We start from the raw sequence: 138,619 nt of genomic DNA on the forward strand, positions 1-138,619 counted from the left end.
GGCTCTCTCCTGAAATAGTACAAAGTCCAGCATTGCTGGTCCCTATGCAGTCATCTTTGGGAATGTGGAAAGAGGTCAATATGAAGAGATTTCATTTCATGGCTCTTATAGATTTTGTCTGGAGGAAAAATACCATGCTTTGTGTCAGTCCTGATGCTGAGGTAAAACAGCAGGATCTCAATAAAGGCTCCAAGGAGAGGGGTGTGCAGTCAGACACAGGCCCTGGGCTCTGTCAAAGCGGGAGAGTCTCCTTGAGAGTTGCCTTTCAGAGAAGGAGAAGAGGGTGAGGGCTGACAGGAGGGGGGAGCTGTGCCCTCCTTGCCTGCCACTGTCCAGTGGAGACGCTCTGTACCTGTCTGTTTAATCGCAATCCCCCTTTATTCATTTCAACATTTACAAGCTAAATGCAGAAAAATGTGTCCTGCTTCATGGGACCTGGAGACAAACTTGTGGATTCCAGTCCTAGGATAATTTATTTTTTCTTTTGTTAAGTTTTCACATTTTAAACACTTCAGCAGCAGATTACTCCTTACAGAAACTGTGGTCCACATTGTAAAATATCTTACGGGAATAAGAGAAACAGAGTATGGGGGCACACATCTATGACTCAGCACTTGGGAGGCAGAGACAGGATTTCTACAAATTCAAAGTCAGCCAGGGGCATGCTTCCAAAACCCTATCCTAAAAAAATCAAACCAATATTAACATCAACAAGAATCAGAAAATCAGAGGAGAAAGTAAACAAGTGTCCGGTGCCACATGTGGTTTAGGTCTAGCACTTCACCTCGAGTCTCAAAGGGGGCAGGGGGACATGCTGGTCAAAGGCTGTCTGGGGGAAGCTCCGCCCCACCTCTTGGGGAATGCTTCAAAGAGATGATGGGAAGGAACTGTGCAGCACTTGCATTCTGTTTATTGATCCCTGTCACTCCCAGTCATGTGACAGAAACAACCAAAAGTCAGCTGGAGCTTCACTGAGCAGCTTTTCAGAGCAGATCTGGCAGGAGGAGGCCGGGAGGCTTGGGTTCAACACAGTTGATCCAGAAGTTGGCACAGCTGGCGTGGTACTGGTGTCCTCCATAGGCCAGCTTGAAACTGTCTGTTTCCGAGTTGAATGCCTGCCAGAAATAGACATGGGTCAAGTCAGGTTCTCCTTACATCTAAGAGCTTGTTAGCAGCCACCGCGGGCTGTCCCAGGCTCACAGAGGCTGAGGCCCGGATGGCACACAGACAAAAGCTGAGCAGGTGGCTATAGGATTCAAGTAGGAAAGTCTTATTTGTTTATTTTTACTGCTAATTAAAGGTATAAAAGTAGTACCATTCAACCTAGTTTCAGCAAAGGGCCCAGTCTTCACAGAAAAGGTGGGTGATGGTTACAGGGGAGAGGGATGAGCAAGACACAGAACTAAAATAGCCAGGGCTGTGGGTAATTGATTCCCTCACTTTAAAGGCCACCCTCCCTGGAGGCTGCCATTACTGTAACATGTGGCCCCTTAGAGTTCCATGACTGATCACAGTCCTATCAGGACATTTGGGCCACGACCCACTCTGGGGTCGCATATCAAATATTTACATTATGGTTCATGACATTAGCAAAATTACAGTTACAAAGTAGACAGGAAATGATTGTATGGTTGGGGGTCACCACAGCATGAGGAAATTGCATTAGGTAGGTTGAGAACCAATGGTCCGACGCTGCTGGGTGCTGACAACCGAGTGAGCGACAGCCGTCCCTCTCAGCCGTAGCTCCGGTTAAACATTCTGCAGTTTGTTTTCTTAAACACCACAGAGAAAATCTTAAAACCAGAATGCTTTGTTTCTATCTGTCAGCCTCTAAATCCTGAAGCTTTCCGATCGCATTCTGGATGTCACTACAACTTCTAGTCTTCCAGAAGGTGCTAGTTCGTGGCAGAGAAAGATAATGACAACACCAGAAGCTGATTAGCAGCTACAAGCATGCAAGCGAGACAGCAGTGGCTCCACACAGACACGTTAGTTGATTTGATCAAACATTATGGGGACAAAAATGAGTCAGTAGAGGATTCACGATCGGCACAGCCCAGGACGACAACAGAATCGTCTGTTGACCTCTTAACACACAAGACTGAGATGGAGACACTAAGGTAACCTGTAACTGGCTCATACTTTTTTAGGCTGTTCTTCTGCAGGCTTCTCTTCTTTCTGAAATGTTGAAACCATAAGGTCAAAAAAAAAAAAAAGAAAGAAAGAAAGAAAAAAGGAAAAAAGGAAAAGGCCCTAACACAGGCCTGTTGCCTCCAGGTAAATCTACAGCTTGGCATTTTCTCCCCACCCAGTCCATGGTGTGTTGTAGAGACCCTGGGAACTGCAGGCTCAACAGGGAGGGAAGAACTCCGTCCACTCCCTCAGCAGCTTCTCCACTGCCCTGTAGAAAAGACCAGATCTGCTTCTACAGAACTTTCTAGACTTGGAAATCCCCAGCTCTGGTCACAGAGCTTGTTGTAAAGTGGGCTCCATGTGGCTGTCCCTCAGATCACGTTAGGGATGAACCTTGTCACTTGACAGGGGGAAGGCGAGAACTTACCCGGCTCCTGGAGTCCACATTTAAGAGACACACCCCACAGGCCAGCTCCTGAGCATTTTTAATCCCAGGCCGTAACATACAGGAGGAAAAATCCAGCGAATTTTCATCTGGCTGAGGATGACAGGAAAGACTGGGTAAGGACATAGCAATTCAAATGCCGTGTAGGTCAACTATAAAACAAAGTCATCTAGTAACACAACTGCTCAGTTTTCCAGATCTGCCAAGCAGCTGCTATGTCCTGGCTGCTAGCAATGCCAGTGGGAAGAAAACTACTCCCTAGTCTTGGGGACCTCACTGTCTGCAATGGAGCTGGGGGGGGTGTCAAGTCATGCAAGGCTTTCAGTGCTACAGTACTTACTTTGGGGTAAGGACTGAGTATCTAGGCACTCGACAGGGCACTAAGAGGACGATCCTGGAACTCATAATCATTCTGCCTGAGTATTGATGAGACTATTGAAGGTGGTGGGTCAATGGGGTGATGGGGTGGACGCAGTGGAGAGGGGAAGGATGTCTCACACACAAGCAGCACAAAGCAGACATCTAAGCAAAGTCCAGCTATGAGGAGAAATCGAGGGTGGGAGCCAAGCCAAGGTGGGGATGAGGCTAGAATACCAAGAACCAGAAAGGAATGGAAGGAGGTGGGACAGCATCACAGGCACAGCCCTGTCTTCTGCGGCATGTCAGCAAGAGTCTGGGGTGGCGGTCCTCAAGGCATGGCTTCAGTAGAATGACTGCTAAGACAGCAAAAGGAGAGGGCAGGAGGGCTCACGTAAGGGCTGAGAAGGGGTGGACTCTACAGGCTGTGGGCATGTGCAGGACAGAAAGGACGAGGCTTGGGTAGCTGAGAAGATCCACTTTAGACGCAAGGACAGAAGAGAGCATAGTTTGGTTCAGGCTGAGTTGCAGCTGCCCAGGTCGGAAGTGCAGGTGATGGCCATACAGCCCTGCTAAGGCTAAGAGAGACAGCAGATGGAGTAACCGCCCGCAGGCTTGTGCTAAGTAATATGCTCAGCTCTTCACAGGCATTATCCAGTTATTCTTCCCCAATCTATGAAATACGGGAAACGTGGTGAAGTGATTAAAGGGGCAGGTCTCAATTTTGAAGAAAGCTGTCAATTTCTTAAAGAGTAAATGCGCATTTGCTATATGTGCCTGCAACTTTATTCTTGGATATTTATCTAAGAAAAGGGAAAATATTTCAACAAATCATGTTCCAAAAAAAAGCATTCATAGCAACTGTATCCATATTAGCCAAATCTGGCACTAACATGTGTCTAGTAATAAGAAGATGGAAAAACAAGTTGTGGGGCATTAATGGACTACTACTCAGCCAGGGAGCAAAGTGACATCTGATCAACATGATTGCATTTCAAAATTACGCTCCTAAGCTCTGGGAAGCAGGTCCGTGGCGGCGCTGGGAATCAGAACAGGGATTGACTATGAAAGCGCTACAGTGAATTTTAGGCAAGGACGGAAATATTCAGAATATTTTCCAGGCCTTCAGGTCCTTGTGGCCCAGGACTTTAATTACAGCACTCAGGAGGCAGAGGCAGGCAGGTCTCGTTGACTTGGAAGCCAGTCTGGTATATACAGCAAGTTCCAGGCAAGCCAGCACTGCATGGTGAGACCCAGTCTTAAAAAACCAAAACCAAACCAAACAAACAAAACCCCTTGAAAACCAAAACAGCAGGAGAGAATGATGAATATCTGTTCACCTCATTGCAAATTCCATACTGCCAAAGGATTTTCAAAGAACATATAATTTTTTTCATTTTTGCCCATCCTTTGGATTCATAGTCAACTTTTGTTTTCATAAATAACACTTGCATGAATGTTGGTGATTTAGATTTTTAATAATTTTTATGTGCATGGGTGTTTTGTTTGCCTGTATTTCTGTGTACCACATGCAGGCAATGCCTGTGGACAGCTGAAGAGGATGTCAGATCGCCAGGAACTGGAGTCAGAGATGGTTGTGAGCTGCCATGTGGGTGCTAGGAACTGAACCTGGATCCTCTGCAAGAGCAGCCAATGCCCTTAACCAATAAGCCATTCCCCCAGGTCCTGATTAGACCAGACTAAACTGAAACAACAAAAACATTCTGAAAACTTCATTGGTCAAAGACTTGAGGGACTGCTGAATGCAGGCTTGTTTCCTCAGCTTCCAGACTGTTCACAGGCGATGGGTTTTAAACACTTTTAAGATCTGCATCATCACAGATTCAATACAATGCCCATCAAAATTCCAGCAAAATTCTTCAAAGATCTCGAAAGAATGATACTCAACTTCATACGGAAAAGCAAAAAACCCAGGATAGCCAAAATAATTCTGTACAATAAAAGAACTTCTGGAGGCATCACAATCCTTGACTTCAAACTCTACTACAGAGCTACAGTACTGAAAACAGCCTGGTATTGGCATAAGAACAGACAAGAGGACCAATGGAACTGAATAGAAGACCCAGATATCAATCCACACATCTTTGAACACCTGATTTTTGACAGGGAAGCAAAAAATATCAAATGGAAAAAAGAAAGCATCTTTAACAAGTGGTGCTGGCATAATTGGATATCAACAAGTAGAAGAATGAAAATAGACCCATATCTATCACCATGCACAAAACTCAAGTCCAAATGGATCAAAGACCTCAACATAAAGCCAGCCACACTGAACCTCATAAAAGAGAAAGTGGGAAGTACACTTGAATGCATTGGCACAGGAAACCACTTCCTAAATATAACCCCAGCAGCACAGACACTGAGAGAAACAATTAATAAAGGGAACCTCCTGAAACGGAAACGCTTCTGTAAAGCAAAGGACATGGTCAACGAGACAAAACGACAGCCTACAGAATGGAAAAAGATCTTCACTAACCCCACATCAGACAGAGATCTGATCTCCAAAATATACAAAGAACTCAAAAAATTGGACACCAAAAGATCACATAATCCAATAAAAAATGGAATAAAGACCTAAACAGAGAACTCTCAACGGAGGAATCTAAAATCGCTGAAAGACACTTAAGGAAATGTTCAACATCTTTAGTCATCAGAGAAATGCAAATCAAAATAACTCTGAGATTCCATCTTACACCTGTAAGAATGGCCAAGATCAAAAACACTGATGACAAATTATGCTGGAGAGGTTGTGGGGAAAAGGGAACACTTCTGCATTGCTGGTGGGAGTGCAAGCTGGTACAACCTCTTTGGATATCAGTGTGGCGATTCCTCAGAAAATTAGGAAACAACCTTCCTCAAGACCCAGCAATACCACTTTTGGGTATATACCCATAGGATGCTCAATCATACCACAAAGACATGTACTCAGCTATGTTCATAGCAGCATTATTTGTCATAGCCAGAACCTGGAAACAACCTAAATGTCCCTCGATCAAAGAATGGATAAGGAAAATGTGGTACATTCACACAGTGGAGTACTACACAGCAGAAAAAAATAATGACAGCTTGAATTTTGCAGGAAAATGGATGGAGCTAGGAAACATTATTTTGAATGAGGTAACCCAGACCCAGAAAGACAATTATCACATGTACTCACTCATAGGTGGTTTTTAAACATAAAGCAAAGAAAGCCAGCCTACAAACCACAATCCCAGAGAACTTAGACAACAATGAGGACACTAAGAGAGACTTACATAGATCTAATGTACATGGGAAGTAGAAAAAAACAAGATATCCTGAGAAAATAGGGAGCATGGAGGCCTTGGAGGAGGATTGAAGGGGAGAGGGGAGAGGCAGGGAGGGGAGCAGAGAAAAATGCAGAGCTCAATAAATATCAATAAAAAAAAGAAACTAAAAAGAAAAAAAATCTGTATCATCAGCACTTTTCTCACTCAGCCCCTTCTTAAACGTAAACAGCCAGCAAACAATAAATCAAGTCCCAGTGAAACATTTGTTGAATTCCAGACGATAAGTCCTCCATCATGGCTGGCTCTCAAGCTTGCTATGTGACATCACTGAATATGGAGCTGGGAAGAGCTGCTGAGCAGCAGAACTCTCTGGTGATTACACCATCCAGAACTGCTACTTTAGACTGACCAAGACTAGGATGACCAGCCACACTCTCAGCTGCACTTATCCAAGACCGTTCTGGCTTTAGCACCAAATAACTCTTGAGCATCAAGGACAGTTTGACATCATGTTACCACATCAGGGACTATTAGAGAAATGACTAGAAAATGAGAAAACTATGCGGTTTGAAATCAGTCAAATTAATAAAAGTTCTTTAATATCTGTTTATGGGACACACAGGAAAGCAAATGAAAAGAACACACTGGAAACTGCTAGAACCGTAGGCTTTGTATAAGCCACCCCGTGATTAAACTAATCTTCCAAATGATAAAATTAGCTCTCCTAGGCAATGGTGGCGTGATGTAGGATTCCCCTCTGTATACTGTGAATATGTTTCATTGCCATTGGTTAATAAAGAAGCTATTTTGGGCCTATGGCAGGGCAGAATAAAGCCAGGCAGGAAATCTGAACAGACATACAGAGAGAAAGTAAGTGGAGTCAGAGAGAGGCCATGTAGCTGCCAAAGGAGACAGACATGGGAACTTTACCCAGTAAGCTATAGCCTTGTGGTGATACACAGAATAATAGAAATGGGTTAGTTTAAGATGTAAGAGTTAGCTAGAAATACGCGTAAGCTATTAGCCAAACAGTATTGTAATTAATATAGTTTCTGTGTGATTATTTCGGGTCTGGGCAGCTGGGAAATGAATGAGCTGTCTCTGCCTATAATAGTGTACACCTTTAATTCCAGTATTCAGGAGGTAGAGGCAGGTGGATCTCTGAGTTTGAGGCTAACCTAGTCTACGGATCAAGTTCCAGGGCAGCCAGGGTTTCACAGAGAAACCTGTCTTAAGAAACAAAACAACAACAACAAATTAAACACATATCTCTTAAACACATATCTATAAGCTGGGGATTATATTGTAATGTATAGTAGTAACATGACACCAATCAATGGCCATAATTATAAGTCATGCCTGCTACAGGCTGCTGTAAACTGGCCATCAACTTTGATTGGCAAGTATTTCACATATTTAGTAAAGATTAAAACGTATCAGCTTCTTTTTTTAAAATGTATTTTATGTGTATGCCCACATGTTTGTTTTGTCCACACATCTCTTCATGTCACATGTCCAGTGCCATCGGATGCTGGAAGAGGGCATCAGATCTTCTGGAACGGAAGTTAAGGATGGTTGTTAACCACCATGTGGGTGCTGGGTACTAAACCCAGGTCCTCTGTGGGAGCAGTAAGATGACCTGAATAAAAACGCCCCATACGCTCAAACACTTGAATGTTTGGTCATCAGAGAGTAGCATTACTTGAGAAGGATTAGGAGGAGGTGTGGCCTTGCTGCAGAAAGTGTGTCACTGCGAGTGGGCTTTGAGGTTTCAAAAGTTCATGCCAGGTCCCATGCTTCCCTCTTTCTGCTGTCTGTGTATCCAGATGTAGAACTTTCAGCTCTTCCAGCACCGTGTCTGCCTGTAGGCTGCCATGGTCCCCACCATGATGATAATGGACTAAATATCTGAAACTGTAAGTGAGCCCCAATTAAATGCTTTCTTTCATGAGTTGCCATGGTCATGGCCTCTTCACAGCAATAGAACACTGACTAAAACAAAGAGCAAGCACTCCTAACCACTGGGCCCATCCCTCTGGCCCTGTAACCCAGCTTCTTAAACTGTGAGTTGTGATTACCAAGATGGATCACATAGTCAGATGGGGGAGTTTCAGAACATTTCAGCAGTAGAGGGTTTCTGAATATGCAACCAAACACTGATTCACAACCAGATGCTAATGAACCTGATGTGTTCCTGGCAGCATTCCTCCATGTTGCTGCATGTGACATCACTGCAGCCCTCATGCTAGATATCTAACATATAACTTGGACTGCACATGCTACACAAATGCCAGTGAATGTTGCCTCAAACACCTTGCTCAGATCCCAGACCCTGCTTTACATTGTAGAGTTCTTACTGCACAGACAAAATTTTCTGTTTTTATAGAAACAAAAAAAGTTTTAACCACAGAAAACATATACTTTTAGCAATTTTCTGCCAGCATTCTTTAGCATCCAAGTATCAAATCAGCGTATCTTCCTTTGGTTATATTGTCACAGTGTTTGACTTAAAACTGCAGTTGAATTGGCGTTTCATTAAAAAAAACCAAACCAGTAAATTTTGGCTTGGGATTAGTATAACATTTCTTTTTCGTTGTTTCTTTTTGGTTTTGGTTTTTGAGAAAGGGTCTCTCTATGTAGCCCTGGCTGTTCTAGAACTCACCAGGACTCTATGTGAGAACTATGTAGATCAGGCTAGCCTTGAGCTCATAGAGAACTGTCAGCCTTTGCTTGTGCTGGGATTAAAGGCATTCACCACCACACCCTACCTAGTACAGAATTTCTAACAATTTGTAAAATAGCCTTAAACATATTTTAGCCATTTCGTGCTTCATATATATGTGAAGTGTTCTCAGCACTGACAATTACAAAATCAAATATCAATCAACTCTGGAAAATGAAGATGATCTTTATCCTATAGAATCAGATATTAAGCCAACACTGATTTTTTTTTGTTTGTTTTTGTTCTTGTTTTTTGAGACAGAGTTTCTCTGTGTAACATCTCAGGATGTCCTAGAACTCACTCAGTAGTCCAGGCTAGCCTCAAACTCAGAGATCCAACTGCTTCTCTCCCGCCAAATGTTGAGATTAAAGTTGTGAACCACCACTGCTTGGCTAAGACTGAATTCTTTATGAAACACAAACAAGCACATTCATCTCATCAATATGCAAATTTGCTTTAATCTATAATAAATAGCATATTATATGTATACCAAAAGACAACTTTTTTGTTTGTCTCTCTGTGTAGCTCTGGCTGTCCTGGAACTTGCTCTGTAGACCAGGCTGGCCTTGAACTTATGGAGATCCGCCTACCTCTGCCTCCCAAATGCTAGGATTAAAGGTGTGTGCCACCACTGCTTCATGATTTATGAGCTGTAAACATTTGAGTTTATACCTGTCTTATATATTTTTATACATAAACATTCCCTTAGTGTAAAAAGGAGTTGTGGGATAATTTAAGGAGCTATGTATCATATATGACCTGCTTATGCAGACAAGTCCAGAGCCAGCTATAGTATATAAGCCTGAATCCTTAGCCAGTAACAAACATCAAATGTGGTGTGGGAGAAAAGCAGCAGTAAGGAAGAAGAGTTTGGTGGCATTCAATGTACTTCCCAACATTCACACTCTCCCTTTCTGGAGAAGTGTTATGAACAGCTTCCTAGCCTCCTTCAAGTTAGGCATGGCTATGTCACCTGCCATGCCAGTGAGTCACGTGTTACAAGGCTAGAAGGAAGCCTTTATAGCTAATGTGCTATAAAGTGCTATATACAATGTTCTAAGGTTCAGAGCACTGGCTGTTCTTCTGGAGGACCTGGGTTTGATTCCCAGCATGCACAGGGCAGCTCACAGCCATCTGCAACTCTAGTTCCAGGAGATTTGACTCCCTCTTCTGGCCTCCCTGGGCACCAGGAATATGGTGTACAGAAATTCAGGCAAAACACTCACACACAAAATCACAATGAAAAATAAAATGTGCTATTTTTTATGTTCCCTTGATCCTTGTGCAGTGTAGGGAGTGAACCTGGGTCCTAAGTGAGGATGGAAAGCTTCTCTGACTGGAGATGGACACACAGCTTGAACAATAAAGAAGGCCAGTTTGTGTGGTTACAGTGCTGTGTATACTACTGACCTCGCTGCCGAAACAAATTAGCCAAAACTTAAAGTCTGAAAAGAACATGACTATCCCCTCACAGCCCAGAAGTCTGAGGGAAGAGTCTGGGGAGACTGACGGTGCTTCACGTCTTCTAAGGCTCCAGAGGAGAACCTCTTTTGGCCTTTCTAGTTTTTTAGAGATACCTCTAGAAATGTCTAGAACTGTGCATGCTTTGCTCCAGATTCCATCTTCAAAGCAGCAGGGCACCTGCCAATCTCTCTTTCCTCCTGTCATATCACCCTTTCTCACCCTTACCCGCTACCTCCTTTCCGAAGGACACCGCGATGACATTGGACCCACGCCGCTGACCCAGGTCATTTCCTCAGCCACACAGTGCTAACTCAGTAACCCCGCTTCTGAAGTTCTTACTGTCCTGAGATAACACAGGAGACAGAGCAGGCTCTGGGGTCATGTGCAGGGGTGAGAGTTTCATCTGAGGACAGGGTAACTGTCTTTAAAGATGAGCAGGGGTGGGGAGATGCTATCATCAGAACCACGTTCCCTTGCTATTCCACAGCATCAAGGAAGAAAACACTGAAATTCACCGTTTCTTTACAGTGGGAGAAATCACCCGGGGGCAAAGGAATCAAAAGACCAATTTCCAGTTGGCCACCAATCTGGAGAAAAAAATCTTTAGGTTTTAAATGCCAAAATCTTGTTTCCCAGGGTTGATTTGTTTCTTTGATCCAACAGATGTGCAAGATAAAAGCTTAGCTGACCTTCAGTTGGGGCCTGACCATCAAAGCATCCATACGTCACTAAAGTAGACGGCTTTTCCTGCTAAAGAAACTTCTGCTTCTACCACAAGAGGGCGTTCAGCCCCAGTCACCCAGAGCTTTAAAGGGATTTTGCTAAGTAACATTCAGTGTTTTTTTTTTAAATTATTTACTTATTTAGTTTATGTGTACTGGTGTTTTGCCTCCATGTATGCCTGTGTGAGGGTGTTGAGTATCTAGGACTGGAGTTACAGACACTTGTGAGCTGCCATGTGGGTGGTGCTGAGATCTGAACCTGGGTCCTCTGGAAGAGCAGCCAGAGCTTTTAAATGCTGGGCCGTCCCTCCAGCCCCGTAACATTCAGCTGAATAAAATATTAAGTTACATTTTGGAGTTGACACTGTGTACTTTGCTTTACTTAGCTCAGGCCTCCCCCGGAGATACACACTACATATGGGGCACTTTGGGGTGGAAAATACAGCTGGTGTTTTATTGTTTGTTTTGAGGGAGCTGGGTAATATATCTAATGAAGATTGTAAGCATACTAAGCAAGCACCCTCTCAAAAACATCATAAAACAAGACAAAACAGTAAACACGCTGTCTACCACTGAGCTCCAGCGCTGTTGGATCTTTCAAAAGCTAGAAATTACATAGTAGGAAAAACAAATTTTAAATGATGACATAGATTCAAAATCCAGAGTTTTATAGTTTTAATTAAGTTTTGATGTTTCTGCCCTGATTGATTCCTACTACAGAAACGAACATTTCTGTAGGTCAGTGAGAGGGCGCAGCAGGTGAAGTACTCGTTCTGTGTAAGGACTGTGATTATAATTCTGTGTAAGGACTGTGATAATTCTGTTGTCTTCCTGTCACCTGGGTCCCTGCCCTCTAAGAGACAAAGCTCCAACCACTTCAATCTCCCTCCCCCTTCCCACTGAGGCAAGCTGAGGTCCTGACTCCTCTCCTCTTTTCTCCTCCCTTCCCCCCATCCCTCTCATTCCTTCGATAATCCCCTTACCTTTATACCCTCCCCAATATCCACTAAACAAACTTATACCCAAGCTCTGTGCAGGCATATCTGTCTCCCACCCGCCTCAATGTCCCACCTGCCAAGGTCTCGCTTCAGCAGACAACAGCAAGAAAGAGACACAGCCTGGCTTGAGCATTTAAAACCTCAAAATTCACCCTCCCCAGCGACACATTTCCTCCAACAAGGTCACACCTATTCCAAGGCCATTCATCCTAATAGTTCCACTCCCTATGAACGTTGGGGGCCATTTTCATTCAAACCACCACAGTGTCCTAGTTGCAAACGTGACCTGGTACCCGGCAGTATGGCAGTGTGGTCCCTTAAGGAGCTCATTTATTCCAAATCAAACAAAGGTGCTTTTAAGAGTATAAACCTTTGGACCACCTAAGCCTGCCTCTCTCTAGTAATGACCTTTTATCTCTGAGCATCTCATCCAGGGTTGCTGGGTTTTCAGAGCTGTGGTACAGCTGACTGACGTATTCAGATGTTGTGTTTTATGCTATTTTATGGCTTTTTTTGGTCAGTTCTGTTACAGTTAAGGCTCATTAAAGACAGTTCACACCTTAACATTTCTGTGAGATACATGCTATTCCTCATGCAATGGGGAATTCAAGTTAGCTTTACAGACTGAGAACCCATCTCCCCACTCTCAAGAGGAAATGGCATGGTGTAACCTAGAAAAGAATGTGGACAGAGAACCATCATTGCTCTGTCACAGAACAAAAACAAAACAAAACAAAACCCCAAACAATTATAACAGAAGGACACGGCTAATCAGGAGGTGAAGACAAGTGTTCATGTCCACTCTGCACGCACTCTAGCACCGCGGAGGGGAGACCATGAACCTCTGTGCCCTCGTGAGTCTAGATCTGGGTACTGGGAGTGGAGGCTTGCAGACAGCATCTGAGGAGAAGGCATGACTGTGAACTCTTCTCCCTTTCCCTAATATATTGGCCCTGCTAAGTATGTTAGAGACACCAGATATGAATGGAACAGAACACTCTAATTAAACGGTGACACACTTCCCACTTCCCTCAAAGTCACAAAATTGAATCCCATGGCTTCTTTGAAAAGGTCTGGACAAAAGTGATGCTGGGTGTAAATCTTGCAGATGGACAGAGACTGGGAAGTGTAAGGAGGCTGTCTGGGAGGGTGAAACAGGCCACAGCTTGACAGGGCACAGGTGACACAGACGGGAAAGTCACAGAACTCAGGGTGCGATGTTACTAAGAGTTTGCCATTTTGCTGTGTGTGAACTCAAAAGTGGCCTGGAGTGACAAGGCGAGCCTACAGCAAGTCCTTTCATGAACAGTGGCAGAACGCAGGTGCCTGGGAGTTGGGGAAGATGCAGCCCAAGGAAAATGACTTCTACTGCCCCTAGTGACAGCAGCCACTTTACATAGTGAACACAGGCCAGCAACCAGGGCGGTCACTTCCCGGTTATTCTTCACCCTAACGGGAAGGACAAATGCACACCAAGCTTGGCTGATGTCCTTGGGCTTGGGGCTATTTTCTAAGAGCTGGGGGGGTGGGGGGGAAGGCGTGTCAGCTTTCTCCAGCAGCACCAGAAGAGGAGGGCTGCCGGATGACTGCAGGAAGAAGTGAGAACTGACTGCCACCAAAACAAGGAACCTTCACACTCAAGTGCAAAGTGGGAGGCCTGTAACACTCTACCATCCTGGGATATAAATGGAGGGGGTGAGATACAGAAAGTGACTTGATTTACAGTGTGCCAGGACAAGCTCCTGGCTTTTTGTTTGTTTGTTTTAAATTTTTCTCACTAACCTTATGCTCTGCCAATCTACTCCCCAGCAAAAGCCTTTGTACATCTTCGATTTTGCCTGCCTAACTCACCTTTACAAGATAGGATGAAGCAGAGAGCAGACCAGATGCCTCTGGTCCTTCCGCTTCAGGACAAGATGGTGGCAGAGTGAAGATGTCAAGCTGCTGTGTAGAGTTAATGCAGCTAAAGACCCTGCCACAGAGTTCAGGGGACTGGACAACCATCAGAACGACTGAAGGAGAACACCACAGCACCAAAAGGGTTTCGAGTGTGTGAAGGCAGAGGGAAATTTCTCTACCAGAGGGGAAATTTATTTTCCATTAGAAATGCAATAAATATTCATTAAAGAAAGTTGAAAAAGCAGAGAACACTTCTAAACACGGGATTTTATCACTAAGCACAACCTAATCACCATGGTGACAGCCCTCCTCCCGGCCATGTGGCTACAGTTCTGTTATGTGGAGGAAGCCCTGACAAAATGCCCACAACACCTCGTATGAAGAGCCACCACGGGTTACTTCACTAATTCTCCAGATTCCAGGGCTTTCAGGCAGTTTCCAAATTTTCTTTTACAAGGAACAATGCTCTGCACACTTTGCTGGCTTCCTTTGCTGGCTGTACATTTAGGACAACTGGAAAAGCGTGCTCTGAAGTGGCATCAGCAAAACAGTGATTCTGGATATGTGAGCCCTCAGATGCACTTGGCTCTTACAGGGCTCTCTGTCTTGGGTGTCGGGCTCACATGGAGCCTGGAAGGTGAACACAAGAAATCCTTTCTGGTACTCTTGCCAGCAAACCCCTTCTGACTATCAAGTTTATTTTTATGCTCTGAACACAGTGAACCATGGAACTCAGTTGGAACACAAGAGAGAGAAAGGGGGAGGGCCAGTACCCACAGATCACCATTTCATTTCCTGTCTACCCACACAATGGGATCAGTGGTTGGGAGCTCATAACACCGCATCTTCTCTGCCAGGATGGCCGGCACCACAAGTTGGGAGCCAAACAACCCCTTCTTCAAGTTGCTTTAGTGAGGTATTTTGTTATAATAAGATAAGTAATGAATGAGGTAAGCATTATGGGATGTGAAAGAGAAATGGTCTAAAGATACTCACACAGGAAGGGCCTCTGATTCAGACTAAAGGGTACTGGGAATGCCCTCTGGGGAAAACTATGCTGAACTCAGAGAGAAAGCAGTCTAGTTCAGTAACAGGAAACACCACACTAAGTTTGGTTAAGGTCCTGAAGACCACGGAGGCCCACTGCAGGAACACACACACACACACACACACACACACACACACACACACACATTTATTTGTTTGCTTGGTTTGGGTTTTGTTTTCCAAGATAGAGTTTCTCTGTGTAACAGCCCTGGCTGTCCTGGACCTAGCTCCGTAGACCAGGCTGGCCTCAAACTCACAGAGATCTGCCTGCCTCTGCTTCTTGAGTGCCGGATTAAAGGCGTGTGCCACAATGCCCAGCCCACTGAAGGATTTTAAGTGGGATTTAAATGACACAATCAGCTATGCAGTTTATAAAGAACAACTTGGTACTGGCACAAAGAATAGACTGATAAGGGCTTTTGAAAAAAGAGAAAAGAAAAGAACTAGGTAGGGGTGTATGGGTCAATAGAGATAACTTCTCTGGCCTTCATGAGTCTTGAGTTCCAGCCCTAGCACCACCAAAACAAAAACAGAAACCGAACAAGCGAGCAATGTGGCTCTCAGAAGCCATCCCTCCAGCCCCTTATTTAAACTCATTAAGAACTTAATCCAGCGAAAGGAGAAGCAACGCAACAGCTGTGAGATCTGCTGTTTAGGACACAATGGGCCAGCTGGCTATCATGGGCTGTCAGTGGAGAGCACTGAGAACTCCTCATGGAAACACAAAGGTTCTGCCCAGGGAAATGTGAGAAGACACTAGTAACTGTAGCACGAATTCTAATTGTTCTTAATAATAAAACCCAGAAATTAGCTATGGGGGGCGAGAGCTGAAAGATCAGAGAGAAGCACAGCGGCAGTCACTAGAGAGACCTTTTACCTTTACCGATGCTCAGACCGAAGGGGAGCTCCTGTCTCCTCTCTTCACCCAGTCATAATCCCAGTCCCAGGCCCCTAGTGCTGGGATTAAAGGTGTGAACCACTGCCACCTGGCCTCTAGTGGCTTAGCTCTTCACTCTGATTTTTAGACAAACTTTATTTGTGAAAACACAAACAAAATATCACCACAAATAACAGCAGGAAACTGGCATGTTTCCTAGGATATTATGACTAGAAACATGTCGACAGATGCATTCCATCAAAAGAATGCTTATGGAAGATGGAAACAGAACCAGTAAGTTATGGCTTAGAATACAGCAGGCCTTACACGCTACCCGGAAACTGCTGCAGCAGCCATGCAGGCTACATGCATGTGCACACACTCTGGCCTTCGCCATCCACTTTGAGAGATTGTAACACCCAGAGGGGAGTTAGCCATCTGTTTATTCAGAGTGGAGCTATTCATAACATGAAAAAGTCGAACCCAAGAAAAGTAATAACAGCGATGAGTGTCGGACAGCATTATGGTTGACCACACAGCTTCCTAAGGAACACCAGGGGCATAAAAAAGTGCAAAGGGATGACCTCAAACCATTACATTTTGGCAAAATTTGCAACAGGTGTTGGTGGTGCACACCTTTAATCCCAGCACTCGGGAGGCAGAGGCAGGGAGATCTCTGTGAGTTCAAGGCCCGCTTGATCTACAGAGTGAGTTTCAGGACAGGTTCCAAAGCTACCCTGTCTGAAAAAACAAAAACAAACAAAAAACAAAAAACCTTGCATGTGTAAGAATTAAGAATGACGGATGCTGGGAGATGGTTCTCTGCGCAAGCGTGGGGACATGAATTCAATTTCCCAGAACCTGTATAATGTCACATGTCTGTACTGCTGGTGCTATGGAGCTAGACAGAACCTTCAGAAAGAAGCCTGTGGGTTATCCGGTCTGTGTGCACAGAGGCTGCCAACAGAGACCTTGTCTCACACAGGGAGAAGATGAGAACACACATTCATGGCTGTCCCCTGGCCTTCACACACAAACACAAATACACACATTAAGAACTACGGATAAAGATTTTGTTGTACACTTCATTTTGCCCATGGGCCTTCGAACTCCAAAGTCAGTCTGGGACTGCTATCTCAGCCCTCCATCACCACAAGGCGGTCAGCAGGCACACTCATCCTCTAATAAGTGCATCTTAAGAATATATTCTCTACTTCAAACAGGCTTCCGGAAAGAAGAGGGGCTGCTGCAGGCTCACCGTGAGTGTGGCGAGTGACATGAAGCCGATTAGGTTGTTCCATACTTTATCGATGTCCTTTAGTAATTGCTGGAGTTTCTCACTGCACACAGCAGTGGCTTTTATCCCCAGCTCCACACGTCTGGTTACTCGGTACACTTCCACGACGCCTGATGGAGAGAGAGGAGAGAGTTAGGCATGGGAAAGGCAGGCAGGACAAAGCAGTGCTGCGGTTTGCTGATGTTGATTAGGAGGAACACAGCTGCATGGAGACAGGTCTGCGAGCACACACATGCACTTCTTACTCTCCTCTTGCAGTGATAAACATCATGACCTAGGCAACTTAGAGACAAAGGTGTTGCCCGGGCTTCCGGATCTATACTCCACAATGGCAGAGTGAAGGTGTGGTGGTAGGAGGAGCTGAGAGCTCATATCTCAAACTGCAAGTTGGAGGCACATGTGCCCCTCTGGAGTTCAGAGGGCAAGCTGTATGAACTGGCTCCTTCCTTCCTCCAAGTAGGTCTTGTCACTAAACTTAGGTCATCAGTCTCGGCAGCAAGTGCATTGATTTGGGGGTTTTAGTTTTGCTTGCTTTTTTGCAGTCCAAGATGGTTTGGGATCCACTATGTAACCTACTGGTCTTTAAGTAGTAGCAATTCTCCTGCCTTAGTATCTTTAGTGCTAGGATTATGGCCATGAGCCTGGCTAGGACTGTTCTTTTCCTGTGGTTTCTGATGAGGTTGAATTATTTTTCTCTAAGTAGTCTTGGCTGTTCTAGAACTTGCTCTGTAGACCAGGCTGGCCTTAAACTCACAGAGATCCATCTGCCTCTGCCTCCTGAGCATTGGGATTAAAGGTGTGCGCCACTATGCCTGGCAGAGGCTGAATTTTTTTCTTTTTGTCTTACTTATGTGCATTGATATTTTGCCTGCATGAGGCTATCTGGAACTGGAGTTACAGACATCAGTGAGCTGCCATTTGGGTTCTGGGGATTGAACCTGGGTCCTCTGGAATGACAGCCAGTACTCTTAACTGCTGAGGCATCTCTCCAGCCTCCAGAGGCTGAATTCTTAAGCTAGGAGGAGAGGTACCAAGTTCCCCCTCATCCTAAAGGCAGCCAACTGGCATACACTCCAGACTTGGTTAGTGAATACACAACAGCATGGCTTTTCCTCCTCTTCTCCAAAGGAAGGGCAGGAATGGCTAAGAAGTAAGGGCTGCTCCAATCAAACGCCCATGGATATGTTAGGAAAGCTCCTAGGAGGAAAGCCGCCACCTCCCGGTGGGAGAACTATGGCTGTGGAGTCAAGGTGCCCAGCCCTCAAGCCCTTCACTAGCAGCTCATCAGTCAGCACACAGTGTGCCCTCTGTGCCAGGCCCCAGGTCAGGGACTGGAGGTGTGGGGGTGAACAAAACAAGCCCCAATTCTTTCCCTCTTAGAGGTTCACCCTAGTGAAGGAGGTAGTGTAAACAGAGAGACATGTAAGATGCTCCAAGTGACAGGGCTAAGGAGAAGAGATGGGATCTTGAGAAAGAGGAAGTGGAAGCCTTACTGACAAGGGGACAGGTGTGGGAAGGTCTGAAAGACGTCAGGCTCCTGTGTTTGTGGCCCGGGCCACAGGGCAGCCTGCTGAAGGCAGCCAGGAAGGTAAGGAATCTGCTTATGTTACTAAGGGACAGAGAGGAGAATGCATAGAGAACAGGGAGGATGCTCTTAAAACGGTGCCACTTAAGTGTCTTACTAGTTAAGACTTGTTGATAAAAATAAATGAATTATATCTGTTACTGGTTTAAGATGTTAATTCTTATTCAGGTGTATGTGTAAATCTGTGTGGATGTATGCCATGTGTGTACAGGGTCTCGTGGAAACCAGAAAGGTACGTTGTGTCCCCTGGAGTTGAATTTACAGCAGTTGTGAGACAAGTAACGTGTGTGGGGAACAGAACTCTGGTCCTCTGCAAAAGCAATAGGCTCTCAGAACCACCGAGCTATCTCTTCAGCCACCAGACTTGAAAACTTCACCACAGAGACCTTAAGTAGAATAGCTGCTGCCCGTGGCCTCGGCGTTTTACCTATGAAGGCAGCTGCTGGTGAGGCTTCAGATAGTGGCGTGCAGACCTGAAATACTCAGAGTGAGTGAACACTGATACTAACACAGCATGCCACGGTCCACTGTGTGAAATACCAAAGAACATACCTAGAAGATATTCCATGCCTTGGGCTGACTGGATAACTTCCGTGCAAACAGCACTGCTGCTAATGCCATTTAAGGTGTCATTTGCTTTCTTAATGACCTATAAGAAATGAAATCGTATTATCTGTACAACCAAGAAAGGTCACTGCAAATCAATTTCTCATTAGTAGAAAACCCAACCAGTGTGAAAAGCTGTGCCCGACCAGAGTGTGCAAGAGCCTATGCAGAGACAAATCTAAGAATTTAACTTTGAAGAAACCAGTCTTCACGTCTATGAAGGGAGGGATGGGTGGGGGAAGAGAGAGAGGTTCTTTAGTTTAAATATTATTTTCATGTAGGCCGGAGGTGATGCTACCACTTTGCAATGTCTTAAACACAGCGACAGACGGGAACAGCTGGCCAATGAGCAGTGTCTGTACCGCAAACTTTAAGGTGCACGGTTTCCTTTTCTTTTTAAAAAATTATTTACTTTTATGTCATATATATATTGGTGTTTTGTCCGCATGTATGTCTGTAAGAGGGTGCTGGATCCCCTGGAACTGGAGTCACAGACAGTTGTGAGCTGCCATGTAGATGCTAGGAATTGAACCCGGGTCCTCTGGAAGAGCAGCCACTGCTCTCAAATACTGAGTCATCTCTCTGAGAGCCCTGCCTGATTTCCACGCTGTGTGTAGTGATGGAAGTAAGGCATCCCTCGTGTTTTCCTGCATTCATTCAAAAGAAACAAGGAGGAGACAAAACAGTGCAAGAGAGAGCTCAGGAGCACAGAAGTGACATACTCACATCCAGGGCGCTCCCCAGGCATCTCTGCCACTCATACGCGTACCTCTCGTTTTCCTGTGGGTTTTATAAAAGGAACTGAGTTCAACAAGGCAGGCTTGAGGGTGCTCTGTTTATGACTTCTCTCAATACAAAAGGCTTGGAAGATTCCTTTCTACTGAAAGCATGCTTGCAAAAGACAGCTGTCATTCAAAATCCACTGCGACAAGAAATATGAACTTGAAGGACCTATTTTACAGCAACCTCTCTGTGTAAATACCGCCTCATTTGCTCCAGTCAGTAACAGTTAAGCTTCTATTGGTCACCATGGAGGTCTCTAGTATATGAGCTTGTGCCATTCTACAGCTTTAGTTAGGTGTAGGAGCGTACTCCTGAAATCCTAGAACTTTGGGGGCAGAAGCAGGATCACTGAGTTTAAGGCTAGCCTGGTCAACATAGAGAGTTCTAGGCCAACCAGGGCTTCATGAGAGTGTCCTAAAACAGCAATAAAGGTGGGTGGTGGTGGCACATGCCTTTAATCCCAGCACTCGGGAGGCAGAGGCAGGCGGATCTCTGTGAGTTCAAGACCAGCCTGGTCTACAGAGTGAGTTCTAGGACAGGCTCCAAAGTTCCACAGAGAAATCCTGTCTCAAAATCAAAACAACAACAACAAACCCCACCAAACCAAATAAAGTCCTTGAACTAAAAACAACTAAAAACTCCACGGAATAGAACTTCAGCTTTCCATTCCCTAGGTCATTACTGTGTGTGTGTAAGTGTGTGTATGTGTGTGTGTGTGTGTGTGTTGTGTGTGTACACTCGTATGTGTTACAGGAACAGGGATGAAATTAAGATATCATACACAGAAATAAAAAATCCAAAATATTTTTTCCTTTTCTTTATGTTGCTGTTTTAAAATTCAGTAGGATGATAAAGTGTAAGTTTTGAAAAAGATTTTCTTAAACGCTTCTGTCCGTACAAAGTCCCAGGACCTTCAGTGGCTGTCACACACAGGGAGCATGCTCATTCTGGGCTGATGTGCCAGCCTGGACCTCGAATGAGCTATTTGCCATCTGGTGTCCAGAGTCTCCTCCTCATCCCTCCCCTCTCGCTCCCCCAGGATAATGGAAAAGCATCCTTTCCTGGAGTGCTCTTCCAGGAGGCTGCCCAGCTTACCTCCACCTCGCCAGTCAGATCTTTGTACTTGTCTCGGATGACGGGCAGCGCCGTCTTCTCACTCAGAGTGTTGGACCGGTCTCTGAAAGGCTGCTCCAGGGCCGGAGAAGGAGAGGACCGGCTTATTTCTTTATCTCCGAGGCTTAAGCTCCTCTTGTGTGATCCTGAGTCAGGGAGAACAATAGGCACAAAGGTTCTGTTACTCAGCCTGGCTTGAGCAGGGGTCTGTTTGCTGATGTGACCGTCATTACAGGTGACCAAGTCAGGAGGCATTCTCAAACACAGTCTCCGTTCACTCTGTCTGGGAGGCTGGAGCCTTCCTCTGGTTCCCCCATTCTTCTCTGATCTATCACCACACTATATAATCCTAAGGTCTGAATCACTGGCATCTAGATGCAAAGGAACTTTCTAAATATGGGTGACGGAGGAGGGTTATCTGTCTATTGTGTTATTTTCATTGGTCAATAAAGAGACTGCCTTGGCCCCTTGATAGGACAGAAAATTAGGTAGGCGGAGTAAACAGAATAGAATGCTGGGAAGAGAGCAATGAGGCAGATGCCATGGAGCCAGCCACCAGGTCAGACATGCTGAATCTTTCCTGGTAAGCCACACCTCGTGGTGTGATACAGATTATTAGAAATGGGTTAATATCAAGATATGAGAGTTAGTCAGTAACTAACTCTCTAGAGATAATGGGCCAGGCAATGCTTAAATGAATACAATTTGTGTGTTATTATTTCTGGGGCTAAGCTAGCTGTGTGGGAGCTGGGCAGGATGAAAAGCAGGCCTGCCCGCAGCCCCTCACTACATATGGGTTTCTAGGAGCCATGAGACCCGTCATGTCACTGGCTGAATGCAGGCCTTGCACTGCCAGATATTACAACTTTGCAAGAAAAACCAGAAATCCAGATTGAGATACCTAATTTTAAAATGTTTGCTATTACTTCAGGTTTTATGAATCAATTGAAACAGATACTTTTTTTTTAAAGGCACTGATTTTTGTGACTTTTAATTACGAATGTGTGTTATATATTTGGACATGTGTATATGAGTGCAGGTGCCCACAGAGGCCAAAGTTAGCAGATTCCCTGGAACCAGAGCTACAGGTAGTTGTGAGCTGCCAGATGTGGGTGCTGGGAACCAAACTCAGGTCCCTTGCAAGAGCACTGCGTGTTCTTTCTCTTTGTTTGGAGATAGGGTCTCACTACGTAACTGGTGGTCCTGGAATTCACTGTGTAGACCAGGCTGGCCTTGAACTCACAGAGATCCGACTGCCTCTGTCTTCCAAGTGCTGGAATTAAAGCGTTTGCCACCATATCTGGCTTATAGCACACTTCTAAGCAAACTAGAGCGTGAAGAAAAGCCACATGCTCTTTGTCTTTCTCCAATAAGCAGTTATGAGGGACAGGGACCTGAACTGAGCTCCAGGGAAATCGCAGTCTTACAAGTTGGAACATCCATTTCCTGCTAAACAAAGAATCATCATTTTACTTTTTCTTTGAAATTACTTTTTAGTTTTTAAGGTAGTGTCTCATTATGTAGCCTAGGCTGGCCTGAAGCTTACTATATAACCTAGCTGACCACAAACTCATGATCCTCCTGCCTCAGCCTCTTGAATGTGAGGGTTACAGACATGCATCACCATGCCTGTTTTTAAAAAAAATCACTGTGGTATTCTCAGGAAAGAATGTAACACCTTAGTGGAACAAGCCTATGAGAAGAAAGACTTACCTTGAACAGAAAGGTCAAAAGTTGCCAGCTCACTTTTGATCATTTCTTCACTGGACTTCATTTTGCTTTGTGAATTGGCTACTAAAAAGTCAAATTTGCTGATTTTGGGCTTTTCACTTTGAAATTCTCCAAAGTCATCTGCACAGTCCCTGGGGGTTTCGTGAGAGGCGACACTGGAAGCCGGGCTTGGACATGCAGTCTCGTGGCTCCATGCCGCCGTGGGCAGGTCCTGCCTTGTGAAGTCCTGGTAGTCCTCACTTTCGCACTCTTTCTGCTCAACGCTCTGGGGCATCTTGTCTTTAAAGCTGGCGAAGGCTGCGAAGGGAGTCTCTGGGAGCGCATCCTCGCTCGCCAAGGCTGTTCCTTTGGAGAGAGATGACATGGTGATGTTTTCAGAACTGCCAAATGAGGTCTCTTTCTTTTGAAGATCTGAGGTGACCGAGAAGGACCCATTTCCTGCTGAGGGGACAAATGGAGAGAGGTTTCTGCCCTGAGATGCATCACCCCTGTCTGGCCAGTCACAGCTCCTAAGTGTGCTCACTGCAGAATGGCTACTACAGCTTCCGAAAGCATCACAGTCTAAATCCTCTACATCTGAAAGGAAAAGAAGGTCCCACAATTAGAACCAAGCTCCTAAGTTAGGCAAAGTGCCTAGAACATTTCATCAGTCCCATGCTATGCTGCAGGAGCTACAGTCAAAGCTTGTACTAAAATTAAAGGAGTTGGGCTGTAACATTTGATCTTTCAGAAACTCTATTCATTTTCAGCTAGCATTTATATTTGATTTTAAAGAAACCTGGGCATGTGTACACAACTTTAACCTCAACATTTGGGAGGCAGCTTTCTATGAGTTTGAGGCCAGCCCGATCTCCAGTTTCAGGACAGCCAGGTCTACAAAGAGACCCTGTCTCAAACAAACAAAACGAAACAAAAGAAACAACAAATACTTTCTGTTATATGTGAAAAATTACTACAAAGATAGGTTGCGTAGCCATGTCCATACTGATCACTTAACAAATTATTCCTTGTTAAGCTCGAAGGCATTCTTACATATTCCATACCAAAACCACATCTCCTTTTCTCTGGACTGCGTGGACACTGTTCTTCTTAACTCTAGTTACAGGAAATGAGACAAACCAAGAATCCAGTTTCTCAAAATAAAAGCAAAAGCCTTCTCATCTAACTTTTAATAAATTGCTAGAAATTTCTGTGTCAGGCAAAGACACGTAGAGGATTTTAATCAAGCAGTCACTTACCTCGTTTTTATTTTGGTCAGTTTGGATATCCTATTGCTGGGATAGAATGTGAGAAAAACAAAAATCAGCCTGAATTACATTAGTCCTTAAAAAATAGATTGGAGGACCTGGATGTGGTGGCGCCTGCCTTTAATCCCAGGAGGCAGAGGCAGGCGGATCTCTGTGAGTCTCAGGCCAGCAAACGAAAAGTCTGAGATCCTTCTGGGCTGTTTCTGCTTCAGTAATGCATCTCCCTTCCCACACTCACTGAAAAGTGGAAGTGAAAGAGAGATGTGCTGGGCTAGAAGACTCACTATCTTCTTTATCTATATTTAAATAAGTCTGATGAACTGGTGTGCATCTTTAAGCCCAGCACTTGGGAGGCAGAAGCAAGCTGATCTCCAAGGCCAGCCTAGTCTAAGAATGAATGAATGAATGAACAAATGATAAGATAGGGGAAGACAGCAGAAAGAATGCAGCTTTTCAGTCTGGAAAGATCCAAGTCTGACTCTGTCACCTACTTACTTGGTTAGCGAGGACACTACCCTTCTAGTTCAGTCTGGCCTTGAACTCCTGGCAACCCTCCCACCTCAGCCCCCAAGTGTACTTTTCTGAACTCTGGTATGCTCATCTATGAAGTGAGACTATGTATTTGAAGGGGTGTGATAGACAATGTATGCAGAAGATTGTTCAGAGCCTGGAGGGCAATACGTGGAACAGCTTGAACCCGTTCAGAGTAAACATGAAGAGGTCACTTGCCATCTTGGTGATTTACTAGGAAAAGCTGTTCTGCTCATTTTCTCCCCCATCGATCCTTCTGTCATGCAGAGGACTGGCCCAGGGCCTTGCACACTAGGCAAGTGCAGCAAGTACCTGGCCACTGACCCACATCTCCAACTCTGTTTCTAACTCTGCTGAGACAGGCTCTTACTAACTTGCCTAGACTAGCCTTGAATTCAAAATCCTCCTGCCTCAGCCTCTTGAGTAGCTGGAATTACAGGCTTGGTTTTCCAGTTAGTTTTCAAAAAGCAAACTTGAGAAGACTGCCTATGGCTGGAGTGGAGATGCTCCTTTCAGGAGGGCACTGGAGCAGGCTAGAGGCCTCTTATTTCATTTAACTGCATCTGAGAGAGGGGGCCAACCGCCCCTGATAACCGCACATACAGTCTCTCTGATAACTACACATTAACCACACATATAACCTCTCTGATAACTACACAAACCCCTCCTGATAACCAGACACACGAGCCCCTGATAAATCACACACAACCTCCATGATAAACTTACAAACAACCCCCTTAAAACCACACACAACCATCCTGATAACCACACACAACCCCCTGATAACTACACACAAAACCCTCCTGATAACCACACACAACCCCCGATAACCACACACACAACTCCCTGAAAATCACACACAACCTCCCAATAACCATACACATTCTCTCCCCAATAACCACACACACAACCCCTGATAACCACACATACAACCTCTCTGATAACTACACATTAACCACACATACAACCTCTCTGATAACTACACATCAACCCCTCCTGATAACCAGACACACAACCCCCTGATAACCACACATACAACCCCGATAATCACACAAAACCCCCCTGATAACCACACACAACCCCCGATAACCACACATACAACCCCCTGATAACCACACATACAACCCCCTGATAACCACACATACAACCCCCTGATAACCACACATACAACCCCCTGATAACCACACACACAACCTCCCAATAACCATACACATTCTCTCCCCAATAACCACACACACAACTCACAAGGAACCCAGATTTCTGTGACTGGATTTTCATAATTAAGCCAATGGGTGAAACAACCCTGGTTCTTGCCCCTCCTTTCACAACAACAGCACATAGTTTAGAATAGGTTCGAGGTTCTGGACACTACCACAGCCCTCCCACCATCACTACACACAACTCCCTATGCTCCGATAAGAGCATTTAATGAACGATAACAATGCTAGTCAACCGGCAAAGCAAATCTCCTTTGCTAAAAGATGGAACACTTTCAAATTCTGCAGCGCAAACCACACCCCTCATATGTGGCCTGCTTAATAAGAAGGAAAAACAATTTAGGTGACAAATTTATAGTTTAGAAAGAGTGAAGCAAGCTGTTAGACGAAGCACTTTCTTAGTCTCTATCTGTAGTATTTCCCCTCTAGGTAGAGGGTCTGCCTAGACCCAGGTGCGCAGGCTCAAAAGACGAGCCATTCAATCAGGAGGCAGATGTGCTTGAAACCAGGCTAGTCTGTCAGGGGAACATTCAGCAGAATGCTTCACCACACAGGTATGTTTATTATTAGACTTTTCTGGAAGGCTCTTTGGGGAAACCATATCAGAAACTGCTTCTAGCGTCTTATTTATTAAAAAGTAGTGATTTGGGTTTTTCGTTTTTTGGGTTTTTTGGAAGGCCAAAGATAAATTTATGGAATGACCGCTCTAGTTCAAACACTGCAACCGAGTTGCTATGGTGATAAAAAGACCTTTTTGTGCAATTATGCCACAAGAAGACAAGCCTTTTTTTTTTTTTAAATCAAGAATGACTCGCATTGTAAGCAAGGTAAAGGGCATTGTATGCAATAAGGATTACCTTAGCAGAAGAGCTCTTAAGACTTTATACCTAGGAAGGTCTTCAGTGAAATCATGGAACATTTCACCTTCTGGAGCTACTTACTGAAGTGACCAAATGACTAAATGAAGAACCAAATGAAAGACATAAAAGGAAATGTTTGAGATATACATTTTAACCAGAGAGTAAACATGTTATGAGTCACTAAATGCAAACTTTGAAACTGAATGTAGGTGAAAAAGCAAATTACTAAAGAGTAATTAATTTGAACCCATAAGCACCAAACTGGTATTACATAAAAACCAAAACCCAAACGGTGACATAATGCTTACCCCTGAGCCCGGCAGTTATACACAGTATAAATGCCAAGCGTGCTTTTTTTTGGTATAGTGAACACTGGTAAACCATTTTCTGAGAAAAATCTGGCACATAAGTTGATTGGAGGTAAAGAACAAACAAAGAAACTCTCCATTTTTCCATGTTAACAACTCTCTATTTGCTTAGCAACCCAGTTCTTTGTATTATTGTATAAAGATCTTAAAAACAATAAAGAACAAGGCCTCCAGCTTGATAGACAGGAGCCCTGCCTGGGAAAAATGATACCGGATGTTATAAGCACCAAAGTGACTAGAGATGGCTTTGCAACTTAGTAGCTGAATTTTGAAAATTACAAGAAAAAAGAAGATGGGGAATGACCATAATAAAAGAAGAGTCATCTCTGTATCTCCTTCCAGCCCCTGGGCGGGGCTAGAGAGAGCCTCAGCTGGGCACGGGTAGTAAGCGAAATTGTGTGCTTTCACACACGGATTGTTTGCAACGGGAATTCACTATGACAAAGGACAAGAGAATAAACAGTACGACCCGCTTCCCATCGTGGATCAAATCAAGACATGGCTTTCTCTCCTACAGGCAGCTAACCCTACCAGGCTCTTCCATAACCTCTATTCAGATCCACTCTGAATGCATGTTGTACATGAAAACAAGGTATCCCCAGGAATGTAAGCCACCACCATAAGACACAGAAGGTGAAACCCACACCTTCTAAAGCTGTGGGTATATGCCCAAGAGATTAAGAGTTACTGGCTTTTAAGAAGGAGTTTAGAGGAAGAAAAAGCAAAAGGGAATTATAAGCACAATTCCACAATTCTTGAGTGTTCTGCATTGCAGTAGCAATGTTTGCTGGCCCAAAGAGGGAACAACTTCTAATATCTAATGCTGAGTTAACCCAGCCTTCATTCACCAACACAATCCACAAAATAGTTGTATATCTCCATGTCTTGTTTGGGGCCCAATTCTCCTTTAGAGAATATTCTCTACTAACTGTAAAGCCTGGTCTGTTAAGTCTCAAGCATCCTGATGGCATTGTTGTAGAGAATAGGAAAAGTGACCTCACTGAGCAACAGGCTATGAAACACTGCTGTTTGATTGCCTTCCTGTGCTTTCTAATCTGTGTAGACATTTCCCAATCTGCATGTTTGCACCAGCTCCTGTGACGCTATGGTTTAAATTGTGTCTACACTGTAAACATCTTCAGGTTTCTATGTCAATGCTTTATGGTCAATAAAGAAAAGCAGCAAGCATGAGAATACTAGACTCACAGGAGGCTAGAAGGCAAGAGACAGTAAGATTGTACAAGGTGAGTCAGGGAAACCCAGGCTGGAGACAGGGCTCAGAGTTTAAGAGCATGTACCAATCTACCAACAGCCATGCCAGGCACCTCACAGCCACCTGTAACTCCAGTTCTAGGAGGCCCAATATTTCTGGCTGCCACAGCACCTGCACTTAAATGCACACTCCCACACATATATAATTAAAAATAGTAAAAATATTAGAAATCCCATCAAAATGATACCAAATGAGCACAAAAGATGGTAATTAAAATGAAGGCCTTCTGGCTATCAAAAGAGAGAGAACAGACTTAGGGGGCAGAGCCTCCAGGGTATATACCCTCTTATGTTCTCAGAATCACTTAGCTTACATTTCCCAAACAACTTATCAAAAGTCCTCAGATGATAGCCACTCATAAGAAAGACAATAAAGTGATTTTGGCTGAGAGTGCAGGTTGGTGGTAGAGCACTTGTTTAGCATGCAATAAATAAATAAATATACATAAATAAAAATAGATGGGCATGATGACATGTACCTGGAACCCTAGCTACTCTGAAATCTGAGGCAGGGGGATAACTTGAACTCAGGATTTTAAGATTAGCCTAGGCAGCATCACTAGTGAGACCTTGAGTCAACTAAAACAAAAGAAGTATAAATAAAAACCATCACCAGGTGGTGGTGGCACACACCTTAATCCCAGAACACAGGAGGTAGAAGCAGGAGTATCTTTGTGAGTTCAAGGCCAGCCTGGACTACAAGAGCTAGTTCCAGGACAGCCAGGGCCACATAAAGGAATCCTGTTTCAAACAACAACAGATAATAACAATCAATTCCTTCAACTATTTTAGAAGCTAGCACAGCTTGTATGACATGGCCAGTGTTCTCTGTTCTCACCTTACCCTCTGGTAATCAGCACAGATTCTAACAGGACAACACAGTGCCGGCAGAACACCAGCATGTTTGTGGGAAGTCTCATGCACTGACAGAGACAAGCATTAGCCAACCATTTCTTACCTGGCATCAGGACAAACACCACAGGGTTATTTGTTTGAACCTACAGCACAGAATGCAGATCTTTACCACGAAAAGGGGATGCTGTGTTGTACTATTAAAACTACCTCACCAGGCAGTGGTGGCACACGTCTTTAATCCCAGCACTCGGGAGGCAGAGGCAGACAAATCTCTGTGAGTTCCAGGCCAGCCTGGTCTACAAAGCTAGCTCCAGGACAGCTAGGGCTGTTGCATAGAGAAACCCTGTCTCAAAAAACCAATAACAACAACAAAAAAACTACCTCCCTTAAAATCATATGCTATCTAGACACACTGAGTTGTTCGTGAACGGCAGTTACACACGGAGATGGTCACTTCTGCTCTCAAGGGAGTTAAAGCAAACCCAGTAGCCTGCCCTGGTTTTAGAGAATCTGCTGAGAGAGGAAGCCACCGCCTCATGAGGTCGTTCTCACAGTGCAGCTTCTGGAATCACTAGCTGGGGGCTTTTCTCCCAAGTTTCTTAGCAGTACGCATGGTTAAAATGCAGAGCACCTTGTTTTAACAGCGACTTCTCAACTTTCAGCACATTATACAGCTTGAGTGGAAGGCCTGGCTTTTCTCTGGGTGAATTTCAGCCCCAACACCCAGCTATTTTCTTTCTTGGATGGCACATGAAAGTGATTTCTGGAATTCTACTCAAAATTCCCATTTTCAGGAGTTCAGTATCCTTTATTTCCATAAATTCTAAAAATAAAAACTTAAAACCTTCAAATCATGAATAAAAAGTAAAAACATTGAAATGATTCTTTCCCCGAAATCTTTATGTAGCTTGGGCTTGGGACTTGAAAAGACTATTGCCAAAGTTCCTCACTCTTACCCTATCCTAAAATAGAGCAAATAGTTTTCATGGCTAGCTACTCATTGCTAACCTTCAGTGGTCTTTGTGATTTTTATTAATTTATTGATTGGTTTATTGCAATGCTGGGATCAAGTTTAGTGCCTTGCAAATACTCTACCACTGAGTCAGCCCAGAAACTGTTTTCTTAAAGATGAAAATAGTTTAAAGCTTAGTTCTTTTGTTTTGAGGGTTGTCTTAGCTTTTAACGTTTATTACTGTTGTGTGTATAGAGTCTCTACGTGTGAGAACAAGTGTGCCATGTGTGGGTGTCCAGGTCAGAGTGTCCAGGTTATTTCTACTTTTATATAGATATGTATATATTTTACTTTGTCTAGTGAGACACAGTAGTATACTCAGGCTGGCCTTGAACTCACAATTCTGTCTCAGCCTCACAAGTGTGAAGATCACTGGTGTGTGTCTCACATCTGGCTGAGTTTTATTTTTGCATCATTGAGGAGTGTGCTTGATATATTTCTACATATATTGATTTACTTGTGCTGAGGATTAAATAAGTACTTTGCAGATGCTGGTAAGCATGCTGCCAACTGAGCTCAAGAGCCTACAGCTACACATCAGTCCAATGCCACATTACTGACTTTTGTCAATGGATATACAAGGGGCAAAGGCAACCGTACCTCTGCTTTCTTAGAAGGAAAAAAGAAAACCCAGTTTTAAGGGACATGACTTCAATTTTATACCATCCGGATTATTTCTTTGGTCTAATTCTCAAAAACACAAATTACACACATCCCCACACTTTCAAAATATGCCAAAGAATCGTTTATTAACACAGGACTTACAGGTCGCAAAAGAGAATGGTACAGAAGAGCTGGGAGGAGCCATCAGAGTAGCATGCAGGCCAGTGTTCGCAGAGAAAGAGAATAAAGCAAGTTCCAAAGGGCACATCCACACACAAGTGTCTGTGTTGAAAAAAGACATCAGAAAAGCAGCCAAAAAAATAATAAGGCGCTGATTAAAATACAAAGATTTTCCATGTCAAAAAGAGCTACTTCACAGGTAGGTAGCCACAAAGGTCTTGCTGACCCGTTGAGAAAGTCACAAATCAAAGTAAGCTCTTGCTGCCATAGAAACAAAGGATCTCAAAGACTGAACATCAAGATGCTGCTGTGCCAGAGAGAGTATATTTAAGGGGGTGGGAGAGCAGCCTCATTGAAATTATACGCAGCAAGGGCTAAAAGGTAAATGCAATGATGTGCAGAGAGAAACCAGGCAATGTTATTAGTATATCTACCGTCCATACAAAGAGTTAACAGCATGGGTTAGAGACAGTATCCCCTTCAGAGTTAAGTTAGGGTTTCCAAACAAGACCACGTCCATAGACAGTAACCATATAAGTTCTTTTTGCTCCATCAGCCCACTTCTTCTTTCTCTAGAAATGTCCTTTCAACCCCCAGACTAAGAGAGCAAGTTCATCACTCCATGGTGAGCGGAAGGGTAAAATAAAGTCACAGTGCATTGAAGCAATGCCTACCGCTTTCCCTCTCTAATATATTTATTTATGCAGCAGTCTTGCTCAACGACATACAGGCATGACTCCCTGGTCAGCCATCAACCCTCTAACAACCGCTCTGAAGGGTTACTACTCCGTTCCCACCAGAGGTTTACAGATCAACAGAAGGAGACAATCTGCTTTTCAGATCTTCTCCCTCTGAAGAGAGTGGGCTTGAACATGGAAGGTTCCATTCTGAGAGCGTTCCAAACATACAGAGAGAGCACGGGCACAGATTATTTAACAGGTCCATTGGAATGAGCTCAGTCAAAAGCCAACCTCTCCTTCCCGAATAAAAGGCGGGAAAAAGATATCCCAAACCTGGATTAACTCATTTCACAGATTTGTAGTTTGGCACTGTGAAAGAATATAGATTCATTTTCAGAAAAATAGTCTCTAATTAATAACTTCAAAGTCCAAAAGGCTAGTATACATGTTGTGAAATTGTTTTTTAAATAAAAATCAAATGCTGTTGTTTAAAAACCAATGCCCCTTGCAACCAAGTGTTGTGGCTCACGCAGCTCATACAAAAAAGAATAAAATCATCCATCAAACAAACAGCAGCAAAGGAAAAAAAGAAAAAATAGGATAAAAATGAGGAAATAATAGCAAAGGGCAGAAGGAGCTCAGATAGCCAGCTGCACCTAGGAAGCCCCTTGGCTGGCAGCAGGCGAAACACGCTGATCTTTGCTAACTTTGCTTTCCATTCAAAACCCAGCATAAGAAACCCATTTCAGTAGCAAAGGACAGATACCATTTGCCAGTTTGAAATCTGTGGACTCTACAGCACTTCACAATGTCTGCTGAGTCTGTAAACTTGGAAGCGTCTTACCTGTCCCTCCCAGGTAAAGAAACAAACCCTGCATGTGCACACTACCTTTTCTAGAATAATACAGTAATGCTGAGATAGTTCTCATTATTAAAGGCCACAAAATAGGTTTATCTTTCTATATACATATTAAAAAACAAAATGAAATAAAAACTAGGACACTTGGGAATCTAGTTCTTGTGACAGGAAGCTGGACCAGAGAATAAACTGCTACATGTAAATCCACACAGGGTTTAAAGAGGGCTCCATTATGAGAAGTTAGTAGTTACCCTACCCTAGCATCTACAGGGTTATTACAAATTATTACTCGCAGTAACGCTGCAAAACAGTAACACTGAAAACAGGCCTGCTCCTGCCAGGTCCTGACACACCAAGCATCCCTAAGTGACCTCTTTACCTCGTCTCAAGGAAGCTGACAAACTGCATTCCAAGTGGGAAGAGCTTTTTACTTTCTTGGCCTAAGAAGAGTCAGTTTCTGTAAACCAAACAAATACTGTCTTAGCAACTCTAAATATAGTCAAGAGAAGACAAAAGGGGAGCGGGAGCACTGATCCCACTCACAGGGATGACGAAACACTGTGGACACCGCAAAAGTTTTTATAAAATTCCTGGCTATGTGGGCTTCACTGAGCAGTAGGTTTGTATGGGCCTCTGACACCAAGTGAGTATTAGGTTTCAAAAATAAAAATATTTCGGCTCTCCAATCTAAGTTCTGGAGCAGTCAGAGTACCCATAGATTAATGTTTTCATAACATCATGTTGAACACTGCTTCAAGCAGACAGACAACAGGAGGCTAATTAATTACTAGATATCCGCCAAGGTAACGAGCCAGTGCCTCAATCTGTCAGTCAGACAGTACCCACAGAATCATCTTTGAAATCTGCATCACCATCACCAGAGCAATCTCACCAATTCCTCACCTGCGGCAGGAGGATGTTGGCCACTAACTGTTGGCAAATCCAACGAGCTATCAGACATGACATGCTTAAGATCTCCTCCCACATCAGCCAATTTCATGTCAAACTGAACAGAAAGAGCGTCTTCCGAGTCCTCCTTGCCAACGCTGCTGCCACCGATGGAGGGCAGATCTAAGGATTTCACCGAGGCAGAGTCTTCTTTGGCGTGTCTGAAAGCCACCGCTTTCTCTCCCAGGGACTTGTCTGAGCTTGTGGATGAAAACTTACTGGAGTGGAAGTCAGCAAAGTCATCGTCACTCTTGGCAGAAGGAGTGTTCTCTTTGAACTCCTCGATGGCCAGTCCAGCTCCCTCTAGGGAAAGCTGTTTGAAGACATCGTATTTGGAAGATGCAGCAGGTGGATTCTGTGCACTCTCCACTGTGCTGCTGGCCAAGGGGCTGGGATTCACTTCCTCTCTGAGGACGTCGTATTTGTCGTCTGCTTTGGCCTCAGATGAAATAGAGCTGTTACCGAAAGCCATGAAATCTGCAAAGTCGTCCTGCTCCCCAACAGATGCAGGATTCGAGTATTCCCCGAAGAGGTTGAACTCTCCAAAATCATCTACCAAACTAGAAGTTTTCGTGGATGCCAGTGCTGCTGGGGCTGCTGCAGAGCTGGCCGGCGGAGGTCTCGTGGAAACTGACTTTGATGTGCTAAACGCAGTTGAAAAGGGCACCAGTTTCTCGCCACTGCAATTGACTGAGGAGAACATATCTAGGTCTGCTAAATTCAGAGGGGTTTTCACTGGTGTCTGTTTCTGTTGTGCAGCTCCGGAGGGAAAGGCTGCTGGAAAAGTGTCCTTTGTCGGTGGCTCTAGGGGTGACACACTATCGGCGGTCTTGAAGTCGGTGAAGCCGTCATCGGTTCCTGTGGATCTGAACTCGGCAAAGTTCTCTCCTGAAAGAAAGAGCAGGCAGTGAAGGAAAGCCACAGAGTTAAGCCCACACAGAACAATGCAGACTGAACTGCTAAGGTTTTCTAGGTTTCTCCCCTGGCTTGACAGTAACCATAGTCCACACTCTTCATCAGACAACTTGTTTCTTCATTCCAGCCAGTGTGATATGGAAATAGGCAAGCACTGCCCTCAAGACTCTCCTCCTCTGGCCAGACTGAAAGAGAAGCTGGAGGCTCCATAGAGGCACAATGAGCAACCCTTTAAAGATGAAACATGTCACACAGTTTTAAACAGAATCAAAGCATCAACGAAGTATTGAGAAGAAGTCTTCTGCCTCTGATGTTCAGAACAACAAGACTTCCAAAAGATTTAGAGCAGGATATTGTGGCACACACCTTTCCAGAACTTGGGAAACTGAGGCAGAAGGATCACAAGTTGAGGCCAACTTGGGCTACCTAACAAGACCAGGTTTCAAATATACCAACCAACTAACCAAACAACCAATGAACTAACCACCATGAAAAACAAAAAAACCCAATTATTAAAGGCTAGCATTGTAGCTCAGTGCTCAGTGGTAAAGCTCATGCATGAAACAACCATGACCTAGTTTCAATGCTAAGCACACATGCACACATACACACATGCATACACACAGGAACACAAATTATTAGATAGGATATAATGAGATCTTGTTCAAGTACACAGACATATTAATTTGAAGATATTTTGGTAAAAATCTTTGAAAAAAGAACTAGTTATTAAGTGCCATAGATAAGAGCCCTATAAAAAATGTAAAAACCTTTGGTTACTGTTGCTATCTATGTGTGAGTGTGGTGTGCACACATGGAAGTCAGAGGGCAGCTCTGGGCACTGACTCGCTCTTCTCCTTCCTATGGAATCTGAGGACTGAACTCAGGACAGTGGGCTTCTGAGGCAAACATTTTTTATCCTCTGAGCCACTTTTTTCAGCCCTGAGAACTGATTTAAATCTGGGGTCATGATTCTCTTTTTGTTTGTTTGGGTTTTTTGTTATTGCTGGCATTGTTGCTTTGAGACAGGGTTTCTCTGCATTGCCCTGGCTACCCTGGGACTTGCTCGGCAGACCATGCAAGCCAGGACTCTTACTAAGACTTGTCTTCATTAGTATCTAATCTTATCTCTCACAATTACAAGGACAGGATGCAGATGGCCTCACTTTCCTTCCAGCATCTGGAGCTCTACAATGACACCCACTAGGACATGCCATTTAATGGAATCCAGATCTATACCAAACATAAATATTGCTATACCAACCAACATCACTGATTATTTAAAAAATAATGACTGTCACTTCTAGAGAGTTAAAAATAACGCTAAATTTCTTTACCTCTCCACAACCGCTGTTTTTTTTTTTTTTCTTTTTCTTTTTAAGACAGTAGGTAGCTCTGGCTGGCCTAGAATTCACTAGGTAGAATAAACTGGCCTTGGATTTGTGGCAGTCTCCGGTCTCTACCTCCTGAGTGCTGATATTATAGGCATGCACTACCATGTCCAGCTTCTCATCCATTTTTATTAAAAAATATTTTTTTCTAAACAATGAAACACAGATACGTATGAGCCATAAAATGTACTTAAAACCAAAACCATAAAATCAGTTTCTAATATTGACACCATGGACAGCAGGCTTTATACCTATCATGCCTGATGCATGATCTGCACTTTGACTTTCCAAATTGAAAATAGCACTGGAAACAATGAGCTTTTTCTTCTTAATCTGATACTGATCTGATTTACTAGTAAAAGTCATCAATACAAATGCATCTACAGTACTACAGTAATCTGAGAAAAAGGAGTAGCCTTCAAGTTTCCTATAATTTTGTTTTCAAAATATAACATTTAAAAGTCATAACATGGGCAGAGGCAGGTGGATCTTCTTGAGTTCAAGGCCAGCCTGGTCACCGAGCTATTTCCAGGACAGACCCCATAGCTGAGAAACCCTGTCTTGGAAAACAGAGAGAGAGAGAGAGAGAGAGAGAGAGAGAGAGATAATATAAAAACATCAATTTCACAAATTGACAGGAAATACAAATGTGAAAATTACCCTAGGATTTTACAGACACATTGATGACATCTGTGTTATTTCTATACATGAAAAGGTAATTAGTAGTAATTTTTTTTGTCATTTTGGTTTTTTGAGGCAAGGTCTCACATGGTAGCCCAGGCTGACCTTTATTTCATGGGAATTCTTCTGCCTCAACCTCATGAACGCTATAATTAAAGGCATGAGTTACTATGTCCGGATCATATCCCAAATAAACTTTTGATTACTGCTTTGAAATATCTGTGAAATTGACAGGTTTTGATTTCTACACACAATCACATAGAAACTAAACTTACTGATGATGAATTGTAAATTTTTCCATCAGGAATGTAAACTGGGTAAAGGGTTAGAAGGAAATGAAAACGGGGTTCATAACTTCAAAACTAAGCATATTTCAACAAATAGGCTGGCTGGGAGTGAACCTGCGGCTGGGAGTGAACCTGCGGCTGGGAGTGAACCTGCGGCTGGGAGTGAGCCTGCTGGTCCACTGGCAGCTCTTCAGTTCCCCTTAGATTCTTGCAGCTCCTCCTTTGATTTTTGTGACTTTTTATGCCCTGAGAAAATTTAAATGAGTATTTGGCTAAAGTTCTACAAAGAAGTGTCCTTTTTTAATTTAAAACATTTTTTACAACTTATGTGAAACTTCTGGCTTAGCCTGTTGGTACTTATTAAACTGTGGCTCAGTACCACGAGAAGCTCCGCTCTGAACTGTGGTCCTGCAGAGGCTCCAAGGTTTGACATTAAACATCCCATTCTTCCTATTTTTTGGCTCAAATTTGCTATGTGGCCAAGTATGACCTTGTGCTCCTCATCCTCTTGTCTCTACTTTCCAAGTGCTGGGATGAAAGGTCTGTAGCACAAATGGCCCAGACCAAGGAAAGTTTTAAAGAAGTTTAGGAGAATAAAATATTCAACATGACTAATCACAGTTAATAACTCGAAGGCTTTAAATTGAGTTGAAGCACAGAGAAACGAAAACAAGCAAATCAAAATGACAATAACTGGGCCTCAGTTCAGGCTGAGAAAACAGGACTAAGGCACCACTTACATTTTGGGCACCACTACCTTTTCCTATTGTCTCTATTAAGAATAACGCAGAATGGCCCAGTAGTTAAATGCACTGACTGTTCTTTCAGAGGATCTGGGTTCAGTTCCCAGTATTCACATGGCCGCTCATAACTGTCTATAACTCTAGTCTTTGGAGGTCCAATGCCCTCTTCTGGACTCTGTGGGCACTAGGCTCCCATGTGGTACATAGACATACATGCAGGCAAAAACAGTTACATACATAAAATAAAAAAATTTAAAGTAACATTTATATCATGATCATTAACACCAAATCACACAAAGAATCCTGACATTAAACCAGGCTCTACTTGAAACTTGCCTGAGACAGAATGAAGTCAGGATTCCTCTAAGGTTCACATTTGAACACCTAGTGCCTAACACAAGTATGGGGAAAGAAATAGCTTTCATATCTTAAAGCTGTTTGGATGAAACACAAGGAAATATTGCTAGAAGCTAAGATCTGTTCTAAGAGGTGGCCCTTCCTGTGTAGAGATGCTGGTGCAGAGGAATATCTACTACATCTCCCTTACACTTAGAGACTCTATCCCACCCCAAGCAAAAGTGGAGAAGCCAGCTTTGAGCACTGAGTACAGAAAGGCAGAATGTGATTTCAGGAGGAAATCATCATTAGAGCTGATACATTTCACAATATGCAGAATTAAGGTTAGGATACAATCTAAGGATTACTCAAACTACATGTCATGCTTAATTACACACACTAATTTCTCTCTTTTGCTCTCTCTGTCTCTCTCTGTCTCTCTCTCTCAACACACACACACACACACACACACACACACACACACACACACACACACCTCTTCATTTTTAAAATCACAGTCAATTTTGAAAATCCTGAACAATGGTGACTTGAATCAAGTACAGCACAGCACAGTAACTGACCTCTCCTTCTTGGATATGTAAGCTGACTTGGATATGTAATACTGACTGACTGACTCATTCATTCATTCATTCATTCAATTAACTGATCAATTTAGCAGTGTTGAGGATGGAAACCAGGAACCTGCCCATGCATGCTAAATAGTCACTCTACACTGAACTATATCTCAGCCCTGAAACTTTGGAAGGCCACTTGGTATCCACTTTGTGCCATATTGTACTCCCTGTGCCAACAAGGTATGCTGTGGAATAATGCTCTTGTACACTGTAATGATTTGTCACTGTTATTGGTTTAATAAAACACTGACTGACCAGGAGCCAAGCAGGAAGTATAGGCAGGGCAACTAGACTAGGAGAATTCTGGGAAGAGGAAAGGCAGAGAGTCAGTCACAAGCCAGATGTAGGGTAAACAAGATGAGGATGCCTTACTGAGAAAAGATAGAAATCCACATGGCTAAACATAGATAAAAATTACAGGTTAATTTAAGTTGTAAGAGCTAGTTAGTAATAAGCCTGAGCAATAGGCCAAACAGTTTATAACTAATATAAGCCTCTGTGTGTTTATTTGGGACTGAATGGCTATGGATTTGGGCTGTGGGACCAAGTGGGACAGAAACTCCATCTACAAAGGTCAATTTGGTAAAAAGCTAATTAGGTCGAGTCTTGCTTGTCTCTAGTTTGTCATTTTGTAAAAGTACAATACTTCCTTTTTCTTAATGAAGAGTATTAAGTAGATAGGACTGTGTCACTAATGAGGAGAAATCTGAAAAGGTGTATTTCTCTCTCTCTCTTTCTTTTTTCTTTTTTTTCAAGACAGGGTTTCTCTATGTAACAGTACTAGCTGTTCTGGAACTAGCTCTTGTAGGCCAGGCTTGCTAAGGATCACAGAGATCCGCCTCCCAAGTACTGGGATTAAAGGTGTGTGCTAGCACCTCTCAGCTTAAGGTATATTTCTTTATTAGCCGGCTGTGCCACACTTAGTCTCTCTTTGGGAAAATCAGACAAATCAGATCAGCTCTCACATGATGGAACAATCAGATCAATTTCTCACTTCAAAGTAAGCTGTAGCTGGTGGCTCTCCAGCCGGCGCCACACCCCACCTCTGTGACTGTGCAATGCTGATTCCTGTCTTATGATACATTCTGCTTTGTCACAGATGTTTGCGGCTGTTTTTCATGCTGGTTTTGAACTTGCTAAGCACCTAGGATGGACACGAGCTCTTGCTGCCCCTGCTCTGGAGGGCCGTGCTGAAGCTTACAGGCTCTACTGCCTGGCTCATCAAAGCAGCTTTTTTTTTTTTAATTAAAAAAATTAAAAACAAGTCACTTGTTTTTATGGCATGTTTTGGCTTTTGGGGACCCTAGTCTACATGGATGCACAGCTTCCTGGGCCTAGATGTAGGGAGGAGGGCCTTGGACTTCCCACAGGGCAGGGTTCCTTGCCCTCTCTCAAGCAGGGAGGGGGAGGGAGGAGGGTGAGTAAGGGAGCAGAAGGGAATTGGGAGGAGGGGAGGAAGTGTAAATTTTTGAAAGGAAAAATAAAAAAAAAATAAATGAATAAAATTAAAAAAAATTAGGTCGGGTGGTGGCGACGCATGCCTTTAACCCCAGCACTTGGGAGGCAGAGGCAGGCAAATCTCTGTGAGTTTGGGGCCAGCCTGGTGTACAAGAGCTAGTTCCAGAACAGGCTCCAAAGCTACAGAGAAACCCTGTTTCAAAAAACCAAAAAAAAAAAAAAAAAAAAAAAAAGAAAGAAAGAAAAAAAAGGGGGAGTCCATAGGAACAAAAAGTCGATGATTGACGTTAGGTAGACTTGAACAATGAAAGATTATAGAATTTCTCTTTGAGAATGAAGAAAGTGTTCCAAAGTAAGATCTGGCACATCTCTGTCAACATACCAATCTCCCTCAATCCTAAATTTAAAAAGAACGAATTTTGCTGATGTGAATTACACCTCAATAAAGATATCATCTTAAAAAAATTAGGTTTACTGATGTATTTTTTGTGTGATCGCATCCATACATACATACACAAGGGCGCATAAGTACAAACATGCTACAACATGCATATGTGTCAAGTTCACCAATGACTTCCAGAAGCTGTTCTCTCCTTTCACCATGTGGATTCCGGGGACAGAACTCAGGGTGTCAGGGTTGGCAGCAAGTGTCCTTATCCAGAGTCATCTCCCCAGCCCCAGAGCTATTTTGAATAATGTTATTCTACAATGCTGTTCTTTTCAGATGATGGATGAGAAGTCAAGAAAACAATAATAATGCCAAGTACCACACCAGGAACTGATTAAGACTGGTGGCTACTTTCCGTACAGTCCACACGGGCGCTGTCAGCAGCCCTGGGCATGTTAGGATAGAGCGATCACAGCTATCTTTGACACAGGATCTAAGTTGCCTGGCAGATGCCAGTGAAAGGCAACGTACTGTTTGTATTGATATGACATTTACCTGAAATTTTAAAAGTACTGCCCAGAAACCTGAGCCACACTGCTTTACTATAATTTCAAGGCTCCCCAAAATTAGCCCTTCCCATAAGATAGTGCTGTACTTAGCCCATGACAATACTGGCTAAGCATTGCAACAACCATTAAGGGCTTCTGAATTAAAGCCCTGCAGTCTGAGTATGTATCACAACAATTATTACTATGTCATAAAATAATATGCCAGTTATCTTTTAAACTGGGCATGTTGGTACACATCTTCAATCCCAGCACTTAAAGAGCAGACACAAGTGACTCTTGATAAGTTCCCAGACAGTTGGGCCTACCAAGTGACTGATAGGCTCTCACTAGGTAGCCCAGGCTGGCCTGGAACTAGCTATGTAGCCCAGATTTGTCCCAAATTTGTGATCCCCCTGTTTATATTCCACAAGTGCTACAATTACAGGTGTGTGTTAGAACATCTGGTTTGCCATTCTTTAAAAATTCTTTTCTTGTTTTTTTTTTCTTTTAAACTACATATGCAATAAAATAAATGAATGATTGTAGATGCCACTAAAAACAAAAACACCAAAAATTCTTAAAGGATTAGAGGATGTACTCAGTGGTAAAGTACTTGTCTAGCACGCACAAGGCACGGGGTTTTCCCCACAATGCAGCAAAAGGAAAAGAAGAAATGGAATCCAAACTCACCAAGAGGCTTGCTCTCTGCCGTTTGTTCAAGTTCCCTGAACGCACTGTATTTGTCACCAGACTCTACAACAGAGACAGAAACTCATTACAGTGAGGAACCCAGAGATCACAGCCGGAGAAGCATGGCAGACTGAGCTGAGCAAACATATTTAACACATGGAACAGCACCTGATACATTCAATAAAAAAACCTGCCACTTAAAAGATTTATACAACTTAATTAAAAGTTACAGCCACAAATTTATCAACTGACAAACTTTTTACCTCCAAATGAAGCCGGGTTTTCAGAGGGCCTGTCAGCAGAAATCCCTTTAAACACCGAGTATTTATCTGTGGAGGATTTAGTTCCGGGAAGTGGTATCAGCAGAGATGGGGCACTGTGAGGAAGGAGGAGATGTATGTTATCCATCAGACAGAGGAATCCTCTCTCAGCACCACATGGCGCTAAGGACACAGTTAGAGCTGATAGTTCTCTGCCAATTCTCTCTCTCTCTCTCTCTCTCTCTCTCTCTCTCTCTCTCTCTCTTTCTCTCTCTCTTTTTGAGACAGGGTTTCTCTGTGTACAGCCCTGGCTGTCTTGGGACTCACTCTGTAGACTAGGTTGACTTCAAACTAGGTGATTCACCTGCTTCTGCCTTCTAAGTCTGGGATTAAGCCATGTACCACCACTGACTGACTCACTTTCTTTTTAAAAAATGACTATAGTAGTGTGATGGAGTATTGAGCCCAGGGCTTGTGCATGTAGGCTGCCAACTGGGCTGTGCCCCCAGCCCTATAGTTCCTAAGGTTAGAAACTATATATAAACTCCACAAATGACTAAAAACAATGCCCCTTTCTTGAAAATAAACATTAACACTCAAGTACTATTTTTTTTTTTTGACTGAGGAGGGTGACATCTACACCAATGGTCTCATCGTCCGTTTAAACCATAAAAGCACTGAAAACAGATTAAAGAATACCACCTGGGGGGGGGAGGGAAGTGGGAGGAGGAGGAGGAAATTTTTAATAAAAAATAAAAAAATGACAACCTCCTGCCATTTCAACTTACACTTCACAATAATTTAACAGCGAATTTCACCAAATATGTATGTTTACTACTTAAAGATAAATTACAACCTAAGACTTCTCTAAAATGGGTTCAGGTTGTAAAAGTTCTGTGCAAAATATTGTTCAAGCAGAGGTGTAAATTCTGCTTTGATCATTATGCAGCAGTGCAGACATCTGATAAGCAACCACAGAGGAAAGAGAAAGCATATTTTTACCAGGATCACAACCGTGGTCCCAGACAGCTATCTTTGTAGCAAAACAACAATCACTTCAAAATTAGATTAGGATAGTTTTATCTGTGGACATACTGTTTTCATGGAAAAATAGCACAACGAGTAGCATCTGCGTGGGCAATTCTTAGAAAGCTTAAACACACTATAGAGCATTGCTTTTTTTTCTCTTATCAGACCCAAGCAGTTCCCTGGAAGAACAACCTTTACATATGAATGACTGCATTTCACCACCAGCTAGTATCATTCAATACCACAGCACAAGATACAGAAATGGATTTCTATTGAGGTCTCTGCCCTGGAGCAAAAGTCTTTTAACAGGCATTTAAATCTTCTTATCAGTGGCCCACAACCAAGGCAAAAACCAGGCTGTCCTGCACTCATGGCAATGGGGTCCACCGTGTTCTCAAGACTTACAAGCATTGAATATTAAAATTTCACTTCACTGCCACACAGCTGCTGCTATCTGATTTTAACAAATGTAATGGCTTATCACCTATACATGTAGGTGGATGCTTTCACGGTTTCATAAATAATTAAACTGTAGCTCAATGACCAGAATATTACATAGGAATACAGGTAATTGCTCTGTATTTAAGGACAAAAAGCCCAGGAAGCTGGATGGCTTGCCTGCTTTTCGTAACCCTCCAATTCTAGCTATGGTCTTTTAAAGCTCAGTGGCAAAATCTTTCTACTAAATGTGACATTTAATTGAAAGTAATTAATTTTAAAATTATATTCACAGGATTGGACAAAAAGAGACCCTGCAGGGTAATGAAACAGCACTGATGAAAATCAACAGAATTCAGTTCCCTTCGAGAAAGCTGACACACACTAATTATACGTGCACCACAAATCAGTGTTTCGTTCCAGTCCCTTCTCTGGAGCTATTACTTTTTAAAAGAAGGCTATAATCACCATCAGAGTGTTTATGCAAGTTATATATAGCAATTATTATCAGTTTTATACATGAAAACAGTCATTTCTGTTTCTTAAGGGAAATACTCAAGTGAGAGGGCCACATTGTTTTAAAATACAAGAATCTGCATCCCACTGAAAGGCAAGACTGAGAACCTGGTCATTAAAGAGCATGTTTCGTCTCCCCCCCCCAGAGATTCTACTTCCATATGGCTATGACAGATGTTAGAAATAAGAGACCACCATTCCAGCCCAAGTGTCTGGGCAAGGGAGACTTTGCTCGTGCTCATGAGGGTATGGAGAGCACGCACGGGCTGGAAGTGTGTTTAGTTTTTATTCTAACTTGGGTAGTGACTGTATCTTTTCCTCAATGGCTGGGGTCTGACCTCACAGTCTTAATTTAATTAGCTAATCTGTAAAGAACTGGTGCTAGTGAGGAAATGAAGGAAGGGGAGAAGGGTTACTGCTCCAGGCGTTCAGACTCCAGGACTAGAGCAGTGGACCTTTGCAAAGACAAATGTTTTACTGGATAATGGTGGTGGTGGTGGTACGGGGATTAAAACATTTGCACCCACGTTTTACATGGGGATAAAAAAAGAGTTGAATTCCTTGTCTCAAACACAAGTTTTATAGTATGTGATAGAAAAGATTTGTAATGGTCTGTCCTGTCCCTTAAGAGGCAAGCCACGCCCACTCTCTCCCCTGTCTGCCAGGCAAACTTCTCCCCTTTCCCCTCCATAACCCACTAAATAAATATCCAACTTCACTCTCCATGGTGTGCCTATCCATGTCTTTGTCTCTTGCCCTCCGCGTGACTCCCTGCCTAGGACCAGCCGCCTTTGGAAACCTGTGGTGTGGTCTTGTGGCGTGCCCATCAGTCTGTCTCTCCTCATGGGGTCTCTCACTCACCATGCAGCTCCCTGCCTGGGACTCGCTGCCCCATGGGGCCCACTGCAGCCACTTGGGAAACTGTGCCATCCCTGTCTGGGACTGGTTGTTCTCGGGACCTGCTGCTTGGTGCCTGCTGCCACTTTGGGGAGCTGCAGTGTGGTCTTGGGATCTCTCGAGGACCTGTAGCATTTCATTTAAACCATAACAAGACTCCTATTTGATATTTCTTACACAGATAGCTTTGCTCACTCTGCTAAATATAAAAGTTTGTAATGAAATGTTTAAAGTAGAGTGTGGTGACTCACATCTTTAATCCCAGCACTTGAGAGGCAGAAGGCGGCAGATCTCTGTGAGTCTGAAGCTAGCCTGGTCTATTTAGTGAGTTTTAGGACAGTCAAGGCTATGTAATAAAGAGAACCTGTCTCAACAAACAACCCACAGAAAAGGCTTAGTTCTCAGGACAATAAAACAAACAAACCAGACCCAAGGTCCTAGAGCTTCAACTTTCTAACAACTTTCTGTCCCAGAGCCCCACTTGTGCTGTTGGCTCCCCGGCCACCCACCCCGGTATTTTGGTACTTTCATGCCTGGGGATGTTCTCTCTTCTTGACCTCAGAACTGAGTTCAACCACTATGTGAGGAACACAGTGTTTCCTGTGCTGTGGCTTTCTTGGCTTGCAGCAGTAAGGGGGACCCCAAAGGGCAGCAAAAGCCCTTCTTGAAGCAATTTATTATTCTGAAGATACTGTACAGATCAGACCATAGATCACAAGGCTCCCCACAACAGGGGCTGCCCTAACTGCTGTGTTCTCATCAACTAACAGTGCTCTCTGCTAGTCCTGGCCGTGCTGCCACCTAAAGCTTCTCTATTCTGGCTAGACACAGCAGCTGCAGGAACTCACGTACAGTGGCTCCCAGAACTAAAGGAACTTACTTTTCTCGATTCTTGCCCTCTCCACAATGCCAACCCTCCAGTAATGGCAGTTGCAGAGATGGCTACGAATTGCTTAACATTCTTTTACACACCAAGCACCTTAGCTATCCCTAACAACAGGCCCCCCCAAAGGGAAATTCAGTCCCCGCACACCTCTCCCTTTCGCCCTATAGCTGCTCAGCTGTAAGCAGGGGCAGGCTGTCTGGTTTCTTGGACTAGAGAGCTTCCCCCCACAGGCCCCTTTCTGAATAAAGCTTTGCCAGAGTTGTTTGTCCCCTTGTCTGTCTTTCCTCCTCTGACCTTATGCTTTCCGCCCTAGTTCACCTCTCAGCCCTGTTTTGTCATCTCTTCTGACAAATAATGCCCACTTTTTGCTTCCACACACTGACCAAGGTGGGTCTCTAGGCTTAGTTCTTCACATTATGACCCGATGGGCCAGTCGCTTTTAAATACATTCACAGTTTGGAACACGGATTATCATATTCACATACAGATCCTCTGCACACCTGAAATCAGTCTTCCGAGTTAGTTACTGTACTAACACTGTAAAGACTAGGCACATAGTCAGTGCGCAGTACTGTCTAGAGAGAAAGACACTGAGCTTTATGCATTTTCAGTAGGTACATGATCTTTTTCTGAATATTTTCCAATTACAGCTGTCTGAATCCGAGGATTCAGCAGACATGCAATTCAGCCGAGTCATGAGAGCTTTAAAGGCTAGGCACTTGGGTGAAACTGTGCTTCAAGGGAGCAGCAACTGTGAACTTTGGCCTGTATTCTTGTGTCTCACCTCTGCATCTGGCACAAAGTAGCTGCTACATAAACACGCGGCTGAATGAACACATGAGCACAAGCGCAAACTTTCAGACAAGAGAGAAACATTTCATTCAAGGAAACTTGGAGGCAGTGAAATAAAAGCTGTAAAAAGCATACGCACAGCTGTGCAGAGGGAAATGACGGGAAGATGATGCAGCAAACAATGCACACAGCGGCTGGGTGTGGCGGTCCTTAACACTTAAGGAGGTAGAGGCAGGAGGAGAGTTATGAGTTCCAGGCCAGCCAGGAATATATAGCAAAAAAATCCTTTCTCAAAAAAAAATCAAACTAGATTACTCATTTGTTAAGAGCACTTCCTGTTTTCCAGGGGACCCGGATTCAGTTTCTAGCTCCAACGTCAGGCATTTCATAACAGCCTGTAATTCAGCATCAGGGGATCTAACACCTTCTTCTGGCCTCCTTGGGCACCTGCATACATGTGACATACATTCACACAGATACACACATGTCACACAGACACACACATACACACACTTTAAAAAACAAGAAAAACAGCAACGATAAACCAAACAATCCAACCAAGCAACTGATAAAGAAAACCCCAAAAATAAAAATAAAAATCTGCCAAAAGCCCACTTCAGGTCTGGCTATCATTTAAAAACTTTTACCCACAAATTTTGACTTAATATACTGAAAGACCTTCCCTGAAGAGAGTGAGTCACTCACTTGATGGACTCAGCTTATAGTCCACATGCAATAATAGAACTGTCTATCAGTTATATATGGGCTAAGCGCTACTGGGGGAAACATGAGAAACATACGCCATTACAATCAAGATACAACATGAGAAATACAGTACGTAACTGCTCTTTGGACAGGCTTCTTATGCCATGAATGCCCTTTCCCTAATGATAAAATGCAATGTTAAATATATTCAACTCATTTCTACCTGTTTCCGTGCTGGGAATTACTTGTTTTTGAGGAAGCAGGCACCTCTTGGAAGTCAGTAAAAGAATCATCAAGAGATCCTGATTTGGAAGCATCTTGAAAATCTTGGAAGTCATCTTCTTCTGTCTTTCCCACCTAGATTTAAAAAGTATCTTAGAGTGACTAGTGCAGAGATGAAACACCATGACCAAAGCAACTTAGGGAGGAAAGAGTTTATTTGGCTTATATTTTCACATATCATTGTCCATCACTGAGGAAGTCAGGACAGGAACTCAGGCAGGACAGGAACCCGGAGGTAGGAGCTGATACAGAGACCATGGAGGAGTACTGCTTACTGGCTTATTCATCATGGCCTGCTTAGACTGCTTTCTTATAGAACCCAGGACCACGAGCCCAGGGATGCCACCAACCAAAATGGGCTGGGCCCTCCCACATCAGTGTCCTATAACCAGATCTTACAGAGGCATTTTCTCAGTTGAGGTTTCCTCTTTCAGATAACTCTAGCCTGTGTCAGGCTGACATAAACCTAAACAGCACAACTGACCCCTTGGTACCTTGACACATAAACACATCACTGCCAAGCCACAGCCTTTTCTTTCTTGTTTTGCCTCAAGATCACACATTACTACCAACATTACAATATAAAAAACTCAAAATTTAAAAGTCCCAGAGTCTTTAAAAATTCAGTCTCTTTAAAACAGCCAGTCTTTTTTTTTTTTTTTTTAAATCCAAAGTCTGTCTACTGTGTGATGTGGGATTCCCCTCTGTATGTTGTGAATACCATTGGTTAATAAAGAAGCTGTTTTGGGCCTGTGATAGGGTAGAGCAGAGCTAGGCGTGGGGGGGGGGCGCTAAACTGAATGCTGGGACAAGGAAGGCAGAGTTTAGGGGAAGCCATGGAGCTTCCACCAGAGACAGATATGCTGAAACTTTGCCAGTAAACCACTGCCACGTGGCAATACACAGATTAATGGAGATGGGTTAAATTAATATGTAAGAGTTAGCCAATAAGAAGCTAGAGCTAATGGGTCAAGCAGCAATTTAATTAATACAGTTTCTCTGTGGTTATTTCAGGAAGTCTGGGCATCTGAGAAACGAACAAGTGGCCTCCTTACTTCAACTGTAGATTCCTGTAAAATCAAAAATAAATGCAATACGTTCTCACTTAAAAAGAGAAGAACTAGTCACAATCTGAACCAAGCAAAACCAAACTTCAACAGTGTAAATAACTCAATGTCCAATTATCTGGGATTTAAGGGGATTGAGTTACTTCTCTGGCTCTGCCTTCTGCAGTACACACAGCTTGTCTTCTAGGCTCAGGCTGGCTCCACTCCACTGCTACTGTTGTTCTTGGTGGTCATCCCATAACACTGGCATCTCCAAAACTGCTGAGGTACTTTGCTGCAACTGGGCTGCACTTTCACCAGTCAGCCTCTCCAGGGCTCTCTCTTCAGGGACTCCAGCCCTACCACATAGTGCCAAGACTCAGCTGTTATCCGTGAGCCCCTTACACCTTCAAAACCAGATCAGCTGCAAGCACAAGGTACAACCTTGGCCATGTCTGTACCCCAGCTTCTGTGTGCTGACTCCCTGGAAACACTTCCCAGAGAACTTCACCTCAATGATGCTGCTTTAAACACAGCTGATTCTTTAGCTCCAGCTGAAGACTCTTCACACAAAAGGCCCAGCAGAGTCTTCACTTTCCTCTGAAACCTACAATCCAGGCCTCCATCATCTGCACTGCTCTCAACACTCCCATCTCCTACACAAGAGCTCACTGAGCTCTCAACCCTCAATTGCTTTTCTAGCCCAAAGTCCTTCCACAGTCCTCCCCAAAACAACATGGTCAGATCTGTCACAGCAATACTCTACTACCCCGGTACCAGCTTGTCTATTGCTGTAATGAAACACCATGACCAAAGTAACCTGGAGAAGAAAGGGTTTATTCAGTTTACACTTCCACATCACTGTTCATCATTGAAGGGAGTCAGGACAAGAACTCAAACAGGGTCAGGCAGTGATGGTGCACACCGTTAATCCCAGCACTCAGGAGGCAGAGGCAGGCAGGTCTCTGTGAGTTTGAGGCCTTGGGAGTTCTAGGACAGCCAGGACTGTTACACAGAGAAACCCTGTCTTGAAAAAAAAAAACCACCCACCTTCAAAGAGGGCAGGAACCTGAAAGCAGGAGCTGATACAGACACAATGGAATGGGTGCTGCTTACTGTCTTGCTCATTATGACTTGCTCAGTCTGCTGTCTTATAGAACCCAGGATCACCAGGCCAGGGATGGCACCACCCACAATGGGCTGAGCCCTCCCCCATCAACCACTAATTATGAAAATGCCCTATAGCCAGATCTTACGGAAGCATTTTCCCAATTAGGACATTTCAGATTAATCTGGTTTATGTCAAGTTGACATAAGACTAGCCAGCACAGAAAGGATATTTACATAGGGAACACGAGATTGTCAAAACAACTCTTCGCTAAGCAGCAATCTCAAAGACTATCATTTAATTGCTCAATTTAGTTACAACTGCCTAATTTCATAATGGGGTACGTGTGTGTGCACATGCACTGTGCTGGAGGTGAACACAGGATCTTGTGTGCATGAGGCCAGCGCTCTACCACTGAGCATATATAGCTCCAGGCAAGAACATATTGAGATAGAACAACGAAAATGCTTAAGGCAAGAATTCTGTTTCGTATTTTAAAGTATTCTCTAGCACAAATGTAAAGAGACTGGCCTAAATAGCTAACCTCTGAATATTTTTAAAGTAGCTGTACTAAATTTGTCGGGTTGCTGACAGCAAACTGATGCCAACAGCATCAATGTTTGTGAACAGACACACGAGTCCCTCATGACAGTCCTACACATGCATAAAGCAAACACTGGCTCCTAGGCTAACACCAGGGCAGCAGTAGACTGTTCATGGCCCATTTGCCTTATGGAACAAGCTCACACTACACTGTTCAGTATTTTAAAAATGTAATTACACAACAGGCTCATCCTTCCATGCCATAAATGCACATCTGTTTCGTTAATTTTAACGACTGCCATCCACTGTATAGAGAAACGGAAATCCATTGAGCATTTTCTTCATGATGAGCAGTACATTGTATTCTAACAAGCAGTGTTACTGCTGACATTCTGTCCATCTCTGCTAACATCAGTTACTATCTCTGAAGACATGGGTATGTTTTCAAACAATTGTGCCAACAGACCTACCCGCAGGGTGCAGGGTTAGCCACTCTTTCCTACATGTTCATTGACCATTGACATTAAATATTTTCACATTAAAAACATTGGTTTGCTAATTTGAGAAGTGAAATTTTTAAACCTTTTTTTTTTTGAGACAGGATCTCACTATGTTTACTAGGTGGCTGGCTTTGTGTGTCAACTTGACACAAGCTGGAGTCATCAGAGAGGAAGGGGCCTCAGTTGAGGAAATGCCTCCATGAGAGCCAGCTGTAAGGCATTTTCTCAATCAGTAATCAATGGGGGAGAGCCTAATCCATGATGGGTGATGCCCTCCCTGGGTGGTTGGTCCTGGGTTCTATAAGAAAACAGGCTGAGCATGGCCTCTGCATCAGTTCCTGCTTCCAGGGTCATGCCCTATTTGAGTTTCTGTCTGACTTCTTTCAATAATGAACAGCAATGTGGAAATGTAAGCTATATAAACCCTTTTTCCCAACTTGCTTTTGGTCCTGGTGTTTCATCGTAACAATAGAAACCTTGACTAAGACACCATGTAGTTCTGGCCGGCATGCAACTCTCCATGTAAACTAGGATGACCTCAGACACATAGATACATCTACTGCCTCTGCCTCCTGAGAGCTGAAATCAAAGGTGTACACTACCACGTCTGGCCTTAAGTCTCCCTCTTTCTCTCTGTATGTGGTATACACGCACACACCTGCATGTGCAAGAATGTGCAGAAGGTCAGAGGTTGGTATCACGTCTTCCTTAACTGCTTTCCATTGTAGCAAATACCTTAATTCTCAACAAATATTTTGTGTACTTAAAAATAATTAAAAACAAACAAAAATAAGCTAATTTTGTATTATCTTAATACTCAAAAGTTATTTTATTTCTTGCAGAGCTGAGGTCGAATTTAGGATCCTGAGCATCCTAGGTGAGAGGTCATTGAATGAACCACACCTCTGTGGCCACACGGCTTAATTTTCACATCATGTTCCCGCTATAGCCCAGCAGACTGAGCCTCTGGAAGGAAAGCTGCCTACATGTACTTCTAGGAATGATCTGGCAGACACATAGCTTCTCCACTTACCTGGTTTGAGGGGTAGGCTGGCATGAAGCCACTGGAAGCTGGTGCTGCAGCTCCACCCACTGGTCCAACAAGGTTAATGCCCATGATGGGCTGTCCAAGGCTGAGAGGCATGGAGCCTGCAGGAACAGAGGGCATCGCAGTGGGCTGGCTCACTGGGGTAGGCAGAGCCATAGGAAAGCCGCTTAAGGTAGGAATGGGAGCTGCTGGGAACTGGTTCAAAGCATCAGGGCTCATGGCAGGAACACCCCTCTACAGGAAAGAGCAGGAAATAAAAACATTTAATTGACTGCAGATCATAGTCATAGTCTGTGCACGAGAGACCTGTTGCTTCACTCTCTGATTCCTCAAGCACAAGCACATGAACCTGACACCAGGGGAAGAGTGAAAAGGGCAGTGCAGCAGGATCCACTACTGCCCCATACTTTGCTGTTGTTGTTGTTTGTTTTGTTTTTTGAGACAGGGTTTCTCTGTGTAGCTTTGGAGCCTGTCCTAGAACTCGCTTGATAGACCAGGCTGGCCTCGAACTCCACAGAGATCCACCTGCCTCTGTCTCTGCCTCCCAAGTGCTGGGATTAAAGGCATGCGCCACCACTGCCTGGCCTGACTTATACTTCTAAAATGCAATTATACGCGGCCATCCTTTCACACAGCAAACATAAATGTGGACCTGTTTATTTCATCATACTTTCCTCACTTAAAAATCCACTGCTAGCTGGCGGTGGTGGTACACACTTTCATCCCAGCACTTGACCCTGTCTTAAAAAAAACCAACACAAAAACAAAAAATCCAATGCTAATACTTAGACATGGCCAGCACACATCAACTGTGACATATTCTGTCTGGTAAGCTTGGCCATTATGCTAAAACCAAGTAACTTAAACTAATTTCAAAATATAACAAAAGTTGTTACCAGGCTAAGTATACTTTAAGAAATTCTAAACAAGGGCAGAAACTGACGTCATCAATTACTTTCAAACAAAAGGATAACTTGCTAGGATGTGCATTATAAGGACAATACATTTCTGAAACACCTTATCACAAATAATCTAAATTTTAATGGACAAAGCAATCTATCTAAAAGGCGGTAGTGAAAAGGGGGCTCACGCTCTTTCAACTTGTAGTAACACACTTGTTTTAACGTAAAACGCGAAGTCTACCTGTGTTACTGCTACCATGGCGAGAACAGTATAAAGCTCTTCCTTAGTAAGTTTGCCGGGTGTAGTCCGGTTGGCTAAGGCCCATATCTGCCCGAGGGTTTCCCTGGGAAGTCCAGATGACATCAGAATGGGATAAAGTTTAGCAGTATCTATTCCAGTTGGAGTCATTGTCGTCTCTAAAATTTTCTTATAAGCATCTGTTAAGAGAAAGAGTAGATGACAAACGCACAGTGCAGGAAAACGACTCGCTGCTGCCATCACTGGTACAAAAAATGACTTTAAGTTAACTGCTTTAATTTAGTTGGCATCTGGCTCAGTGGGGAAAGGCACCCGCTGCCAAGGCCGATGACCTGAGTTCAATCCTTGGGACCCGTAAGGTGGAAGGAGAGGACTGACTCCCACAAGTTGTCCTCTGACCTCCACAGACTTCAAAGGGGATGCATGCTTGTGTATGAAGAATGAAGGAGAAGATAAACTATCAGAAAATGGACAGAACTAAAATCTAAGATCTAGTTTCTGTAGATTTGAAGAGAGGAAAGGGAAGAAATTCAAAATGGGTACATAGAGTCCCCCATGGTTTGAGAGATCATCTAGCCTTTGATTTACGGTTGTATGATTACAATAAAAAGCAGACATTACTAATTTCTCCAATAAATAAATTCTTCTGTAGAGATCTTACACCAAGGCTGACTTACTCAAGGGTAGAACAACTTCTGTCTGTACCAACCTTGAGCACTGATGAGCCAGTGGACCTCCAGCTTGCAAGGTGCTGAGCAGCAAACCAAGCAGCTGTGACTTGCTAACCTTGGCACCTGCTGCTGGAATGACTGTTGTTTCTGTGCCTACTGATCACTGTACCATCGTCTGGCACCCACCAAGGACTACCACACACATCTTAGTCATTTCCTCAGCTCAGCACTGATACTAAACATAAAAAAAGAAACCACTTTCCAATGTAGAAAATGATGATACTCAATCTTGCAGTTCATATAGTTTTATAGGACAATCAGAAAAAGTATTTTTAAAAAAATCCTTATGAATTGAGAAAGTATTAAACATATTAGTGTGATTCTTTAAAAAAGATATTTTTCAACTTTTATGTGTATGGGTGTTTTGCCTGGATGTAGATCTGTGCACTACATGTATACCTGGTGCCCGCAGAGGCCAAAACAGGTGTCTGATGCTCTGGAACTGGAATGTAGTTGTGAATCATTATGTGGGTGCTGGGACTTGAACCCAGGTCTTCTGGAAGAGCAGCTATACTCTTAACCACTGAGCCATCTCTTCAGTCCCAAATACTTTGATTCATGATAGGTTATTAATAATCTTTGAAATAAATATCTGATAATATCATCATTTAAAACACAGTAACTCTAATTGTTTGGCCTTTGCCCCCATGAGCCATCGTGCCATTCTCAATAAAGTAGTCTTTTTTTTAAAATATGTATACACACCAGAGATACATATTCAGGATTTCTTTTTTTAATATTTATTTATTATGTATATAATATTCTGTCTGCGTGTATGCCTGAAAGCCAGAAGAAGGCACCAGACCTCATTACAGATGGTTGTGAGCCACCATGTGGTTGCTGGGAATTGAACTCAGGACTTTTGGAAGAGCAGGCAATGCTCTTAACCACTGAGCCATCTCTCCAACTCCAAGGTCTCACTGTGTAGCCCTGGCTGTCCTGGAACGCACAGACAGCTGCCTGCCTCTGCCTAAGCACTGAAAGTAAAGGCATTCACCATGCCCAGCCTATAAAACAGTTTTAAACATGAAGTTTTATTTAGTTTTCTATCCTCCTGCAGAAAAAAACTGTAACAAATCCTTCTGCATATTTTATGACAGTGAGTATTTAGAAAATACTTCTATAATATTTAAAGTAAAATATCCAGAGGGGAATGCTGGGCAGAGAAGCTTTACTTTACCTGGAACCAAACTCTCATTGTAAATCCAAGGAGGCATCCTGGGCTGAGCAGGATCCTGAGAGGGAAACACACCCACACCTAGAAGGTAAGGATGGTTAATGTACATATGCTCTGGAGAAGAGGAAGGCCACTCCTTTTCACAAAGAGGAGCGCTGGTTGGAGTCACTAGAAAAAAGTCACCAATATAACAAAAGTGCTTGGTTTCCAACAACTCTGGTATAGTAACTATGTATTAAAATATAAAGAGAAAGTACAGGCTCCAAATCAATAATCTGAGTCACAGGAGGCATGCACCATTTAATGTGCTTGACGGGTTAAGGGAAAAACACAATAGACAGTGGCTTAAAATTCCATGTGTAAAATATCCTCCTGGAGTCTATCTCTAGGGCTGCCCACATTCTGATTCATCTCCACAGTTAAAATCTGGATTTAGCTTTTGTGTTTTGGGAACGGGATCGAGGGCCATGTAGGTGCTGAGTGAGCGCTCAACTGCAGCCCAAAGACCTGCTTGTATTTCTCCTGTGCTGTGGGCTCAAGCCCAGGGCCTTGAGTGCGCAAATCTGGATCTTTCCGGCAGCTGCACAGACACTTTAGTTCTGAGAGAAAAATTGCATTTCATTGGTGACTTTTCCAGTTACAGCTATAGAAAACCAGAAAGTGCAAGGGGAATCAAAGGGAGCTGTTGTAGAATGAAAGGGAATTTAGACCAGAAGGCTCTGATTATGAACAGGTTTATCAAAACCATTTGAAAAGAAGTAATTCAGTGCATTCAAAGAATTCAGAGCAAAATCTTAGGGGTTAATTGGAGAAAAGATTGCATAAATATTTTGTAAGCAAAATTTGAATTAGCACAACCAAGCAGTATCCATTTTAAGATTAATGCTGAAAGTGTTAGCAGCGGAGCAGCAGCTGGTTAAACAAACTGTGTGCAGGACGCAGCAGGGGCTCACCACTCTCTCCACTGGGCAGGTTTTGGTCTGAAGTCTTTTCTGCCTCTGCAGTGGTGGGACCACTTACACATCCATCTACAGCACCCCCATTACGGGCCATTAAACCGGGACCGTTCTTACTGGAACCTGCGACTACGGCTTTGTGCCCAACTTCAGGAGTGTTTAATTTAATTTGTTCCTGCCCAGATGTACTTATATCACAAGATACTAGGAGCTTCTCTTCCAAGGAAGGGCCTAAACAAACAGCATGAAGGGTTACTTGTATACTTCCATATTCCAATTTTCTCATCATCCCTTCCACCCTCCCTCCCACGGAGAATGGAATTTCATAATAATTCAATTGTTACCCATTAGTGTAGAGTTTGAGAGGCTTCAGGTGTTTGGGGAGACTTAATATAATTACCCTGCTCTGGTTCTCAGGGATTGCATGCCACAGTATGTAGAATCACGTATTGGGAATGTGCACTGCTGTAGAAACTGGTCAAGTTATCAGACACAGACACTCCTTCTAACTAGCGGGAGACCCCTGTCTGGCCTGTTTCCATGTCTGTCAAATGACAATTTATAGATTAAGTCCAGGTCTCCAAAGACCTTTCCCAGAACACTCTGTCTTGAGATAGACTGTACCTACCCCATAATTTCACAAATGATAAAAATGGAAGTAAAGAAATGTGTAAAGACTTGACTTGTCCAAGGACAAAACATGTCACTGTAGCAGGCTGGTCTCAAGCCTGAGCAGGTCCTGCAGCCACCATCTGCCAGGTGCTGGGATTACAGACATGGGTCATCATGTCCATTTTAGATGGAGTCTATTTCTCCTTCCTTCCTTCCTTCCTTTCCTTCCTTCCCCCCTCCCTCCCTCCCTTTTTCTTTCTTTTTGATAAAAGGTCTCATGTAGCCCAGACTTCCTTGAACTATATAGCAAATGACCTTGAACTCCTGATTTTTCTGCCTCTATATCTCAAGGAATGGATTACAGATGTGTATATCATAACTGGCTAGAGAGATCACACTTGAGAAGGATTACTTTACATTTATTGCTTTTTGTGTGTGTATGTTGGTGCGTGTATGAAAGTGAGCAGACAGCTCTGGGAGTCCCTTCTCTCCTTCCAGAGTGTGAGCTCTGGGGATAAACTCAGGTCATCAGGCTTGGTAGCAAGCACTTTATCCAATGAGCCATCTCATTGGTCCTGAACGATTACTTTTTAACTGAGTTCTCCCTAGGGCATTACTATAACATGATATCAGTGATTTTTTTCCCCAAACCAAAGCATGATCTTAGGAGGTCAGTTTGCTGTTAAAGTTTTGCACTGGTTTCACCTGTTTCTAACACAGCAGCAAAAGGTTTCAAATCACTTTTCTGGCAAATGAAGATGTAAAAACTGAATCTAGCCTTGCGTTGGTGGCTGTTGATCATTCTCACAACTCATATATGCATTTCTTTGCCAACAGCACTGTATAATTCTACATATGTAAGAGAAATAAATTATCTAGAATATCTTAACACTCGGATAATAACACCGGAGTTACCTGCTTTCTGCACACTGGGTGAAGCTGAAGCAGTAGAGAAACAAGGGATTTGCCCATGGCCACCATGTAAGGCAAAAGACACTGGAACCTGACCTGGAGGGAGAGGCTGTGCTCCAGCCTTCTGTGTGTGCACCTGGACGAGTGGGGTGGTGGGAAGGAAAGACTGAAAGGGCCGGGCCATGGGAGAGGGCCCACAAGCAGAAACCTCAACAGGCCCCTGCATAAAGTCCCTGAATTCGTCTTCGTCAAGAAAGGCAGGTGATGGGGAGACAGTTTTGGTAGAATGAGATGATGTGGGACAATCTGCAAAATGGAAAATGGCAATGAAACATACAGGAATGAAAACCAAAGAGAAAGAAATCCAGAGGTAACACAACCCTCAGAACACACTGAACTAGGAACAGTGGAAGGGAGGAAGAAACAACTGTCAAATGGAAACACAGTGCTCATGGAACACTGATGTCTGTTTTGTTCTAAAAATAAGTTCTGGAGCTATTTTATACTTGGCGAAAAAAACAGACAAAATTAACTCAAATTTCCTTCTTTCATTTTATTGGGTAGTACTAAACATGTATCAAAGTGATAATTACTTCTGAAATCCAAGAGGTCTGTCTGATAATACTTCTTTTGTTTGTTTTATGAGACAGAGTCTCTCAGCTAAATCCTGACTGTCCTGGAACTTGCTCTGTAGGCCAGGCTGGCCTCAAACTCACAGAGATCTGCCTGCCTTTGCCTCTCAAGTGCTGGGTTTAAAGGCATACACCACTACACTTGGCCTAAACAATCGTACTAAACAAACAGACAAATATATAAATATGAACAGCATCTGAACAACACAACTGATTACTTAACAAGTCTCCCTTGCTGCTAACTGCTGCCCACAGATCTGTGCTGACAAGGGAAATTGGTGTGAATACAATGTCGGGCCTAACAATGGCCACTGCTCTCTGGTTTTTCTAGGTTTGGTGCCAGGTACATTTTTAGTCTTAACTTGCAATGTTTGTATGCCAATAGGCTCAGTTATGTAGCTTGAGTTGACCTAGAACTTGCTATGTATGTGCTCTAGGCTAGCCTCAAACTCACAACTCCCCTATGTTAGCCTCTGGGTGCTAAGATTACAGGGATGTACCACCACACTGCCTGGATCACTTCATCACTAGCTTGTATGGCTGACAATTTTCAGTTTTAGATATACTTCTCCTTATCTCAAAATGGTTGATAGTATCTATTCTCCTCCCAATTTTAATATATACTTTAATTTGAACTTGATTTTGGTAATAGGAATCAAGGCACATAATCTAATCAGTAAAATTAACAGGATAGAGTCAAAGCTGAGCCAGAAAAATCAAGATTTCGTAACAGGCTGAAGAGATGGCTCAGTGTTTAAAAGCATTTATCACTCTTCCAGAGGACCCGAGTGCAGTTTCTGGCACCCGTATCAGTTTCACAACAGCCTGTAACTCCAGGTCAGGGGATCTGAGGGCCTTGGTGGGCACCAACACACACACACACACACACACACACACACACACACACACACACAAATAAATACTTAAAAAAAAGAATTGATAACAACGTCAGTATTATTTTCTCTTGATACTAACTTATAAGAGATACTAAACACAAGAATTTAAAATAAAATTTATTGATATAGTATTTTCTAGCAGAATATAGTTAGTAACTTTTGGTTTGAAGAATGATTTATGAAAATGGCCTATTAATGGTATATTATTGAAAGTAGCTGATAACAAAATGTCAAAATATTTAACTTCAAAGAGACAAGAAAACATTTTGCGGACAATTTCAACTGCTAAGTGTTCAAAATGATAACAAAAATCTCTTTACCCTGCTTCTTTCTCAAAAAGGCAATTTGATTACCTCATGATTAAACACTACACAGAAGTCTATGAAGAAACTGAATTTCCCTGAGGGATAGTATAGCCATGACTATTTTAAAATGGGTGTTCTGAGAATTTCTAAATCTTGTCACATAAACAATGAAATCTGACCTAGCTCACAAGAGAACATATTTCATATGATAATAATGAAGATGGATTAGTAAATTCACTACATTTCTTTGAGTCCGCAGACTTTCTTTTCTTTCTTTTTTTTTTTTTTTTTTTTTAGTCAGGGTCTCTCCCAGCAGACCAGGCTGGCCTCAGATTCAGAGATCCTCCTACTTCTCCCTCACGAATGCTGGTATTAAAGGTGTGCACCATCATGCCTGGCACAAAAAACGTTCTTAATATCAGTACACTCGCTGTACAAATTTCCCGAGAAGTTATTAAAGTGATGTCTAAGTGGAGAACTAAGGATTTGAACCTCCAGCTTAGCTGTTAACTGGGTCAGATCCTTACATTTTAAAATGTTTAAATCTGAATTTAGCTTGAAGGAAAAGTTCAGCACTGACCTGCACACGCAGAGGCCAATGGAACATGGGGAGATGATCAACCAACTTCCAAGGAAAGAATATTTTTGAGTTTCTTACAGTAAAAACTACCTGGTTTCTTGGGGTGTGATGCTGGAGTGGGATGCATCTTAGCATCTCTGGAAAATCCATCTAAGTTCCCTTTTATGGCTTCCAAAGCGTGGTCTCTGTTCTTCTCTCCGGTCTGCAAGACAGGAAGCCTGTGTTTAGTTCTTCCCTCGTCTCCCACCATCTTCCCCTCTCAAACTAACACACACAGACCTATTTCTGATGTCCCTTTCGCCTTTTTGTTTGTTTGTTTGTTTCTGAGACAAGGTTTTAGAGTTCACTTTGTAGTCCAGACTGGTCTCAAACTCATGGTCATCCTCCTGCTTTTGACTCTCAAGTACAAGAATACAGGAATGGCTTTAGTTCCAAGATTCTTACTATGTACTTCTGATAATTTTTCAAGTTAGAAAGACATCAACAAGTATAAAATAAAGGCATAAAAAGATATTCTACAGAATATAAAAAAATTTAAAAGGTTCATTCTCAAATACTATGGGGCAGGGCTATAAGATACTAAATGTTCTATGAGAAACCTGACAAATATATTTCCTACTCTCCCATCTATGATCAATGTTTCCCAAGAAAAATAAACATTGTCATGGGTGGCTAAAAAGAGAGAGTTGAGAAGACAGTGGCTGATACTTGTTTTCCCCAACAGTAGCACATTGATCTGTACAGAAAAAGAAAGCCCTTCCCTTTAGGACTTAGGTAAACCATGATATAAAGAAAATCCACTGCAGCCTCAGCTTGGGCTGCTGCCTGAGTGAGTGGAGGCATGCACAGGGCACGCGTGTGTGCTGGGGTGTGTGTGTGTGCATACATCACCTTGGGTTTCACGCTACTCAAAAGTCTGAGCTTCTGTTTTTGCTCTTCAAACTGACGTCTTTTCCTTTCTTCCTCTAAGAGTTTTTGTTGCTGTTCAAATCGTTTTCTGAAGAGAAAATAATCACATCAACATTCAGTCAGGTAGTTATGGTTACATTCAGATTTTACTATCAGCTTCAGCAATACCAACTTGCATTTCTAGAATTATAATCTTCACTCTTGATTATATGTAATTCTCTTATGACAATCTGTTTCTCCTGTATACTAGCTCTAAAATATTTTAAATAAATCTACAGAATGATTCACTTAATTTACATGTATGTTTTTATTTCTTACCTAATTTGCAAGGCAAAGAAAGTATTCTTTTTTTTTTTTCCCCACCGGTGGTGGGTACTGGTGGTGGAGCTGAGTATGAAATCCGGGATCTATGCTTGCCAGATATCTTGCTACAATTGAGATAGCTCCAAGTGTAAAGAGAGAAATCCACCTTTAGGTGGAAACATGCCCTTGTCTCCTCCCTTAAGGATTAACCCAACCTGGCAAAGGACTTGGCTAGGGAACCACCCCAGGATGGCAGGTTCACCTTAGGAATGAACCCCTCAATTGGTTACCCAAAACCAAGTGGTCAGCCCTGAAATTATATTCATACAAGTAAAATTATATAGGCTAAGTAGGTTGTACTTGAGAGGCCACAGATTTGAGAGAGAGCGAGCAGGGGAGGGATATATGGGAGGACTTCAAGGGAGAAAAGAGAAGGGGGTAGTATAATTATATTTGATCTTAAAATATTTTTCAAATTATCAATTAAAAAAAGATAACATACACCTTTCCTTCCAAGAACCCTCTCCCACTGGTGCAATTCCTGTGAGGTTTCACCTTTCTGAAACCTGACCCCGAAAAGTGTAAAAGTGTAATTATTTCTTTTTCTTCTTTCGTTTTTTTTTTTTTTTTTCCCTTCTGGATGTTGACCAGAGGCTAAGTGTGCTCTTAAACTTCTAATGCTTTGGGCTTCCTCACTCTGTCTGTTCCTAAGGTCCCTTTGCCCTGCCACGTGGCTGCCTGACACCACGTGGCTGACCTCCGCACCATCTTACCCTTTCCACCCTCCCCCTTCAGGCACCTGGGAGAGCTACAGCTTGCTGCGCTGGAGTTTTCCTTTCAAACTCTAATAAACTGTCCATTAGCTTCTGTCTAAATCTGTTCTTTGTCTTCAAAATTCCCTTTGTGTTCATTCTCAAATTGCATCATCAATGAGACAAAGAGCCCCAAGAGGGGACCCTGACTCCCAAGGTACCATATGATGGCTCTGTTGGGACTCCACAGATCTCCAGTATTATTTCTTTCCTGCTTTTAATTTTTTTAATTGGCAGAGAACATGAACCCCTTTCTCCACCCTTAGACTTCCAGCAGTAGAGGAAACAATCTTGGTGCACTGAGCAGTAACGAATACCAGGGAGAGAGATGAACATAAAAGCACACTTTGTTCTGCATATAAGAAAGCAAAACGCAGGCTGAAGGTAGTTCTGTGGTACATCACTTGCCTAGCAGCTAATGCTGTACCATCAAACAGTAGCAGCAACAACAACCAATTTAGGAAACTGGGTGTAGAAGAAAAAACCTATAATCCCAGCATTTGGGAGGCCTGGGCACCAAGACTGCAAATCAAGACCACCCTGGGCCTTTTTGTTACTCTGATTTCAGAAATCAAAACAACAAAAAAGACAAAAACCAAGCAAACAAACATGGAATTTCAATGGAAAAGAAGGCAGAGTCTCCAGGAACAAGAGCCATGCTCTGAGGAGCAAGGACCTACCAGACAACCAAGTTTGTTGGTAACTTTGTAACCTGTGCTGAAAACCACTTCATTTCAGATCCATCTTTATTCTGTGTTTTTGTTTTGCTTTGTCTGAGATAGACTCTTGCTTTATTGGCCTCCAGCCTTAAACTCACATTTCTACCCCAGCCTCCTGAGAGGCAGGCTTACAGGTAAGTGCCACACCACTTAGTTGACTCTAAACTTCTTACAAGAGTATTTAAAGGGTTGGGTCTAAAAACCAAACAACAAACAAACTCGTTTTTAAAGTGTGCTAAAGACAATGTATCTCTTTCAGCTTCAAACTACAGAGCATTTGATAATCTATAGAATAGCTGCAGCTGGGTAGCCGGGTTCTCCCTGGGTCCTGGGAGTCCTTACTGTTGCTCTTCAGCAAACTGCTTCTGCATGTCTGGAGTGTACTGTGGGCCTGGAGGACGCATGCCCAGGAATGGTGGCTGCCCCAGGAAAGGCATGCCTGCTGCTGGCATTGGTCCCATCGGTATTCCTGCCTAGAAGAAACAACAGGCAACAGATTAATATATGGGTTTCCTTTTTAATTATTAAAAACCTTGCAAAATTATTGTACAGTATTTTTACCAGTAAGATATACGATACATTCTAGTGGAAAATTAAATATAAATATAAATATAAATATAAATATATATATATATATATATATATATATATATATATATATATATAGGCTGAATATTTCTGCTAGCGTCAGAGGACACCACTGGTATAAACTCCTTCAGGCTTCATGGTAGCACAGGGTTACATGCCACTGTGCTCAATAAGCCACATGCTTTGAGGAAAGGTGTCATAACATATGTATGTATCTTGTTTTCCCAGCATCAGTGAAGACCCTGCCATATGGCAGTCATTTCACATGTAAAATAGAACTTGATTCCCAGTATTTATAAGACAATAAAAATTTGGAGGTAGAGAGATGGCTCAGCAGTTAAGAGCACTTGTTGCTCTTACAGAGTACTGGGGTTTGATTCTCAACACCCACATGGTATCTCGAACCACCTGTAACTCCAGTTCTAGGGGATGGATGGACTCTTTTCACTGTGGCTGGCTCCAGGCACACACATGGTGCATATATATAAGGGCAAGCAAACATTCATACACACAAAATAAATAAAACCTAACAAAAGATAAATATTTTGATACTCATATCAAGTTATAATAACCTAAACTTTTACAAAAAAAAACAAAGATCTAATCAATAGTAAATGGTATACCAATACAATAATATAAACTTAGCTGAAGCATCCAGAAATAAGAATCCCTCAGTACAATACCTCTTCACAAACTCTAACATTAAACATAGAGTAACAATAACAGCAATTTTCCCCGAGTAGAAGTTTCTCCTGATAGCTCCCATCTGAACCATGGATGCTCTTGAAGCCCACTGGAGACCACAGCTTCTACTGTCTAGGAAGTGGGAAGGACTTGTTCCTTTAAAACATTTCCTCTTCTCAAAAAAACCCAAATACAGTTTCTTGGTTTTGGTAACAAACTCCCCATTCACCACTGCACCTGTCCACACGGTCTACCAACCCTAACTTCCTCTGGTCTGTTTCTTTATTGAGCCTGGGGTCTAGCTTTGTTGTTCAGGCTAAACTCAGGATGCTAAAACCGAGACTCCCTCCTCTCCCCCTTCCTTCTCTTCCCCCCTCCCCTTCCAGAGGTCAGCCTTTAATTTGTAGGTAAAGTCAACAGTTCCACGGATGACTCGCCCAGTGCTGTGCCTTCCAAGTCTCTGCTCTTTGACTTCCTCACCACAGCATGGCAACCATACCCAGGCTCCCAGGTCTCCTTCCCACTCTACTGTCCCATCATTAGCCCATCAGCAACAGTCAGTGGCTGTCCCTAAACTGTTTTATTTTAAGCATCCCAACACTTGGCTTCCCCCTCCCACCCTTTCAGCTCATCTACACCAGTCACCTTCTACTTAGCACCCCCCAATTCCGTTAATCTCGCCACTCCTACTACCTGCCACCTTCACCAAGGCCTCTCTCCTCTCACTTCTCTTCCTGTTTGATAGGATTCCAAAGATCAAAATTAAGCTGGCCTTACAGTATTCTCAATTCTCTTGTCAATTTCTTTAACTTTATTTTATTATCCTCAACCTGTGTGTGTGTGTGTGTGTGCGCGCGCGCACGCACACACACACACACACACACACACACATCCATGCATGTACAATGTTTATGAGGAGGTTAGAGGCCAACTTTGTGAGTTAGTTCTCTCTTTTCATCTTTATATGAACTCTAAGGGTCAAACTCAGGTCATCAGGCTTCAGCAGCAAGCACCTTTATCTACGGAGCCATTTTGGTGACCCTTAATTATCAATTTCCTGATCTGGTCTTCTGGTTTTTTTTTTCTATGATGTGACTAGATGTGAGATTTCTACTTACTTATTCTCACTGTCGGTGACTGTGCCCCTGCACCATAGTTCCACAATAGTTCCTTTACTAGAGACATGACTGCATGTGGCTAGGCCATACAAGGCACTGGAGCTTCTGTAGTTCCCTCAATCACTTGCTCTGCATGTGAATTTAGAGGCCCATCTAGGAGCAGAGGCTAAGAGATGGTACCAATGCCTGCTTGTGATGGAACCCTTGGAAGTAGATGCCTTAACCTCAGACAAGCCCTGAACCAGCATCCTGCCCTCACCACACTGAATGCTGAGCTGTTGTCTACTGCTACTGCAGACACTAAATCTTAGAGCAACCTGTGCACATCAGTAGACAATGACTTTAACTCATATGTGTATTCATTAAGCTTTCTGGTTCTATTCACCAGCATCATCAGCAACTCAGAAGCTGTCTCAGCTCTTACTTCTCATTTATTCTATTGTCCTTTCTTTCTAGGACTCCAGCTAAACGCACCTTAGGCCTTCTCTTGTATCATCAAACCCTCACACATCTCTTTCTCCATTTTGTGCATGTGCATTCTTGTACCTGTGTGGGCTTGCATGGGAATGCCCCAGGTGGATGCCCAGAACACTCCTCAATTGCTCTTCTGCCTTATTTACTGAGGCATGGTCTCTCATTCAAACCCAGTGCTCACTGATATATCTAGTTTGCTGTTTGCTCTGGGGATCCTCTGCCAACACTGTCTATGCCTGGATTTTAATACAGGGCACCATGCCCACCTGACATTTAAATGAGCCTCCTTCTTGCCATCAAGCACTTTCCTCAGTAGGCCAGCTCCCTGGCTCCTCTCACACGTCCTCTTCTTATTTTGTCTTCATTCTAACGAGCTTCTTCTGACTTCTCCGGCTCACTGGTTCTTTTTTCTTTTTTTCCCCCTTTTTCCCCTTTTTGTTTCTGTTTTTTTTGAGACAGGGTTTCTCTGTATAATAGTCTTGGCTGTCCTGGAACTCACTTTGTAGACCAGGCTGGCCTTGAACTCACTGAGATTCACTTGCCTCTGCCTCTTGAGTGCTGGGATTAAAGGCCTGTGCCATCACCATGCAGCCAGCTCACTGATTCTTTCTTCAGTCATTTCTAATCTTCTGTTAAATCACCCATAGAATTCTTCTTTTGGTTAGTATATTTTTCAGTTCTGAAATTGCTTAAATCTACTGTGTCACTTTTTATAATTCTGAGTTCCCTACCAAGATTTTTCCACTTCAGCTTTTATTTCCTTAGATCATAAAAATATAGTTCCAGAAAGAAAGAATACATAGCTTCATTGTCTATTCTACTAATTCCAATAACTAATATTTATTCCGAATGGTTACCGTGAATATGGTTTGAATGAATATATATGAAACAGGCTCATATATATTCTCAGCAATAGAAAAGTAACTGAGACAGTCACCTGCATGTGTGAGTCTTTGAGTTTGAACTGCACTGTGGCATACACCTACAATTTCACCTACTTGGGAGGCCAAGGCAAAGTGGATCCCCTGAACCCAGATATAACAAAACTCTATAATGCTGGGCAGTGGAGGTGCACAATTTTAATTCTAGCACTTGGGAGGCAGAGGCAGGTGGATCTCTGTGAGTTTGAGGTCACCTGGCCTACAGAGTCACAGAACAGTCAGGGCTACATAGAGACCCTGTCTTGACAGATAGATAGATAGATAGATAGATAGATAGATAGATAGATAGATAGATAATAGACAGATAAAACTCCATTAAAATGTAAACTATTTCTAAACATAACCAAGTTCTTAAAGCTATAGCTCTTGACAAGCAGATGCCCAACAACAAACAAAAACTTTATACACAACCAAAAAGCAAATACCTGCATTGCAATGGGTCCTTGGGACATTTGAGAGCTGTAATTCATTCCCATCATGCCTTGCATATTGGGTTGCATGACAGAGACCATAGGAAATCCTTGCTGCTGCATTGGCATCAGGCCTGCTGGAAAATACCAAGGCTTTATTAAAGTCATGACCTATGGTTTATTTCCTTGAAACCACATCACCCAGAGACTTGCTAATTGAAAAGCTGCACAGTACAATGGAAAATGCACAAGGTCCTGATGAGACAGGCCTAACTAAGAATTCCATCATCTATTTAGCTATAGAATTTCATCTGTTAAGTCAGTAGCTCTCAACTTGCAGGTCATGACCCCTTTGGGGAGACTGGAACTACCCTTTCACAGAGGTTACCTAAGACCAATAGAAAACACAAATATTTACATTATGAGTCATAACAGTAACAAAATTACAGCTATGAAGTAGCAACGAAAATAATTTTATGGTTGGGTCACCACAACATGGGGAACTGTATTAGAGGGTCTGTCTTAAGTGAAAGTAATAATACTGGTTTTGCAGAACTTGAATGTGGATATGAAATGAGTGACTTGGCCTAAATATGGTACTCAGTCTTCACCATGAGTTCCAGTGATTCCTGCCCTCTGGTAGTCATAAGCTTGTATCATTTCTTCCCATGTTGAGCTCATATTACCTAATAGGATTCTGTAGTGATGACAACATGTAACCAACTGCTCAGCCTAGTTCCTTTGGGACAAGATCTGGTATGACTGAAGGGCTAGCCTGATCCTCCAGCCTCCATCTCCAAAAGCTGTAATCACAGGTGTGTGTCACTGCACCTTGGCTCCCAAGGCTAGTCCCTGGCTTCCTTCTTGCTTTCTGGGGGGAAACCACTGCTGCACTATGGAACACTCAAGCTGTCCTTTGGGGAATCCATGTGGAGATCTGGGCCCACTCCAAAGAGGCCGCATGAGTCTGCCACCTTGAGTGAGCCACCTTGGAAGCAGATCTTTCAAGTTCCTAAAACCTTCAGATGACTGCAGTTCTGCCTGATGGATTTACTGCAGCTCACAAGATGCTCTGAGCCAAAGTCACCCAGCAAAGCCACTCTGAGATTCCTGACTCATAGGCACGTTACAAAATAACAAAATGGTGATTTTGCAAAGTTTTGGGGTTATCTGTTATATAACAGTGGATGATAACACTGAAGACCATGAGCTCTGGAAGTCAAACAAATGGGCTACAAACTACCCATGGTACCCTGAGTGTTTGCTCACTCTGCTCTGTCTGAATGTCTCTATGTCTGTCTCTGGGACTCTCTCTGACTCTCTCTCTGTCTCTCTCTCTCTCTCTGTCTCTCTCTCTCTCTCTCTCCCCCAGACTCACTATATAGCCAGACTGGCCTCTAAATCTTCTTGAGTGCTGGCATTGCAGCACTCCTGGTTTTTCTTAACTTTGTTCTGCAACTTTACTTCTCATCTGCAAAACCATTTACTGTTTATTACGTCAAAGAAATGCTATTCCTCTTCCCTTTCCTTAAGCGAACACTTACTCAAAACAGCATATGTGAAGCATATGTGACATAGGAAAACCATGGGGAAAGTACTAAGTACACTAGCATCTTCTAGGTTTCCCCAGTGAAACATTCCCAAGAGCAGAGAAGAATAAATGTACAGCCTTTGGGGTTTAGTAGTCAGCAAATGTCTACCACACACAAGAAGCAGTTCCATGCCTTGAGCATGACAGTGAATACGAACACAGCTTGGGCACAAACTACACTCCAACTTTGCATTTTACCACACTCTGCAATCTCATTGATTCCAGCAGACATGTCCAACCTATGGGCTGCATGCAGATGATCTGAGGATAGTCATAAATGCAGCCTAATACAAAATCACTAGCTTACTTAACACCACAAGAACCATGTATACACGTGATTGTGTGGTTCTTGAATGTGAACAATGCAAATGCTGAGAAGCTTTGCTTCCTGGGTTGTTTTGAGACAGTCTCCCTGGATAGACAGGCTGGGGCTGGGATTAAGAGTATGTGCCATCATGGCTTGCCAACTTTTTCTTCTTTTTTTAAAAACAAACAACAACAAAAACCAACTAATACTTAACTTAAAGAAGAACAGAACTGTCAAGGTGGACACTACCTGTAGTTCAGCACTGGGTAGGCTAGGGCAGGAGGATTGCACATTTAGAGGCCAGAATACATAGTCAGATGCTATTTCAAAAAATAAACGTATACTAAGCAGCAAAGGAAAAGAACAGTGTACTGTATTGGTCTTGTTTTATCATTTGCGTTCTATATTTCTTACTGCCTAGTGTCAGAAGCACATCTCCACTTGCAGGCTGACAGCAAGCGGAGGTATACGGCTCATTTGGTTTGTCCTGATTCTTGAGGGTCTATGGTAGGCATCGTCCTAAGAACACAGCAATGAATAAAGCCAGAGCTTCCTGCTATAGAATCATGCTGTAACTGGAGACAACAAATAATTAAAAACAAAACTAAAACAAAGCCCTGTAAGTCAGGTGGTAGTAAAAGCTGGGGCAAGAAAGAAAGCATAGCAATGGGAGACGACTGCAAGGAAATGCAGTGGTTGTTCCTCTGTGCCACGTGCTCAAGAACCCGAAGGAAGGACGGCAGCCGAGCGGCACAGGCAACTGAAAAAGAGAATCTCAAAGGACAGTGCAGGCAACGACCGAGTAGTGTCCTGGGTAACCAGAACACTCAACAGTCACAGCTTTCCCTCTTATCTTTAGGGCCTAACGATCATTTCAGTTTTGAATGGGTGATTTGGGTATTGGTATAACATTTAAGGATTAAAGTATACAAAGTGAAAAATTAAGTTTTCTCTCCTTGTCTCTTGATCAAGTACACAAGGCACTGTGGGCAACACTGCTGGTGTTTTCTTGTATAATTTTTAGAATTCATCTGTGCTTCAAGTCTTCAAATGACCAAAAGTCCACTCTAAAATACTTTTAAAACCCCTCATGCCAAACTAGGTGGTACATGACTGTGATCTCAGCCAGTGGGAAGTGGAGGCAGGAGGATCAGGAGTTCAAGGTTATCCTCAACTACACAATGAGTTCCAGTCCAGCCTAGGCCACATGAAATGCTGTCTCCAAAGAAAACAAGAGCTGGTGAGGTGGCTCAGTGGGTAAAGATGCTTGCCCAAACCTGACAATCTAAGTTCAATTCCAGGAACCTTCACGGTAGAGGGAGAGAACTGACTCCCACGAGCTATCCTCCAGCCTCACTTCACACTCACTGTGGCTCTCAGACACAAACATACACTACACGAGGTTTTGTTGTTGTTTTTTTTCAATCACTAAAACAACAACAAAACACCCCCTCTAAAACAATTCCAAATGTCAGGGACTGGAGGGGATGGCTCAGCGATTAAGAGCACTTGCTGCTCTTGACAGAGGACCTGGGTTCTATTCCCAGCACCCCACTTGGTGGCACACGACCACTAGGATCTGACAATTCTGAGCTTCATGGGCTCCAACACACAAGTGGTACACTCATATACACTTGTTTGTGTGTGTCTCTCTCTCTCTCACACACACACAATAAATGTCTTTTTAAAAATCCCAGTTCTAGAATTAAGAACTATTAGGCAATCCTTGGGATCTTCTTCTTGTTCAGTTTCTTTGCTTCATGTGTGGATTTTTACCTCAAAGAGTAAAAAAAATGCAAAGCAATGAACCACATAGTAAACACAACTTTGTAGGACAAAATACCTTAAGCCATTTGATATAAATCTGGGACACCCAAGCAGAGAAACACATACTCATACACACAATGAAAAGAATACAACTGACCCTTGGAAAATTGGCCTGCAACTCCACCTCTTCCATGGATGGAAACAGTCAGTGAGCTAATTCCCACTGCTCTGAGTGCCCTTGATCTTTTATCTCCTGGTGACCTAGGAGTTTCAGTTTCCCCAATGAGTGTACTATAGCCAGCCAGCACTGTGAGAGGGGCCACTTTTCAAAGGCAGCTGGAGGCTGAGGGGAGTAGAGGGGAAGATGGTGGAGCTGCAGAAGGGAGCAGAAAAAAGCAAGACAAATGTAGGCAAACTCTTCCCTCAATTTTTGTCTACAGCAGAACGGGTCAAAATTTTATCCCCTAACTCCAGTTGCGTTCAAGGTATGGCGAGAACCGATGCCAGTGGGCTCCAGTTCTACAGCCAAGAGAAGGGGTGCAATGAACAGAGATATTTCCAGGGAGAAAACCGACTCAAATCTTTTTATTGTTTATTGAGATAGTATCTTGCTATACAGTCCAGGTTGACTCAAACTCACAACCCTGCCTCAGTCTCCCAAATGCTAGAATTAAAGTCATATGCCCCCATAGCTCGCTGAGACATAAATACTTTTCTTTCTTGAGACAGTCTCACTATGTAACCATAGCTGGCCTTGAACTCAGTTTGTAGACTAGCCTCAAATTTAAGATATTGGCTTACCTCTTCTTCCCAAATCCTGGGATTAAAGATGTATATTACACTAGTTTGAGACTTAAAGACTTTTAAATTGGAATATCAGATCTCTTTTATGTGCATCATTATAATAAGACCACTGCATATGGAAAAAGCATGCATGAGTTATTAAAGAGGTTTGTTTATTCATTCAACAAACATCACATGGAATCTACCATACCACTCAGGCAGGGTGCTGGAGACACTGGGAAGCATGCGATAACAGCTCCTGCCCTCTGGCACAAAGAAGGCAGAAGACCAAATAGGAAGACGAGAGAATGACAGCTTGTCTCAGTGTCACCGCTTGTTCTTACTGTCCTTGCCCTGGAAAGTTTCCCTTCACCTCCTAGGTTAAATAGCAATCTACTGAAATAATGGATGAGTACGTTTGGGAAACATTAAGAGTGATTCCTTCACTCCCCAAATTAAACTTTTTAAATTTTTTTTGTTTTGTTTTGTTTTTCAAGATGGGGTTTCTTTGGGTAACAGCCCTAGCTGTCTTGGAACTAGCTCCTGTAGACCAGGCTGGCCTCAGACTCACAGAGATCCGCCTGCCTCTGCATCCTAAGTGCTGGGATTAAAGTATATGCCATAACTGCCCGACTAAACTTTTTTAAAAGAAATTTCAAGAGAAGGTGTCATACAGAGTTAGGACTATAGGATAATCTTACTTCATTGGGCAGCAATATAACTTATCTTCTTCGCCATTTAATTTCTAAGTTCAGAAACAGTGTAAAACAGCTTAGGTTTGGGGCTGAGAATGTGGCTTAGGAGTAGAGTGCTTGCCTAGAGTGTGCGAGATCCTGGGTTCCATTCCAGGACTGACAAGAGAAATGTTAGGTCTCACATACCTTGAGGGGGTCTCATTCCACCTGCAACAGGAAACATGAAGCTGAAATGAGAATACAAATATATGTCAGTATCTTCATCTGTATTAGATTTCAAACAAAACCTGATTCTCACCTGAAGGAAAGAACCAGACAGAGCCTGGGATTGGGTCAGTAGCACAATGCTGACTTACTATTTAAAATTTTTACACATATGTTTTGTCTGCATGTTTGCCATTGCATTTCATGCATGCCTGGTTCTCACAGAGGCCATAAGAGGGTGTTGGATCCCCTAGAATTGGAGTTTCAAAAGTTGTGAGCTGTCACGTGGGTGCTGGGACCTAAATCCAGATTCTTGGCAAGAGCAGCCAATGTTCTTAACTGCCGAGTCATCTTCCCAGCATGAGAATTATTAATATTAATAAAGACTAAATTTCCCTATGATACAAAGTATAAGTCTGCTAATGTTGAAGGAACTTTGGGGATGTGTGAAATAGAAAATAGACAATCCTGACATTATTCTTGACTCTGTCACCTTGTGACCTCCCTGGGTTCAAAATTCTCCAACCATGAAATGGGAGGGCTGGATTCATTTAATGAGCATCTACTGTGTGGAAGACTGGAGTAGTTAGCAATCTTGAATACACAGGTGCAGACAGATAACTGCACAGCAGGGTTAAGTGTGCGCTTTAAGGCAAGGTCCAAACACTAAGAGCTCGGAAGAGCAAGGTTAAATTTTAGGTTACACCTTGGGAGGACTTGCGGAGGTGGTATATTATTGTGTGTGTGTGTGTGTGTGTGTGTGTGTGTGTGTGTGTGTGTGTATATATATATATATATATATATATATATATATATAATCACAAAATGTTACCATTTGAATAATTTCAAGTACATAATTCAGTGATATTGAGAACATCCATAATGTTGAAACCATTACAACCACTAACTATCCATGTTCAGAACTTTTCTGTCAGCACAAACAGAACCTCTAGTGCCATTAGCAATAACCCACCATACCACAGACCCACTATTCTTTCTATCATTTATAATTTGTCTATTCCAAGTTTAAATATTAAATAGAACCAGGTAGCTAGTATCTGGATTCTTTCACTTAGGCACACTTGCTCCAGGCTCATCCATACTATAGCATGCATTAATATCTCAGTTCCTTCCACAACTGTGATCCAACTCAATGTGCATAGCAAACTGTTTATCCTTCCATCTCTACATGGGTATTTGGGTTCCTTCTACCTTCTGGCTGACGTGAACAATACTGCCATGAATACTGCCGTGTGTGTGCCTGAGGCTTCCTTCGGTTCTGGTATGGACCTACGAGTGAAGCTGCTAGGTCATATGATAGTTCCATGTGTACTTCTTGATAACTGCCAAATTGTTTTCCATGATGGCTGCACCAGTCCACATTCCTACCAGCAACACACAGGATTCTGTTTTCACATCCCACACAACACCTAAGTGTGTGTGTGTGTGTGTATGTGTGTGTGTGTGTGTGTGTAGCATAGAGGTCTCTTGCCTGCATGTATGTCCATGTACTACATGCACATCTGGTACCTGCAAAAGCAAGAGGAGGGAGTTTGATCCTCTGGAAAACTAGAGTTACAGATGGTTGTGAGCCACCACCGTGGGTCTTGGAAACCAAACCTTGGACCTTTGAAAGTGTTGCCAGTACTCTTAGCCACAGAGCCATTTGTCAGTCTCCCCCCACTCCACACACACACTATATATAAAGACAGCTACCTGAAAGGGGATGAAGTGGTATCCCACTGTGGTTTGGATGTGACCTCTCTGCTATCAGACATTTTGAGAGGAAGAACAACATGTTGCAAAGTGTACTTTGGGAGGTTACTTTAATGACAGCATATGAAAAGATTTGAAGTAAAAAGAACTGGCCAAGAAGCTACCCAATGTTCCTAAGGATGGGAAAAAAGTGGGCAAAAGATTCGAAGAAGGAAGACTCAAGAGAACCTGGTGGCTGCAGGGTGGGGGGCAGTGGGAAAACAGAGCACGGCGAGGGGGATGCTGAGCTGGGACAATGCGAGGATGAGGAGCTCAGTATACAGGCCTGGGGAGAAAGGTGCTGGGGACGAGACCTCGAGCAGCAACCCGTTACTCAAGCTGGGCGTGGTAGGGCACACCTTTAATCCCAGCACTCAGGAGGCAGAGGCAAATGGATCTCTCCGAGAACTCTGAGATCTTGAGCCCAGCCTGATCTACAGAGTGAGTTTTAGGACAGCCAGAGCTACACAGAGAAACCCTGTCTCGGAGAAAGACCTGGAAAAATTCAGCGATCCAGATTAAATCTTTTAAATAAAGATTTTTTTAAAAAGCAGAAAATTTATAACATAAACAAGGAAGTGGGCACATGTAGCAAGATGGCTCCACGGGCAACCTCGGAGTCCTACACTGGAAACTGAGAACAGAGTGGCTACTGAGACCACTGAGACGTGAGGGAGCAGTTCAGAACCAAGGACGGACACAGGTCAAGAAAGCAGCTGCCAATGTCTACTGCTGCAGAAAAGCCTGTCCAGGTGCAGGTTAAGAGAAAGTCACTGCCTTGAGAACGATGGTCTCCAGGAGGAAGCATCGGCAGGGGGGCAGGCTCAGGAGGATGCACAGGATTCTTACAGCCTGGAAAACGAGGTTTTCGAGGAATGAGACTAAAGAGCAAGGCGGGAGCTGCTTTGAGGAATTAGTCCATTCGCTGAGGCTGAAAAGGGCACAAATCAAGAAAGGCTTTTTAAAAATTTATTAAAAGAAATTACTTTATGTGTAGAGGTGCATATGCATGTCTTATTTTGACTGCACGCATGTCTATACACAACAAGCAAGCAGTGCCCATGAAAGCCAGAAGAGGGTGTCAGATTCTATACACTGACCTTAAAACTGCTGGAAAGCAAGCATATGCATGCTGGGAATCAAACCGGAGTCTTCTGCAAGAGCAGCCTGTGCTTTTGGCCACTGAGCCAACTCTCCAGACCAAGAAAGGAAAACTCTCGACTGAAAAAGTCTCTCAATTTCAGAGTCAGACTTGAGAGTTTCTGTGCAGCTTAGTGAGCACCAGGAACTCTGTCAAATTCAGGAACCCTTGCGTTTTACTACACTGGCCCTCCCACTCCCAGGACAAGGCCTGAAACTCAACTTCAGAGCCCATGGTTCTAAAGCACTTTAGTGTTTTGCTTTGTTTCTTTTTAACTGGATGGCGCATTAGCACTCTAGCTGGACATCCATCGGGCAGTATAATACTTATGGCTTTTGTAGAGGGACTGGGTAACTGAGTGAATCTTGCTGCTGACAAGCAGGCCCCAAGAGTAAGTCCTCTTTTTTAATGGCATACAAGAGGCCATAAGTAGCCAAACTGTGTGTTTACTGGTTTGTGTCTGTCTGTTAAGGTGAAACTTCTAGGCTCAAGTCTTCCTCCTGCCTTATCTTCTGAGCAGCTAGGACTATAGCTGTGAGCCTCCATGTGAGCTCTGCTCACTGGACAAAAGACCTGATGAACTTGGTAGAAGGGGTACAGCTGAGAGGTCAACCTGTCAACTTTGTCAAACCAGTCGTGAAAATCCAAATCACCAGTATGGCGGAGCCGCTCAGTGAAAACCTGGAATGAGTTGTATTCTCTTTTACCCAGTTTTAATTCTCTTATTATCCGACCTGCCGGCTTCCCCCACTGTCAAGTGAGGACACAGAACCCAACGTTTGTCAAGGTTCCAACTAAGGTAAGCACAGAGACAAGATATAAGATGTATCACAGGGTGAGAGAGATCGTTAGTGAGCTGCTCTTTGGAGGACCTGGGTTCAATTCCTGGCATCCAAACGTTGTCTAACAGTCACCTGTAACTACATTTCCAGGGTATCTGTCACCCTTTTCTGATCTCCGAGGGCACCAGGTTATGTGTGTGGTGTATACATACATGCAAAAACCCTTACACATTAATAAATCTAAAAAATGATTTTTAAAAGAATACCTATTGTAAATAAAGAAAAGCTACTTAAAAATAAACACATATAAAAACAAAGCAAGTGTACTGATAAAAGACTTACTCTAGCAAAAATGTAACAATCCTACATTGCTTAGTGACCCCTATGCAACTTTTAGGACTGAAATACTTAGATAACTAATCCCCTTCCCCCTGCCATGTGATTCTTGTGTGAAGATCCGAGCTGGCCAGAAGAGGGCATCAGATCCCCTGAGCTGGAGTCACAGCAATTATGAGCCTTTTCATGTGAGTGCCGGGAATAGAATTCGGTCTGGAAAAGCAGTAAATGCTGTAACACAGCCATCTCTCTAGCCCCATCATTTTTTTTTTTTGTTACATTTATGTGTGGGTGGGTGGGTGGGTGCGGGGTGTGTGTTCATGTGGAGGTCAAAGGACAACTTGGGTCATTACTCTCCTGTACCTTGTGAGTCCCTGGGATTGAACCGAGGTCGGGAGGTTTGGCAGCAAGCCCCACCCACAGCCAGCAAGCCCCACCCACAGCCAGCAAGCCCCACCCACAGCCAGCAAGTCCCACCCACAGCCAGGCCCTGACAACTAATTCTAAGAATGGCTAGACAAGCAGCTTGAGGGAAGGACAGGGCTGGGGTGGGTTGCGGGTGTGAATGACAGCAAAGCTTCCAAGAAGGCTGAGTGGCCAAGTCTTCAACCTGGAGCTCTGCTGGTCACAAGCCTTTGCTACCAACCTACATTTGCTACATTTGCTTTGGTGTCTCAAGTCTGGCCTCCGAAATACAGTCTTCTCCATGGAGCCTCTCTGCCTCAGGCTCTGGTTTCTAACACATCTAACACAGCACTGGTGAGAGGCATCTGCCTAAGGGGCCATTCAGTAAAGAGCCTGTCATAAGTGCACACCTGGACTTAAAAGGGTACGATTCCTCTGGCAGGCAGAGTTTCCCTTAGGTTGGTCTCATGGCCTTCTCTGACCAGGCATACCTTTCCCTTCTTTCTTATCTTAGGAAACTCTTCTTCGCACCCATCGGCAGCCTACTGGCACTGCAGATGTGTTTGCCGCTCCCACAGGGCTTGCCATCCCCACCCTACTCCCCACACGGACAATCTCAACTCCTTTCTCTTCCTTCCACCTCTTGCTCAGTGCAGCTGAAAATCAACTTCACTACTGTCCATTTTGGTGGAATCCATAAATATTTACATTAAAAAATATGTCAGGCTAGGCAAGAAACTGCAGAAGATGGAGAGACAAAGCACTCACGGAGCTGGTAAGAGAGCAGGGAAACAGAGTGCTAAGGTTACCTGTGCACAGTTCAGGCACCGGGACATGCCTCGAGTCTTTTGAACCCATCAGAACATCAAGAACAATAATGCTTAGCTGAGTGTGGTATCACCCACAATCCTAGCACTAGTAAAACAGAGGCAGACATATCATAAGTCTGGCTACCTTGGGCTATATGTTGCGTTCAAGACCAGCCTGAGTTAAATTAATAAGACATTGTCTCAAAACAAAGGACATTTTCAAAGCAATACTTTACACATACAGGCACTTAATGACCATAACCAGGGTCACTAAAGACTCAATTCAGATTTTTTCAACTCTGCTGCTTTACTTGGCTAAAGGCAAATTTTGCATTTGTATGTCCCAAGTATTTGCTCTAGGATAGTCCCTTTCGTGTATTGGTCAAAAGCCACTGTTTGCATGTGGCTGCCTTTGGCTGACCTTTTAGAAAACTAAGTAGCTAAAAGAAAGTACTCGAGAAATAGTATCTAAGGCAGAAGAAAGGCTACAAAGTCAGTTCTAGTTTGTGATGTTTTTCAGCCGGAGGTTTAGAGTGTGCTGGTTTTGGTTTTCAAGTATATTATGCTACAAAGTTAGTTTTCTTATCAGAAAACTTTAGCCCTTAGCATTGCTTTCCCAAAACCAAAGTATTCCTGACTGAGTAAACATTTTCTCAGCCTAAGAAAGAACCTAATAAATGTAGCAACACATGCCTATCAGAGGGCCATCGTAGCGGCTTTTCTGTCCCCTATGTATTTGGTACCAGCTGGAGTGCATACACGTTTGCTGTCCTTGTTCTTTTCCTTACGACTGGATCTCAGGGTGCCAGGCTGACCCCAAACTCTCCAGGTAACTGAGGAAGTCTTTGGTCTGCTGATCCTTTTGCGTGCATCTCCTTACAGCTGGTATTATAGGCATGCACCAGTGGCGTTAACTTTCTGTACTTGTGGTTCCCCCTTTCCTTTTCTTTTTTCTTTAAATAAAGAAAACGTTTGTGCCTAAAATATAAAATCCTTTCAAAATTCCTAGAACTGTTCCCATTTTTTTTAAAATCATACATTTGATTAGACTAAAGCCATTTAGGAACATTTTAAAAATTGTCGTCATGTATATATTTATACTCTGCAGGCAAAAACAATTTATACTGACCACTCATGAAAAATCCTAATGAAACTGTTACAAAAACAAAGGAGGAAGCAAAACATTTTCAAATCAAAGATACAAAGAGGAAGTGGAAAACCCAGCCACACAAGTTGGTTTATTCAAGTGACTGCCTTTTTCCTAGCACACGTGTGTGGATATATATCACATATATGCACCTGCAAGGGGTGGCAACTTTAACATCCTTTACACATTTGTAGTGCAAGTGATTCCAAAATTAAACTACACGTGAAAAAAACCCCAAACACTTCACTTTCCAAAGATAACTTGGGATATTTAAAAATGAAAAGCTAATTTTGCCTCGGAATGTGTGTGCTGTATACGTTAGCTAATTAAACAAACTCAGATTAAGTCATGATAAAAACGGACTGCAGACTCTCTGGAATCAAACATTTCACTAAATTATAATAAACTTAAGTTACAAATGCTCCTTTACCACTCTGGATACAGGAAGCACAGGCTAATAATTATCTGCAATATAACAAAGGGCAGACTTTTTTTTTTTTTTTTTTAAAGAGCTCAATAAAGTCTGGAAGCTTTTGTTGTAACAAGAGCATCACCGCTTTGCTCAGTGAATTCTTTGTTTCAAAATGTCTTTTTAAAAAAAGAGACAGTCAAGTGTTGAGTCAATCTACAAGACAAGCTCTATCTCAAGGCAATTTCTAATTCAAAGGTCTTCAGATTTTCCTATTTGTACGTTTAGGAAAGAAAAAGGACAGGATAGGACGCTCTAGAAGAGGAAAGACAATAACTACAGACGCTCAGGAAGGTTCCTCCAGCTTTGTGACCAGACTGTCACAGCCTTCGCTCCAACAGTAGCTCAAGCCTAAAAACCCTGGAAGGGAAACGCGGGCGCTCGAGGCCCCGCGACAGGTGCGGCGGCGCCTGCACAGGAGCGCGCTCCCCGCGGGTCCCCAGGACGCCCGCGCCCCGCAACCGCCGCCCGTGAGCCCGGCCCCACCTGCCCATCCCGCCGACCCACCTGCCGGCCCCGCCGGTCCCGCGCCCCGCCCCACCCCGCCGACCCACCTGCCTGCCCCGCCGGGCCCCGCGCCCGCCCCCGCCGCGCCGCCGGCTCCGGCTCCCGGCCGCAGCGCCATCTTGCTCGGGCCGCCGCCGTGCCAGCAGCTGTCAGCCGAAGACAGGCACTTCCGGGGCAGACACCGCCCCACCAAACCGGGGCCGACGACGGGGCGGGGCCGCGCGTCCACGTGACTCCAGAGCCCTAGGGCACGAGCGGCGCGCCCCCGCTGCATGCTGTGGGATTCAAGCCCTTTGCAAATGCGGGTCTGCATCAGTGCAGAGTTACGTCCTGATTTCTGAACTGGATGGCGGAACACAGGTGCTCTTTTGCCGTTCCTTTACACAATAGTTGGCCTTTTGATGGCTTTACAGCTGTTTGCCCTTGGCACTCTTTGCAGTACCCATCATAGGCACTGACGGTGTTTAAAATTTCCTTTAGCAAACCAGCCAAAGAGCACACGAGCCCAATACACATGAAAAGGATATCCTCCAAGGTGCACTACTCTTGTTTGAGTTTGCCATCGTGTCAAGTAGTTTTCCCTTTCCTAGCAAGGCGCAACAAGCACAAATATGCTGAACCTATGCAGGGGATGTTTTTACCTTGACACCTCAGCCCCTAATCAAGCTTCATGGAAATAAAACGTGTTGGGAGTAAACTTTGTCAAGCTCTTAGATAATTACAATCGGTCTCTGCCACGGCTTGCCTTACAGCTTTCACTGACAAACTTCTAACAGGCTATTTGTTACTAGACATAAGCTACCAGACAGAACTTTTGTCGCTATGAGTTATTACTGCTATTTTAGAAATGAGAAATATCAGTCCTGAAAGAAGTTCATGTGATATGCCTAGATCTTAGAGCTACAAGCAGCAAGACCAGGATTCAAATCCAGGACAGCTTGACTCCAAAGTCTTTCTTTGCTTCTTTACCTAGTACCATGCCAAGTATTTGTGGGATCTTTTTGCTTATTGTTGTTTGGTCTGGACTCTTCACTGTTTTCACTCTTTTTCCTTGGACAAAGCTAACATTTATGTAGCAGAGTCCTGAATTCTTCATTGACCCTTTGACAAAGTAAGCTGATACGTGTTATAGCTGCGACAGGGATCAGGTGGCTGCTCAACAGTGAATAAAGAGAAAACAGGAGATTAGGAACTGTCAAGGTGATCCCTTAGCAGCCTTCCATGACGTCCCCCATCTGAGTTAGTCCTGTTCAGCTGCTTCACGATCACAGCTTTACACCACACAATTTGTGCCTTGTCCTTCATCACTGCATTAATTCATTAATTGCAAGAATGGTGCTGTTAGCAAGCCCTGTGTTCCTAAAAATTGTTTGTTGAAGGAATATTTGTTGTGAGTTTACAAAGCTTCACAGAGCAACTTTCAATCTTGAAATACAGGAGAAACTAAAGAACACAGCAGGCAAACAATTCCAACAATTTACCCACTTCCAGGAGACACAGGGACTCGGAGATCTGCAAGAATAAAAACTATGTACTTTCATTTTTCACTTCTTGGAGCAATCAGCCTATTTAAGTAAATTCTGATGAAACAAGCCAAAACAAAGCCAAACCTCTGTCCCATCTATTCAAGGTATTCAATATTCAAGAATATTCTGTATTCTCAGCAGTAAAGGGGTTGAAACAGGATTGCTGTGGGTTCCAGGTCAGGCTGGGCTTCTCTAAACAAATACACATTAAAAAGGTTTTGCATGCTGATTTTATAATGAAGTATCAGCTGCTGAGAGTAAGGCATGAGGTTTAACTCGGACTGTACTGCAGTCCCACAGCAGCACAGATCCCATGCAATTCTACGCACCAGTTTGTGCTCCAACCGGCATCAAGTCTTTCTGAATCCCACTGTACAAAAATAGGTAATTAAGGAAAACTTGCGCATTGTGCATCACCTTGGTGGATGAAGGCTATCAAAACTTAGCAAAGATAAGACTCTGGGAAAGTGAAGCCAGGTGTATCATGTAACAGGACTGCTCTTCCTTATCAGGATAAAGCACTGTTATCAGCTTTTATCTTGAATGGAAAGAGACAGGAAAGAACATGGTTAAATGATGGAGAACGAAGTCAGAAAGGGAGAGGCTGATCATAATCTTATATTTGCAACACTGTGACAGCGAAGTATGAACTTCCTTCCCAGTGTGCTGTAAGTAAATTTCAACAGACTGAAGTTTCCAATCCTCGGCAACTTGGCTAGTAATAGGTAAGGTACCGCCTTATTGTGGCTCATACCACAAAGGCCATTATAACCATAAAGAAACACTGAAGGGAGCACTAGGCTTCTTCCTAGTGCATGGCCTGTGTTGCTTTCATCCGCATCCCATACACAACACCCTACACGCACACAAGAGTGGATGGTACATTCAAGCTCAAGATTTTATTTTAAAATTCTGTTCCATATGCCTCTCCACAGCATGCACCACACTGGAAGGGCAAAATCCTTAAGAGTCCACCACATTTGGGTGTTCTTTTAACATCAACTCTCGTTCTTCTATAAGAAGTATCTCTCCGACTTCGGGCAGAAATGTCAATGCACGTTATTTCCATTGCATAAATTTCACCTACAAGGTGAAGCTTGCCCTGATGCATTGGTAAATTAGGACCACTTTCTTTTCTCACATCTTTGTTGATTTAATACGCGTGCTAAAGACGGTTGTTAAGTAATCCATGAGAATTCATGCTGGGCTCATAAATTACACTGCGTGGATAGCCTTCTAAGGTATCTATTTTTAACTTTTCTCTTCAAGAGTTTCTTTCTTCTTGCTGTTTTGGCCAGCAACCTTTCTCCTGTGAATAGGAAGACATGTTGAATCAGCAACTCTATATACACTCACTTCTATAACCAAGGGCATAAATGAACATATGTTGAAAGTTAGTATACAGCAAAGCATATGAGGCACTGGGAACAAAGATGTTAACTAGTTCTTTGTCTAGCATAAAAATCTCTGTCCATATGAGAAACATCACAACCAACTACACTGTTACTTAGCACAAGGGACAGTCTGGTCTTGACCTGTTCAGTGTTAAGTACTAGACATTGCTGTTAAGTGTTCTTTGTGCATGCATTTGCTGTGGGATAATGCTCTTGTATACTGTAAAGATCTGTCACTCATATTGGTTTAATAAAACGCTGACCAGTAGCCAGACAGGCAGTATAGGCAGGGTGACTAGACTAGGAGAATTCCGGGAAGAAGAAAAGCAGAGACACAGTCACCAGCCAGATGCAGAGGAAGCAAGATGAGAATGCCTTACTGAGAAAAGGTACCAAGTTACAATTTAAGTTGTAAAAGAGCTAGTTAATAGACCAAACGGTTTATAATTAATATCAGCTTTTCAATGTTTCTTTGGGCTGAATGGTGCAGAATCAGGTGGGACAGAAACTTCTTCAGTCTACATGAATTAACTCAAGGGAGCTTCCTAACAACCTACTACTCTCATTTTTCCAAATGAAATAATAAGGTGGAATGAAAAAAACCTTGCTGGTCATCACACGTTCCCTGTTGTCTAGAGTTTAATGTGGAAGCTGAGCTGAAGACAGGAACTTTTATGCCCCAAAGCAACCCCTATCTGTAATGCAGAAGGAGCAGGAACTAGATCCTGATGGATCTTGTTCTTATGCTAAGGACAGCCTTTAAGTTAAATTAAACAAAGAATGCCAAAGCACCTTAACTGTGTTGCTGGTACCACAAGACTAACACCAGTACCCCAAAGTCCTCTTGTAACTAAGTTAATTAGCCCAGAAGAATGCTATAAACATAGGACATTTAAAGTGCAATTATTCAAAACAGTGTTTTATCTAAATAAAAAAATACTGCTGCATTCTATTAAATTTCAACAGCCTCCATCTTCAGCTCCAGCTGACCTTCAGCCTCTAGAGAAACCTCCACAGCTTCTACTCAGCCTAATAACACAGCCAGAGTCAGCATGTGTTATTTTAGCTCTCAGCTATCCCAAGAAGTAAGACTATACTGCATGCCTAATAATCCTCATGACACTCTAGACAAAGTCCAAGCCCCACAAAAACTGTACACACATGTGCGATCACACAGACACACGCCTTACAACATTATATTAGAATTCATAAAACTGAGAAAGTACCAGTGGAATTTAAACTGTTAAACTTCCAAATCTTTATAAGTTTGTGGTGTTTATTCTGCCATGTTAAATCTTAGAATAAATCAAAGCTCTGGGACACAGCGCTATGTTAACATCTGGAGCAAACATCATTTCCACAGTACTAGACTGTCACGCAAGACTCCTACTCTGTTTACAAGGGTGGTCCACACAGCTTCATACCTAAGATCCTCTAATGTTGTCACGTAGCCTGTTTTACAGTCTCTGTAACACCAGCACCACGTGGTCTGTAGTGGAACAGTTTGCCGAATGGTTTAAGGTAACGGAAAGAAGCATTAGCTTAGTTCACCACAGCACCCGGGACACGAAGGGCACCCTCAGAACACACAAGATATCACTAGAACTGAGCAGTTCCGTTAGAGCACACACTACACTAGTACCAAGAAATTTGTGAAAAGTACTATTTCTTTATCTAGGGTAATGGAGCTCAAAATATTCTGGCAAATTCCTACAACATGTAGCTTCCTAGCACTAACAGACAAAACATACCTGTATGTACCCTATAAGACTTCTGCTAACACTCCCTAACCCCGCAAAAAAGCCTTAAGCTAAATAGTACTTCTTAAATGTTACAGTGCACCTCAGTGTAAGCAGAGAATTATATGAACTCGCGCCCAGAAGACAGAGCTTCAAGAAAGGCTCATCATCGCTTGTCAATAATCCTAACTATTGGCCTCAGTAACATGGCCTAATATAGACAGTGCAGGGAGTATGCGGTGCAATTCTACCTCACAGTAAACTGTAATCTATTTTCACACACGGGGGGAAACCCAGATGACTAACATATAGATATAGACAAATTTCAACACTAAAATATGCAAATTCCCAAATCAGAGGCAACCTGAAACACATGTCTATCACATCCCATAATGGATTACCTATTTATTTTAATTCTAATAATGTATCTTAAGGAAAAACAATGCCCACTCAGGTCACGTAGGACTTTCCTTACCACACAGATATATACTTACTGTTTAGCTTGCTCTAAGAAATACTTTGGAGTTGTACTAATGCTCTCTCTTTCCAGTGGTTTCTTAATCATCTTTTTCTTTTGTTTGCTGGAAGTTAGAAAGTGAGAGAGGAAATTAGTTAAACACAAGCTCATTTGGAAGCTAAAGCTAGGTGAGGCTATGCTGATTTCGATGAACTAGATTAACTGAGAGCACTTACAACTATTTCATAAGGATCCAGGAAATCAACCTTTAAAAACACACTGGCTGTGATGAAAATACATTCTGGGACAACCTCATGGCCTATGTCAACAGACGCTAACCCTCTGACTCCAGGAAATAAACCATTACTAATAAGTCTAAGCATATTTCACTCACTGAATAGTTTCTTTTTAAGAAATCTGAATTTCAAAGAGAGAAAAGCTGACAAGGAAATAATATGTTCTAAGGCAAAATGTTGAACAATATCACTTCCAACAGATGTACCGCGGGTGCAACCTAAAGGACAGACGGGCAGGTAAAACGTGACAGGGGCTTTGAGGGAGGAAATTCTGACTAAAATACATTGTGCAAAGTGAAGTAAATCCACCACAAAAAGACAAACACTATGTGATTCCACTATATGAGGCACCCAGACAATCAAAACCAGAAACAGGAAACCTGGAAAAGGTTATGATTGTTTAATGGGTACAGAAGTAAGAGGAAGAGCCCTGGAGACAGAGCGAGGGCACAGGACTGAGTGCAGCGTGCCACTCAGCCACACACAAGGGAAATGGAGGAGAGAACAGTCAGACGCACATCCAGCTGGCGCTCTCAGAAGCCGCGCTGCAGCATGCTCAGTCTTTTCACTTCATGATGCAAAGTGACACCTGCTCAGCAAAAACTGCTCTGCACTTTGACCTTCCCAACATGCAGCAGGCGGCACAAAATTCTTCAGCAATGCTGGATGGCAGCAGAGAACCAAAGCTCCAAGTGAGTCACTCAACAATGAAGGTGACAGAAACTCTAACAGGGTGCGGTAATTTATGCCTGTAATCTCCATAGTTATGACAGTCAAGGCAGGAAGATTGCTGTGAGTTTCAGACCAGCCTGAGTACAGAGTGAGACCCTGTCTCAAAAAAGACCCCAAACAAACAAACAAACACCAACAAAATTACATAAATCCTGAAATCCTATAGTACACTGGGCTACTATACTAGGATATTTAGTAGATTAGATGCACTTAAGTCCATTTTCTACTTATAGTTCTTTCAATTTACAATGGGCTTAGTGGAACTTAACCCTGTTTTAAGTCAAAGTCCATCTGTATGTACAATTAAAAACATGTAAAGTCAGGTATAGTGGCATACGCCTTTAATTCTAGTATTAGAGAGCAGAGGCAGGCAGATTTCTGTGAGTTCAAGTTCAGCCTGGTCTACAGAGCGAATTCCAGGACAGTCAGAGTGACATAGTGAAACCCTATCTCGAAAAAAAACAAAAACAAACAAACAAAAGAAGTGTAAAATTCAGCAACACACCATTCTGGGACATATATTTAAACTACAAACTAAATAAAGGCAAGAAGGAAGAATCCAAATAAGCAAGAAGCAAGAATGCACATGTAAAACCCAACGAGAAGGCTCTGAGTAAATTCAAATACATACCTTAATAGTTTCTGGAAACCTTTTATGTATTCAGGTACAGGACAACCAGCCTGCTGGATAACATTGGCAACACTGAAAAAGGAAGCCACAAACAGGAATGGGTGCTGTTAAACTAATGCACACAATCAGTCATGCACAAACGCTCCGTACAACATAGGAGGAACTGAAACTACGCAAAAGTGTTCCAGCACAGTCTTCTCTGAGCGTACCAACTACTATCAAGTGAACCACACTGGATTTCTGAGATGCACTGATGAGTAGCTTTAGGTAGCAGCTGGTTCAAATCCTAATGAAACCAGAGGTAAGCCTGAATTCACGAGGTGACAGTGCTCACTAAAGGGCTGGCACTGCATTCTACATAGAACAACCTATTCAGTCGTCACAATGACTTTGTATGGAAAACTCTATGATCCCCACCTCATGGATGGAATCTAATGATCAGTTACACCGATGCTGGGATCATCAGTCACATCCTTGTGGTTAAGACCTGAGATCCATCAAAGCCCTTGTAACATATGCCTACCCACAGACATGTGAAAGAGCAGAGGCTTTGACGGTACGCATCTAATTCCGGAGAACTGACACACAGAACAGAGTACAACCCCTTTGCCCTAACTGCATTTCATCTGATAGACATGTGAGGTGCTATCAGTTATCCTTTAACCAAAAATTACCATAGGCAGCCAAAACCTTGGACCTTTACAGCTGCGAGTGGCGGCACAAGCCTGCAAGGCTAGCACTTAGGAGGCTGAGGCAGGTAGACTATTGAGTTTCACCAGCCTAGGCTACATAGTGAAACCCCATCTCCGAAAACAAATCTGCATAAAAATCTATAATGACAGGCTAAGTTAAGACTCGAGAGTCTAAAAGTAGATGGTACCCAGACTTCAAAGGGCTACAAGTGACTAAAAATAAGATGTGTCGCTAAAATACTCTTTCCTCTGTGGCAAGTGATTCTGGGACTAAATATAAAACTCCATCTGGCTGCAAAGTAAGGAAAAGGATGCACCATGGGAAAAGAGAGGTGATTGGATGGAGAAGCCATGCACAATATTCGATAACTTAAAACCTTCATAATGAAGTCAAGTGTGCTGAGACACTCCTATAATTCCAGGACTGGACTGGGGAGGCTCAGGCTCTAAAGTCTGAGGATAGCCCATGCTACTCAGGAACACAGTAAGACCCTGCTGTCATTCACACTCTCTCCCTCCCTCCCTTCTTCTTCGGCTCTCTGTCTGTCTCACGACTTATACCATGCATTAAGTAGCACTGCTCAACTGCTGGCTCTCAAATGAGTTCTGTTACTCTGAAATCTGAAACTGAATATTCCACTGTCAACACTTCCAAGTTCTAACAGAGAAAGGGCAAAAACATAGACCCCCACGCTCCCACCTCTGTTTCTTGGGACTGGGCTTTACTATAGAGCCTCTAACAGAATTTGGAACATAGCCATTTTGTATTGTTTAGTAATAAAATATACATATAAAAAAATGAAGCAATTTTGTCAGCTGCAACTAAAATATTAAGTTATGCTCCATAATTTACATGCTCCTAAATGTGGGGGGAGAGGGGATGGAAAGGAGTGATGCTGGAATCAAAACATGCCAGACAAGAGCTCTACCAACTGAGCTACATCCCAGCCCCTAATTTACCTTCTTAATAACGGTTTATCATCTTCAGTGAAAAATGTAACAGCCTTTCCCCTATTCCCTGCTCTTCCAGTTCGACCTAAGAGAAACCACACCACAAGAGGTTTTTTATTTTTGTTTTTTATCAGATGAAAACTCTCAAGGTTCACATAATGGTCACTGAGGGTTGGAGAGATGGCTCACTGATATATCATTTGCTGCACAAACATGAAGATATGAGTTCAAAATCCCAGAATCCATGCAGAAGCCAGAAGTAGTAAGATGTGTCTATAATCCCTATGTCCCTATGTTAAGATAGGTAGAGATCAGGGAACCCATGAGACTCACAGACTAATTACCCTTATGTATACAATGAAAGACAAGAACGTCCCTGCCTCAAATATAATGGAAATTATGTTGAGGATCAATACCAGATGTTTTCCTCCAGCCCCCTTCCCCCACACACACCATGGACATGCTCACACACATCATTAAATTAAGAAAATGTACACACACACACACATACACACCCCTAAGAAAGTCACTGGATTTTCACAGAACCAAACACCAAGTAATGAGTATGTTTAACGGGAACAGCAGAGGAACTGAGAAAGATAAGTGGGCAATAGGGCATGAAAACAAAGGCTCACCTATCCTATGGATGTATTCCACTGAGCTGGTTGGAAAATCATAATTGATGACCAGGTTTACGCCTTTAAAATCAATCCCTCTTGCGAGCAGGGCTGTACAAATAAGAACCCAGATTTTACCTGCTCTGAAGCTGTGGACTGTGTTATCTCGCTGGTGAAAGAAGACACATTAAATGTTGTAGTACATTCTAGAATGGAAAAAACAGGCAGTGTATGGTGTTTGTAATACATAGTTGACTTTCTACCTGCTGCTGTGTTCTTTCTGCATGAATGACATCCACATTAATTCCTTCATATATGAGCTCATGAAAAAGTTCTTTAGCCCTTTCAATGGACTGAACAAAAACAAGAACAGGTGGATTGAAACCCTAGGAAAAAGAAGCAAAAATTAATACATATAACTTGTAAGAAAGAACACAATCAGTATCTCATAGTATATCTTCAGTTCAGTTCACAAATAACCCAATCAATTTAGTACACTGTCCTGACAAGTTTTATGCCAACCTGAGATAAAAACCAAAAGTCATCTGGGAAAATGGACTATCAACTGAAAAAAATACCACAAGATTTGCTTGTAGGCAAGTCTGAAGAGCATTTCACAATTAACGATCGATGGGCCAATTCACTGTACCACCTGGGTGGTACAATCTCTAGGCAGGTGGTCCTAGAGTACCATAAGAAAGTAGTAGTGGGTAGCAAGACATTAGGCTGTACCCGTCCATCACCTGTACTGCCTGCAGGTGCCGGTTCTGACTTTCCTCAATGATGGACTCTGATGTGAAACAGTAAGCTGAAATAAACCCTTCCTTGAGTTGTTTTATTTTTGGTCACAGTGTTTTATCACAGCAATAGAAATTCTAAGACAAGCACTTCCATTGCCAGTGTCTAAATCTGCCTCCATCTTCCTCATCATCTACCCTCTACAATGGGTTCTTTCCATTGTCCTTGGACTGTATTCTTTACCTTACTAATTCCAATAAACTTGCCCTCCTACAATAATGTATACCCATGCTAAAACCACCACCTCTTAGCCCAAGAACTTTGATTCTGCTTATAATGTAAAAATCACATCTTTAATTCATTGCTTACTTTAACTTCAGAATTTCCCTGTATCTTAATTTAGTTCTAGTTATCTCAAAGTAAACAAACAAAATTCCCAATCCCCAACAGAATCAAGAAACACCTGAGCATTAGCTAACACAGCTCTCAGCACACTTCACATTTGCTGCCACCAAACACCTCATGCTTCCAAATGTCCCTGTCAGGAATTCTTTTTGTTTTGGTTTATACTTTTTTGAATCTTATGAAAGAACCTTTTTAATTGCAAATACATGGCTAAAAATCTCTGATCTAATTTCACCATATGAATACCTGAAAAAACCTTAAATTTCCTAGGGGGCAAAATGACACCTTTAAGAATATCAATAAAAGGCTAGAAAGATGGCTCAGAGGTTAAAAGCACTGGCTGTTCTTTCAAAGGTCCTAAGCAAGGAAATGGTGGCTCACAACCACCTATAATGAGATCTGGTGCCCTTTTCTGGTAAGCAGACATACATGCAGGCAGAACACTGTGTAAATAATAAAGATCTTGGAAATAAAAAAGGGGGGTATCAATAAAATGAGGGTGTGCATGGTAGCACACATCTATAATCCAGTACTCGGGAGGCTGAGGCAGGAAGATTCTGTTATCAAGGTCAGCCTGAGCTTTGAGTGAGATCCTAACTCAATAAAATAAAAATAATCCCAAACAGGAACAAATATACACAGGAAAACATTATTCGAAGTATCACATATAACACATTACATATAAGAATAGCTCTTTGAAATAGATATTACATCATTTTACCAAAGTGACAACTGTAGAGTTGGGGTGTACGGGAGGTGAGCTGCCCAAAGGTAGAATGGTACAGGTAGAACCTCCATGAGGTGCCCATGGAGCCCATGTCCTAGCTCCCAAGGCATGCCTCTTGCACAGCCCTCAGATATGCACAGACACCTTTCTTTTCCATCTTTCAGCCACCCTAACTGCTCCTGCTAAGGCAACTGCCGTATTTGTGCTCACCTATAGGAACAGATTTCAAAAAGTAGCCTTATAATTTATATTTCTCTTTTGCTCCTTACCCTGAACCCACTAGCAGTTGATTTATTTTTAAATTTTGAAGATTTATCTTTTTTTAAAATATTTATTTATTTATTTATTATGTATACAATATTCTGTCTGTGTGTCCTGTGTGTCTGCCTGCAGGCCAGAAGAGGGCATCAGATCTCATTTCAGATGGTTGTGAGCCACCATGTGGTTGCTGGGAATTGAACTCAGGACCTTTGGAAGAGCAGGCAATGCTCTTAACCGCTGAGCCATCTCTCCAGCCCCCTTGAAGATTTATCTTAAGTGAATGAGTGTTTTGCCTTCATATATGTCTGTGACTATGTGTGTGTGCCTGGTGCCTACAGAAGCCTTGGAACTCAAGTTTGCAATGGTTTTAAGACACCATGCAGGTGCTGGTAACTGAACCCAGGTTCTCCACAAAAGCAGTAAGGGCTCTTAATCACTAGGCAACTCTGCCTTTCAACTTTCTACCCAAGGCTTCTACTCAGTACTTACTTTGGGATAAAAAAGAAAACCAGATTCAAGGCATTATTCATTACTAAGTGCCCCAGATCATTACTAGCAAACCAGCAAAGATGAGGGAACAGGAGGATACAGACAGGCAGATGGAGAATCGAGGCATCACCAGGCAGGTCTCCTACTCAAGCAAGGAACAGAAGACTCAATACCACTGGATCACTAAGAAAGAGTCAACACTAAGTACAATGCAGGAGGATGATAGAACATGAACACCCTCTACCAAAAGTCAAGAATGCAGTTCAATATACCTTTTTAACAAGTTCTCTCATAGCCAGAAGTTTTCCAGTCTCAGAGCCAACAAAGAGAAGTTCTTGTTCAACAGTCTCAACTGCAGAATTCCTGAGAAGAAAACACACCTTTTTAATAATCAAATTTTAGGGCTGGAAAGATGGCTCAGAGGTTAAGAGTACTGAGTGCTCTTCTGGAGGTCATGAGTTCAGTTCCCAGCAACCATGGTGGCTCACACCCATCTGTAATGAGATCTGGTGCCCTCTACTGCCCTGTAGGCGGACATACAGGCAGAACATTGTATGCATAATAAATCTTAAAAAAAAAATCAATTTTAGCTGGGCATGCTAGTGAGGACCTGCAATACAGCACCTGAGAGGCTGGCCCAGGTTTCTGTGCGTTTAGGCTAATCTGTTGAAACATACAGTAAAGCTTTGTCTCAAACAACAACAACAACAACAACAACAAAACCCAAACAGGCCACAGAGATGGCACAGAGGGTAAGGCTCTTGCTATATAAACTGGTTAGCCTGAGATTGACTCAATTCCTGACAGTGTCCTCCAACCACCACGTATGCACCTGTGTGCATCACCGACTTCCTCAAGGCTTTCCTTCCTTCCACACACAGGTTCTGGGATCTAACTCAGGTTGGTGGAAAGCATCTTACTGTTGAGCCATCTTGCTAACCCATGTTTTTCCTTGGAGATTTTTAAAAATCTGTGAGTGCTGATGCAAGCCCACAGACTATACAGCAAGAGTACAGCTGACAGACCACGACAGACCTACAGTAGTATGATCTGGTGGAGAACCCGACTGCAGAGCTTCGGGAACACTGTCTTTTGGATAGTCACTGTCAGTTCTGAAGAAATCTTGTGAAATCATGACATTTCTTCCTTCCATAATATCCTAGCAATGTATAAATGATTCACTGAGATAACTTCCTGTATGGGCAACTGTGTACCTTTCTCCACACCACGGAGCCCTGATGTGAAAGTATTCATCCAGCCAAACCTTTGTTCTAATATTCAAATCTGCATATACCTAGTCCCCCACAACAATCTTTACTGACAGGACTCACTGACAAGAACGGAGCCCTAGGCAGGAGGAATTGAGCACAGGGACACTATGTATGCTCTTACTGATAAACAGGTTTGGGTGGCCATGCATTCTCTAACGGCAGATTCAGGAAGGTGTAATCTACTAGCCTTTTGCTCTAACCTAACAAGCTACTAATATTCTGTATTTACCCTTTGTCTTGGTTTCAATTAACACAATACCATAGCCAAGGAAATGAACTGTGTATGCCTTTACTCCTACAGATACAGGAAAAAGGCTTGAGTCACTAAACCAGTCTCAGAGAAAAAAATCCTTCTCACCTGGGTGCTGGCAGGTGCCCTGCTAGAGCTGGAAGCAAAGTCTCCAAAGAGATCCTTTTAATTCAGCTACCTAGATGCTGATGCAAATCAAACACTTTGCCTTCCTCCCAGGCCTGTGGGTCACTATGGTTACTAATGCAGGGTTCCCAGCTGCCAGGGAAGGGAGTGGAAGTGCTCAGAAAGTGCAACAACACTGCTGAGTTTTTCTACAATTATTAATCACAAACTTCTAGTTTAACTAGTTACACATAAGAAATGTAGCCAGTTCATGAAAACCTCTTCTTATAATTTTGTATTGATTCTTAATTAATCTTCCTGGTATCTGTCAGGGAGCTTCCCGGCCACGCCCCTCTGAGACCCAAGGCACTTCTTTGCCAGGTCCACCTGGTTTCTGTGATTCTGTGAAATGTATGCTTGTTAATTGTCTGTATATAAACTGGAAACCATGTCAGATTGGTAAAACGGCGAGAGAACAGCGAGATATATCAAGAGAGCATTGGAAAGGGCATAGGAAGAATAAATGAGACATGATAAAAAGGCTTATGAGAGCTAACTATTTTATTTACCCTCAGACATCTTAGTTTTTGCCTGCTCTAGCAATCCTTCTGAACGCTGAGAGGTTTACTGAACTTAACCACAACATAAATCTCGGTAGACTGTGTATTTATTTAGCATAAAACGCCTATCTACCTCAAACCCTTTTTTAGTGCTGAAGAATGGGACAGAGATCTCACGCTAAGTAACTGCCCTATCAATCACTGAACTATATTCCTGGCACTGAACAAAATCATGTTTTGTACCAGAATTACTTATCAAGTGGTTAAGTAACACCAGCTTTTTCCATACGGCCCTATGTAAGCAAACAATCATGGAAACCAAGTATGGGAGGCAGAGGCAGGAGGATCTCTGTGAGTTCGAGGCCAGCCTAATCAACAAGAGGTAGCTCCAGGACAGGCTCCAAAAGCTACAGAGAAACCCTGTCTCGAAAAACAAAAACAAAACAAAACACATTTCCATCAGTAAAACTTTTCTTGCTCGTTGGTGTCATGCTAAACCTATTTTATTGAGTCAAAGCAAACAAACAAACCAACCTTACTTTAAGACAAGTGAGTGGGACAACGTGAAAGAACAATTATTTACCTTGCTCCAATGGATACAATGACGACATTGTCCAGGTTGAGCTTGCACCACTGCTCAACATCATATGCAAAAGTTGCACTGAACATTGCTCTTTTGACCTTGTGGGATGTGCAGGCCAGGAAAATGGAAGCCAGCTGGTCTCTAAACCCAGTTTTGCCATCTTCAAACAGTTTGTCTGACTCGTCTACTATCAGCCATTCAACACTGAGAAACAGCAAAAGAACCTGTGGTTACTGAACTGGAAGATCTGGGACACTTCACTGAACTGTCAGGATACATGAAAAAGTCCCATAATGATGCTGGTTTTGATTCACTTTATCAAATGAGAAAAAAATGTACAAGAAAAATTAGCAGAAAAACATTATAAATGTAGCTCAGTCACCAATTATAAATCTTCAAAGACAAGCTGTATTAGCAATGACAGAGGATTCCACTGCACTTGCTGAAAGATGTAAAAGGTCTGGGGATTTATGCTCTGTTTATCAAGTGTATAATTTTCTTCCTGACTAGTTTTTTTTCTACTAGTTAATTCAAGCTATTATATTCTCAGTATTACACTGACACAAGCTGGCAGACAGTATGCACCAAAGCACAATAATCAGAGCAACTGCGAACAAAATGTAACTGTGATGGACGATACTGATTGTCAACCTGACAGGATCCAGAATCACCAGAGACAAGCCTCTGGGCTCGTTTGTGAGGACTATCTAGACAGGTTAACTGAGGCTGGAAGACCACTGTACAAAACACACCACAGGTTGAAGCCTAGCACTGAATAAAAAGGAGAAAACAAGTTAGGGGCCAGCAGCCGTCATTCTCTGCTTCCTAACTGTGGCTGCAAGGAGACCTGGTGCCCCACCTTCTGGCCCCAGGGAATGATCTATATCCATTTAAACATAAGCCTGTCCTTCCTTCCTCCTCAAATTACAGTTTGTCAAATATTTAGTCATAGTGACAAGGAAATAAAATAAGCAGGTGAACGAAAGCCAGAAGAATGCTGTACCTTGTCAAGTCTATCCCTGGTGGATCCTGCTTTAACAAGTAGATCAGTCGATTTGGAGTAGTCACAAGAATATCTACAGGGAAAATAAGGGGTGGAAACTGCAAATAAGATGCCTTCTAACTACAGAATTAAGCCTTCAGAATTTCAGTTATTAATCTTATTAAGTAGGATGGGAAGAGTAGTTAAATACGAAAACTCTTGCTTGTTAGAAAGTAATGCATATTTCTCCCTCTACCACAGCATAAAACTCTCTAATTCTTCTACTCTATTTGGGCAACTTCCCCACCCTTTTGGCTGCCTGAGACAGAGTCTTGCTGTGTAGGTCAGAATTCCTCAAACTCATGATCATCTTACCCTGCCCAGTTCCAGGTTAGCTGCTGTGCTCTTTCTTCCCCGCCCCAGGAGCAAAAGCCCAGGCCTTCTATTACACAGGTCGGGCAAGAGCTGCGGCACTGCACCACTCCACTCCACTGCTGTCATTCCAGCTCTAAGGCCAGCACTGGATCACCCAAAGGCCAGGCTGGCCTAAAAACTCCTCTGATCCTCCTGCCTCTGCGCTAAGACTGCAGGTGTGTGCCACCACACCTGGCTTGAAAAATAATCTTAAATGAAACTTTCTCAGAGTGCAAGTTAAAAGGGGAGACATGTAATCCATTGTTACCTGCCAAGGCATTTCCATGGCAGATTAGAAATCAAGGGTAAGAGGCAGGACTTCCCAGGCCTAGCACTGCTGACATGTTGAGTCCCACAACTTTCTGTAGACAGATGTCTAGGGCACCGTAGGGTCTTAATGGTATTTCTAGCCTCCATCCACAATGGGCTGTTGGTTCCCCAGCTCTAACAACTACAAATACCCCTTACAGCCAAACGTCACTGTGGTAACTGGTGGGGAGGATCACCTGGGATGCAGACACAGATTTTCTGGGTTAAATGGGGGAGGAAAAGCTTCTTCAAAAAAACTAATTAGCCAAGCAGTGGTGGTGCACACCTTTAATCCCAGTACTTGGGAGGCAGAAGCAGGCGGATCTCTATGAGTTCAAGGCCAGCCTGGTCTACAAGAGCTAGTTTCAGGACAGCTAGGATTGTTACACAGAGAAACCCTGTTTAGAAAAAGAACAACAACAAAACTCCCAAAAAACAAAAGCTAATTAAAGTCAGGCAGTAGTGGCATGTGCCTTTAATCTCAGCACTCAGGAGGCAGAGGCAGGTAGATCTTTGAGTTTGAGTCCACCCTGATTTACAAAACAAGTTCCTGGACAGCAAAGAATACACAGATTAAACCTTGTCTCAAAAAAATAAAATAACTAATTAGGAGCTTAGAGATGTGCCTGAGTTGGTATGGTATCTGCCTACCATGCACAAAAATCTAGAGTCCATTCCCAGCACCACATAAACTAGGTGCTGTGGTACACACCTGTGATCCCAGCACTTAGGACTTGGAAGCAGGAGGGTGAGAGGTTCAAGTTCATTCTCAACCTTGAATTTGAAGCCAGCATGAATTATTTGAGACTCTCACTTTTAAAAGAATTACACTCCCACCCCCACTCACTCTCTGTCACCTGACTTGTACTGCAACAACTCTTATACAGTAATTAAGACCTTTATTATTTCCAATCCCTTAGATACTCTAAGCAGGAAGTTCTTACCAAACTTCTTAGATGATTTAGGTCCAAATTTCTTAGCTGCTATTGCAGCTTTGTGGATCATATGTATTCGGAATCCTGTACCCTCAGATATTTTAATTAATTCTCTATGAATCTAAAACAAAAAAGTGAGAAAACCAAAGTCATTAAGATACTAGGCCATGATGCACAGCTTCATTTATGCCTTTAACACATCTATTATGAACCCACAGACAAAACCCGCAGTGCTCTGTTGGCTGACCTGTAAGACTGAAAAGACTCAATAGTTGCCTCAAGATCCTAAGCTAGTTCCATGAAACAAAACCAAATCCTCCCATCTGCTGCAGCTTTCAGAGTGCAGCGCTGAAGTCCTACTGCAGAGCATGTGGTTACTCCACACACGGGATGTAGAGCTCATCAATGGGGAGCTTCTCCTTTCTCAGAGAACGAGGTGGTTTATTTTCTTCTTTTCTTCAGACAAGCTCTCACTATGTAGTCCTGTCTGGCCTAAAGCTCACAGAGATCTAGCTACCTCTGACTCCAGAGCGCTGGGACTAAAGACAGATGCCACCACACTTGGCTGCTCTCTGAGACAGGGTCTCAGAAATGATGAGGACTCTGAAATATTGATCCTCTTTCTTCCACCTCCCAGTGCTGGAATCACAGGCATGAGGCACCATCCCCAGCAATATTTCATTTTTCTAAATGAGGAAAACAAATTTTCGCGATGATATATCACTGGACCCTTTCAACCTCAAAGATTGTGGAGCCTTTAGAAAAGAAGGATAATTGTCAAAATCACATTTCAGAAAATTCTAGACATTTCAAAGACCAAATTACAAAGAATTTTGTATATTACAGAATACTTTCTACAGGACACCGGGCCACAACAGAAGATATTTTTTTGAGAGTTTTACTAACTTAAACAAGAAACGTATCAAAGCAAACATGAATGCATCCTCTCAAAACTCTAAGTCATACCTGGCTGGCAAGTTCTCGAGTTGGGGATATAACCAGGGCTCGAAAGCCTTTATTTGCAGGCTGTTTCAGCTGCATTAAAATGGGAATGCTAAAAGCCAGAGTCTTCCCAGATCCAGTAGGAGCAGAAGCCAGGAGTTCCCGACCCTAACAGAAGAGCACAGTAAGTACAGGACAAGTTCAACAAGTTTTCAGAGCCTGGTTAAACAACGTGAGCAGCCATGGAAGCAACAAATAAAACTGAATGAAATAAATCCAACTGTTCACACCCTACCCACCTCTCTACACACCCCCATCTATTGTTTTCAAACACCCCAGGCTTGCCACTGCTGCCCCAAGTGTTTCTGAACACTGCTACTAATGTACATTAGGACGATAAGCAGCAGGGACAACTAAAACCAAAGAGAAGCATAACTACTATTTCAAGTTTTCTTTCCATTAAACTCTGCTAGCAAAGCACATAACACAACTTTATCCCAGTATCTGTACTGTTAACTCTAGCACAATGAGTGAAGATTAGAATTGAAAAGTGGTTAATGACAAGAGTATTCACAGGTGACAGTCTTCAAAGGGGTCACTGTAATTCTTAAATCTTTAAGCTGAAATAATGGCAGAAATAATCTAAGAGGGAACTAAGTGCAAATTCAATAAATGTAAGTCTATAACAGCATTCAAATATGAGTATATTCCCATTTCAACACACAAAGCAACGTAAAGAACATAATGGGGTGAAAAGATAACACACATCTTTCATCTACCTTAAATGAAGGCCAAGTTCATTATTTTGTAAATGGGGAAGAGGAAAAGAGGGAGAGAAAATGGAGGAGAAAAGAAGGGAGAAAAGAGGGGGAGGAGAAATGGAGGGGAAGAGACAAAAAGAGGGAAGGAGAGAGAGGGAAGTAGGAAACTTTCACCATTTGTTTATTTGGTTGACTGGTTGATTTTTCAAGACGTAGTCCTGGAACTCACTCTGTAGACCAGGCTGGCCTAGAACTCAGAGATCCACCTGCTTTCACCTCCCAAGTGCTGGGATTAAAGGTATATACCACCACAACCCAGCTGTATGATTGGAGTTTTCTTGGGGGGAGGAGGAGTGGTTCAACACAGTTTCTCTACATTGATTGCTCTGGCTGTCCTGGAACTCACTCTGTAGACCAGGCTGGTCAGAGACCCACCTGCCTCTGCCTCCTGAAGGCTGTGATTAAAAGTGTGTGCCATCACTGCCCAGCTTCATTGTTTTTTAAAGCCATCAGAAAAATTTAGTTTCAAATAAAACTCAGCTAATTTACATATCTATTAATAAGCAATTTGATAAACACATTATTAATATATTCATACAACAGAATGCTATTCAGTAACAGATGTCTTACAAGTTTCAAAAACATTAAGTAGCTGGGCGGTGGTGGTGCATGCCTTTAATCCTAGCTCTTGGGAAGCAGAGGCAGGAGGATCTCTGAGTTTGAGGCCAGTCTGATCTACAAAAGCTAGTTCCACGGCAAGTTCCAAAGCTACAGAAAAACCTTATCTTGAAAAAGCAAAATAACAACAAAACAAAAACAAAAACCCCAAACAAACAAAAGCCCATTAAACAAAAGAAGTCCAGATTAGTGACAATCCCACTTGAAATCCTAGAAGCAAAACATAATATGGTAATCAAAATACTGTTTGGTTTTGCTTTTTCCCCCCTGGGTAGAGTAAGGAATGAATGGGCAGGGCACAGCCGAATTTTCTGAGGTACATAAGAATGTACATTTCCACTGGAGAACAATATATTACGTAGGTTTCACACTGTTCAGACTCATTAAACTAACTTAAACTCTATGTGCTTTATTGTATGTAAGGAATATTTCAATAATATAGAGTATTGGGGGAAAACTAAGTTGGATTATGCATAAGAACTTTCAAAAGCTAAGAATAAAAAGACAAAACACAATCTCCATGCTCTGAGAGTTTAAATACTTCCTGACAAAGAATACTGGAGTGTCAACCACAGTGGCAAATACCCAAAGTCCCAGTACTCGAGAGGCTAAGAGGACCATGGATTCGAGGCTATGTCTACACACACATAAAGGAAATGATCACATCCTGTGAGTGGATTTTATAAGGCACAGCACTTGAGGCACTTTCAAAGCAAATGAAGGACTTAAGGGGACTAAAGGTGGAAAGGATGTCAAGAACAGGAAGAGAATGAGGACACGGGAATGTTACAGACATCCTAAATCTTTGCACTCACATGCAGCATAACTGGAATGGCTTGCATCTGAATTGGCGTGGGCACTTGGAAGCCTGCATCTAGAATGTTCTGGAGCAATCGAGAACTGATTTTATACTCTTGTTCAAGCTGCTGAAATGTAGCAATTGGGTCAGGAAGATCAGTTCCTTGTACATGTATCTTGTGTTTGTTCCGAAAGAAGTTGATCTGAAAATTGAGACAAAGAAGCCACCATGGATATGGCCCAACAACAGTCTTTGATGTTTTAAAACAGAACAGCAGTAACAGTTCTGGGATAAGCTACAGTGAGACATGAAGCATCCTGCTTAAATTAAAACTCCAGTTAGCACAGACACTAGGTACATTTTGTGGTATTAACAGCTGGAAGACTCTCACCGATGATGGAACCCACCTATCTGTGCTTTCAAACTGAAGTTAAGAGATGTGTCATGTACTGTAAAACATTTGTCACACTTACAACTTATATGACTTTATAGAAACTTCTAGAAGGCAAGCACTGAAATTATGTTTTCTAACTTAGCATACAAATACCAGTGCTTTTTAGTATTTAAAAACAAAACAGCTAACCAGTCCTTGTATTTCTTAAACCTGAGTGCCAAGGGTAGAGTTTAGTAATACTGACTGGACCACTTCAGCCTCCAGTCCACAGACAGCCCCATTTTGGCTTCTGGGTTACTGAAACACAGCACAATAACCCCTGAAGGAAGCACTACAGTCTCCACTAGCAAAGCAGACGGACATAAGAAGCAACAGGGCTACAGTCATTGTTTTTTCATGTCCTATACCCTCACCACAAAGTACCCTCCTTAGGAATTTTAACCCTCCACATGTATAGTGGCACACACCTGTAATCCTGACAGTTGGGAGGTAGAGGCAGGAGAATCAGGAGATCCATGTAGGCCACATGAGATCCTATCTCAAACAAACAACAAAAAGAATTCTAACCCTGTAATCCCCACAGAAGAAAATACTTTTACACCAGTAAATTCAACACCAAAGAGAAAAGGAGTCAGATTTCATGCTTATCAAAAGAAGTTTAAATATTTGAATTGAAAAAATTATTGCCAGGTGATGATGGCGCACGCCTTTAATCCCAGGACTTGGGAGGCAAAGGCAGGTGGATCTCTGTGAGTTCAAAGCCATGTTGGTGTACAAAGCAAGTTCCAGGACAGCCAGGGCTATACAGAGAAACCCTATCTTGAAAAGTCAAAAAACCAAACAAATAAATAAAATTTATTTTATGTATATGAATGTTTTTGCTTGTATGTACGTATGAGCACCATCTGTGTGCTTGACACCTACAGAGATGACTGCAGAGGTCAGAACGGGGCATCAGATCCCCTGGAACTGGAGTTACAGATGGTTGTGAGCTGCCACATGGGTGCTGGGAACTGTACCTGGGTCCTCTGAAAGAGAAGCCAGTGTTCTAAACCATTGAGCCACCTCTCAAGACCAAAAAAATTTAAAATTTTTAATTCTAACAACACTATTACTCCTGAAACTTGAAGAGGTCAAAAACTGTTATATATATGCACTATACACCTAAAAACAACTGGAACTAAACTCTTTCTACCTGACCTATCTATAATCGTAACCAAACACTTCCAGCATTGCACAGATGGGTACGGAAACACTTCATTAAAGTAGAACCTAAACGAATGTAATTTGTCTTCCGTTTTAACAAAATAAATCCACAAAACAAAGTCCAGTGAAAACTCTATGTGTACTTTGGGAGGTCAAAAGATTTTTCAAACCTTTTCCTTTCTGAGATGTTCCAACTTTCCTGAAGTTAGTTTCTTTTCTTCTTTGGCTTTTTTCTCCTCTTGAATCTTTGCTTCCACAGAGGACGTCCACTGTATAGTAGTATCAAAGTCTTCTTGTGCAGTAATCTCTATAACATATTTTAAAATCAAAAGTTATCAAGTACAACTGTGTTAGGTTTGCCAAACTGGCTACACTTCACACTAAACCAGAAAATGTGAAGTATTAGCAGATCCAACTGGAAAGAAAGCACAGCGCACAGAGACCTGGAAACAGGAGTTAAACTCCTGGTGCAGGCAGAGCTCTGACGCTCACTCTTCCCCTGGTTGGTTGTTTCAGTTCTGGCCATCAAGACAACTGTATGCTTCAAACGAGAGATAAACTGAAAATTGCACAAATAATATGGCAGACAGCCTCTGTTTACAAAAAACAACAACAACAACAACAAAAAACCAAGATAGAAAGTATTATGATGAAAGAAAGATTTCAAGGGCAATAGCAATAAAACCATAATCCAACATTATAAAGACTGCGATTCTCTCTATATCTATGAAGAACAGTAACTCAATTAAAAGCAGACACAATTGTCTTAGAGATCAGATTAGCTTTTAATTTAATATTTTCATCGTTAAATTATAATAATTATAAATTAACATTAATCTTTAACATTTGTATGGTAGAACAAATATGTGAGAATTATCTAAAAAAATTTATTAGTAGTGAGCAAAGATCTTTACTAAATATCTTATGTTTTAAGAGTCTCATTTAACCCAGCCTGGCCTTGAACTTGCTATGTAAGACTCACTTTGAACTTCTGATCTTCATACCTCCACCTTCTAAATGATGAGATTATGGGTGAGTACCACTATGCCTGGATATCTAACTGATTTTTTTTTTTAATGTGTATGGGTATTTTGGCTGTGTACCTTGTATATGCCAGGTATTCAGGGAAGCCAAAAGAGGACATCAGATCCCCTGGAACTGGAGTTATAGGTAGTGAAAGGTGACTTGTGGGTGCCAGGAATTGAACCTGGATCCTCTAAACGAGCAGCGCTTTTAACTGCTAACCCACCTCTCCGGCTCCTCTATGGAATTGCAAAAGCACAATTTTTAACTTCACTGAGACATAACTGGCATTCAATAAAACTGTATATATTTTAAAGCATATATTGAGGATCAGATGTAGCTCAGAAGCAGAGTGCTTATCTAGCTTGTAAGTTGTCCTAGGTGGTCTCTAGCACACTAAACGTGTGTGTATGTGTGATAATATGCCTTTTCAATCTATCTGTTGTTCTGCTTTTTGTTTTGTTTTTAGATAAAATGTCACAACTAAAACCAAATGATACTGGTATGAGAACACAGGAATATATATCAATCGAATAGAACAGAGTCCACAGACAGTCTTGAACAAAAACTGGGAAATAAGTTTCCAATAAAAATTATATTTGAGCTGTATCTGACAGTGCATGCCTATAAACCCAGCAAAAGGCATGGAGACAGGATTTCAACTTCCGGGTCTACTAGCCTAAAAACAAACACATAGCTTTCTATGGAAAAGGAATTTGGTTCTCTGTTCACTCTTTTTTCTTTTCTTTGTTTCTTGTTTTTTAAGACAGGGTCTCACTATGTAGCCCTGGCTGACCCAGAACTTGCTATACAGATCATGCTCGCCACGAACTCAGAGACCGGCCCACCTCTGCCTCTCAAGCACTGAGATTGAAGGCCTGCACTACCACACCCATCTCATTTACTTTTTATAACAAACCAGCAGGATTGACGATATCAATGTTACAAAATGAAGCAACTGGTAGGAAAAGATAAGAGGATCTTTTACTCTGAGTTAATTTCCAAAATATATGAAGTTTATTAAACCAAGAAGAAATGGTTGAGTAACCTACCAACAAAGGACTGTGAACTATGAAGAGACAAATTTACAGAAAGAGGAAACTCCCGGCAGTTCTAGTAGGCATCGCAGGGAAGAACAGAGAGAGAGAGAGAGAGAGAGAGAGGACTCCTGCATCCAGCTTGTGGAGGACAACCACTTGTGCCTGCTGGCTAACAGCAGAGCTAATAACCCCAATCACCACTAATCCAGTCTTAACATTTCTAATTGAAAATAAATACACGTATTTTACTAGATTTACCAGCCTACATACATTTATTACTGAACAGTTACAGTATACATCTATGTATTTCTGATTGCCCAACATTTTAATCAGTTCTCTAAATTTGCTGAATTTCTTTTTTAACAGCAGGCAAAGGTTTCACCATCTTCCTTGAAGCTAGGGAAAAAGAAACTTTTACAATATAATAGCAGAAATATGGAAACATAGTAAATGTTCCTGACAAAGGCACTAGTCAAACCAGGTATGGCATACTAACTACCTAGTGTTAAAAAGAAGACACTCTGTCTGCTTCTGAGTGATATAATGTTTCAGGTCGATCATTCTACAACATCTAAATTTAAATCGACTGGCCAATTTTTTAATTCTAAGTTATCTGTTGGACAGACACAGTCATACAAACACACAAAGATAAGTACAACAACATTTTTTAACACTGCAACAGCAAAAGAAAGAAATAAACTAGGCTCGGTGGTGGTTGGCGCACACCTTTAATCCCAGCATTCAGGGGGCAGGAACAAGGGCATCTCTGTGAGTTCAAGGCCAGTCTACTCTACAGAGCAAGTTCCAGGACAGGTTACAAAGCTACAGAAAAACCCTGCCTCAAAAAACCAAATAAATACATAAATGAATGAATGAGCAAATAAATATATGCCAATCATAGATGACCTTGTAAAATCAATCTTAAGGGCTGGAGATGGCTTAGCAAGTAAAGGTATATTAACCCTCAAGCCTGACAACATGAGACTGATTCCCAGAATGTACATGATAGGAGACTAGGCTCCCACAGTATGTCCTCTGTCCTCCATATGTGCAGCATTATAGAAAAACACACATACACACAAATAGATAAACATTAAAAAAAACCTTAAACCAGCTGTGGAACATAATGGTATACTATGCTGTGTTAAAGAGAACAAATCAGTGAATTTCCTATTGATTCCGAACAATTCCAAGATGCCTTTAAGGGAAGGTGGGGGTGGAAGAGCAGTGGCAAAAGGATTGCTCTAAGTTTTTTCAGGGTTTCTTTGTGTAGCTTTGGTGCTTGTTCTGGAACTAGTTCTTGTAGACCAGGCTGGCCTCGAACTCACAGAGATATGCCTCCCGAGTGCTGGGATTAAAGGTGTGCATCACCACTGCCCAGCTCGATTGCCCTAAGTTTAAGGTATCTCAGTCTATACAGCCAGTTCCATGCTAGCCAGGACCATGCACGACCTTCTCACAAAAGGGGAGGAGGTAGGAGCCGAGAGGAAGGGAAAGGTTTATAACAGAAAGTATAGAGAGAATTTATATTTATAAAGTATATAAGCATATGAAAATAGCAAACCCATGTGTTTTGAAGAAAGACATAAATGAGTGTGAATACAGTAGCTCAAGAAAAATATAACAGAACTAGGGAACAGGACACAAAGATTGGAAAAGAAATTTACTCAGCATCATTGCATAATTTAGGTATTTATTTTATATAAAAAAGGTAAATGACTAGGAAACAACAGACATAATATATACATGCTCCTATAAAGCATTTTCTATACAGGAGGGAAAAAAACAAAGAAAAAAAACTATGAAAAGGAAGAGATAATTCACAAAAGCGGAAATGAAGTATCCATAAAGCACATAAAAAGATGTTCAAAGCCAGGTGTGGTGGTATTGGCCTTTAATCCCAGCCCTCAGAAGACAGAGGCAGGCAGATCTCTGAATTCTAGGGCAGCCTAGTCTACACAATGAGTTCCAAGACATCCAGAACTAAATAGAAACCCTGCTTCCAAATAAACAAACAAACAAAGAACTAAATAAATCGATGCTCAACCTCAATTATCAAGATAACACAAAATTAAAAAGGGAGGGCTACAATTCAGTGAGTAAAAGCAGAGTACTTGTCTAGTGTGTATAATGAAGCCCTAGGTTCAAACCTCAGCACAGCTTAAAACCAGGTGATGGATCTTATTTAAAGAGACAACAGAACTTGGGAGACGGAGGTAAAATGAGCAAGTGTTCAGGGTCACTCTTAACTAAAAGAGAAAGTTAAAAGGCAACCTAGGGTACAGACTTGTCTCAAAATAATAATAGTAATAATAATTAATAATAAAATCTAAATTAAAAGTTTCATTAAGTAGATTGGCAAAAAACATTAAGACAAATAATAATGCTAGGTCAGATGTGATACTCACTCATGCCTGTAATCCCAGCACTTGGTTGTAATGAAATGTATTTTTATTAGCGGGGGGGGGGGTTTGCCACAGCATGTGTGTAGAGATCAGAGGAAAACATTGTGGACTCAGTTCTATCCTTCCACCTTTATGTGGGTTCTGAGGATCAAACTCAGGTCACTAGGCTTCTGTGGCAATATCTGCTTTCCCACCTTGCTGGCCTCCAACCCCAGCACCTGGGAATCCTCGTCTCAAATCAAAAACTCGGTACTGACAAAGGTGTGGAAGTCATTTTGTGGTGTCTATTCAAAGCAAGTGTGCACACCCTTTCACAGAGTGCCTCCACTTGGGGAGACAGAAACACCTGTACAAAAGGTTATGCTATGCATGAGTATCATGGTAGCAATTAAAAGCCAGTACCTAGATATAATCCAAATGTCATCAACAGAGGAATAGGTATGTATTGTCTAATTTACAAGCTTGCACTATTCTGCAACTGAAAAACAACAACAACAGAAAGTCAACACTAACCTGAAATCATCTTCTTTCTCTTTTTCTTCCTGGGCTCCTTACTTTTCTCCAACAGATACCCCTCTGTCTTCTCCTCATTTTGGAGCTCCTGGTGTGTTTGTAATGTTCCACACTCATCTGAGACAGACTTCTTGTTTCCGAAGAAGTCCAGTCCTTGCAGTACCTCCGAAGAATCAGGATCACATTTCCTTTTTCCCACCTAAAAGCCCCCCCAAATTTTAAATGAGATCTACGGGCAGAATAGTGATGTTTTCATCCAACCATGACTATCAGTATGGAGGACATGGGTTCAGTAATTCATCATTTTAACTCTTTCGACCAAGAATCTGTTGTGTAGGGTGTTTAGGCAAATGGAATATAAATAAACAAAAACCACTACACCCTTTTCTATCCTCCTTATAGTAACAACAATGACAGCAAGAATTTATGCAATTTACTACATGTCAAACGTTTATTAGATATTAAACAACTTCATTCTCACACCAACAATTTAACCATAGCACTGCAGTTAGGATGAAGAAACACATCGCCCTTCAAAAAGGCTCTGTTCTTTTATATTAGGTTTATGTTCAAAATGTTCCACGAATGAGCCAACTCACTGCCCTTCGGGCTCACTACTTCTCTAAGACACTCCCCTCTCCACATCTCAACACCAGTCTTCTGGTTGGTTACTTAAAATGCCGCTGTCTGGAACGCTGAAAAGAACCGTGTCCAATACATTACAGTTATCTGCACGCTAAGTCAGACCTGGGTAGGCTACTGTTTTTGAAATTCCTTTCCTCTAGTTTCTGAGAAGGGGCCTTTGAAAGGATTCTAACTTTGTAAGTAAAGAAGCAGGGCAACAAATGTGTCCGTGCCAGGCTCAACTGAGTCGACCAGGGCTCGGAAAAGTCATTCGGAAGTCTAGGGTAGGTCTGAGGTCAAGCTGAACTCCAAAGAAGGGAAAGGTCCGGGGGTGGTCGGAGCCATGCCTCCGGGATCCAGCGCGCCCACTGCACCGCTGGCAGCGGTCTCATTCTACGGACCCCGCCCCTTCCCGGGTACTTGGCTCCCCGTGTACAATAAGCACCTGGAATCGAGCAGCGTCTGCCGAGAACCGCTTCACGTCGAACTTGGCGCCGGCTCCGAGCCGGCGAAATAGATCATAGGCATCCATTTTTACCCAGAGTGCCGCGCAGCCCCACAGCGCCTGTGCATACGACTTCCTGTCCGCGACTGCTTCCGGAGAGGCCGTAGGCGGAAGTATTTCCAGGAGGCGGAGCCTGGCTGCGCCAGGCATGGTGAAAGTTGGAGTTGTAAACTTGTTCACAGGATAGGCCATTCTTGTGCGTGGGAGTATTCTAGGCTTTTAGGGATAGTTTGGTGAGAAACACGCCAAGATTCTGCACTTAAGGTCACAGTCTAGCGGGAACAGAGATACTGTTAATCAACGTTACCGTAACTTAGGAAAATGAAAAGTGCTGAGAAGGAAATTAAAAGGTTTGATGGATAGTGACGGGGTGGAGGGTCAAGTTCAATCAAATGTTTGCACTGAGAAGGGGTCATTTTTCTTAGACATAGAAACAGCATTCCAGATAAGAGGAAAGCATTCTGAAGAAGGGAAAGGGTCTGAGACATTGTTAGAATGGAAGCCAGGATCTGAGTTGCTCTCCAAGTACCACAGAAAGAAGGAACAAGAAAAAAGAAAAAAAAAAGTGGGGGGTGAGGCAGAGGAAGAAAAGAAAATCGCTGGACTAGCTCAAACAAACCAGATCTCGAAACATTGTAACAAGATGAAGTACTTGGAATGAAGGTGAAAGCTGAAGAAACAAAATTGAGTCATCAAGATAAATAGTACAGTGCACATACTCAATGTTCATATATCATAAGTTCTGGTGAGACCTTCACACTCAAGCAGAGCAGGTTTGGAGTAAGCATGAGATGAGACTGGACGTTTCTTCTCTGATTCCTTCTTATAGCTTTCAGTGAAATATCTTGTTATTTTAAGTATATTTACTCTCCAAAAATAGGGCTTTGAGGGCGCTGGGAAGATGACTGAACAGGTAAAGACACTAACGCTGCAAGCTTAATGATCCTATTTTGATCCTGGGAACCCATGCAAAAGACCAGATAAAGTAGCGAAGAAGTTTGTAGCCTTTGGCTTAGACAAGGCCAAAGTTTATTCAAGTAAATACAGTGGAGGTTGTCTCTCCCCCTCCAGTTATAGCTACCTGGTATTGATGATTCACTAAAGATAATTCACCCCCCAGGAGCCGAGAAGGCAGAGGAAAGCCTTGCTTTCTAGGAAGTATTCAACATTATACCAATGACCCAACTCGTGTCCCTCCTTTCAGAGAATAGAGTTGTATAGCTCATTGAATTTGTGCTCTATATCCATTTCTTTAAAAGAATGGACTTGGAATTCAGTCTGAATCTCACAGAGATCCATGTACCTCTGCCTCCTAAGTGCTGGGGTCAAAGGCGTGCGCCACCATGCCTGGCCCATGTTCCTCTGTTTTAGGTATTTTCTTACTGCACTGCACTTATAGCTCCACATAAGCTCACATAAGTTTGTTCACAGTCTTTGCAGTTTCCAAGGCTGAAGCCATGTGCTATGTCTCTTCTTAATGTTTGCTAAGTGTGTAGTCTGGTTCACATTAAATGATCAATAACATTTTTTTGGTGTGTGTATGTGTGGGAGGGTGGGTATGCATGCATGCATGTGTGTGCACATAAATGTATGTGGTCAAAGACAGACATTAAGTGTGTCTCCTAAATTGCACTTCACCTTTATTTATTTATTTATTTTTAATAGATTATTTTTGTGTACATATATGCATGTGCTACAGCACGTGTGGAGGTCATAAGACAACTTGCAGGTGTTGGTTCTTTCTTTTCACCTTGTAGATACCTGGAATCGAACTCAGGACTTTAGGCTTGGCAGCAAGTACCTTTATTTGCTGAGCCATCTCTCTGACCCATCCACAGTCTTTTTTGATTTATTTATTTTATTTTAGTATTTGAGTGTCTTGATAGCATGTATGTATGGGCACCTATAGTGTGAATTCTAATTGGTCTTAATAATAAAAACCTGGAGTCAGATATTGGGGTGAATACCGACAGATCAGAGAGACAAAGAAGCAAGCCACAGCCACCAACTCCTCAGTCTAAAAGGGGGGCAACTCCCGTCTCCGCCCGCCTCATATTCTTCTCTCTGCCCAGCCATATCCCTTCCTATATCCTCCTCCCTAGTGTTGGGATTAAAGTTGTGTGCCACCACTGCCCAGCTTCTATGATTAACTAGTGGCTAGCTCTGCACTTTGATTTCCATGCAAGCTTGACTTCTTAGAGCACAAACAAAATATCACCACAGGCACCACATGTATGCTTGGTTCACCAAGGTCAGAAGAAGGCATCTAAGTCCCCTAGAACTGGAGTTAAAAGTGGTTGTGTGCCACTACGTGGATGTTGGGAACTGAACCTGGGGTCGCTGTAAGAGCAGTAAGTGCTCTTAACCACCGAGCCATCTTTCCAGCCCTCACATTCATCTATATAAACAAAATCGCTTATTAAGCCTGAAACTCATCCAATTGACAAGGCTTACAACCAACGAGCTTCCATAATCCATCTGTCTCCAAAGCCACCTCCCACCCCTGCTCCCTCAACCCCACAGTGCTAGGACTATGGGCACATGCCACTGTGCCTGGCTTTGTGTGCGGTGTCTCTGGTTCTGAACTCAGGTCCTCATGCTTATGTGGCTAGCCACTTGCCAACTGAGCCACCTTCCCAGTTCAGTAAGTCTGAGCTAAGGAAAGGGGATGAAACACACAAAGATCTCTCTGAACTTAGCAGTGGACCTGTTTCTTTAGGCTGGTGCTTTGGATTCTGGTTCTGGCAGACAGAAGAATGAAGTCAAATGAAGCAGACTTAGACTGCTGCCTGCCTCAACAATATCCAGCTGACTCATTGAGAAAGCACTTCCCCTTGGGGGAAAAAACAAAACAAAACTATTTAAAAGTATCGTCAATAAAAGTGGAGAGGAAATTGAATCATGGCTCTGTAGAACTGGAATTTCTCCAAAAACTAGTATGGTGTGATTGTTGGACACACATGGTTTCTCAGCTGTAGCCAGTGAACACCAAGTCTATATAACACCAAGGTGGCAGGTGCTTGGGGCAGCTTGTTGTTGTGAACAGAGTGACCACTCCATGGCCTGAAGGTGTGTTTGGGAATTTTTTTTTCTCTTACGCTCCCTCATCATTCGACCAGCTTCAGCGTGAGTGTAGTTTTTACAGCGTCACCCCGAGACCACAGCCTGGGCCTGCAGAGATGAACTAGACCGTCTTTGTTCTCATGGAGTAGAGTCTTGTAGGGATATAGAGCTCAAACAGAGTAAGAAAATGTTCTAGGACCAGCAGTAGATGATAGAGGGAGGGAAGGAGTTGTCACTGGTGGTGGGTGGGGGGTGGTGGCAGGGTGGGGGCACTGTCGAATACTTGGGTAGGTTTTGTAGAGAAGATGAGATTGGCATAGCAGGTTGAGGAGACAGCTCAGTTGGTAGGTTGGTTGCCTAGGATTCATAAAGTTCTAGGTTCAGTCCTCATTAACCAGTAAACTAGGCATGGTGGCACATGCCTACAATCCCAGAACAGGGAAAGTAGAGGCAGAGGGTCAGAAGTCCAAGGTATTTGAGCTGGTGAGATGGTTCAGCATGTAAAGGCACTTGCTGCCAAACCTGATTATCTCAGTTCCTGATTCCTGAGACCCCGCACGGTGGAAGAAGAGAGTAGATTCCCACAAGTTGTCCTCCGACTGCCACATGCATGCTATGGCATGCACACATTCACAATAAATACATTTCTAAAATGTAAATTCAAGGTCATCCTTGGCTGGCTAGCCAGTTGAAGGCTAGCCTAGACACTGCATGAGATGCTGTCTTAAACAGATGTGCTCCAATAGATGTGGTGGGTAAAGGTATTTAAATAGAGCAAACAGCTGTAATGCATGTACATTCACCAAAGCATCCCAGTGTGTTTGAGGGTCTAATAACGGTTCCAGAAAGATGGAATCAAGGATGCAGTAAGACTTGGAGCTGGACGGGGCTGTGGGTTCTTCGTAGTGAGGAGCCTCATACATGCTTGGAGTTCCTGACAGCCATTCAAGGATCTTAAGCCAATGATAGAAACACTTCACAATTTTAAGATTACAGCAGTGCTAACGAGGGGCAAGCCCAGGATCAAGGAAACCAAGGAAACTCATGGAAAGGAGTGGATTCAGAGCACTAAATACCAAGCATGGCAGCTCATGCCTGTAATCCCAGCACTCAGAATGCTACGGCAGGAGGATTGCTGTGAGTTCAAGGTCAGCTTAAGCTACGGAGTGAACCACAGCACTCACTTGGAAGTCCAAGGACAACTTTGGTGTCAGTCTTTCCCTTCCATCCTGCTTGCGACAGGGTCTCTTTGCTGGCCTGGGAGCTTCCAGGTATTCTCCTGCCTCCACCTCCTATTTCTCCAGAGATCCACTGGTTACAGATCCGTACTGCCACCCCTGGGTTCTGGGGCTTTCAGTGAAGGTCCTCCTGCTTGCATGGCAAGCGCTTTACTTACTAGGTCAGCTCCTATCCTGAGTGGAGTTTCTAATGGTCATTTGGAGAAAGGAATTGGTACTGATCTCCAAGGACAATAGAGACATCTGAACCATAGCTCTGGGACCTCAATTAAAATCTTGTTTATCAGAGGATAGTGAGTTATAGATAACAAACCCAGCAGCCATTGCACAGGGAGACCTCTCCTCATTTTCTTTGAAGCTAAGGTATTAATTCCAAATTCTCAAGACGCATCAAGACTTCACAATCCAGATAAAGCATTTTCTTTTTCCGTATTTGTTTTCTTTTCTTTACCGTAAGAGTAGACCGAAAACACTCCGCAGGTTTTACTGCAAACAGGATACAATAGAAAGCTGACTGCTCTGGTATTCCTGCCACTAGGAAAGAATTCAAAGAAATAGCACCTGCGCCAAAGCTGGCCTCACGGTGGCGCTCCAGTCTTGTCGGAGACAGACTCTAGCAGCTTCGTGAGAGGACCGTTCACAGTGGAGCGCTGACAGGACCTCTGCGCCCATAGATCTCACAGCCAAAGTTCCTGGTGTGAACTTACACATGAGGCTTATGCTGCTTTCAGACCAGTTTTGACCTACGACTGGACCAGCAACACAGTGCGTAGTTATGGCAGAATTAGTCTGTCTGGAAGAGAAATTACATCAGAGTTCAAAACTAATTAAAACAAATCTCTTCATAATTATTAATGGTTATCACTTATTGAGCATCTCCCATTTGGTGCAGTCCTGGGTACTTTTCAGATTATCTGAGCTCTCCAAGTTGTTATAACTATTTGTACCCTGCCCCTACCTCACCTCTCTCTCAAAGAAACCAGTGCTCAGAACCATCAAGTAGCTCGTCTCTCATTCCCATACATAGTAAGTAGCCACATTGGATATTGAACCCCATTTGGGTGATTTCCGGGCTTGAGCTCCTGGGACAGAGATGGTTAGTAATGTCACAATGGCTTCTTGGGTGCAGGACTTGGCATGACTTCATTTGCACACAATGGTATTTAAGGGGTCTTGTGAGATTCCTGTTGTTATCTCTGCATGAAACTTGGTCAAAATGAAAAGGGAAATATTTACATGGTCACAGAAGTATTTATTACCTTCAGAGAGAAAAATAAGGGAATTTACAGTGGAGAAGCCTGGTAGCCAACGACGTGAAGGAAATTATCCAACTATAAGGTGGCTAAGCAGATATGGTAAAGACGTATTATAGGGAGATTTTGTTTTTCTTTTACAGTGGGAAAGACAAAGGAGGATTTTTTCTTTTTCTTTTTCTTTTTTTCCTTTCTTTTTCTTTCTTTTCTTTTTTTAGACAAGGTTTCTCTGTAGCTTTGGAGCCTGTCCTGGAACTAGCTCTTGTAGCCCAGGCTGGCCTCGAACTCACGGAGATCCACCTGTCTCTGCCTCCCAAGTGCTGGGATTAAAGGTGTGCACCACCACTGCCCGGCTAGATTTTTTATTTCTTTTTTGCCATTGTTGGCCAGAAACGGAAGACATGAGCGATTCCTTTCTTTGCTCTCCAGCTGTGAAAACTCCAAATTCCAGAGTTTCCCAGATGGAATCTGTCTCCTTCAGGATAGATGGTCAGCGGAGCATCTCCTCCCTGCATAAGGGAATCTACCCAAAAGGAAGACACAAATAAAAAACCTGAGAATAATGTCACTGTACTGAGCACAGTCAGGCTGAGATGTAGCTACCCTTGATTCTCAGATGCCCAATTAAGAGTGTTCAATCATAACTATAAAGCATTTTTTAAATTATAATAAAAATAAAATTTAAAGCTGTGGTAATATTAGCCTAAGATAATTACCAATCTGTGTGTGAATACATACATGCATACATACATACATACATGTATATATATGCTCTTGTAGTGAGAAAGGAGATGTAGGAAAGCTTTTGGCTCAGCATGTCTATGTTTTGCACGATTTACAGTACAACTTGCCGGCTCTGTGATATCCTCCCAACAATTCCTTCACTATTCATCATGAGACTCCAGCTCTGTGCAAATGAAATACCTTCTTGGAGATGCAGAGCTATCCTGACGCAGCTCATTCCCACAGGCAGATGCCACCTGTCCTTACCTACCACTGTTTCTCTGATTTAAGGGAACCCCCACCCCAGTAGTTTTATGCAGTATTATTCTTGGAGTTAAACTAAAGGAAAATATATGAGTTTAAATCTGCTTAGGAAGGGTTTGTCAGCCAGTCATCATCAGAACATCTTTGTTAAGGTGTATCTGTGCCGTGTGAAAGACCTACAGTGGCTGGGTGTGGTGGCGAACCTTCTTCGCCCCGCGCTTCAGAGGCTAGCGCCAAGTGCATCCCAATTTCTTGAGTAGCCTGGACTATATAATGAGTGCCAGGCTGACCTGGGTGATATAGTTAAGTCCTTTCAGAAAAAAATACGGTATACAAGGGCCAGTGATTCAAACTCTTAAACAAAAGTGCCAATCTGGACAAATATAGAGTGAACATGATTAAAAAACTACTTTACATTTATTTAAAATGTCATTGTATAGATAAGCATACTTGGAAAATGTTGGCTTTCAGTAAGAACTTACCCTGACTAGATGCCTCCAGCAACGTGAAAACACATCCACGCACAAGGTTGTTTGTTGCAGTGCTTGTATTTATATTTGCAAAGTAATAAAGCCGACCTACGTAGCCCAAGTGAAGGCGTGTGTGAGAGGGGTGGTGAATGCATGATAGTGCAAGCACATCCTATACGTCTGTAGGAAAGAACCAGAAAGAGATGTGTAAGCCAATAGGGAAAGATTTCTAGAATATATGATTTGATGCAAAAGGAATATTTCTTGTAAGTTTCTATTGGGAAAAGTCAAACAAAATCAAAGTAAGAAAATGTGTGTGTGTGTGTGTGTGTGTGTCTGTCTGTCTGTCTGTCTGTCTGTCTGTCTGCTTTTGTCACCAAAACTTAAAATCTTGGAGGATGAATCAGAAAGGAATAAGATCAATTTCCTGAAAGAAGTGAGTGGTAAGAAAGTTTAAATAAATGAGGAGCTGGGCTGAATAGAGTGATGGCCATGACATTTCCCCCTTCTCCCTTCCCCTTACCCCTACTTCCTCCAACAACCCAGGTCTCAATAGAGTCTTGCTACATTGTCGAACTCTCTGTGCCAATGTGATCCTCCCGCCTCAGCCTCATAAGTAACTGGTACTAAAGGTATGGGTTACTGTTCCTGGCTTATGAATGCTTCTTTTTGTGTAATTCTGAGTTTTAGATGATACCCCCCTCCCTACTGAAATGGAATAGAAAGTGGATAGCATAATAATCACATGGAAAATAAACTATGTGTGTAGTGGGGATGAGGAATTTTATATACAACGTTGTTTGACTAAAGACTCTTAGAATAAATAAAAGGAAACTATAAAAATTAATCTTAAACTCTAATGTGTTTTCTCGCAATAGTGGGCCTCTTATTTTTGGCAGTGATTCATTCTGGGTATTCTGGCATTAGGTAAATAAGTAATATACTATAAATAATGAGGTTCAGTTTCCTAAGAGAGAGAAAAGAAAGTCACTGATCTGGAAAGATAGCGTAATAGAATTAATTCTATAATGGCAGTTAGAATTAGGCAGGACAGTTTAATTCATGGCTTAAAAAAATGTGTGTATGTATGTGTGTAGTGTATGTATGTGTGTATATGTGTATCTATGTGTGTATATGTATGTGTGCATATGTGTATGTCTGTGTGTGCATATGTGTGTGTTTGTATGTGTATCTATGTGTGTATATGTATGTGTGCATATGTGTATGTCTGTGTGTGCACATGTGTGTGTTTGTATGTGTATGTGTTTCTATTGCTGTGAAGAGTTATCATAACCACAACAACTCTTTTAAAGGAAAGCATTCAATTGAGGTGATGACTTACAGTCAGAGGTTCAGTCCATTATTATGGCAAGAAGCATGGCCGCATGCAGACAGATGTGATGCTGCAGGAGTAGCTGATAGTCCTACGTCTTGTAGGCAACAGGAAGTTGACTGAGACACTGGGTGTCCTTTCCTGAGCAAAGGAAACCGCAAAGCCCATCCCCACAGTGACACACTTCTTCCATCAAGGCCATAGCCACCCCAACAAAGTCATACGTCCTAATAGTGCCACTTCCTGTGAGATTATGGGGGCCAATTATATTCAAACTACCACAGTGTGTGTATTTCCTTACTCTTAGAAACAATACTCAAACCTTCCTCCCACATCTTGGCTTCAAAATTCCATTTGCTACTGAAAGGAATCGTAGCTCCTTGGCAAACTGGCTACAGCCTGGAAAGCAAAATATGGCCTTTGAACAATTGATTAAGCTAGTAAGTTAGGAAGTACTCAGAAAAAAAAATCAAGATGACCAAGAGAGTTATCCTGAAGAGATTCTGATTGGCCAAACCTGGGGTAATTGGTATAAAAATAGTGATAGTGATGAGTCACAATCCATTGAATAAGATATGCAGCTATACAAACAAGTAAATAAATGCGGGAGAGGGCAAGTGAGCCTTATCGTTAGATTGTCAAGGGGAGTGGGTGAAGGGTAAAGGGGCTTGCCGCCAAGCTGGATGACCTGAATTTGATCCTAGGGGATCCACATGGTGGAAGGAGAGAAACAACTCTGGCAAACTGTCCTCAGACAGACAGATCGACACACACACACACACACGATGAAACATTAATAACAAAGAATATTAATTAGTAAATGTAGAATAAGCTGGATATGGTAGCCCAAATCTGTAATCCCAGCACTCAGAGGATTGAGGCAGGAGAATCAGGAGTCCTAGGTCAGCATAGCAAGACCCTGTCTCTGAAGAACAGCAAATATATAAAATATAGAGAAATAGTTATGAAGTTAGAATTGGAAAATAATCTTCTGACACTCATCAGTAATGATACAGTCATCTATGGATGAGAAAACTGGTAGGTGAGATTCAGATGAAAAATAGGATTTCACATTGTCACAAAGTCTGTCCCGACAAGATTTCCATTCATTACAAAGAGGAAATTATGCTTAGAATACAGCTAGCCATCAGACACCACACTAGCGAAATGACCACAGCACAAATGTGAAAACAAATATGGGGCCAATATTTTAAAATTCTGGAGGAGGAGTACCCAGGGTTGGGTACTGTTTTTACACAAGTTTGAAGTAGGAGGTTCCATCAGAAGACATTGCTAAGCCACAACAAGACAAAGCCTGTGCTATAGGCAGTTATTTCTGCCCGCTTGCTCTGCCCAGCAGTAATGGAAGCCACAGTTGGACTTTGGGAGTTGGAAGAAAAGGAAAAACTTTATGCCTGGGGTCCATATGGCAGAAAGAGAGAAATGACCCTGCAAGTTGGGCTAAAATCTCTACATATGTTCCCTGAGATGCACACATTTGCACACATATGTGCACTCCCCCCATAAACGAACAAATGAATGAATACATAAATGAAAATATTTAAATTCCATATATTAAGTTATTAGGTCCAAATATCTCAACACAAGTTTATGATTTCATAGCTTAGTAGCCATTTAAAGACACAGCACATAATTACGAAGAAAACATATCTTAGTTTCATTTTAAAATATACTCACTTACTTGCTAGTGAGATGTATGAGTGTCTCGGCTGTTGAGCAGCCAGCTGGACAGTGCCATACTTGCCTATCATCCCATATTATAACCCATATAGTTCTTTCTCCTTACGCAGCCACAGACAACAAGGTTTACAAAGTTCCAAACATATTAAATGGAGAACAGTTGCTGGGTCTGTTGCCTTTAATGGCAGCACTCAGGAGGCAGAGGCAGCCTCTCGGTGGGACCAGCCTACTACAGAATGAGTTCCAGGACAGCCAGGGCTATATAGGGAGATCAAAACAAAACAAGATAAGCAAAAAAAAAATAAGTAAATAAATAAATATTAGAAATGGAGAGTAGCCAACCATGGAAGGACCTGTTTTCTCAGCCAGTGATTTATACCATTCTTAGTTGACTTTACTGTGGCATCACTGACAGATTTAAAGACACTTGGCTGCCACAGCGAACTCATTACTGTGGCAGCCCAGTGCATTTGGGGGCCACGATTATACAGTTACTGGGGACAAACTTCTGAGGGAAAAAAAATCCAAATCTGATCATCATATTTGATATTACATAATAATTAGCATTAACAAATGACTCAATACTTGTGAAATCTTTCACATGCAAGTCCTTTGTGCCATCTAATTACTTTTGGAAAGCCTGCTATTTTGTTGCAACAAAACGGAAATGGAAACATTTGGAAGGAATGATAAAATAGCATCCTGTAGCATCCTGTAGGTCCAAGGTAAATGCCTGCATACAAGGAGTATCTAACTTTTTTGAACTCATTATTTTCCAAATATCTCTTTTTAAGAGATGTGGCACTGGCTTAGTCCGTAAAATGCCTACTAAGCTTGGATCTTCAGCATTCATGTAAAAAGTGGTTCCTGGCAACACCACTCTATAACCTCAAAGTGGGGTAGAGACCGGCAGATCTTTGGAGTTCACTGGCCAGCCAGCCTAGCCATAATGAGCTCCAGGTTCAGTTAGACACCCTATCTCAGAGAACAAGGTGGGCAATGATTGAGGAAGACACTTAACATTGACCATTGGTGTCCACATGTGTACAGACACATGCATGTGTACACATGTGCTTGCACTGCCATATACACACGTGCAAACACACATGCACATACATACACACACACCTGAACACACACACACATCTCTTGACTGAATGTGGTAGTCCACCTGTGAGGCTGAGGCAGGAAGATTACAAGTGTAAGATCAACTTAGTCTACAGTCTGAGGACCACCATGTAAATATAAAGAGACCCAGCCTAAGTAGAAGAAAAAGAAGCAGGAGAAGGAGGAGGAAAAAGAGGAGGAAGAGGAAGAAAAAGTCTTGTTTGTGGTTCCATGGTGCATTTTGGGTTTTCTGTCCTTTAGAAAAGGAAGCAAACGTTCCCTCTGTGTGTGTATGAAGGGAAAACGAGGATGGGGTGAAGCAGTGGGTTCACTCGGCATCACTCAGTCTTCCGACTGATGTATCATCTACTTACTGGGTTACAAAAATTCAGGTAATTAATATCTGACAAATATAGACCTCTTTGCAATAAGGTGGTGACATGCACTAACCAATAAACAACTTCAAAGAGCCTGTTTTGACAAGTTCTTATATTAGCATTCAGCAGATGTAGCGCTTACCTGAGAATTTAAGTCAGCATGGGCGTTAACTATACAGTCAAGACAGTGGCAGCAGGTACAACGCTGTACGAGTGTCGTGTCTGAAAGAGGAGGGTGGGCTAAGGAGATGGCTCCATGGGCACAAGTCCTGCAGTGCAAAATGCCTGAAGACTTGAATTTGACTCCCTGATTCACACACATAAAAGCTGGACAAGTGCCGGGCGGTGGTAGCACACGCCTTTAATCCCAGCACTCGGGAGGCAGAGGCAGGCTGATCTCTGTGAGTTCGAGGCCAGCCTGGTCTACAAAGTTCCAGGACAGACTCCAAAGCTACAGAGAAACCCTGTCTCTACAAACAAAAGCACACAATGTTTTAAGCATCTGTAATCCCTGTGCTTCTATGGGGAGATGGGAAGCTGAGACAGGAGACACCCCGAAGCCAGGGACAGCCAGTTGTAGGGCACAGTGAAACAACAGTTCAGTCTGAAACAGTGGAAGACATGGACTGATACCCGAGGGGGTTCTTCTGACCTCCATACACACGTTGTGCAGGAACACGGCCGTGTTCACATACAGAGATGTAGACACACACATGCACGCATGCACGCACACACACACAGAGATTGAAAGAGAGAGAGCGCGCAAAAATGGAGGAAATGTTTATTTCTGTTTTACTCATATAGCCCCGACAAATGCTTTTTTGATCAGTTTACCATCTGTTTACATAATAGAAGGAAGCCTCAAAATGTTTCACTTTGAGTTGGGGGTGTGCTGTAACTTAGTGGAAGAGTGCTTGCCTAACATTCAGGAGGCTCTGAATTTGATCTCTGAAACTGAAAATAAAATTGATCCAACAGATCTGGAGTTCCCAGAACACTGAGTAAAATATAACTCTGGGATTTCTTTGCAAAGAGGTTTTGTTGCCTCACTGAAGCAACACAGTTGTACGGTCCCATGGACTCTGCTGTTGTAATTACAAGGCAGCTGCAGGCCTCAGCTTCCAGGCCCACTGACCGCGTGCTTCTCTTTCTCTTTTCATTGCTCTGGCTGTGCACTGGGTCTGGGGAACGCAGAGGGGTTTAAGATAACCCCAACAGAGAAGCGGTCTTTTTCTCTTTCAGGCAGGAGTGGTGTGAGCAATTGTCCTCAGGACTGTGAACCACAGTGCACCATCCGAAGTTGTGTTGAAATAGCGTGATGAATTAGCTGCAGAGTGGATGGAAAGGAATATGAAAAGATTTGTATAACAAAGCACCATAAATCATCTCGGGTACAGTGGGGCCCCCATCCTTCAGCCTGTGGGCTTGTCAGAGGAGCTGCAGGGAGGGAGAGAGAGAGATGAGGGAGAAAGAAAGGGGTCTTCGAGCTTTGGGCTTGAAGCATCCCCTAAGCCAGTGAGGCCACTAATCAAATCCTTCTCAAGGTACCCTTCACTTGCTCAGTTTGGAAATATCTATCAAGCGTCTTACTTGTGGATGGCTCTATTCTGGAGCTATTGGGGTGTGATGGATAAGGAAAAGGGAAGATAAAAATAGTGAGTCAGATCCAGTTCCTGCCACACTGTGCTTAGGCATGGTTATGACAAGGATCCAGCTTATTTCTCCAGCATCAGCACAGATACACAGTAGAATGTCCTTAACTTCAAGGAACAGATGCATTGCTAAGCTCTTCTGGCATTAAGGCGAACTGCGATCAAGTGAATGAATCTCTATATTCTTCATAAAGCTGTTCTTGCTACCCTTCATGGGAATTTACCTCCTCTGCCCCTCTGTTCCTGTTATCCTATGTGTATATGCTGTATTCTCCACAGGCCTTTTGGAGGCAATTTTTATGGAATAGGAATTGGAAGAAACAAAGGATGGTGGGAGGTCAAACAGATTCAAATTAGAATCTTGGTTCTTCTACTCAGTAGCTCTGTGTGGCCTGTGTTAGTTTCTTTTGAAGTTTTTATATTTTTAACTATGTGCCTATGTACACCTGTCTTTGTGAGGGTTTGCACATGTGAGTGCAGTACCCAGGGAGGCCAGGAGAGGGCAGAGATTTTTGCGTGTACTTGTGAACTGCCAGGGGTGGGGTCTGCAAATAGAACTCAGGTCCTCTGCAAGAACAGTACTTGATTTTTTTTTTCCAGCTAGGATGGCACTATCAGCATTTTTTTGTGTTTTTTTTTTGTTTGTTTGTTTGTGTGTGTGGTTTTTTGAGACAGGGTTTCTCTGTAGCTTTGGAGCCTGTCCTGGAACTAGTTCTTGTAGACCAGGTTGGCCTCGAACTCACAGAGATCCGCTTGCCTCTACCTCCCGAGTGCTGGGATAAAGGCGTGCACTGCCCGGTCATTATCAGCATCTTTTATGTCAAGCTAGAAGTCTGAGGGTTAGTAGATGCTTGAACACTTGAAAGGTTTTCTCGAGTGTAATGAAGTGAGTTGACTTTCTTGTTTTGATGATTGCTCTATGCTTATTCACAAACTACCTGCATATATGCGTAGTCTTGAACTTTTTAAATAACAATTATACATATATGAACATTATATATAAATAAATATATCCAACCTTCATAGAAGGCTAGCCAGGATTGCAAAGGAGCAATACTAGTGACTTCACCCAGATAGATACTTCAAAACATTTGTTTACAAAGAAATCATCGCCCCTTTGCCTCATCGCATTACAGCATTGCAAGGAATAGGATCAAAACTTGTTGGTGGAAAGAAATTCAAGGAACAAGGAAAAGCAAGAGGTGGCTCTCATCCTCACAGCAAGCCCTCCTTGGGACACAGCCTTTCTTCAACCCCAGGAGGGTCGAGCATAGGGTCAAGGAGTGGTGACCAGGTTAGCAACAAGGACAACAGAGGGTGGGGACAAAGGAGCCGAGAGTAGAAGCTGCATGCCCAATGCCTGAGCATGTTTCTCTGCTGCAAGAGAATGGCAGGACAACAGCTCAAACTGTGAGAGAGGAGGGTGCAAAGGGAAGGGGGCAACTAATGGATGAGGGGGCCCAGCAGGGGTCAGAGGTCATGAGGGCACCACAGTGAACTAATTGGCCTCTCTACATATTCACTTTCTGCTTCTAGCCTACAGCTGGGCCCTGAGAGAAAGGCCAGGGGAAAAGCTGGCTTTATTTATTTATGCTCCAGATGTGAGACCAACTCAGCTGGTGCTGAGCAACCGAAAGGGAAAAGGGAGGCAGGTACTCCTCCTCTCAGTACATGCCCTTCCGAGAGGGAGATGCTTCTCTCTCACTCCATCATCCATCCATCCATCATCATCATCATATGCCAGTTGGATGCCCCGAGAAACATGGTACATACCAGATAAGGGAACTGATCTTTTTGACTTGGACGCTACATTACCAGAGGTAAAACCTACTGGTTTTGACAACTTGTGCAAGCTGCTGTGGTCATCCTCTAGCTGAGAGAGCCTGAGCTGGAATGCCAGCTGCTAGCTCTGTGGCCTCAGACTAGTGCTTTAATTTTAGTTTTTCAAATACCAGATTTTCCCTACAGTTTGAAAAAAATGGGGTGGTTATGTGCATTAAGTGAGGTAAGTACATGTAAAGTTGAAACGCACTTCAGTGCGTGCTAACTCTCGCTATTGCTCTAGTCCAGTGGGATAAACATGTGGCACAGGGATATCCATTGTCTCGCCTTATGTTGTCTGTGAACTGCCCCTCCCAAGACAAAATCTCCGTTCCTCTTTCATAAGACTCCGGAGACTAGGAGGGAAGCCTCAGGTCCCTTCTAGGGTTTTATCTGAACTTCATAAAGATCAACTCACGTGGAACAGAACTTTATTTTTTAAATGAGGAATCATTACAAGTCAAGAACTTAAAACTGGGCAGGTAGCAATGAGGACCGGTGAGAAGTCCTTTGCCATTGCAGGGACTCACACATAAGGTCAGCTTACACTTAGCTAGGGAGGGAAAGAGATCCACAGGTCATATAGACAAGATATGACCCTGTCTGAGGACTTTCTAGCTGCTGTGTGACTTATAAAACAGACGACCCATCTCTTTACAGAGCCTACAAGGTCACTTGAGAACCACTGCCCATCAACCCTGGAATACAGAGATGGGACTAGAAGGCATGCCCGCATGGCCATGAGCACGGATCCCTGTGGATCTCCCACCTCGTTATCCTCCACCACGGACATCAGAGACTCACAGAGTGGAAATCCTGAGTTCCTACCGAACATTTAATTTGGAAGTTGCCTTTTGTCACGCATTCTTCCCATTTCCGTTTACTTAATCATTCACTCATCCCTCATTCATTTACTCTTGATGCCTAATTTATTTTTACTTTAAAAAATACTTATTAATTTTTTATCTATGTATATGAGTGTTTTGTCTGCATGTATGTGCTGGGGTCCATGGAGGCCAGAGGAAGGTGCTGGATCCCCTAGAACTGGAGTTATAGACAATTCGTGAACCACCATGTTGATGCTGGGTCCTCTGCAAGGGCAGCAGGTCCTCTTAACTACTGAGCCATCTCTCCAGCCTTCTTTTTACTTTTTAAAAAGATATCAGCCTTTATTAATTCTTTGAGAATTTCATACAATGTATTTTCATCATATTCACCCCCACTTTTTCTTCTAGCTCCTATAGTTACCCCTTCATCTCTCCATCTCTTCCCAATTTCCATAACCTCCTTTGTCTAATCGCTCTCTGAGTCCAATTTATGCTGTCTCTGTACTCATGTTCATAGGGCCATATACACTGAGTGTGGCTGACCTCATCTTTATGGGCTACACCCTTAAAGACAACTGATTCTGCCTCCTTCAGAAGTCATCAACTGTCACTAATTCCTCAGGAGTAGTGGCTGGGGAGCTCTTCCTCCTTCCGTATTAGAATGTTGACTGGCTTTATGGCTTTTTTTTAAAATTTTATTTCTGTGTGTCTGTGTATGTGCATGTGAATGCATGTATATGCACATATATCCATGTTTGTACCATAGCCCACGTGTGGGGAGGTCAATTCTTTTGAGTTAATTCTCTCCTGACACTGTATGGGATCCAGAGACTGAACTCAGGTCAAGGCAAGAGCAGCAAGTGCTCTTAGCCACTGAACTATCTCTCCAGCCCCTGTGTTTTAGGTAATATTATTCCTAGACATTTTCACATCATAAAGGCCATGTCATCTCCCTCCTTTCCCAAAAGTGCCTTTGTAATTCTTTTGATGTTATTTGAGAGAGTCTCACTATGTAGCTGGTTGGCCTGGAACTCATTCTGTAGACCAGGTTAGTCTCAACTCAGAGATCAAACTGCTTTTGCCTCTCTACCTCCCAAATGCTGAGATTTTTAAAAAAGATTTCTTTATTTATTATGTATACAACATTCTGTCTCCATGTATGCTCACATTCCAGAAGAGGGCACCAGATCTCTTATTCCAGATGGTTGTGAGCCACCATGTGGGTGCTGGGAATTGAACTCAGGACCTCTGGAAGAGCAGCCAGTGCTCTTAACCATCAAGCCATCTCTCCAGCTCCCAAATGCTGGGATTAAAGGGAGGTGCCACCTGCCTGGCTTGTCTTTAAAATTCTTGTTCCTTTTTCTATTTCATATTTTCATATTAACTTGTAAGTTTCCTATATACTAAAATCTCCAAACTTGGCCAGGGGCGCATGAGATTGAGGTTGCTGTTCTGGGGCTGAATAAACAGTCCTCCATTCTCAGAGCACCAGTTCTCTGGGGATTTTTACTGTGGAGTTGAAATTCAATTCCTTCCATGAAGTAATACCAAGTCTCACAATCTTGTCAAACCTTAATTGATGATGGACGAGCCCTAAGAAGGGACCGTAGAAGTCAGAGGGCTGTGTTTCCCTCAGCTCAGCTTAAGCATTCCTACTCGAGTGGGGTGGCTTTCTACCCTTCTCTGGGCTGGCGCAACTCAACTTCCAGATGTCTCTGACACCAAGTCTAGCTACTCCTAGCTTAACGACCCCTGCCCTTCTCACAAGTCACCCCTGCAGATCTAGGAACATTCCCCAGCTCTGACACATGTTCTCAACATTAGCCCAATGCAGGCAATTCTGCCTGTGCCCTGCAGTGTTTCTTCTACAAAGGCCTGGGGCTCTCTCAGTGCTGTCTTTTGGCACACTGAGGTGAAGGCACAGAGCTCAAGGGTTCTTCTTTAGGGAAAGATTACATCACGATAGTCATATAGCTGAATGCTAAGTCTAGAACTGTTTTCCTTCTTTCATTTTCTTGTGTGTGTACGTGTGTGCGTGCACACGTGTGTGTGTGTGTGTGTGTGTGTGTGTGTGTGTGTCATGTGCATAAATCCCCTGACCTCATAGGCAGTTGTGAATCATCCAGTGTGGGAGCTGGGAACCAAACAGGTCCTATGGAAGAGCAGCAAGAGCTCTTAACTGCTGAGCCATCTTTCCAGCCCCTAGGGCTGCTTTTCAGTCCTTAAAATAAGAGTTCCTGAAAGGGTGTGCTGTTTCATCAGCGGCCCAGAGGTAGCTGGAGGGTAAGTATGGCTCCTGCTTGCCCTAAAACACGTTTCTCCATCTTAAACACTGACAGGCATGCCTCTCTCTCTCTCTCTCTCTCTCTCTCTCTCTCTCTCTCTCCCTTTTCCTCCCTCCCTCCCTCTCTCTCCCTGCCCCTTTGAAAGTTTTATTATATGTATAATATGTACTATATGAGTTTATATGTGCCATATGAGCTCAGGGACTGGAGGCACAGGCTGCTGTAAACCGCCTGATATGGGAGCTGGCAATTGAACTCAGGTGTCCTCTGGAAGAGCAGTAAGTAACCACGGAGCCATCTCTCCAGGACCTGTTCTGCCGCACCTTTCTCTGGCCTTTGCTTTTTGATCAAGCATTAAGATTTGCTTTCAGAATAGAAGCACACACTGTTGGCCTCTGGGATGACTGGAATATGCAGGTTCTCACGCATGCTCACTGGTAGAGCTCACAGATACCTGGCACACACATTGCCATGTCCTGGGGAGCCCCTGCAAGCAAGGGATCAGCACGTGCATGTTGTGGTCACCATGTCTGGGTGTACTGGCAAGACCAGATACACCTTGCTTTGGAGGTAGGAGCAGCCTGTCCTCTCTGTCCTGAGCCCTGACTAGAGCCATCTTCACTAAGATGTGGAGTCCCATTTCCCATCAGGCCTGTCTCACACATTCCCCTGTCCTTGGATCAGCAGTGCAGCCTACAGGGAATGCTACCTCGGAGCAGGATTCCATGCTCGGGTCTGGCCTCCTGGCCAGCACTCCTCCAGCCATGATGCCAGGGATGCTTTCTCAGGTCAAAAGGGAAAGCTTTGTTGCTGCACTGTGGCCAGGCAAACACATGGCTGGCTTTGAAGTCTCAGGGAGGATTTGCTCAGGCTGGAGTTGGGAATCTGAAGGAGAGGCCTTGCTGTGTTTGTTAACTCCAACAACACGTGGGGCCTAGTGTGTTTGATGTCTCCGAAGAGCAGGAGGAGGGAGGTACACCCTGGGGGTCCTCTTAGAGGACAGTCCCCTTGTGCTGAGCCTGCAGTCCCACCTAGGCCTGGGACACAGAGGAGGCCCAAGTTCAGAAGGGCTAATGGCAGGCCTTTACTAGAAGAAATAATGGTTCTCTTCCTTCAAGTTGGTCTGTGGGAGTGTGGCTCAAGGCAGATGGCTGCTTTCCTTGGGCTCTGGAGACAGGAAGTGAGGATGAGAAAGAAGGGAAGATGGCCTCAGGCAGCAGCGGGGGCGGTCAGGGGGCAGACAGGTGTCTGCTTTGCTGGGAGCCTCCACTTTCAACCTCCTCTTCCTTCCCACCCTCTATCATTAGCCTCTCTGACTGCAGTCAGGGCCCTGCTCCCTCTCTGCCATCGTGGTTGCAGCATAAGTGGGGAGTTCACTTTCCAGGGTCTGTCTGCTGTATTCCTAGTCCATACCTGGTCCTAGGTAATGACCAGAAGCACAGCTAACAGCATTTAAATCAACAATTGTGTAGGGGCCAGGCTAAGACAAGGCTCCCACGGCTGGCTCTCAAGGCTTCTCCTAGGATTTCACCAGGTGCCAAAGCTTGTTTACCACCTTGGCTGGTGGGAATGGGGCGAGAAGGAAAGCGTTGTTATTAACGAGTTCAATGTCCCATGGAACAATTGAGCCAGGAATATCTCCACCCCACCTCCGACTCTCCCACCTGTGCATCCTAACCGTACACACTGCTACCAGAGTTTCCCCCCCTCCCCACCCCCATTTCCAGGCTGCTCCGGCCTGCCTACCCCTTTACCCAGATGCTGCAATCGAGAAAGGCTTGTTTACAATAAGGCCTTGAAATCAGGAGTTATAAATCCTGCCCAGGACAGCTGCCCTATCTCTGTACTAAGTTGTGCCAAAAGGAGGCTCACCTGCTTGTGACCCATTCCCTGTTACCATCCCCGTTCCCCCCCCCTCCCACCCCAGCTCCCTGCAGCTCCTCTGCAAACACAGGACAATGGGCAAATGGGAGTTACCTGTCTTAACAGGTGTCATCTGGGCCTCACTTTCCTACAGGGTGATGGGAGGGTCATCCTCAGCCCACCCACCGTGGGCATTCCTGTGATTGTGAAGATCTATCTTTGAGCACGACCTTTCTTTATGCTCGGTATCTTTAACTGCAGGAGACTGAGCCCACCTCAAAAGAGTTAAGGACTCTCACTTTGGCTGCTTAATCCGAATGAGCAGACAGCTACTGTACTGTTTGTTTCAGAAGCACCTCTGCTGTGGCACATTCACAAGGGGCACTGGGTAGTGCCCACGATGGTGCCCATTTTCTGTATTAGCCTTCCCTAGTAAGATACAAGTTCCCTGAAGACAGCAAGTTCAGTGTGTGTGTGTGTGTGTGTGTGTGTGTGTGTGTGTGCATGTTTGCGTGTGCATGTGTGTGTGTTGCTGGGGTCAAACCCAGGATCTTGAGCATGCTAAACAAGTGCTCTACCTCCGAACCATAACCCCCCAGCCTTAGACTATTTCTTATTCATCACTGACTCCCTCTGCCCAGTGGACTGCATAGAATATAATTATATCAATATTTAGGGCCAGGAGAATGCTGTTGTCTCATTGCCTGCAATTGCTTGCTGAGGGCATCTTCTGTGTAGTGAGTGATTCCACTGGGCAGTAGGGGCACACAGGTTAAGGAGACCCAGTGGCACTTTACCTGCCTGAAGAGGAGGGAACTGCCTGGGGATGGGGAACCCAGGGAATCTGCTGTGATGGTCAGAAGCCTGGAGACTTGAGAACATTTGCCTTAGAGAGAACTAACTGAGTGATGCCCCCGAGCCAGAGACGGCATGTCTACTCATCCCCAACCTCAGAGCATTCCAGAGTAGAGCTGATTTCAATATCATCGTTCAAAAGTGTGCACAAAAGCCATTTCTAGGGAGAGAAAAATGGCTCAGTGGTAAGAGCACTTTCTCTGCACTAGGGAGCAGAGACACACAGATCCTGGAGCTCCCCCTAGCTAGTCTGGATGAGCCCCAGGTTTAGTGAGATAGGGTGTTTCAAGGGAATACAGTGGAGGGAGACAGAGGAAGGCACTCAACACCCTCCTCTGGCCTCTGCACGCGCGCGCGCGCGCGCACACACACACACACACACACACACACACATGCAGAATCATTTCTAATGTTACTACTTGGGAAGAAATTGTCCAGTCTTTTCATCTAAAACCAAAATAAGTGACAGCCTGGTCTCTATAGTGAGTTCCAGGCCAGCCAGTCCTATAGAGTGGGACCTTGTCTCAAACATCAGCAGCAACAACAAAAACAACTGAACACTGCCCCCCAAAACACATACACACAAACAAAAAACCCTAATTAAGTTAAATTTGCTCCCCTGGGCCATGTTGCCACTGTTCCTGTCATTTGTGTCCATGTTGCTTTGTTTCCTCCCACTTGGAGACCTCAGGAAGAAGAAAGGGGGCAGTGTATGTCTGGAGCTCAGGACATCCCAAGGCACGTGTGTGTCATCCATGTGGAGAATATCTATGTCCATTGAGCACAGGTACTAACAACTGTATGTGACGCTGCACCCGAGAAACTGGGAAGAAAAGGAAAGCAATGATCAGCTCAGAAGACGGATGACTGTCGCTGGACCAATGCCCTCACTGCCCTGAGGGGACCTTTACAGTGGGAGGTGGAGCCTAGTGGTAGATCACTTTCTCTGTGTGGCTCCTTTGAGCCAGGGCTCCTGAGAGAATGCCTACTTCTCCATGGATCTAGACTCTAGGCTTTGGAAAAACTACAAACAAAATTCCTTTGAAGCTTCGTGATTAATTGTAAAGTGAATTTAAACTTTGTATCTTCTATCGTAATCTATCAGCTTGCTTTACTTAAAAAATACAGTGATTACTTCGCTCTGGATCGAATGGATGCCCCAGGAAGAAAAGCTGTTTTCCCTGTGGCTTCTTTGTTGTTTGTTTGATTTTTGTTTTATTTTTGAGACAGGGTCTTTCTGTGTTGCCCTAGCTGTCCTGGAACTTACTCTGTAGACCAGGCTGGCCTCAAACTCAGAGATCAACCTGCCTCTGCCTCCTGAGTGCTGGGATCAATTCCTGTGGCTTCTTGGAGCCCTTGGCTCACTGCCCTGTGCCCAAGCTTGAGAAACATGACATTAGGCCAAGCCACATGTACTACGTGCAGGAGTGGTGCTCTCACATGAGCCCCTAACAACCAGCACAGTCTGCACCTTTGCCCTCAGACCACTCTGTGGCTTGGCCTGGGCCATCATGGTCACACACACACCCAGCTGAAAACGACAAGATTGCTCCTCTACCTATGGGCTGATCTTGGTACATTTAGCAGGGCATAGGAATCACGTGGCCTGGAACTCTATTCTCTAAGTGCCTGGGACAGTTGCTCTAATCCTTTTGGCCGGCTGGGCATGGTGGCACATGCCCATAATCCCATCTATGCAGGAAGCTAAGACAGGAGGATCTCTTGAGCTCAAGAGTTCAGCACCATCTTAGGCAAAATATGAGACCTACCTCAATACATGATGAACAGATGAATGAATGAATGAATGAATGAACCTTTTCGTGGGGTCCTTTACAGGGAATGAACAGAGCAGATCAACAGCAAGTATGAGATCCAGAGGCGAATTGCAGCAACTAAAGTGGATTCTGAATGAAATAATTATCAAAAATTATCCTTGGGCTAGGGATGCTTGTTGTTGCTGTGTCTTGTGTTGTTCTGAGTTTTGAGAGAGGCTTCTCTGTGTAGCCTCTGCCTCTCCAGTGCTGGGATTAGAGGTACATTGCCACCTTGCCTGGCTCTGCGGTAGGCTTCTTAATGCACCAGTTTATTTTCCTTGACATGACAGCTTTATATATTGAAGGAAATTAGGAATCCAAGCAGCCTGCTTTAAGTTTGCTATAAATTTAGTGTATCAGTGCTTTAAAATATTAAATATACATTACCTTATTTATTCATGCCTTAATGAATATGCCTATCCACTCGACAATTCTTCACAGGGAACCTACTCTGCAGCAGGCAGCATGAGGTTGAAGAGGGAGTAAAAACGGCATACTGTGGGGCTGGAGAGATGGCTCAGCGGTTTGAGCACTTGTTCCTCTTGCAGAGGACCCAGGTTCAATACCCAGTACCCACATGGTGGCTCACAGCTATCCCTAATTCCAGTTTCAGGGGAATCTATTGGCTTCCTCTGACTGTAGTAGATACCAGGTACACATGTGGTACATATACATATCTGTGGGCAAAACACGCATACACAGAAAATAAAAATAAGTAATTCTGAGAAAAAGGGTATGGTCTATACTCCCTTATAACTTGCAAGGGAGAGGCAGAATGAGAAGGGTGGTCTCCAGGGAAATAGTCAAAGCTTCAGTTGGGACCAGCTCAAGGCCTTCTTCAAGCAACTGCTGCTGCCCCTGGGTATTCTGCTCAATAGCAGGAGTGTGCAGAGTGTAGATCCCAGGCTAAGTCAGCGGTAGTGATAAGTTGTCCATGATTAACCGTACAAAGATAAAAAAAAGGAAAATCTCCCTCCAAGTTGCTCTGCCTCTCCAGCCGTCCCAAAGACCCTCAGTGTGTGTACACCCTTACAAATGAGACTTGTCTTTCCATCTCATTCTCTGTTAGATCTGGGAGGCACAGCAGTCCTGCTGCATTGTACATACAGAGTACAGAGCCCGAGAGACAGGAGGCACACAGCTGTATCTCAGAGCCCGAATAGGACAGAGCTAGGGTCTGCAAACAAGGGGAGGTGGAGGGGGTGAGGACGTGAGTCTTGATTCTCCAGAAGGGTGCTGGGCTTCAGATTGCCGAGGACTTGCCAGACAGACCCCCGTGGTTCTGGAGACTCCAGCCACCGTCTCTTATCTCTCCTTCCTAGAGCGTGTGCAGACTGGACATCTTCAGGTGGTGAAATCTCTGGACTCTAGAACTCAGCTATGGGCTTGCAAGGCCAACGGGACAATGGAAACAGGGGCTTTGAACCATTTCCAAACAATCCACACCCCGTCCCCCATTTCCCGCAACTACCAAGCTGACCAGTAACCTCCAAACCTGGGACTGGTATGGCTTTTGTGTCTGCCTGACAAAGGATTGTCCACTCTGACACAGTTTACTCTCATCTAAGTCCCCACTGCACTAAAGGGAAATGTGACTGAATTTGGATTGAGTTTGGTTGTGTGGCTATTAGGTGGAGAGTCACCTTCCTATGACATTAAGGCCTCCAGGAGGGCCACTACAGTCCGTGCAGTCTGCTAATTCTACTGCAAGCAAGGAATGTGTTTATTCTTCCAAGGGGAAAAGATTCCCCCACTCAAAATGACGCTGCCACATTGTGCAACCAGGAACACTGGCTGTTGCTGATGTAAACAAGTGACCAGGGCAGGCTCACCCGGGGTTGGGTTCTACTTTTCCCAGAGGTGTTTCTTATGAATGGCTGTGCCCAGTGAAGCAATTTCCTGCCTTGTAAACTTCTGCCCACCAAACCACATCTCCTATCTATCACTGCCTGGCTCAGGGTCATAAAACAATTCCCCTCAAACCAATCAGAGGTTGATCGAGAGTCCTTGAGCAGCAGGAAAATTACCTCTCCCTCTGGATGGGCAACGGCACTTTGCAACCGAGTGGCTCTGCAGTTTCTGAATGTAAACATCCATGCACCTTACCGCACGCCCTGCCTCTGCTCATTTGAGATGTGGGGCCCCTGGGCCTGATTCTCAGCCCTTGGGTTCACTCCACCAAGGCACCGGCTGGCTAGTGACCCATTCATTACCTTGACCTGAGGACCCCACAGCTGGGACAACACATTTCGCTGTGTCAGATCATGATTTACAAGAGAAGTTCATACAGGGCTACCAGATCCATGGGGGAAGGTGTCAATATGGACCTAAGAAAACAGGTCAAAACAATTTCAGGAGGCCCTTTGGTTTGGGCGTGCACTTTGTAGGCTGTGACTTCTCAAGCTGGAATGCCCCTTGTCTTCCTGGTGGACTGCCACTCACTCTTCATGACACAATCCATAATCTACCAAGGCACATTTTCTGCTCCCCCCCTGAGGCAGGGCGCCCTCCACTACTCCGTCACTGTACTTTCTGAGGCCTACACCTGCCTCGTCTGCCTCTCTAGCCAGGCTGGAATCTCCTTCAGAGCATCTTGGACTCCGCGGCTTCTACTGCGGTGCCTATCTGGCTCAAAGTGAGTGGGCACCAGAGGGTCACTGAACGAGGGGGTGAATGAGCACCTACTGCACACCTATGGCCCTGCCACACCTAGGTCATCTGCGGACTGAAACGGTATAGAGAATACGCTGTAGTCAGGGAATTAAGACCTGGGTTAGGCTCGTCAACAAGGCATGACAGGGTCTCTGTCTTTAGGAAATCTGAGATCTAGGTGTTGAAGATGTGGCTCAGTAGTTAGGAGTACTTGTTGCTCTTCCAGAGGACCTGAGTTTGGGGGCTCACTTTCTAATGCACATTTAAACAGGCAGGCAAAACACTCATATATAGATAAGATAAAATAAATATCTTCAAAAAAACATTTTTAAAAGACCCAGTCATCTTTCTGTAAACGGTAGTAATATGGTAGGAAGGTGGAATTCAGAGTGGATCTGAGAGTAGGTGGGGTCCTCCTCCCCCTCCTCCCCCTCCTCCCCCTCCTTCCGCTCTTCCCCTTCCTCCTCTGAATTGCTGAACCTCAGGCTTAGAAGCTGATACGGATCTGAAAGAGCCCATTTTTCTCTTTGGTTCTCTGTGGTTTTGACTTTCACTTTGGGAATGTTCTAAGTGAGTCACGGTTGTTACAATACTACAGTCGTCAGCAGGCATCACCCAGAGCCACCATTTTCCTCTCTCCTGTCTCCTCATCCACGTCTACAGAGGTAACCAGTGACTGGCTCCTTGCTTCGACTCTCAGAAGCCTCCAGAGATTAGGGATGATGATGGCGGCACATGTGTATTTGAGTCAAACGCCACAACACAGACACACACACACACACACACACACACACACACACACATTCAAAAGGTTATTCCTGAGAGCCTACTATGTTCCAGGTGCCAGGTGCTAGTGACGAAACTGAACAAAACACCACGTCTCTGCCTCACTGAGCTTGCACTGGCAGAGGTGGGGATGGGGCAAGTAGGGCCTTGCTATCACAGTACCTCCCTTGCTCCTCCAACTGCAGCAAGACGCAAGAGCATATTGCATGGCACTCTCCTGTGAGCCTGGAAATGAGTTTTATGCACTTGTATCTCATTTAATCTGCAGCCAAATCCGTTTCCAGATGTTCAACTGCCATCCAACGATCCCTCAGCTAAGGAGTGATAGAGCCCAGGTTGAGAAACTCCCTAGCCTAAGATTGTATAATTATATCTTTAGAAGTGTTGAAGATCAGACCCAGGGTCTAGTGCACATTAGACCAGCACCAACCACTGGGCTACTCCAGAACGAGACTCACTCTATGTGGCAGCGGGAAATGTTTACTAGAGGAACAAATGAGATGAATGGTTAACCCTAACTACTGCGGCTGCCTGTTGCTCTGTCTCCATGATGCAAACATGAGCCATGTCCTCTAGTTTCTCATTTACTTACTGATTTGAGGCACTCGAGTATTTTGACTCCTGAAGAGTTTTATAAAGATAAAGAGACAAGCATTTTTCTTGTTATCAACCATGTTTTCTGAGAGAGAGAGAAAAAAAAGAATGAATCATAAAATGTTGTGCTAAAGAAATGAGCACCTTAGATTCTCTTTCTGAGTTTGGAATTAAAGTGTTTGAATGTGACTGAAAGGTGACCCCAAATCAATGGCTTGTAAACTTGGGACCTTCTTAAGTGCTAAGAAGAAAAAGGGTCTTTGTAAATGTGGTTAAGGAAGCTTATCGCAAATAACACTACAGATCCCAAATATACAGATGTATATATTTAAAACATGGAAGGAGAGAGACTTGACACAGAGAAGAAGGCAAGGCAATCACAGTGGGGTACTGGAGTTATGTGACTGCAAACCAAGGAATGCCAACAAGTCACTAGGCCCTGGAAGAGCGTGGAATGGCAGCTTGCTTTGAGAGCCTCTGGAGGGAGGGGTGCAGTCCCGCTGACATCCTGATGTGGGCTCAGCAGCACTGATGGTGGACTTTCTGTCTCCATCAAGCTCCCTCACTGAGAGATGTGGGCACCTGGTGCAAGTTTGTAATCCCAGCTGCTCAGGAGGCGGAGGCAGTAAGACCACTAATTCAGATGACACATGGAGACTTCATCTCAGCAACAATAACAAAACCCCCAAGCTTCCGGGCTGGGGATATAATTCAGCACAGAGTGTTTGCCTGGAGTGCACAGGGCCCTAGGTTGGAGTCCCCACAGAGCATCCCTTCTGCCTAAAATGATCTTCCCCAAAATGTGCAAGTAAAATTCTCTCTCTCTCTCTCTCTCTCTCTCTCTCTCTCTCTGTATGTGTGTATGTGTGTCTCTCTCTGTCTCTTCCCCCTCTTCCCCCCTCTTTTTTCTTTTCTTTTCTTTTTTTTCAAGCCATCATTCCACCTTTTGTCTGAAGTCATCATTCTAGCCCCTCAGAGGAGAAAGTGGCAGGGGACTCAGCAGCCCCCTCAGGTGATCCTTTAATATTATTTAATTTATCCATTATTGCATGGGCATGCATAATGGCCAGAGGAAAACTTTCAAGAGTTGGTTCTATCCGTCAGCCAGGTGGGTTCCAGGGGACTGAACTAAGGTCATCAGACTTGGCAGCAAGCACCCTTACTGGCTGGACCATCTCACCAGCTACACAAGTGATTCTGAAATACACACAGAAATCTCTGTCTGGTTGGATGGCCACTGAAGCCTATGTTGGAAGACAGAGGTAAAGAGAGCCACCTTCAGAAATGGATTACTCCCTTTTCTTTCTCAGCCTCCTTTCTTCTTTCAAGTTGCATTGCTGCTTGGTATGTTCACTCATTTCATATGTATTTATTATGTTGATTATTCGGTTATTGTTGCCTCCATCCCAGTCAAATGGAAGCTCCAGGGAGAAGTGGCCTATGAGTGTGTTTGCACGGACACACATGCAGGTGCTGGAGGTTGACATTCAGTGTTTGCCCCATCCCTCCTCCTCCTCCTCCTCCTCCTCCTCCTCCTCCTCCTTCTTCTTCTTCTTCCTCTTCCTCTTCTTCTTCTTTTTTTTTTTTTTGAGTCAGGGTCTCTTTTATAGCCTCGACTGTTCTGTAACTCACTATGTAGACCAGAGTGGCTTCAAACTCAGAGATCTACCTACCTCTGCCTCCCACATGTTTGGATTAAAGGTGTGCACCACCAGTTGGGTGGTGGTGGCACACGCCTTTAATCCCAGCACTCAGAAGGTAGAGGCAGGCAGATCTCTGTGACTTCGAGGCCAGCCTGGTCTACAAGAGCTGGGTCCAGGACAGGCTCGATAGCTACAGCAAAACCCTGTCTCAAAAAAATAAACTTAAGTTGGGCAGTGCTGGTGCACGCCTTTAATCCCAGCACTTGGGAGGCAGAGGCAGGCAGGTCTCTGAGTTTGAGGCCAGCCTGGTCTACAGAGCAAGTTGCATGACACAGAGAAATCTTGTCTCAAAAAACAAAAACAACTACAAAAAGCAAAACAACAAAAGACCAACAAACAAACAAAACCAAAACAAAACCCCCTCGAACTTTGTATATCATTTCATAACAAATCCAGAACAATTTGTATTGTTTTATTACTGCTGTCAAGACAATAGGACACAGGAAAGAAATCTTCCTTTGGGAATTTAATATATATTCAGTGAGAAAAGAAAATACAAAAGAAACATCTTCAACTTTCTTCTGTGGTGTGTTGGCATAAATACACACATACAAGCCTTAGTCATCCAGAGTCACTTGGGTGACTCTGCTTTTGACAAAGTCCTCTCTGTGTTTGCTCTCCCTTAGAAAGTGGTTTGGTTTTTTTTTTTTTTTTTTTTTATCTCTTTCTACACCCAGGCAAGAGTTCATCCAGGTGTGTGTGTGAAGTCCTGCACACATCAAGGATTCAGCTATAAAGCAGTTCTGCTGTAAGTCTCAGCAGACAATTCAGTATTTGCACAGTGGAATGACCCCTGCATGGAGGAAGAAGAGGAGGGGAAAAGAGAGAGGGAGAGACAGAGAGGGGGAAGGGAGGAGACAGAAGAGAGAGGGAGAGACACAGAAGGGGAGGGAGGAGACAGAGAGGTAGTTAGTTCAGCTGATTGCTATTTGTTCTGAATGGTAGCCCTGTGATGGGTTGGGAGAAACTGTGTCTCCGCCATGCTCCCTGATAGTCTGCTGTTGACAGTTTTCCAGAGGTTTTGATGAATTCAATCCCCAATTCAAAGGGAGCTATCAGCCAGCTTTTCCTCCAGCACAGCTGGCTCCTGTCTCCTCCTGACTTTGCCCTTTCCTGGCTCCCAGAGTCTTCCTGGGACCCCTGTTCCCTGCCCCCAACCCCCTAGGGCTCTCCAAACCCCCCCTCAGGTCCCATTTTATCTTCTTTCCCTGCGGGAGATGAAGCCTCTCCAGTCAAGCCCTCCCTCTTTAGATTTGCTCTTTCTAAGCCTCAGTTTACCACTCCATTTGCCTTGTACCGTAGGAACAAAAGCATTTTAACCAAATACCCAGCACCACACAGGTGATAAGGAAATCTTGATTGACATGCGGAAGCATCAGCCCAGCCCAGGAAATTCTATGAAGAAAAAACGCATACCAATACAGTGTGCGCAGGTTTCAGTCTCAAGCCCTTGACGTTAACCTCAAAGGACCGTAGAAATAAGGTACGATTACTACCATAGCAGTTTTATATATCACCGCGGTGCTGATCCTAATCAAGTTATCCAGACTCCAAAAAGTCTATCAAAGGCTTGCCCCCAACTGTGAGTGAAGGGCTCAGAATCTCAACTACATTGTATTCTTATCCACCTGGATTCCGCAGCAAACAGGACAAGCTGTCTGTACCTTAGGAGGGGAGACGCCACCACCGCTGGGCTCAGAACAGTTTAGTGCACTTTGAGGCAGGTTTCACTAAGGATTTCATTTTCTGCCCATGGATGTTAAAATGAAGAGGGTCTAATCCAGGATGCTCTCCCTAGAACATGAGTGGGTCCTGGGAGAAAGAGAAGCATCTGTTAGTTTGTGCTTGGTGGGTAACGAAGGAGCTTGAAGAATGTTGGTACATAAGGGAGGAATGGGTGAGGCTTCTTCAAATCTTCAGAATGGACAGTTTCCACCTGGAGTCCCATACACTGGGTGCCTCTCTCCCTCCTTCAGCTGATGAAGGGATGTTAGGAAGAGCCTGCTAGTGTTGAGGGAACTGTCAGTTTCCTGCCTATATATCTTCATTCAAACAGGGTTTTGTTAAGAAAAGTTAAGACTGTACCTAACTAAACTCCCTCCCTCTCCTTGTAGAGATGGCCTCCTGAGTCAATAGAACTCAAGGTTCTCAGGGTTACTGCAACCATGCCAAACAATCTAAACTGCCAAATGTAGACATTTGCTGGTCCCCCAACAGTGTGATCTGGCTCTAGCCAAGCTTTGTGCCTTTACTCTCTGGCTTTTTCTGGAACTGGACATGCCCTCTAAAAACTTTTTAACAAGCTTTTATCTATGTGTGCATGCCTGCTTGTCTGTATGTGCATGCCATGCCCTCTGAGACAAGAAGAGCGTGTGGGGGCCCCTGGAATTGTAGTTACAGGTGGTTATGAGCAACTTGATGTGGGCTAGGAACGAAAGCTGGGCCCTCTGCATGAGCAACAAGTGCTCTTAACAGCTGAGCCATCTCTTCGGACCCTGGACTTGGCCTTTTAGATTACCTCGAGTAGTGCAAGGGGATCATTGCTATCTATGTGTGTATAGGGCTTGCCCTTGTCCTGGCTTCATCTCAACAGAACTATGAACTTCCTCTTAACTTCATCAACCCCAAATCACAGTCCTGGCAACCCGGAAACCAGTAAGGGACCAGTATTTTATATCTGCCCCTGCTACGAGCACACAGTAGATCCTCAGCAAGTTTTCCCAGTTCTCTGAGAACGGCCATCTCCCACCATATTGGGATATATGAAAACCCTGCCACCCAGGGGCTTGTTTTCTTGCCGATACTTTCTCTGGGAAATACTTCGTTGGAAAGTAGAAAAAGCACAGGCCAGCAGGATTTGCTAT

At 43.3% G+C, this 138,619-nt stretch overlaps 2 protein-coding genes across 22 annotated transcripts; both read right to left on the bottom strand.

Annotated features, from left to right (window-relative positions):
- Positions 1-447: 447 nt before the first annotated feature.
- On the bottom strand, positions 448-79,694 carry Synrg (synergin gamma). Of its 21 annotated transcripts, none has more exons than XM_085695567.2 (23): positions 79,468-79,694; positions 72,052-72,092; positions 66,738-66,859; positions 62,850-62,980; positions 60,656-60,761; positions 59,855-59,966; positions 57,355-57,657; positions 55,825-56,058; positions 54,875-54,952; positions 52,946-53,142; positions 51,788-52,036; positions 47,499-47,632; positions 42,016-42,128; positions 41,753-41,815; positions 33,636-34,568; positions 23,031-23,393; positions 21,300-21,463; positions 20,148-20,201; positions 19,368-19,464; positions 17,192-17,340; positions 2,561-2,671; positions 2,143-2,178; positions 448-1,115 (listed from the first exon to the last, which is right to left on the bottom strand). In XM_085695567.2, exons 1-23 carry the CDS (start codon positions 79,692-79,694, stop codon positions 984-986), a joined length of 4,149 nt encoding a protein of 1,382 aa, XP_085551693.2. In that variant the 3' UTR covers positions 448-983. The 21 variants fall into 21 exon arrangements, with proteins under 21 accessions (XP_085551693.2, XP_085551697.2, XP_085551695.2 ...); XM_085695571.2 differs by having other exon boundaries at positions 66,738-66,856; positions 79,468-79,577; XM_085695569.2 differs by having other exon boundaries at positions 23,031-23,489; positions 66,738-66,856; positions 79,468-79,577.
- Positions 79,695-81,826: 2,132 nt separating this feature from the next.
- Positions 81,827-107,453, bottom strand: Ddx52 (DExD-box helicase 52). Its single transcript, XM_048446680.3, has 15 exons — positions 107,315-107,453; positions 106,246-106,444; positions 101,435-101,571; positions 99,681-99,866; positions 97,451-97,594; positions 96,494-96,605; positions 94,848-94,920; positions 93,845-94,048; positions 91,348-91,438; positions 88,719-88,841; positions 88,474-88,624; positions 87,848-87,923; positions 86,196-86,267; positions 84,574-84,660; positions 81,827-82,255 (listed from the first exon to the last, which is right to left on the bottom strand). The coding sequence occupies exons 1-15, from the start codon at positions 107,399-107,401 to the stop codon at positions 82,198-82,200; spliced, it is 1,800 nt and encodes a 599-aa protein (XP_048302637.1). The 5' UTR covers positions 107,402-107,453; the 3' UTR covers positions 81,827-82,197.
- Positions 107,454-138,619: the final 31,166 nt, after the last annotated feature.

Source organism: Myodes glareolus, chromosome 9 (genome assembly GCF_982192425.1).
Source record: "Myodes glareolus chromosome 9, mMyoGla1.1, whole genome shotgun sequence".
Taxonomy (NCBI): Eukaryota; Metazoa; Chordata; class Mammalia; order Rodentia; family Cricetidae; genus Myodes; species Myodes glareolus.

Excerpts from the sequence above, each read along its gene's own strand:
- Ddx52 (XM_048446680.3), bottom strand. The coding sequence starts at position 107,401 with ATGGATGCCTATGATCTATTTCGCCGGCTCGGAGCCGGCGCCAAGTTC. Across the intron at positions 94,049-94,847 it reads CCAGGGATAGACTTGACAAG|TGTTGAATGGCTGATAGTAG; the intron begins GTACAGCATTCT and ends GCTGTTTCTCAG. Across the intron at positions 87,924-88,473 it reads GGAATACATCCATAGGATAG|GTCGAACTGGAAGAGCAGGG; the intron begins GTGAGCCTTTGT and ends GGTTTCTCTTAG.
- Synrg (XM_085695563.2), bottom strand. The coding sequence starts at position 79,538 with ATGGCGCTGCGGCCGGGAGCCGGAGCCGGCGGCGCGGCGGGGGCGGGC. Across the intron at positions 57,658-59,854 it reads ATCACACCCCAAGAAACCAG|ATTGTCCCACATCATCTCAT; the intron begins GTAGTTTTTACT and ends TCCATTTTGCAG. Across the intron at positions 20,202-21,299 it reads ATCTGACTGGCGAGGTGGAG|GAAAACGAGAGGTACGCGTA; the intron begins GTAAGCTGGGCA and ends TAAAACCCACAG.